This window comes from Diabrotica virgifera, chromosome 5 (genome assembly GCF_917563875.1).
Source record: "Diabrotica virgifera virgifera chromosome 5, PGI_DIABVI_V3a".
Taxonomy (NCBI): domain Eukaryota; kingdom Metazoa; phylum Arthropoda; class Insecta; order Coleoptera; family Chrysomelidae; genus Diabrotica; species Diabrotica virgifera.
Genome location: NC_065447.1, coordinates 48,684,437 through 48,828,615, shown reverse-complemented (window position 1 = coordinate 48,828,615; position 144,179 = coordinate 48,684,437).

Sequence of the window (144,179 nt, the reverse complement as noted above, 5' to 3'; positions counted from 1 at the left end):
AAAACTGTCCTGTGTCGATCTTGTTAATGCTGAGAGAGTCAAAATCGGAAACGGTAGTAACGACTCAGGTGCACTAGGTACGATTGTATCATAAAAGGCTAATACCTTTGGGCGCTGCCTACGTACAAATAAAAAAGATTTTCCATTTTTTAGGGTAATGACACTATTGAAGTCGGGGTGCGAAGTGTAAAGGCTGTATGACACTATACATTTTCTTGTATCATTTCTAATATCGTTTCTGATATGTCAAAAAAATGCATAGTGTCATACACAGATACAAGAAACGATATCAGAAGCGATACAAGAATTTGAGTCAGACACAGATTCTTGTCCAAGAACTGCGCCAATTTCTGCGCAAAGAGCAAAAACGTAAAACCTGCTGGGAAAACATCTAAAATGTCATAATTACTTACTCATAATGGCGGCTGAAATGAAAATGAGATCATGTATTGATGAATTTATTTGTGTTTTTGTAGGTATTATTTATAAATCTTATATTGATACTTAATATACCGTTTGGTATGGACTACTGTTCTACTAATAACCATATATTTAGCTCCTAGTAAAGTTCAAACTATAAATTTAGGTTTCATGATGCATAATTTTTTACAAAATACAATAGCTCCTAATTTGGATCAAACTGAAGATAATTCTAATGCAAATATTTTAGCACAAATATCAAAACAAAATAAAAACCCAAATAATCAACCTCAAACAGTCAACGTAAAATTCTAACATTAAAATGTTAATTAAAAGTTTATAAATTTTATAAAATCCTTAAAATCAGCTGTAGATGTAGATGCAGTACTACCATAACGTGACGCGGGGTGACAAACAAAATATCGACCAATCACGTGCCGAATTTCATACAATTTTCGATACAAGAACTTGCATAGTGTCATACAGGGCACAAATGTACGTACAAGAAATGATACAAGAAACGATATCAGAAACAATATTAGAAATGATACAAGAAAATGCATAGTGTCATACAGCCTTAAAATAAATGCTTTTTTTTACTTTAGAATATTTTAAATATTGTGCTTTTTTATGTAAGTACCAATGTTATCGAGATGCAAATATATCATTAGTAGGGTATAGTTAGACCCAAACCCAGACATCCAAAGTGAAAGTTATCCTCCAACACCAAATTGTTCTATATGGTCCACATAATGTTCAGAAAAAAGTCACACCATTTTGAACGTCGGGTTTGGGGGGAGAGGGGGGAGAAATCTGCAAATTCGTAGTTTTTTTATGTTTTTCGTCAATATTTCTAAAACTAAGCGGTTTAGCATGAACAACCTTCTACACAAAATTGTTCTACATTAAATTTGAAATAAAAAAGGCCCTATGCATAACCCTTCTAAAATGAACGGTTCCAAAGTTACGGAGGTAGTATAGTATAATTGGTCCAAAAAAGGCCTAACCCAGACATTCAAAGTAAAATTTTTCCTTCAACACCAAATTGTTCTTTATGGTCCACATATTGTTCAGTAAAAAGTTACACCATTTTGAGCGTCCGGTTTGGGGGGGGAGATTGGGGAGAAGTCGGTAAATTAGTAGTTTTTTTAAGTTTTTCGTCTATATTCCTAAAACTATGCTTTAGCGTAAGGAATGTTCTATAGAAAAATGTTCTACATAAAATTAAAAACAAAAAAGGTTCTATACGTAATTGTTATAGAATCAACGGTTCCAGAGTTACGGAGGGTGAAAAGTGGAGGTTTTCGATACTTTTTATATTTACCGATTTCTCCCCCCTCTCCCCCCCAAACGCGACGCTCAAAATGGTGTGACTTTTTCTGAACATTATGTGGACCATATAGAACAATTTGTTGTTGGAGGATAACTTTCACTTTAGATGTCTGGGTTTTTGGTATAGTTATATCATAAATATTGTCCAAAAAATATAAGAAGTATCGAAAACCTCGACTTTTCACCCTTCGTAACTCTGGAACCGTTGATTTTATAACAATTATGTATACAAAATTTTTTGTTTTAAATTTCATGTAGAATATTTTTGTATATAAAATATATAAAATATATAAAATATATATATATGTTTACGCTAAAGCATAGTTTTAGAAATATTGACGAAAAACTTCAAAAAACTACTAATTTACCGGCTTCTCTCCCATCTCCCTCCCAAACCGGACGCTCAAAATGGTGTAACTTTTTACTGAACAATATATGGACCATATAGAACATTTTGGTGTTGGAGGAAAACTTTTACTATAACTTTTACAGTTATACTATACTACCTCCGTAACTTTGGAACCATTCATTTTAGAAAGATTATACATAGGGCCTTTTTTATTTCAAATTTAATGTAGAACAATTTTGTATAAAGGGTTGTTCATGCTAAACCGCATAGTTTTAGAAATATTGGCGAAAAACTTTAAAAACCACGAATTTACCGATTTCTCCCCCTCTCCCCCCAAACCCGACGCTCAAAATGGTGTGACTCTTTTCTGGACATTGTGTGGACCATATAGAACAACTTGGTGTTGAAGTATAACTTTCACTTTGGATGTCTGAGTTATGCCATCTTTTGGATCAACTATACTATACTACATGTAATTATGGAAATAAACAAAATTAATGCAGTATGTATAAAGAAAGTTAGAAGTCAAGTTATACCAAAAGAAAAAACAAAAACCACGTCATTCCAGAAAAACTTGAACATAACGGTCGGCAATATGAAAACAAAAAAGATGCTAGTAATGGCTTTGCAGACTTTTTCACTAGTTCGGTGTTATCAATTGTACCAAATCACAGCAATACATGTACAATTAGCAAAAACACACCTGGTGGGTCATTCTTTTATAGGCCAGTAATTGAAATTGATATATTGGAAATTATAAATACTTTCAGAAATAAGAGATCTACAGGGTTTGATGATGTACCACTGTTCTTGTTGAAAGAATGTTCTGATAAGATCGTCCCCGTTCTAACTGAATTAATAAACTACTCTGTATCCACAGGAACATTTCCAAATATACTAAAGATGGCCAAGGTAGTTCCAGTTTACAAAAGAGGAGAAAAAAATCTCCTGTCTAACTACAGAGGAATATCACTGCAAACACTGCTGGAATAACATTTGCAAAAACATTTGAAAAGGCTGTTTATAACCAAAATATGCCTTATTTAAATAATGAAAATATTATTACGAGTAAACAACATGGTTTTCGGCTGGGGCATTCCTGTGAGACCGCCACTATCGAGTTTGTACAATCTATCCATGATAAAATTGATAAAAATTTATTTACATATGGTTTGTTCTTTGATTTATCGCGTGCATTTGACTGTTTAAAACCGGAGTTTTTGCGTGAAAAACTTGAGGCAGTCGGTATCAGAAATCCAGTGAATTCTTGGATACTCTCATATGTTTGTAATCGTCCGTTTTACGTTGCGATAAACAATGTATATTCTGATATCTTTCACAATAGCCTACGAACTCCTCAAGGAGGAATATTACGTCCACTACTTTTTCTTTTATATGTAAATGACTTACCAGAGTATTTTAGAGAACAAAAAAACCTATTTATGTGTGCCGATGACACCAGCATGATAGTTTCCGCAGAAACTTTGGAGCAAGTAGTTATAAAAGTAAAATATTTAACAAGGCGATTCAAGGAGTGGTGTGATAGGAATGGATTGGTTGTAAATTTGGAAAAAACCAAGATTGTAAACTTTTCATACGGTGAGAGAAGAACGACCCAACCCGTTTTTGAACTTAAAATCAGTAACAGAGATGTGGTAGTAAACACAGCAACATATACAACATTTTTAGGCACAGTTATAGACGCTAATTTAAGTTTCGATAAACACATAGATCATTTATGTAAGCAGCTTAATAAGACGTATTTTGCGATAGCGGCATTAAAAAATGATATGCCATCAAGTACATTGATCTCTGTTTACTATGCGCAGGTATATTCCCGTATCGCGCAGAACATCATTATTTGGGGCATATATAAACTGTTAACTTTTATTTTCCAGAAGGTTGAACTGTTTAAGAAAAATAGCGATCTTCATTCACACTTCACGAGGAACTGTGACAAAATTCGTTTGATGAAATGTAACCATGCCGGTTTTAAAAAATCCCCTTACTATACTGGTCCTTCTCAATATAATAGACTACCGCTAAGTTTAAAAAATCAAAATAACTTAAGAAAATTCCAAAAAGAGCTGAAAGAGTTTTTGTTGAATAATGCATTTTACTCCTTGGAGGAATTCATCCAAGAGACAGCTGGGTAGTCGCGGATATGAGAGTATTGTATTATTTCTGTTTTTATTTTGTATTTTAATTGTGCAAGTGATTTGTGTAATTTGTATACTTTTTTATGTAATATTTATTATGTAATTCGATGTTGACTTACCTTCATACATGTATGACACAAAAGGTGAATAAATTATTTATTATTATTATTTATTACAATAAAGCACAAAAAAGAGGTGCATAGAAATAATATGTGTCTAGGTACCTACATAACAAAAAACGAATACAGAAAACAGAAAAAATTATTTTTGAGATTAAATAATTAAATAATGTGAACTAACGACAATAGATTTGTTTGAAATTAATAATTTATGTTCTGCTTTTAGTACTTTATATAAAACAAAATAAGGAATCATAGAATAAGTTCATCCTATATAAACTGACGACACTTTTTCTGAGAACGGAGAACCTGACAACACGGGCTTTAAGAACTTATGTCAATACCGTGGGTGAAAATACAACATGCAAATAATATTTTTTATTTATGCACGAGGGGTGTTATTAAGATGATTAAGCCCGCAGAGCAACATAATCCAGCCAGACGGCCTCTGAACAGAGGGATTGATGTTGCTCAATGGTCTCGATGAAATTTAAAAAAATCATTGTATTATAACAGCTGTTGTCATTGTAACCTGGTAACATGTGGTAGCCATATTGATCTGTACTGTAATCACATAAGATGTGAATTTTTAATATTCGAAAGGGTTTTACCATAAGATCAGAGGCTTAGCCTATAATAATTTTAATATGTTGTATGTCGACAATATGTCGTTGTAGTCAATCATTTCAAGTACCTTGGCAGCTGGTTAAATGTAAATTGTGACTCTGATGAAGAGATAATAACTAGGATCGAAATATCACCGAAGGCTTTTATGACTTGGAAACCAGTTTTATGTAATAGAAACCTGTCGATGAATATTCGAAAGAAGGTGCTGAAATGTTATGTGTGGTCTATCCTATTGTATGGTTGTGAGACATGGACGTTAAAAACCACAATGCTAAACAAAATAGAAGCATTCGAATTGTGGTACTATCGACGAATCCTAAAGATATCGTGGGTTTCGCACACTTCCAATGAAGATGTTCTTCAAATGATGAATTCGGAACGTCTGCTCATAAGCATCATAAAGAGGAGAAAAACAGTATACTTCGGCCATATAATTAGAGGACTTAAATACCATCTGATTCGCCTTATAATACAAGGAAAAGTGGAAGGAAAGAGATGGATTGGTCAAAAGAAACTTTCATGGCTGCGTAATATTAGACAATGATGTGGCTGCACAGTAGAAGAATTATTTCGCGCAGCAGTCGATAGAGAGAGATTTCAGGAAATTGTAAACATGATGACGGCCAACGTCTGAATACAGACACGGCACCTAAAGAAGAAGAAGTATGTCGACAATTACTCTTTTATGAGGCATTTACGACCAATAAGACAAAGCTCTGCAGATGGCATGTACCATGCCGAAAGTACTTAGCTGATTTTAATAAAAAAATTACACACTATCAGGTTTTTCAGAAAATATACCTGTTGCCAGTTTGACCAATATATTATGGTCCGAGAGCTGTTAGACATTTTTGAGTAGGTATTTTAGGCAATCTGAAAATTTTTCGGGTGACTCTTCCATGATAGCCTAATACAAAAATGCCAGTCCGGCTGGAGCGTAGCGGTTATTTCCCCCAAAAATCCGCCTCAAATTTAAAAAGGGGGTAAAAATTGTTATTGCAAAAAATATCATTGACGTGAATTTAAAGTAAATTTAAATACTCAAATATCAAGAAAATAAACAGGCCAGGCGATTTGCGAGAGATTTTAACTCTGCAAGATGCTGGCATGAGCGCTCCAGGATTCTTTTTAGGGGGTGAATCTGAACTTCAGAAGATTGCATCTGAATCTGTACATACCTACTATTAACCAGTATAAAATATACAACTATACATGTATAGCCAGTGCTGTTTTTGTAACAATATAAGGTTCCGGTACGCAATGGTTCCGGTACGCAATGTTCCTGGGGGTCTGGGGATTGTTCATAAGGGGGTTCCACCCCCGGCAAAACTTTTTAAATGTATCCTCAATAATGGCGTTTTAAAGTTATTTGGGAACAAGGGAAAAATTCAGGCATTTGTCTATAATTTTGTTGATTTTTTTATTTTTTGTCCCAAGAGGTGCCGGTACGGCGTACCGGCGCGTACCGTCACAAAAACAGCACTGTGTATAGCTATGTACAGTGGAACCCCGATAAGTCGGTCCCCGATAACCCGGAAGTCCGGCTAACCCGGACCGATTTTCATCAGACAAAAATTTAACAAATAAACAATTTAACAATTTTATCAAATCAAAATGTATGTAGGCAAAATAATATTCGAGAGATAATGTGTATTTGTGTAATTTGAACTACATATACAATAGTAAAAATGATTCATGCACACGGCAGCAGAGCGACCGTCTCGGCTTATCGGAAAGAACAGGCACCTGTCTGTATTCCTTTTCCTTTATTTATGTCAAACTGTCTTAGCATTGTTTAAAATAGACGTGACTATTTAAAAATTCTTTTTTAAAACAATGATCTTAGTCTGTTCTTAAATAACAATATTGTTCCTTGTGACCTTAGGCCGATGTCAGATTATGCGTTTTGACCGGATGCGTTTCCGCCGCATCCGGTGAAAACGCATAGTGTGACAGATCGGTCCGGTTGCGTTGGAAACGGATGCGTTTTGAGTCATCGGTACGCGCTTACAAGCTGCTCCAGACTAAACGCATAGTGTGACAGGTCGGTCCGGTTGCGTTGGAAACGGATGCGTTTTCACCGCATCCGGTCAAAACGCATAATGTGGCATCGGCCTTATTGTGTGTAGTACAGTCGTATTAATCACTTCCGTTCTGTAATCGTGCTTCAGATTGTGTTTGCGTGATTTTTGTCTACGTAATGGTAACAAATCGTAAAAATGTTGTAGTGACAATGGAAAAGAAACTAGAAACATTAGGTAGGATTGATAAAGGCGAATATTTAAAATCAATTTATTGCAGCATCATATGGTGTCGGTACATCTCTACAGTATGACTGAGTTTTTTACCAAGAAATGAACAAAACTCTACACTCTATACAACTATACGTAATTTAGATGTGTACTGTGCATATGTGTTTCATGTTTTTGTAATTATAATGGAGGTTATCTGTAAGTATACCATATTTTATTAATTTTTACCATATTCTCCGGCTAACCCGGATTTTCGATAACCCGGATCGGCCGCGGTCCCGATTAATCCGAGTTATCGAGGTTCCACTGTACTTTCTTTCCGGACAGGGGGTGCAATTGTTATTTTGACAGGGTGTTTTTTAATATTAAAAATAAATATTCTAAAAAAGACAGGTTTTTTTGGTGAAATTTTCTAACTGCCAGGTAATCAAACAAATTACGCGTGCATGTGAATGAAAGCGCTATAGGTAAGCAGCAGTGAGAAAGAGCGTATACCGATAGCTGTTTGCGTCATCTATCGCAGCGAGTCGGTTCGCTCGAGCAAAATCACGTGACCTGGCGATACCCATGCGTGACCTGGCGATACCCATGCGTGACCTGGCGATACCCATGCGTGACCTGGCGATACCCATGTTGTTGTGCCTCAAAATGTTGGAGTAATTATCATATATTTTAGATCTCTCAGATATCTTTTTAATAATATTAATTTAATAATTTAATTTATAATAATCAAATTGTGCAAATATGAATAAAAAAGTTAAATTTATTATTATAAATATAATAGAAAAGCATAAAAATATAAAGAAAATGAATATTTTAGCTCAGATGAAGGGTTTGAAGAAGAAGTATAAGATTCGGACACATTAATTTCGTTTATATTTTTATACTTTTCTACCTATATATTTATAATAACAAATTTATCTTTTTCTGCGATAGAGGACGCAAACAGCTATCGGTATACGCTCTTTCTCACACCGCTGCTTACCTATAGCAGTTTTCATTCACATGCACGCGTAATTTGTTTGATCACCTGGCAGTTAGACAATTTCACCAAAAAGAAAACCTGTCTTTTTTAGAATATTTGTTTTTAATATTAAAAAATCTTCTTCTTCTTCTTCAGCCTGTGTTCGTCCACTGCTGGACATAGGCCACTTCCATTTGCTTCAATCGATTTCTACTCTTGGCAATTCTCATCCACTGCTTGCCCGCAACTTGTTTGATATCATCTGCCCACCTCTTCTGCGGTCTGCCTACTCCTCGCCTGTTCTCTCTCTGGAGACCAAGAGAGAACAGGCGAGGATATTAAAAAATACTCTGTCAAAATAACAATTGCACCCCACTGTCCGGAAAGAAAGTACATAGCTGGGCATGTATAGTTATATATTTAATACTGGTTAATAGTATGTACATATTTATTCAGATGCAATCTTCTGAAGTTCAGATGCACCCCCTGAAAATAATCCTGGGGCACCCATTCAAGCATTTTCCAGAGTTAAAATCTCTCGCAAATCGCCTGGCCTGTTTATTTTCTTTATATTTGAATATTTAAATTTACTTTAAAGTCACGTCAATGATACCTATTTATTGTAATAACAATTTTACCCTTTTTTTAACTATGAGGGGGGTGTTTAGGGAAAATAACTGCCACCCTCCAGCCAGACCGGCATTTTTGTATTAGGCTATCATGGAAGAGTTACCTGAAAAATTTTCAGATTGCCTAAAATACCTACTCAAAAATGTCTAACAGCTCTCATGCTATTAGAAGTGTGTACAAGTCATGAAGTCTTTTTCAATTCATTGCAATTAATGTCGAGCCGAAAAGACCGGAACCATCGTTAATATAAACTGGAATTCACCATCCGAATACCTAGGGTGAGAGCTACGAACCGAAACGGAAGATTATTAAACAGCTACATAGAAAATAACGAAGATACAATGGCAATGGGCCCAGAAGATCCAACACACTTCCCAGGAAATGGACTACCCACACATATAGACATCGTTGTTGCAAAGAACCTAGGACTTCAAGCAGAACTAACCACACTAGACGAAGGGAACACAGACCAAAACCCCATTCTACTGGAACTAGGAACATGGGAAGAAACAAATCAACCGAAGAGAACTAAAAAGAAAATAAAGTGGACAAATTATAAAAGATTAGTTAGTGAAGGAATAAACATAGTGCCAACTATAAACGATCCAGAACAAATAGAAGAAAAAGTCTTAGAGCTAGAATACATCATACAAGAAGCGATTAGAAACAGCACAACGGTAGAAGAAGTCAAGATCCATACGGGAAGGTTCAAAGACATACCACAAGAAGTAAAAGATCTTATAAGGGAAAAGAACAGAGCGAAGCAAATAGCTAGAAGAACGAGAAACATAGTAGATAAAACCTGGGCAAATACACTAAACAGAGAGGTGAAGACGGCTCTTCGACTACACCGCAGCGAAAAATGGGACAACTTCGTACAAGAGATGGAAGAATCAGATCCAAACATGAAAAACATCTGGAAGCTCCAGAAAATGCTAAGAAGCGACAGAAAACCCATCCCCTCATTACATGGAGCAAACGGCATGGTATACTCCATAGAAGAAAAAGCTGAGGCGATGAGGTCCACACTCGAAAGTGAATGCAGGCTAAACTTCCATGAAGACGAGGACGGCGACTTCTTGCAAGAAGTCGAAGAGCAAGAAGAAAGACCAGAGGATCCAGAAGACATCATCCCCCCAACATCACCGGAAGAAATAAACGAACATATAAAAAATAGTTCACCGAGAAAAGCGCCTGGTCTAGACGAAATATCAAATAGAGACCTAAAATACCTTCCCAGAAGAGCCATAGTGTATTTTACAAACATAGTGAATAATAATAATAATAATAATAATAATAATAATTTTATTGACTATAAAAAGGCCTTTGATTCAGTACCGCATGAATGGCTAATAGATATATTGAAAATATACAAAGTAGATGATAACATAGTGACCTTTTTAAGGCATATAATGAGAGATTGGAAGACTAAAATTCACCTCCAAATACCTGGTGAAAACAATATCGAAACCGAAAATATCGCAATCAACCGGGGATTATTTCAAGGAGACTCGTTGAGTCCATTGTGGTTCTGTTTAGCTTTGAACCCCCTTTCCCAGCTATTAAACTCCACTGACTCAGGTTTTAGCATTAAAAGCAATAATACTGTGGTAGCGAAGCTCAATCATCTGTTGTATATGGATGATTTGAAATTAATGGCTTCCACTCGAGAACACCTAGAAGAGATGCTAAAAACTGTAGAAACATTTTCTAATGATATTAGTATGCAGTTCGGTCTAGACAAGTGCCGTGTTTTGAATATAGTCAGAGGAAAGGTACAGCCCGGTGGATTCGATATGCAAAATGGCCAGAACATCGAGGCCATGGGCGACAACGATATGTACAAATATCTTGGAGTAAAGCAGGCGCGGAAAATTGACCATAAGCAAATGAAAACTGAGATAACTACTGAGTTTATAAGAAGGGTAAAACAGCTGCTTCGTTCACACCTTAACAGTAAAAATTTGTTTAAGGCACTAAACACCTACGCTTGTTCCGCGCTTAGCTATTCATTTGGTATTGTTAAGTGGACAAAAACGGATATAGAGAATCTTCAGCGAAAAGTACGAACACACCTCACAAAGGCACAAAAACACCACCCTAAAAGTGCAGTAGAACGAACGACATTACCCCGGTATTTAGGAGGAAGAGGACTTATGGATATAGGTGAGCAATTAGATAAACAAATTGCTAATTTAAGAACTTATTTTCAGATGCAGGCTGAGACATCTACTCTACATCGCGCTATCTGCGCAGTAGATGACACAACACCGATCAAACTGAGGGAAGCAGAACTGCGCATAAACCACCTTACTAAGGACGAAAAACTGCGCGCCTGGATGGGTAAACCTTTGCACGGGCGACATCCCAATGAGGTCAGTCAAGATTATGTCGACAATATAGCGTCGAACTACTGGTTGACATCAGGAAAGATGTTCCCTGAAACGGAGGGTTCATTACTGGCCATTCAGGATCAGGTTATACCAACCAGAAATTACCTGAAATATATCATCAAAGACCCTCAGGTTCAAAACGACAGATGCCGATATGGATGTCAAGCCCAAGAAACCATCCAACATCTTACAGGGGGCTGCCAGGCATTTGCTGCAACTGAATACAAGGAACGGCATGACGCAGTGGGAAAAATCCTTCATCAAGAGATAGCTATCAAGCTGGGACTTCTCCAAACGGACCATCTCCCGTATTATCAATACGTCCCTGAGAGTATGCTTGAGGATGGCAACTACAAGCTATACTGGGACCGCACTGTGCTCACAGACCAAACAGTGGCACATAATAGACCAGATCTCGTACTAGTTAATAAATTAACAAGACAAACAACACTAATTGATGTGGCGATACCTAACAACAATAATCTACGTAGTAAATTCACTGAAAAGATCGCCAAGTACAGAGATCTAGAAATTCAAATACGAAGGCAATGGAGAATGCAAAGTACCCAAACGATACCTATTGTTATGTCTACTACTGGAGTCATTCCGAAGAACCTCCTCGAAAGCATAAAAAGGCTGGGTCTAAATGAACATCTTTACAAGACCATGCAGAAAGCTGTACTACTCGCAACGGCCAGATGTGTACGAAAGTTTTTGGGAGATACACCTGCATACCAAGTCACCTAGGGCTCGATAACACGGAAAGAGTCCCACCAGAGCTCAATCCTTTTGATACCGTAGGTATCTGGGAAGAGTCAATTTTCCCCTTAGAGGGAGTGTGAGCCGTATGGCTAAATCTGGATAATAATAATAATAATAATAAGCCCACACATTAGAATATTTGCACATGCTAATCTACTGTGCAGCAACAGCAATTGCTAATGTAATGGGCGTTAAGATCAGAACACGACGGGGTACTAATAACGAAAGAACTGGTAACAGAATTGCACCTTGGGAAAAAAGACTGCTCGGAAAGATTGAATTACTACGTAAGGATATTGGTATAATCACAGAACACATACGAGGTGTAACAAGTAGAAAAGTTATCAGGAGAGCTGAAGAAATAATGCTGAGTACCGCAAGACACTCAAGATATGATCCAGAAAACAACACAGCCCATCAGTGTCTGGATACATTAAAACAAAAACTATCCGTTTATTCAGGGCGACTAAGGAGGTACAAAGTTAGTAACAAACGCAAAAGCGACAATGCTCTTTTTGAGAGTTCTGAGAAGGCGTTCTATCGAAAACTCAATTCCACTGTAGAACGTGTCGATAAGACTTACCCAAGCCAAGAAGAAATTCATGAGTTTTGGGGAAATCAACTTTCCACACCAGCTGCTCTTAACAACAATGCTGGATGGATAGAAGATACGACACAGAACTGCCAACACTACATTACTACCCTTTACGAACCCTTCACTACTGAAGAGGTCTCAAATATCATCAAAGAGCTTCATAACTGGAAATCTCCTGGACCAGATGGAGTTCAAAACTTTTGGCTCAAGAAGTTTTGGAGTGTTCATGAATTCTTATCAACATTAATTAATCATGTTATTTCTAATCCGCAAGATATACCAGCATTCCTAACTCAGGGTACCACTTATTTAGTACCGAAGGATCAAAATAACACCCAAGATCCAGCCAAATATCGCCCAATTACTTGTCTTCCAACTTTGTATAAATTGGTCACATCCTGTGTAGCCCGGCGTATCTACCAACACTGTGCTCTGAACAATATCATAGAACCTCAACAGAAAGGATGCGCTAAGGGTTCCATGGGATGCAAAGAACAACTCATCATCGACTCAGTCATTTCTAACCAGGCATATTCCAAAAAGAGGAATCTTTTTACTGCCTTCATTGATTACAAGAAGGCCTTTGATTCAGTGCCGCATGAATGGCTTATAGATATATTGAGAATATATAAAGTCGATGATAATATAGTGACCTTTTTAGAGCATATAATGACAGAGTGGAAAACTAGAATTCACCTTCAAATACCTGGTGAAATTAACATCGAAACTAAAAATATCGCAATCAGCCGGGGCCTGTTTCAAGGAGATTCGTTGAGTCCTCTGTGGTTCTGTCTAGCTATGAACCCACTATCTCAGCTATTGAACTCCACAGACGCAGGTTTTAGCATCAAAAATACCAACAATGTGGTGGCGAAGCTTAATCATTTATTGTACATGGATGATTTGAAATTAATGGCTTCCACTCGAAACCAACTCGATGAGATGCTAAAAACTGTAGAAACTTTTTCTAATGATATTAGTATGCACTTCGGACTAGACAAGTGCCGTATTTTAAATATAGTCAGAGGAAAAGTACAGCCCGGAGGATTCGATATGCAAAATGGCCAGAACATCGAGGCCATGGGTGAAAACGATATGTATAAATATCTTGGAGTAAAGCAAGCGCGGAAAATTGACCATAAACAAATGAAAACAGAGATAACTACAGAGTTTATACGAAGGGTAAAACAGCTGCTTCGCTCACAACTTAACAGTAGAAATTTGTTTAAGGCACTAAACACCTACGCATGTTCCGCGCTTAGCTATTCGTTTGGCATTGTTAAGTGGACAAAAACGGACATAGAGAATCTTCAGCGAAAAGTAAGAACACACCTCACAAAGGCACAAAAACACCATCCTAAAAGTGCAGTAGAAAGAACAACATTACCACGGAATCTAGGAGGAAGAGGACTTATGGATATAGGTGAGCAATTAGATAAACAAATTGCTAATTTAAGATATTATTTTCAGTTGCAAGCTGAGACATCTACTTTACATCGCGCTATTTGCGCAGTAGATGACACAACACCGATCAAACTGAGGGAACCAGAAATGCGCATAAACCACCTCACTAAAGACGAAAAAATGCGCACCTGGATGGGTAAACCTCTGCACGGGCGACATCCCAATGAGGTCAGCCAAGACTATGTCGACAATACAGCGTCGAACTACTGGTTGACATCAGGAAAGATGTTCCCTGAAACGGAGGGTTCATTACTGGCCATCCAGGATCAGGTTATACCAACCAGAAATTACCTGAAATATATCGTCAAAGACCCTCAGGTTCAAAACGACAGATGCCGATATGGATGTCAAGCCCAAGAAACCATCCAACATATTACAGGGGGCTGCCAGGCATTTGCTGCAACTGAATACAAGGAACGGCATGACGCAGTGGGAAAAATCCTTCATCAGGAGATAGCTTTCAAGCTGGGACTTCTCCAAACGGACCATCTCCCGTATTATCAATACGTCCCTGAGAGTATGCTTGAGGATGGCAACTACAAGCTATACTGGGACCGCACTGTGCTCACAGACCAAACAGTGGCACATAATAGACCAGATCTTGTACTAGTTAATAAATTAACAAAACAAACAACACTAATTGATGTGGCGATACCTAACAACAATAATCTACGTAGTAAATTTACTGAAAAGATCGCCAAGTACAGAGATCTGGAAATTCAAATACGAAGGCAATGGAGAATGCAAAGTACCCAGACGATACCGATTATCATGTCTACTACTGGAGTCATTCCGAAAACCCTCCTCGAAAGCATCAAAAAGCTGGGTCTGAATGAACATCTTTATAAGACCATGCAGAAAGCTGTACTACTCGCGACGGCCAGAAGTGTACGAAAATTTTTGGGAGATACACCTGCATTCCAAGTCACCTAGGGCTCGATAACACGGAAAGAGTCCCACCAGAGCTCAATCCTTTTGATACCGTAGGTATCTGGGATGAGTCAATTTTCCCCTTAGAGGGAGTGTGAGCCGTATGGCTAAATCTGGATAATAATAACCAACTTTGTATAAATTGGTCACATCCTGTGTAGCCCAGCGTATCTACCAACACTGTGCTCTGAACAATATCATAGAGCCTCAACAGAAAGGATGCGCTAAGGGTTCCATGGGATGCAAAGAACAACTCATCATCGACTCAGTCATTTCTAACCAGGCATATTCCAAAAAGAGGAATCTTTTTACTGCCTTCATTGATTACAAGAAGGCCTTTGATTCAGTGCCGCATGAATGGCTTATAGATATATTGAGAATATATAAAGTCGATGATAATATAGTGACCTTTTTAGAGCATATAATGACGGAGTGGAAAACTAGAATTCACCTTCAAATACCTGGTGAAATTAACATCGAAACTAAAAATATCGCAATCAGCCGGGGCCTGTTTCAAGGAGATTCGTTGAGTTCTCTGTGGTTCTGTCTAGCCATGAACCCACTATCTCAGCTATTGAACTCCACAGACGCAGGTTTTAGCATCAAAAATAACAACAATGTTGTGGCGAAGCTTAATCATTTATTGTACATGGATGATTTGAAATTAATGGCTTCCACTCGAAACCAACTAGATGAGATGCTAAAAACTGCAGAAACTTTTTCTAATGATATTAGTAGGTATGCACTTCGGACTAGACAAGTGCCGTATTTTAAATATAGTCAGAGGAAAAGTACAGCCCGGAGGATTCGATATGCAGAATGGCCAGAACATCGAGGCCATGGGTGAAAACGATATGTATAAATATCTTGGAGTAAAGCAAGCGCGGAGAATTGACCATAAACAAATGAAAACAGAGATAACTACAGAGTTTATACGAAGGGTAAAACAGCTGCTTCGCTCACACCTTAACAGTAGAAATTTGTTTAAGGCACTAAACACCTACGCATGTTCCGCGCTTAGCTATTCGTTTGGCATTGTTAAGTGGACAAAAACGGACATAGAGAATCTTCAGCGAAAAGTAAGAACACACCTCACAAAGGCACAAAAACACCATCCTAAAAGTGCAGTAGAAAGAACAACATTACCACGGAATTTAGGAGGAAGAGGACTTATGGATATAGGTGAGCAATTAGATAAACAAATGGCTAATTTAAGAAATTATTTTCAGTTGCAAGCTGAGACATCTACTCTACATCGCGCTATTTGCGCAGTAGATGACACAACACCGATCAAACTGAGGGAACCAGAAATGCGCATAAACCACCTCACTAAAGACGAAAAAATGCGAACCTGGATGGGTAAACCTCTGCACGGGCGACATCCCAATGAGGTCAGCCAAGACTATGTCGACAATACAGCGTCGAACTATTGGTTGACATCAGGAAAGATGTTCCCTGAAACGGAGGGTTCATTACTGGCCATTCAGGATCAGGTTATACCAACCAGAAATTACCTGAAATATATCGTCAAAGACCCTCAGGTTCAAAACGACAGATGCCGATATGGATGTCAAGCCCAAGAAACCATCCAACATATTACAGGGGGCTGCCAGGCATTTGCTGCAACTGAATACAAGGAACGGCATGACGCAGTGGGAAAAATCCTTCATCAGGAGATAGCTATCAAGCTGGGACTTCTCCAAACGGACCATCTCCCGTATTATCAATACGTCCCTGAGAGTATGCTTGAGGATGGCAACTACAAGCTATACTGGGACCGCACTGTGCTCACAGACCAAACAGTGGCACACAATAGACCAGATCTCGTACTAGTTAATAAATTAACAAAACAAACAACACTAATTGATGTGGCGATACCTAACAACCATAATCTACGTAGTAAATTTACTGAAAAGATCGCCAAGTACAGAGATCTGGAAATTCAAATACGAAGGCAATGGAGAATGCAAAGTACCCAGACGATACCGATTATCATGTCTACTACTGGAGTCATTCCGAAGACCCTCCTCGAAAGCATCAAAAAGCTGGGTCTGAATGAACATCTTTATAAGACCATGCAGAAAACTGTACTACTCGCGACGGCCAGAAGTGTACGAAAATTTTTGGGAGATACACCTGCATTCCAAGTCACCTAGGGCTCGATAACACGGAAAGAGTCCCACCAGAGCTCAATCCTTTTGATACCGTAGGTATCTGGGATGAGTCAATTTTCCCCTTAGAGGGAGTGTGAGCCGTATGGCTAAATCTGGATAATAATAATAAGCCGTGTAATAATAAGTGTGAGCCGTATGGCTAAATCTGGATAATAATAATGACTTTATTGCTTTTTTTTCAAAAAAAAAAATACAAACTAGACAAACAGTAATAATTATAATAAAGCAAAAGGCGACGTTCGCTCTTAGATGATGTTCCTAGAAACACCAGCTAAGAAGCGCTCTTCCACGTAATCGCATGCGATATTAAGATACAAAAGATTCCCAAACAGATGGAAAGAGGCCCATGTCATCATGATCCCAAAACCTGGCAAAAACCACACGTTCCCGCAGAACTACAGGCCAATCAGCTTACTCCCAGCGATCAGCAAAATAGTGGAAAGAATCATCCTCAGAAGACTGCAAGCGGAAACAAACAGACTAGAGATAATCCCAGAAGCTCAATTTGGATTCAGAGCAGAGCACTCCAGTGAGCTACAAGTACTCAGACTAACTCAGTACATAGCAGCTGGTTTCAACGATAAGCAGTACACTGGAGCAGCATTCCTGGACGTAAGCAAGGCTTTCGACAGAGTGTGGCATAAGGGACTCATATATAAAATGCGAGGCTATGGGTACAGCGGGGCGATGACGAGGCTGATCTCTTCGTACTTGGGCGACCGGAGCTTCAGGGTTCGGATAGGACAAGTCCTGTCCGAGCTCGGGAGCCCGGAAGCTGGGGTACCACAGGGAGCAGTCCTGTCACCCCTACTGTACACAATATATATCGCAGACGTACCCAGAACTCCGGGTACCATTATGAGCCTCTACGCAGACGACACAGCGATAGCGGCCAAACATAGAAACGTAGGCATAGCAGTGACCAAGCTGCAAACAGCGTTAGAAGATATAGAGGAATGCTGTATAAAGTGGAAGATAGCCATCAACTCCGAAAAAACGCAAGCGGTACTATACAAGAAAAGTAGACAACAGCCAGAAGAACAACTGACGGTGCAGAACACCCCCATCGAGTGGAAAGACAAAGCCAAATATCTAGGAGTCATCATGGACAAAGGATTAACCTTCAAGAAACATGTAGAAGCCAAAGTCCAAAAAACCAACATGGCAAGAGCAACACTAAGAGGATTAACAGGAAAAAGAAATAAACTGAGACTAAAGACTAAAATAAGGCTCATAAACATCATAATATTACCGATACTAACGTACGCATCTCTCGCACGGGGACACGTGTGTAACACAACAAAAAAAGAAGATACAGGCGGTCCACAACAACAGCCTAAGAGAAGCAGCCAAAGTCCCAAAATACGTAGCCGAACGATTCCTCTTCAGAGAACTACAGCAAGTAAGAGTCACGGAAATGATGACAGACAAGGCCAGGGTAAAATTTGCAGAACAGGAGCACCATCCAAGCCCAATACTGCGAGAGATGCTAAGGTACGACGTTTTCCACCGGTGGAAGCACAGACGTCCAAAACAACAAATATTATAAAGAGGGATAAATAAATAAAATAGTGTAAACAGTGAACGGTTCGTAGCTTGAAAACAACAAGTGCCAAAGAAAACGTAACACACGTAGGTCCAATACCACGATCACCTTTAAGGTAAGTCAGAAATAGAAAAATACAGAAGGGCGTAAGCCCCCAAAAAAATATATAAAATACAAAAAAAGGCGTAAGCCCCCAAAAAAATATAAAAAACCAAAAAAAAACACCCAAAACAACTCGAGCAACAAGTCATTGGACAGAGCTCAATGGGGCTCGGTACAGTGACTTGGGGCCCAAGCAAGCAATTTTAGTTCCGCGGATAAGTAGGTAATTAAGAAGATAACGGCATAGAGCGCTTCACGCTGGCCTAGTTTTTTGCATTCGATTAGGGTACCACATGGAATCTTATTACCCAGGATTCCATTGTGAAGAGCATTTGGCTACGATAGTTGTGCCCCCATCAAGCATCAGCGTGCTATGGGGGGGGGGGGGGAAGGGATGCCTGGGGCATTGGAGCGAGGTGGAGTGATTCCTGTTTGTACTCGGGTCAAAACACCTCGCCTCAATGAATTGTTACACCCGAATGTACTTTTTCGATAGGGTGGACATCTCCCACAGGTCGGGATGAATCAAATTGCTTGCTTGCTTGCTTGCATACCTAGGGTGAAGTTAGAAACTTCAAACGATAATTGTTCCTATGGAAATAGGAAAAGTTTTCAGACCATTCAGCCTATAAATAATACAGATTTGATTAGATGGCTTAAGAGGAAAAGGCTATTTAAGTTAGTTAGTTAAACGAAGAATGTGGATAAATGAATGTTTCTAAATTTTATAAGGGGCAAAACCAGAAAATATTATATCTAGTTTAACAAAGAAAAGGAACAAAATTTTGAGTAATGTCACTTTACTTTTAAAATATTGGTTACATTTTTTTAATTAATGAAAAATACACCTAGGACATCTTTTGAAATACAACGGTTTTGTGATAAATATCGATACGTTTATGTTGAATGTCAGAGCATAACTGAAAAGTGTCATTTTTCCGGAATAAAAGTATTCATTTTGCCGCCAAAATTAGGGATTAATAACACTACCGCCATCTTTCAAAGTTGGAAGTAAATATCTATGTGACATTTTCCTGGTAAAAATATAGAATATTCAGAGCCAATTGAACAAGATCAATAGAATTATGCATTTTTGAGTTGTGTCACCTTTTGTTTTTGACGTAGCTTGTATGTTATTTTAAAATGAGTATAAAAACTTTTTTCTACGAGCGTGAAAAAATGTCTACTTTCGCGCACGCGTTTTAGTTTAGAAAGTTTTACTTTTCCGCACGCGTTTTACTTTTCCGCACGCGTTTTACTTTTCCGCACTGCATTTAGATATTTTAATAGGCCGTAAATATTATATTATTCAACGAGCATATAATGATGGCTATTACTCACGATCATGAAGTTTGCGACACGAGCCGTAGGCGAGTGTCGTAATTCATCAGAGTGAGTAATAGCCATTACAGGCGAGTAGAATACTCTACTTTCTCTACGACCTTTTTTTATTTTAATTAGTAAAAAATTAATTATCAACTACTCAAGATTTAAATTATAATAATTTACAAGAATACCTAAATGCTATTTACCCCTAGTACGTGGCTGAATAATTGGTTGCCTACTATTACCAAATTTTTATTTATTGTAAAAATACAACTAGAAATAGTCAATATAAGTTCTATTCTTTTCCGAAAAATTATAAGCTTAAATTTGTACCTACTGTCAATTAATCTAATAAATAGGAAATGGCTGTTGTTGTTGGACGTATTTCAATAGGTATAATGTATATTTACATTTAACTATATATAATATAATAATATAACTATACATAATATATTATAACATATTTAACAAAATATAACTTAAAAAATAAACACAATATTAGTTATAAATTCCAATTAACATAAATAAAAAAATGAGCTAATGTCACTGTCACTAAAATAAATGATAAACGTCAAAATTTTTAGTAAACAAGATATAAACTTAAAAAATATACTGACATTGTTACAGTTACAATTCCTTTAAAATTTTTTAAAGTTAATTATTGATATAAATTACAATCATTATTGTATTAAATAAACAACTTTAAGTAATTTTATTTGCAGTTTATGTACGATTAATATTAAAAGTGGCATGCGTCACTTGAATCTAACTTCAGCCCGTGAGTAATGACCCGTGAGTAACTTCAGCCTGTGAGTAATGAATTATTACTCACGGGTACAGTAATGGGTGCTATTATCTATGAAAATATAGCGAATAATGAGCATGTTATTAAACGGTCGTAGAAAAATAATTATAATACATGCAATAAACTAATATTTAGATAATTGATGGATTCGACCGTTACTTGATGGAAGTTCATTTTATCTAACAATAAAACACTGAAAACGTTTGTTTTCTATACTTCCACAAAATTTATTATAACTAAGTGACTACAGCTGTTTCGGCGAAGTGCCTTTCTCAAGTGATATAGTTTACGATGTGTTTGCCTTTTTAAGTCTTCAACTGAAGAGGTTGAGGAGTGGGGAGCTGTTTGTCTCGAGTTGGTCATTCAGAATTATATCTGTATTTTTCAGTTTATTAATTTCCATAGATTCTAAAAAAGATAGCTTAAGGCCTTTATTTTGAATATGTAGAATTTGAAACTCTTTATTGAAAGAATGATTATGATCTAGAAGGTGAAGTGCGTATGTAGAACTGTCTGTTTTTCTATTGTTGAATGCCCTTTTGTGTTCTGCTATCCGTTTGTCAAAAGTTCTGCCAGTTTGACCGATGTACGTTTTCGGACAGTCACCACAAGTTAGTTTGTACACACCACTCTGTAGTTGCTTTCTATTTCGGCTTTTATTGTTCTTAATATATTTGCTTAAGTTGTTGTTAGTTCTGAAAGCTGGTGTTATTCCTTTCTTTTTTATGTATCTGGCTATCCTTGTTGTTATCTTGCCAGTATATGTGAGAGAGCAGAAGGTACTGGGTTCTTTCTGTGGTGGTGGATACACTAATTTCAGGGCTTTCTTATGGAGTTTTTGGTTTAAAATTTTGTTAACTGTTTGTTCGTTATAGCCGTTGTTTACTGCTATTTGTTTAATGATGTTTAGTTCTATCTCGAAGTTATTTTTTGTCATGGGAATTTCTGTCAGTCTATGTATCATGCTATGGTAGGCTGCTAATTTGTGTTGTGTAGGATGGGATGATGAATTGTGTATAGTTGTGTCAGTATGGGTAGGTTTATGATATACGGAGAACTCATGTTTGTTGTGTAGTCTGGAAATCGTTACATCTAGAAAGTTTATGGAGTTATTCTGTTCTGTTTCTATTGTAAACTCAATATTATTATGAAGTGAATTAATATATGATAGAAATTGGTCAAGTTGTCTGTTAGTTCCTGTAAAGCATACTAGTATATCATCCACGTATCTCCACCAATATAAGAACTGTTTAAATACGGGATGTTTAGAAATTGTTGTTTCAAGTTGGTTCATAAATATATCTGATAGCAATGGGCTTAGAGGATTACCCATAATAAGTCCTGCACTGTTGTTAATGAATAATTCTGAATGACCAACTCGAGACAAACAGCTCCCCACTCCTCAACCTCTTCAGTTGAAGACTTAAAAAGGCAAACACATCGTAAACTATATCACTTGAGAAAGGCACTTCGCCGAAACAGCTGTAGTCACTTAGTTATAATAAATTTTGTGGAAGTATAGAAAACAAACGTTTTCAGTGTTTTATTGTTAGATAATATTTAGATATTATTTACTATTTTATTTCAAATGTATCTTATTGTGTTCCTGTTTTAATGAAATTAACGCGACAATTCGATGAAATAAGAATATTTTGACATAATATTCGAAAGTCAAATCAGTAGACAATAACAGTGGTTTTGAATCGTCGTCATGGAAACCAAGATCGTCGTCATGCTAACCAATTATGCTGAAAGTTTGGTTTTGACAACCTTGTCAAAGAATTAATTTGTGTATGTAGTTTCATAATCATTAATTTAATTGATTAAGGGCCGGTTGTTCGAACGCTAATCAACAATGATCATTATCAAATATTTAATTACTGTCACCAAAACTGTCAATGTCAACTTTGTTGGGGTTGCTGAAAACATAATTAATTACAATTATGAGATTTATTATTAATTATGTTAATAATGATTGTTATATTAATTGATTATAGACTCCACAGACTTTTTAACAACCCAAACAAAGTTGAAATTGACAGTAATTAATTATTTGATAATAATCATTGTTGATTAGCGTTCGAACAACCGGCCCTTAGAGTTGGTCATTTTTTAAAGACTCGTAGAAAAATATTGTTCCTAACTCTTGCAGAAAGTCTCTTTTCCGCACTTTACTGCTTGCCGAACTCCCGCTTCGCTTCGTTCGGCAAAATGCAGTCGCGTGCGGAATAGTATGACTTTCTGCACTTGTTAGGAAATAGTTATTTTCTTAGCTAGTGTGGAAAGTGATACTTTCGCGCACGAGACTGCCGTTGACCCGAACGACGCAATAGCGGAGACGAGTGCGGGGAAGACACTTTCCGCAAGAGTTAGGAACAATATTTTTTCTAGAACCGTACGTTTGGAAAAAAGCCACAAAAAATAGAGTTATATCAATTTGTATTTAGAAGTGAAAATACACAAATTAATTCTTTGGCAAGGTTGTCAAAACCAAACTTTCAATATAATGGGTTACCACGACGACGATATTGGTTTCCATGACAACGATTCAAAACCATTGTAATTGTGTACTGATCTGACTTTTAAATATTATGTCAAAATAATTTTATTTCATCAAATTATCGCGCTGATTTCATTAAAACATGAACACAATAAGATAAATTTGAAATAAATTAGTAAATAATATCTAAATATTAGTTTATTGAATGTATTATAATATATTATAATGCCATATTAAAAGGTATTTTACTTTCCCGCACGCCGTGCGGGAAAATTTACTTTCACGCACGCCGTGCGGGAAAGTGTAACTTTCGGAAACGAAATGCGTGCGTGAAAGTGGCTCTTTTAGCACGGCCGTAGAAAAATAACTATTTTATATTTTTAATATTCCAGTCTAGTAAAGTTCATGATATGTTTTATCAATGCCCCTGGATATATTGGAACCAAAGAAATAAAAAGACGCTCTTGATAATACTTCCTTGCACTAGGCCGATTACTTTGAACTTTTTAAATTTGGTAATTTTAGATCATACAATTTTGACAAAGGTAAGTTTTTTAAACAAATTCTTCTATTTCACCACAACCTTTACCAAAGTTTCATCACCAAAGCGAACAAATAGAAAAAAAATATTTGCAATTTTAACTATTTAGAATGGGAAATAAGCCACAATATTATTAAAAAATGATTTTTATTAACGTTTGGACGCCCAAATCGTCGAATTTGGGCGTCGAAACGTTAATAAAAATCATTTTTTAATAATATTGTGGCTTATTTCCCATTCTAAATAGTTAAAATTGTAAAAATGCCACAAGAAAATAGCTTCAGAACAACAAATATTTGCAAGTTAGTTAGCATTCATCATCATCATCATCATCAATCAGCCCTTTGCATCCACTGCTGGATATAGGCCTCCCCTATTTCCGTCCACTGTCTTCTGTCCTGGCGACTTAAAATCCAATTAGTGGTCACTCTTTTTTATATCGTCCGTCCCTCGAGTGTGTGGTCTTCCGCTACTTTTTTATTTTTATCGGCTCTTTGTCTTCATTCGAGCAACCTCTTTTCTGTCATACGGAACACATGAACGGCCCAGTTCCATTTAAGTTTAGCCACCTGATATACAATATAATATGTGATAGACCAAGAGGCAGCGCTGAAAAATCTCTTTGAATTTACTAAAGCTAGATTTTTCACAGTTGATTACTGTGAGTGTGTAGAGCAGTGATTCTTAACCGGTGTTCCGCGGAACACAGGTGTTCCGCGAATGTGTTGCAAGTGTTTCGCGAAAATATACGTTAATCTCGCACACCGACGTGAAATTGTGTCGCTTCCAAGAGATCGGGAAGAATGAAAAATTCTCTTGACAATCTCGTCGGCGTATGCTATGCGTGTATTTATTGTCGCGGTTACCCGGTTACCTGTTTTCTGGTGTAGCTGGCAACACTGCTGGTCTCAGTCTTCGGTAGTGGTGCGAACTCCAAGCTTAAGATTGCTCAATAATATTAATAATATTAGCTTAAATACCTCAATAATATTAACACGAGTGTCCAAGGAAAATCTGAAAATATTTTGTCTTGTACTGACAAATTATCAGGATTTCAAAAGAAAATATATCTTTGGAAAAATCGCATATTAGAAAAAGGTACATTGGATATGTTTCCCAGTATTAGCGCAAATATTGAAGAGATGAAATCCGTTATCATTGAACATTTGACGCTATTAGAAGAAAAAATTGATCACTACTTTTCTTCCCTAAATACAGATAATTACGATTGGATTCGAAATCCTTTTATCTCGATTAATATGTCGAAATACCAGCTATCATTACAAGAGGAAGAAGAGTTAGTAGGCTTGTCAACGGATCGCACTCTGAAACTAAAGTTTTCTGAAATGTCACTTGAAGAATTTTGGATTTCTGTACAAGCTGAACACCCACTTCTTTCTAAAAGAGCATTAAAGGTATTACTACAGTTTGCAACTTCATACTTGTGTGAATTAGGTTTTTCAACCTTCACAAACATAAAAACAAAGAAACGTGAAAGACTTGGGAATATTGATGAAGAAATGAGGGTAGCGCTATCGCATATTAGACCGGACATTGTTAAAATTTGCAAAAGTCATCAGGCTCAAGTGTCGCACTAAATTTGTGTAATTTTTATGTTATTATGTTAGCTATGCCCATACATCTAATTGTAAAATAAAATGTAATAAAATGTATTTACTAATCCATATATTTTCTGTTAATACCTATTTTATAATATGTTTTTATTCTTATATTTTGTTTTTGCATATATTTGCAGTTAAAGAACGTGTTTTATTTACATTTGCGCCCATTATTTAGTGTTTCCTATAAAATAACACAATGGTGTTTCGCGACTTTTTCAAAATTTGTCAAGTGTTCCCCAGCTTTGAAAAGGTTAAGAACCACTGGTGTAGAGAAACATACTGCGGTCGGTCAAGCGAACCGTAGAACAGGGGTTACTGAGAGGATATCAAAGTTGCTTTCCTACGAAGGTAATTATTTCCATTTACTAACGCTGAAAATCAGTACTCACATTCTAAATTAAATATAAATAAAAGTTATTATAGTCGGTCAGCTGTATGACGGGACAGAGCCGGTCGGTCGGCCCCAATAATCGATTGAGGAAATGAAGCATTTTGGCTCGCAATTTTTTCGTCCAGCATGGATTTACTTTAAATTTTCAAAGAAGGTAGGGAATAGTCCAAGGATTATTTTATATATCATGCCGCTATCATACGCTAAAACTTTGGGGGTGGTTGCAACCCCATCTCGGGGGTGGGAATTTTTTATTACATTTTAAACATGTAATTCGATGGAAAAGGTGATTCTAAGAAAAAATGTTTTTTACATTTTCTTCATAAAACTAATATTTTTCGTGTTATTCGCGCTTGAAATAACAGTTTTTCCACGAAAAAATCGACTTTTTTAGACGGTTTTTTGAGAATACCTCGAAAAATATGCATTTAATAAAAAAAACTGTAAAAATCAAAACAGTATCTTTTAGTACCACATACCAAATTCTTTTTCAATAATATCTTTAAGACAAATACAAACCGAGATACGGCATGTTAAAAGTTAGCTTTTTCGTCAAATGCATAATTTGAAATATTCAAAGTCAAATAATGGGAAAAATTTGCATTTTTCGAGAAAAAATTAAATAATCCTTTTTCAAGTATACAATTAGACTTCTCAAAAAAATAATAAACAATTTCTAGCATGAAAATTAAGCGACTTATAATCAAAAAAATATCGGTATCTGCTTTTCTCTACGAAAAAATCAGTGAAAACAACCCCCTAACTACCTTCATAATTCAAAATTGGTCTTTACCTTTCTGTAGTTTGACCCATTTAAAATGCCTAATTTTGAAAAAATTTAAGTTTAAAAAAAAATTGATTTTTTGCAATTTGGTATTTTTCACCTTTTACTTCAAAATATCTCCGAAAATACTAAGAATATGAAAAAATTATAAACTCCTAAATTGTAGCTTTTTTAATGACTAAAATTACCCTGTACATAGATTTTCATTACAGTGAACAGTTAGCCAGATATAGTTGTTTAAAACCTCTATTTACTAGCAAACACCCCCTTTTTCGAGCCCTTTAAACCCGCCCCAATTAAAAACTAAGGCATCTTACGGAATTTAATTTACACAGTCTTATAGCTCTTTAAAAATCATATAAAATCATTTTTGAGGGGTCTCATTACTGAGAGGGTATCAAAGTTGCTTTCCTACGAATGTAATTAAATCCATTTACTAAGGCTGAAAATCAGTACACAGTGAGATATATAATAATATTTTTCCAAAATTAGGCATTTTAAATAAAGTCCGTCTAATTTACTTACCGTTGCACGTCATTATCTACGTTAGAGATCTAAGTTGACATTGTTGTCCAATTACAAAAAATTCTTGAATTCATTTTAAATCAAATACATCACACAATTTTTGCGGAAGTGGATTATACAGCAAAACAAATTAATATTCAATGTAAATAAATAAAAACTTTAGAAATAGAAAACAAGAATTAAGTTAAAATCTTACGTTAAAGTACACAATAAAAACAGTAAATATAATGAAACAAATACTTATAGTGAAGAATATAAACAAATATGAAGTGTCATCACCGCAACTGTCAAATAAATGTTACCAATTTATGCCAAAATATCACCTTCGTTCGATTATAGTTACAGTGTATTTCGAACAAATGTGCTTCATAAAAAGGCTTTATAATACATTTATACAAATTAAATGAAACATATTATTGTGTATTTTTTTAAGTTAACATTAGTAGAAATTTTTAAATATTAATTCTACGCGTATATAATAAAATTTGTCTAGTGGCTGTAATGCCAGTGTACTCGGCAAAGTGATTCTAAAACAGAACACACCTACCGCCTAAATATTTCGTGTTGGTATCATGTCACGTCACGGGCTATGACGCGGATAACGTGCACCGGTAAGTAAATTAGATGGAGTATATGTAGGTCAAACTCATTGAGTGTATTGATAATATAAATATAAAAGAAACTACAGAAGGGTGAAGACCAATTTTGAATTAGGAAGGTAGTTAGGGGGTTGTTTTCACTGATTTTTTCGTAGAGAAGGTACCGACAATTTTTTTGATTACAAGTCGCTTAATTTTCATGCTAGAAACTTTTTATTACTTTTTTTTGAAAGGTCTAATTGTATACTTGAAATAAGATTATTTAAGTGTTCCTCGAAAAATGCAAATTTTTCCCATTATTTGGCTTTGAATATTTCAAATTACACATTTGACGAAAAAAGCTAACTTTTAACATGCCGTATCTCGGTTTATATTGGTCTTAAAGATATTATTGGAAAACAATTTGGTTTGTGTTACTAAAAGATACAATTTTGATATCTACAGTTTTTTTTATTAAATGCATATTTTTCGAGGTATTCTCAAAAAACCCTCTAAAAAAGTCGATTTCTTCGCCGAAAAACTGTTATTTTCAAGCGCGAATAACTCAAAAAAATATTAGTTTTACGAAGAAAATGTAAAAAATATCTTTTTTTTAGAATTACCTTTTTCATCGAATTACATGTTTAAAATGTAATAAAAAAATTCCCACCCCCGAGATGGGGTGGCAATCACCCCAAGGTTTTAGCGTAGGATAGCGGCATGATATAGAAAATGATCCTTGGACTATTTCCTACCTTCTGTGAAAATTTAAAGTAAATCCATGCTGGACGAAAAAATTTCGAGCCAAAATGCTTCATTTCCTCAATCGACTATTGGGGCCGACCGACCGGCTCTGCCCCGTCATACAGCTGACCGACTATAATAACTTTTATTTATATTTAATTTAGAATGTGTGTACTGATTTTAAGCCTTAGTAAATGGATTTAATTACTTTCGTAGGAAATCAACTTTGAAACCCTCTCAGTAACCCCTGTTCTACGTTTCGCTTGACCGACCGCAGTATGTTTCTCCACACACTCACAATAATCAAATGTGAAAAATCTAGCTTTAGTAAATTCAAAGAGATTTTTCATCGCTGCCTCTCCGTCTATTACTCCTGTTCTCGATCGTAGTTCTTAGCTAGGATTATCTGCATCTAATATTAGAATATTTAATCTAATCGTTTACATATCAGCTAAACTATCATTTCCTCGTCTTCTTCTTCTTTGTGTGTAGGCATAACTGTGTTTTTATCAATATGCCTCCAGTAAGTTGTTATTCCATTGTTTTCGTGGTCTTCCAACTGATCGTCTTCCTATTGGGAAACCGTTTCTCGTAGTCCTTACTACTCTATTTTGTTGTCATTAGCTTATGTGGCCGTTCCATTCTACTCCTCTGTTTCTTACCTAGTTATTAATGTTCTCCACCTTACATCTCCGTCCTACATTTGGGACAATTATTATTGCCCATGCTGTTGTTCTCTGTTCGGCCTCGTTTGCGGCATATTAGACGTGTTCGCCAAATATATATCTGCTTACTCCCCGACATCAGTGCAAAATACACTAAGCGCCAAAATTAACGCACCACCTTAAAAATTGGACATTTTTGAGTTCTTATATTTCCTAAACCTGTTGTCCGATTTTAGTGATTTTTTCAGTATGTTATAGCCTCATTCTTTAGAAATATAGATGTGGTAATATTGTTGCTGGACAAGTAAACATCATTGTATAGCGGGTGTAACAATCATACTGTGTTTTTTCCTCAAAGTTTGGAACACCCTGTGGAATATTCTAGCAACTGTAACATACTAAAATTAAAACTCAACTATAGCCTCAGATTTTCTTAACATTCTGTTTTTTGATTAGTTCACTTATGTTAAAAAATAAAAAAGTTATGTATTTTAACATCGAGTCATGTTTTTCATCAATAAATACTCATTTTCTGCTTAGTTTAATAAACAAGCCCAAGGAAGGCTATGAAAAATTAACAATTTGGTAGATGTCAAATTGTTAAAAGTTAAAATGTGTATAGTTTGTTGTGAAATTAATGTCACACTGTTAATAATCACAAAGTGTCTGATTAGTTGTGAAAATTAGAAGATTAATTAGTTAACTAGGTTATTTATTATTATTATTTATTAAGTCCGTAATTTTGGTTGTTGTTTGATGAAAATGGAACGCGTTAAAAGGAATTTGACACGTGATGAGTGTGTTCAAGCAGTGACCTTAAATAACGAAGGAGTTAGCTACCATGAAATCGGTCGGAGATTTGGAGTTTCACATACATCAATTTCCCGGATTGTTCGACGCTTTAGAGAAATGAACAACTACAGCAGACGTCGCGGACAAGGTAGACCTCGAGTTACTACGGTCGTTCAAGACCGTTTTATTAGGTTAAGTGCTTTAAGAGAACGATTTACCACCTCAAGGTATCTTTTAACTGAACTTAGTGTGGTTCAAAATATCCAGCCCAGTCTTACTACTATGAGGAGACGTCTTATAGAACATGATTTGCATATTCGAAGACCAGCAACAGGTCCAGCATTAACTGCAAACCACCGCAGAGCTACATTACAATTTGCCAGAGCGCACGTAAACTGGACTAATGACGACTGGGAAAACGTTCTGTTTACAGATGAATCCAGATTTTGCCTGTATAGTTCCGATCGACGTTTAAGAGTAGTCCGACGACCAAATGAGCGTTATGCCCAGTGTAACATACGTAGAACGACTTTATTTAATGGAGGGTCTATAATGGTTTGGGGAGGAATTTCTTTAACGGCGCGGACAGATCTAGTTTCTTTACGAGGAGGATCTGTAAACAGTACAAAGGTACATAACTGATATTTAATCTGAACACGTTGTACCTTTCGCTCCGTATATTGGTAACAATTTTTTGCTGATGCATGATAATGCAAGACCTCACGTTTCACGAGCTGTAAGCGAATATTTGCAGCAGGTAAATCTTCGGACATTAAATTGGCCACCGCACAGTCCAGATCTTAACCCGATCGAATATTTGTGGGACATAATTGGCAGAAGACTACACCAGCGTTTGCCACCTCCTAGAACATTACAAGAGGTAGAAACAGCAGTTCTCGAAATTTGGATTGATATTGATCAGGACCATATAGCAAACCTTATTTCTAGTATGCCTCGTCGATGTGAAGCCGTCATTAGAAGTAGAGGCGGAAATACGCGCTTCTGATCCGAATTGTATTGGTTTGCTTTTTTTAATTGAATTATGTTATGTGTTATTTCTTAGGTTATGCTAATAAAAACGTTTTTTATTATAAAACTACATATCTTCTTTATTATAGAGCAGAAGCTAATTAATCAAAAACTAAAATGTTAAGAAAACCGAAGTCTACAATTGAGTTTTAATTTCAATATTTTATTTCAATTTGACATCTATAAAATTGTTAATTTCTCATAGCCAACTTTAGGCATGTTTATTAAACTGATCAGAAAATGAGAATTTATTGATGAAAAACATGGCTAGTTGTTAAACTACATAACTTTTTTATTTTCCAATATAATCGAATGAATCAAAAAACAAAATGTTAAGAAAACCTGAGGCTATACTAGGTTTTTAATTTCAGTGTTTTATAGATGCTAGAATAATCCACAGAGTGTTCCGAACTTTGTGAGAAAAACACAGTTTGATTGGTAAACCCGGTATTCAATGAAAGTTTACTTGTTTAGCAACCTTATTATTACACCGATATTGTTAATGAATAAGGCTATAACATATTGAAAAAATCACTCAAATCGGACAATAGGTTTAGGAAATATGAGACATTAAAAATGTCCCATTTTTAAGGTGGTGCGTTAATTTTGGCGCTTAGTGTATTTAACCTTTTTGGCCGGCCTTATTTTTTTTTCCTTCATGATTTAAGAGGTGATATCTTTCTCTAGGTACTTTTATTATTAGAGATTCAGTTTTTTTATTACAATAAATGTATTGAATCTAAGACAGTATGCAGCAAATCTTGATTTATCGTACTATTTTTGACGTACTAGTTTTAGGCCCTATACTAGAAACTACCTTTTATTTTTAAAATGGATAAATACAAATTTACTATTAGTCCAGGAACCAAAGCTTTTCACCTCGCAATTTTTACAGAATGGATCAATTTGCTTGAAAATTTGAAAATGACTAGTGGATAGTCTATAGATCAAAATCTATATGATGCCGACAGGCGCTTTTACCATGAGGGTGGTTGCCACCCCATCTCGGGGGTGGAAATTTTTTATTATATTTTGACCGCAAAAGTAAATAAAACATACATTCTAAGCCAAAAATATTCTATACATTTTTTTGATAAAATTAATAATTTTTGATTTATTCGCTATCGAAAGTGTTAATTTTATATCTAGAAAATCAATGTTTTTCGATGGTATACTCATTTACGATTCACTCAATTTTTACCGTAGAACAAATTGTATGAAACCAAGTTCTTGGGAATTAAATTGCCTGCAATTTCATATTTAAATATTTTTTCGTATCTCTGATGCTAATCTTTCTATTCTGAAGAAAATGGCCGTTTTTACCAAATTGCAAACATTCGTTATTCGCTTTAAACTTCAGTTTTTTAAAAACTAATAATTCTAAGCCCGTCAAACTTTTAGAATCTATTAACAATATATAAATAAAGAGGAATAAATAAGGCCAATGACTAAAAACACCGCTAACTTACATTATTATGCTTCCAATTGAATTTCTCCTTTTATTTTTTCAAAAAAATATATTGATTTTATAACCGTAACTTTTTTTATTTTTTATCTTAGAAAGTTCGTTAAAAAATAATTTTGTAGGTTTTTACAAGATCTATAAGCCTATTAATATTAAATCCTTTTAAAATTCTCAGTTACAAAAAGAGGTGGCATTGAAAGGGTTGGTAAAGGTGGTTTTTGCATGATATTACAAGATTTAATTATCAATAGCCTCACTCAATTTTTGCCGTAAAAAAATATTTTTGCAAGCCATGTTTTTGGGAATTAAATAAGCTACAATTTCATAGTTAAATATTTTTTCGTATCTCTGATGCTAATCTATCTATTCTGAAGGACATTTTTTGCCAAACTACAAAAACTCGTTATTAGCTTTTAACTCCATTTTTTTAAAAACTAATCACCCTAAACCGATCAGACTTCTAGAACCTATTACCAATACATAAATCAAGAAAACCAAATCAGGTCAGGACAAATTTTAATTAGGGTGGTGATAAGGGGATTGTTTACAATCACTTTTTTGCTGAAAAAAAAAATAGGGACTGACATTCTTTTCATTCTCTCACTTCACTCTCAAGTCACTTAATTTTTTTAGCTAGAGATTTTTTTTATTTCTGGAGATACATATTATTAAATACTTTAAATTAGTTTCAACAAGTTGTCCTCGAAAAATGCATAGTTTTCCCGTCCTTTGACTTTGAAACTACAATATGTATTTAGCTTTTGACGAAGAAGAGTCAACATATAATAAAGTATAGCTCGATTACTATTGATCTTAAAGAAAATAAACACAACGATTTTGTTTATTTTTTCAAAAGGTACATTTTTGTTAAGTAAAGTTGTTTTAATAAAACAAAAATTTTTTGAGTTATTAGCAGAAAACTGATAAAAACATTGATTTTATTGATATAAAACTAACACTTTCGATAGCGAATAAATCGAAAACTATTAATTTTATCAAAAAAATGTATAGGACGTTTTTTAATTATAATGAATGGTTTTACCAACTCTTGCGGTCAAAATATAATAAAAATTTCCACCCCCGAGATGGGGTGGCAACCACCCACATGGTAAAAGTGCCTTTTGGCATGATATACATTTTGATCCTTGGGCTATCCATTACTTATTCTCAAATTTTCAAGCAAATCGATCCATTCTGTAAAAATTGCGAGGTTTTGTCCTATTTTAAGCTTCATTACTTGGACTATGTATTATAACAATTTATTTTGATTTAATATGCACCTACTTGACACAACGAAATTCAAGCAGTACACTGTAAACTTTTTAATTCAATAGTGATCTATTAGAGTAGAGAGAGGTTTGAATGGTCCCAAGTTTTTACCTTTTTCATAAAACTCACTTTTATTAACACTAATATATATTTTATTAATTTTAGGGAATCAAACTGGTATACACGTTATATGCTATAGTGGCTAAGCTTAAGCAATCTGTCATTTTTTAAACATGTACGCGAAGGTAAACGTAGACACGCGTTTATAAAAATGTACATGTATACCATTAGCTAGAATAGTTAATAAATATTAACATAATTAAGGTTTTTTTTTATTTCTAAGAGTTCGCAAAAAAATGTTCTATAATATTTATAGTTCAGAGAAATAAGGAAAAAAAATATCCTGTTGGTGACACAACCCCCTCCAGGCCGAAACCAATTTTTTTGAATATTATGGACATCTATAATAATAACATATATTTATGTTTCCTGCACCCGATTTTGATGATATACATAGTTATATGAAGACAGATGAGCAAAACAGACTAATTTAATACCTTTTTGTAAACTTTAAGAAAAATTATTGTTGTTTTATAATCGAAATTTAACCCTCACGCACAAGATGTAGTCCATGTGACTAACAACTTCAGTGAGAACTTGGGTTTATTATCATTATTATGTACTAACTGCTACAAATAAACTCTATTATTGTTATATTATATTATTATATACAAATGAAGATCAAAAAACGGTAAATTTTTGATTTTTCGTCTTTTACCAAAAAGTTAAGCATTTTAAACAAATTTGAGAGTAAGAAACTCATAAATCGTATAAGAAACTTTAATATGGTGTTCGCTCAATATGTCTATACTTATTGGTTACTTACTTAGAAAATTGCAAAATAAATCAAAAATTTTGAGTTTTTATAAATATTCATAACTTATGTACAAATTAACTTAGAACCTTCTTATTACACGGAATGCTGAGACTTCTGGTGCTTAAATCATACCCTAAATTTCAAAGCAATCATTCAAATAGTTTAAAAGTTATTTAATTTCTTTATCCCAAATTAATTTTTTTGTAACACTGTAAGTCAGAAAATGATGAAGTTACAGTAATACTTTGGATAGTTTATGAAAGAAGAAGATTTATACTATTACTTAATGTAATTAAAAAAAGAATGATAAAAATTATTCTAAATATTGCAAAATTAATTTGCAAGAATATGTGAATTAAAAAAGGGGGGTTAATTTCGTCCCTAATTGTCGTAGGACAATTGTTATTCTTTCTAAATGTGTATAAAAACTCAGTCTTTCTAAATATGAAAAAATAATTTTTCTACGGGTAACGGTTAAAAAGTTATTCTAATTGTTTTTAGTAGGTAAGCAAAAATCGACATGTTTTTGCAAAATAATTTTACGCTGTTTAAAATTACTGTTGTCATTTTTGCTTACTAAGTTAATAGTATAAATATTCTTCTTTCATAAACTGTCCGAAGTATTACTATAACCTCATAATTTTCTGACTTATAGTGGTGCAAAAAATGAATTTGGGATAAACAAATTAAATAAATTTTACACTATTTGACCAATGGCTTTGAAATTTTAAAAAATAATTTAAGCACAAGAAGTCTCAGCATTCCGTGTAATAAGAAGGTTCTAACTTAATTTTTACATAAATTATGAAGAATAAGTTATGAGAAGTTACTTTATAAAATCTCAAAATTTATGACTTATAATTTTCTAAGCAACAAATAAGGATAGACATATGCAGCGAACGCCATATTGAAGTTTTTGAAGTTATACTTCTTTAGGCGCGATTGAGGGTGATTATTTATTATTAATATGCACGCATGCGCATACTGACAGTATGGTAATAGTCGTTATACGGTCTCTGATTGGGTGTTGAAATGATCTGTCAATAATAATTGTTGAATATGGAGGTAAACAAATGTATAATATATTAGTTTTATTGTTGTGAGGACAGAAACAAATAAGTTTATAATTGTAGTGACTTTTTAAATAGTTTTTAAAAGCAACAGGTACGTAATAATAATTGTAAATGTGTATCGCACTAAAAAATTACATAACCTATTTGGAAAATGTAAAATAAACCTACCTAGTATGTACGAGTATGTAAAATAAACCTACCTACCTAACCAACAAAATTTCTAAAAATATTCATCTAATATTGTTTTCTTGCTCTGTTTTGTTGTGTTGTAATATTTGAATTCCGTAGACATCAAACTAATGTGGTTAAATTCGGAAGTGTCAAGTTGTTCAGTTGCTCTATCTTCCAGTATAATGCATATTATGTCCCCGCAGCCGATATCCAAAGGTGCTGGAACTTGAACACAATTCACGTGGGTTCAATCCCCAATACAAACTTTTATTTTTTTTATTTTTTTTTTATACATTTTATGATTGTATGTATATTATTATATAATTTTTTTTAAGAAAATACGTATTTAATTAAAATTTTTCCAACAATTATTGTTCAGAAAAAATCATTTGTGGCATTTTTCAATGTGCTTGTGTGTGTTTTATTCTGTTACATATAAGTATTAACTTCTTACGTGCGTACAAAGTACACACACATTCTTTTTTATATGATTTATGAGTTTGTTTTTCTCAAATTTGTTTAGAATACTTCACTTTTTATTAATAGACGAAAAAAGTGAAAATTTACCGTTTTTTGATCTTCATTTGTTTATAACTATGTATATCATCAAAATCGGCTGCAGGAAACATATAGGTTATTATTATATACCCTATTCCACGAACATACGCCTGTTTTGGATTACTTCGACAACGAATATTTTACTGTGCAAAATAAGAAGAACGAAAGTAAATTGCAAATTACATTGTTGTTTATTGGAATAATTATTAGCGCCATTTACTTTCGTACTTCTTATGTTGCACAGTAAAATATTCGTTGTTGAAATAATCCAAAACAGGCGTATGTTCGTGGAGTGGCCCATAGATACAGTCGGAAAAATGAAAGAATACCCATGAACGAACCTATAAAACACGCTGTATTTTCCTGTCACCGTGTCACAAAGAAAATTGTCCAGTGCAAGTACATGTAACAATAATAACTATTACAGGCTGGCCAATTTTTTGTGTGACACGGTGACAGGAAAATACAGCGTGTTTTATATGTTCGTTCATGGGTATTCTTTAATTTTTCCTACTGTATACATACTACTCAAAAAATTTGGTTTCGGCCTGGAGGGGGATGTGACACGAGAATAATCTTATTTCTCTGGACTAATATACAAATTGAGTTCAGTAGCGCCCTTTAATAATTTTAATCAACATTGCTGCTGTCCCATTCACTTAATGCAACACTCCCATGTACTCTTTGGACCATACAGGGTGCTGAATCGTCAAACGGGCCATAGGAAACTCAATGGGAATTTCGAAATTGTTAAATTCATGCTTCCCTAATTATTTTACATCAAAAGTCATGAGAAACTATTTGTAGGACTGATATTCCACAATTTTAAAAAATGTATGGATAAGCTGAATTTTGCTGAGAATGTTAATTTTAGGACTCCAGAAAAGATGCAAAGAGTTTGCCAATTCTACCACCAACCTTCCCCCTAAAATCTCCCTAAAAGGGGGGAGGGCGAAAAACATCGAATTAGCAATAATCTGCATACCATAGAAAAAAAAGTCTCAAACAAGAATTAAAGCTGAGATAATTTTGACGAAAACTGTTTCTTGGCTTTTTTTTGGATTTCGCCGCAAATTAAGTCAGTCTTTACACATAATGTGTTAAATAGATAAAAATTGCACGATTTTTGCCGTTTTTTACGATTTATATCGGTGGTTTTAGAGGAAGCTTGGGGGTAGGATTGGAAATCTTTTTTGAACCTATTTGGGGCACCAATATTGATATTATCAGAAAAATTCAGTTTGCTCGCATTGTTTTTAAAGGTCAAATCTCTCCCGATTGGACTAATAATACTCTGGCTAATGTATTATATTTTTACAAACTTTTGAAATGTGTTTAATTTGTATCACAACTATAACATTGGTTTGTAATAGATATTTGTTCTCTACAAATAGTTTCTCTTGACCTTTGATGTAAAATCGTTAGGGAAGCCAGTAATAAACAATATTGAATCCTCACCTATTAGACCAGGGAGCATCTGTAAAAATATTAGTACATTTGGACGTTGAGATGTGACTCAAATTTTTTTGCAGAAATTGCTTGAAAATAACTCAAATAATAATATTTGAGTTATCCTCCCTCTTAAAAAGGTCCGGAACATTGATTAAATAATCAAAATGTCAAAAAATGAAGGAAAAATTCGATTTTTTTCTTCGTTTTTTGATTATAACTTTAAAAGTATTCATTTCCGAGAAAAGTTGTTTTGACATAAAAGTTGCATAATTAAATTTCCTATAATATAGAATTGGTTAAAAATTTAAAAAATAGTCACCCTGGTTGCAAAATAGCAATAATTGCAAAAAAAAACATACAAAAACAAGTATTCCCATTTTACGTTTTTTAACCTTTTATGCCACACTTAGGACCTTCATATTTCACCCAGAAAAACGTTATGATACAGTAAAACAATACTGTAAATTTCCCTAAGATGGGTTTAATAGATTTTGCAAAATAAATTTTGCAATCCAGGTTTTGCAAAAAAAATTCACTTTTTCAAAATGTTACAGGACTAAAAATAAAGCAGATAGCAAGTTGAAATTTTTTTTACTTGTAGAAGTGTACTGCACCTTTCATTTGCAATTTGCAAAACTAAAATAGATTAACTACCACGGCGTCAGAAATTTTTTTAAATAAACATAAATTATTGGTGCTACGCGCAGGCCAGCGGATAGTTTGCTCTGATTGGGCATTCCAATGACCTTTGATAGCGATTGATACATTTTAATTTTTATTACATTTCGATATAAATAAATACATTTGTTTATTGCAAAATAAAAACACATACTCTATCCTTTGAAATAACACTTTTTTAGCAAAAACTTTCTGTTCATATATTTTAACTTAGAGAATATAAGTTTATTATTTTTAAACATATGCAATTGTTAAAACAATATTTCACAAACAATAATAAAATTCGTTTGATTTTTGTGGAATTAAAATATTAAAATACAACAAAATATAGAGTAAGAAAATAATATATTAGATAAAGATTGGAAGAAATTTTGATGGAATCACTTTGTGTGAATCGAACCCCACTGTCCTGCGCGTAGCACCAAAAATGTTAATTTAAAAAATTTCCTGACGCCGTGGTAATTAATCGATTTTAATTTTGCAAATTGTAAATGAAGGGTATAGTACACTTCTATAATAAAAAAAAATCAACTTGCTTTATTTTCAGTCCTGCAACATTTAAAAAAAAGTGATTTTTTTTGCGAAAGCTGGATTGGAAAATTTATTTTGCAAAGTTTATTAAACTGATCTTAATGAAATTTGCGGTGTTGCTTTATTATATCATAAAGTTTTCCTCGGTAAAATATGAAAGTCCTTAGTGTAGCATAAATGGTTGAAAGACGTAAAATGCGAATACTTGTTTTTGTATGGTTTTTTTCGCAATTATTGCTATTTTGCAACAGGGGTGACTATTTTTTAAATTTTTAACGAATTCTACATTGTAGGAAATTTAATTACGCAACTTTTATGTTTGTACAACTTTTCTCAGAAATGAATAATTTTAAAGTTATAATCAAAAAACCAATAAAAAAATCGAATTTTTCCTTCATATTTTGACATTTTGATTATTTAAACAATGTTCCGGACCATTTTGAGTGGGAGGATAACTCGAATATTATAATTTTAGTTATTTTCAAGAAAGTTCTGCAAAAAAAATGAGTCACCTCTCAACGTCCATCTCAAAACAGATGCGCCCTGGACTATATCATTTACTTATGTTTCCTAAAAAACGAAACAACAGACAGCAATGCAAATACCACCATAATGTCGACCGGATCACAAGAACTTATAAAATTCCCTACATAAAACTCATCCTGTATACATAATAATTTGGAGTTAATAAGTCTTTAATGATTGGTTGCACAATAGATTTTAAGCTACAGCTTAGCTAAGCTCAGCTTACATTTTAATGCTGGGGCTTCACTAGCGTCTAATACCGTTAATAATTACCGATTATCGCATTATTTGTATCAGAGATATATCAAATAATGCGATAATAAACGGCTTTAGACGCCGGTGTGGTCCTAGCATAAGGATTTTCATTTATATTTAAGCTTATGGTACCTACGTCTTAGGCTTAATATCTGTAGCTTAATCTTTTTATATGAAAACAAATATGGTGTGAAAACAAATATATCGTGAAAACAAATATATCGTGACTTACCTTATCTACTCTATACTCAGCCAATTCTTTATTGTTCTTACGATACAAGAGAGAAGGAAAAGAGAAATAATAAATTTGTATTTTGAAAATCAAGCCTTATTTATTAGAACAAAAAAATGAATTTATGAATCTGTGATCTCATGGTGTTTGGATCTGTCACAAATTGAGATCGAGATTACCAAACAAAAAAAAATGAAAGAAAAGTTCTACATAACAAAAAATTATACCTTGTCTTACAATCATTGTCCTGGCTCTTCTTGGTGCGAATTCACTTCACTTTAAAGTCACTTTATAAATGATTGATACAGCAACAGTACATAATTGAAGAAACCATATTTCATTGAAAAATCTTTATAGAAAAATTCAGCATTGTATGCATTCTGCATTCTCAAAAGCAAATTAGTTCTACTCGAATAAAAATATTAAAAGTGATTTGTTCATTAAACGGAATCAAAAAAATATTAGAATGGAAGCAAACTTCATGCTTTAATTAGGGTGTTGAATCTAGTAACACAAAACGAAAACTTCTTCTGCATAATTCCTGGATATGACTGCATGTAAAAAAACTGATACCAAAAGTGGTAAACAAATATCGACAATATCCTAACAACAGCTAAAATAATTGCCGGAGTTCACGTCTCTGTCCGCCATGTGTCGCTGGGCTGAGTTCTATCAGCCGGCCGAAGAACTTGTAACTACATTTTACTTCACTGAAAACTAACTGGAACTTCACTTCATGACGACTACAACAGAACTTAACTTGAAGACGGCCCTAACGGAACTTAATATTCTCTCTCAGACTGTAACCAAAACGCCCTATCCAAAATCATCACACGATCTTCCCCATTGACAATCCAACGACCAATTACAGATTCCAAACACTCAATCAATTAAATCTTTGCCAATAAGAAGTTGCAATTTACGCTTTAAGTTGAACCCTCTGGCGTATACCAAAAAACGCTCATCCAATCAATGAAAAGAATACACAAAGAGACCTCAATATTTCACTCCACCCATTCTTCCCATGGTAAGTGTCAAATCAGCTGCATTTACAACTCAGGCCTGTTCCCATCAAAAATGCTTAGGTCAGCTATAAGAACACTTGTTGGATTACATAAACACACTCAGAGCCTCTTATCGACATTACAACCCTAAAATAAATAAAACCCCGACTTTCTGTCGGTAAAAACAATTTACTGAAAGATCTATGACTTTGATGCCTTTGGCGGTGAGCCTCTCGGCAAACACCGCTGATACATTTAAAAACAATTACGTCACATTCTGCGTAAAACAGATTATGCATTCGACTATTCTTGAGAATCAAGAATAAATCACGTAAGACGAAATTTTTGTGAGAACTTACGATTCTTCGATAAACAAATATGATTTCAATGATTCTAACATATAGAGTGTAACGAAAGTGTTACAAATGTAAACTGGATCGAAATTTCAAATCACTTTGGTACCGTTACACGGTACCCCCACGATTTCAACTTGGTGCCAACCACAGATTGAAATCGGAACCAAAACAAAAAAAAACTGTACACTGCTTTTTTTTGTAAACAATATATACTTTGCTAATATTGACTGTAGACTAAACCTACTTTGAGATTTGAAAATCTGATATTTTTACACGAATTTTCAAAAAAACTTTTCGCCTAGGTTAATTTGGTTTGTCAGTTACAGAGAAAAATCAAAATTGACATTTTTGACACAATATATTGTTGTTCTATGTATTTGTGCAGAAGATTTCGATGTTGCCAACCTATTATTTCTGAATAAAGTGGGAATATTAAGGATAACTATTCTAGATATAAATACGGAATAACCTTAGAATACGAGTGTTTTATTAATAACAGTGTAGAATTTAAATATCCATGCAACAAAGGAGAATTGACAGTGTTCAGATTTTTCAGTGTTTTTGTCAATTTTTTAGTTTAAAAATTAAAGATACTTATGTAATATGCTATAATTTGTCATATTTTCCTTTCATGCACGTACATGTGTATTGAGAGATATGAAGAAAATATAAATTATTTATATTTAACAGCAACAGCTAATAAACTGTAGACCCATTTAATTCCCTAAAATAAAAAATAATTAAGAACATTCATCATTTTATTTGTATCATCAAATCATCATTATCATTTGTCTACAGTTCTTGATAGTGAAGGGTAGAATCTGTATTGAATACTTTCAAGAAACTACTCAGTACTTATAAACTTCGAAAAATCGAGAACTTTTTCGAGTACTGAGAACAGGGAACAATATTCACTTTAACGACGTTCTACACCTTCGTTGCGGGGTATGCCTCTCAGAGGAAAGGGGGGAAACTTATATGCAAGCAAAAGTTAGTAACAATGCATTTATAGCAGAGTATACTCTGAGAATTTGGTGGGCAACCTCCACGTTTGACGTGTATACTTTTGAATTTTGCAGTGGAATTTTCCTAAGTCTTTTGGCGGACGGATACTTGCACTGTCAGAAAACGAAAAAACGAGTGTAGATTCAGTGGAAGCGGTGAAAACCGTTTCAGATATTTCTTCTTTAGTCTTTTTCAAGACTAACGTAGAAACTACATTATCTAAACCCAAATTAAGGAATGTTTCAGATCCAATTTTGAAGGAAAAAATAATCACGAAGTTGACGAAGTTTGTCACAAACAAGGTCCACAAAAAGAAGCCATTTAGTAAGACCAGCAAATCAACTCAGGACAAGAAAAGAATTACCTTGCAGACATACAGGATGAGGGCACAGAGCGTAGAAAGGAAAACCAGGGACGCGAGCGAAGACAGGAACGAAATGGACACTACCAGCAACGAACCACCGATGATCGAGGTACCAGTAAAGAAGGTCAGGACCCAGAAACCCGATGAACAACAACCAGGAACATCGACGGTGCCTACAAGCAACAGGTTCGAGAGGTTGGCCAAACCAGACCAAAGGAACAGTGGAAACGAGGACCCAACCACGAAGGTGGTGAAGAAAGAAAGGATACCTCCCGTAATCCTTGAAGGTAACATTGGCGAGTTTAAGAATGTGGTATCAAATATATCTTCTATTCTAGGGCACAAGCAATTCCAGATAGCACCTGCTGGAAGAACGACAAGGGTCTACACCTACAGCCTGGACGACTTCAGGAAGCTCCAGGAAGGACTCAAACAGAAGCAGGAACCATTCCACACCTTCGCCAGGAGAGAAGAAATCAAGAAGAAGATCGTCATGAGAGCAGCCCCCAACATGGATACAGCAGAGATGGAGGCTGAACTAAAAGCAGAAGGGATCGAAGCCACGGTCACAGCCATGAAGCCCAAAAACGGAGGTACAGGAGTCTCATACCTTCTACAGATGCCCAAGGACCAGGACATCAAAGAGGTGAAAAGGATCACAGGAGTCCAGAACGTGAGAGTCAGATGGGACTCTTACAGCAGACCATCCAGAGCCACGCAGTGCTTCAACTGCCAAAATTTCGGACATAGCGCCAGGAACTGTTTTAGGGCACCAAGATGTATGAAGTGCGCCAGAGGACACGCAACAAGGGATTGTCCACTTCCCAAAAACGTGGTCAATACGGTGGTATGCTGCAACTGTGGAGGTGACCATACTAGTAATTATTCGATGTGCCCCAAGCACATCGACTTTCTTGATTCACAGGTAAAGAGGAACCAAAGGAGCATTCCAGTGCCACAAGCCCCAAGACCAGTCCACCCCGCAGTCCACAGAACATCCGCAGGAGGGATGTCCTATGCCCAGGCGTCAAGGAGTGTACCACAGCAGACCAGGATGCCCTTCAATCCACCGAGGACGAACCAACCGAAGACATCAGGAAGCCAACCATCCAAGATGGACCAGATCAACGACCTATGGGCTGAAATCAACGACATGGTTGATTACGACAGGATGATACAGCTGCTGACCGCCATGAGGGACGAGCTAAGATGCAACAAGGACCTAAGGACGCGAGGAGCCATCTTCGCCAAATACGAAGCTCTCTACAATGCCCCATAAGAAGTTGAAGATCCTGCAGTTCAACATAGCGTCCCTGAAGCTAAGAATCAACGAATTGAGGGAAGTGGTTATCCGACTCCAACCAGATGTCATCTGCCTGTCAGAAACAAACTACATGACGACAACTCAGCTCCCTAGGATTACCAACTACGAGGGATTTGGAAAGAGGGATGCTCACACCGATAGAGGAGTAGCTATTTACATCAGAAATAGCCTGGTATGGTATCAGGTAGAGGTTGTATCTCACAATTTTGAAAATGTTGGTGTTAGAATAGGTGATACTAATATTTTCTCTTGCTATAGGAAGCGTCAGATTGAGTTACCAGATCTTGGAGAATTAGTTGCTTTAATGAATACCTCAGAGAGTGTAGTGCTAGCCGGAGACTTCAACTGCCACCACACAGCATGGGGATGCCCAGAATCCAACCGCCAAGGAGAAGCACTACTAAGACATTGCGAAGACAGAGAATGGATGATCTTCGCACCAGATGAACCAACCAGAATAAATCCAATCAGAGGACAACGAGACAACACCCTGGACCTCTTCATCACCAAGGAAGCCATTATAGAGGACACCAGGACCCACTACGAGTGCAGCTCGGACCACAAACCAGTCACCGGAACCCTGACGACAACGGTGGACCTCCCAACAGTAGAACCAGAAGAAAGATGGAAATGGAAAGAAACAAACTGGACCAACTACAGACAACAACTCAACCAATTCCAGATGAAGAGAGACTTCGAAACCACGGAAGACATAGAAGGAACGGAGAAGACATCACCAGAAGGATCAAACAAGCCATGGAAGACCACATCCCAAAGGAAAGGACCAACCACAAAGGGATAGTCGTACCAGCTGAAGTCCAGGACATCATCAAAGACAGAAACAGAGCCAGACGAACCTACCAAAGAACCAGGAGGGAAGAATACAAGACATATGCTGACGAACTATCAACGGAGATAAGACTACGACTCAGCACCCTCAACGAAGCAAAGTGGCACAGCCTCATCCGAAAAGCAGAAGAAAACCACGGCAACGTATGGAAGATGATCAAATCCAAGAAGAGAGGAAAACAGAGAATGCCACAGATCATAGACGAAGAGGGAATCCACTTCGAAGCACAAGGAAAGGTAGACGCCATAGCTAGAAGGCTAGCCGCCATCCATGGACAGAACAGGGAAATGTCGGACCCGAGGACCATCCGTCAAGTCAACAGAGAGTACGAGAGAATCACAGCAAGAGACGAGTTCCAACTTGAAGATGAAGACCAACTACACCCACAGGAAGTCATCAAAATCATTAAAAAGCTCAAAGGTTCCAGAGCCCCAGGCCAAGAAGGAATTCACAACATAGTCCTCAAGGAACTACCAAGGAAGATGATGGTCCACCTATTCTACATCTTCCGGTTCTGTCTGCAAAAAGCCCACTTCCCGAACAACTGGAAGCATGCCAAGACGATACCTCTCCTAAAGCCAAAGAAGGATGGAAGAAGACCAGAAAACTACAGGCCAATATCCCTCCTGGAACCATTGGGGAAAATACTGGAGAAGATCATTTTCAAGCGACTGATGAAACACGCAGAAAGAAGAAGAGTTATCCAAGACGACCAATTTGGATTCCGAAAAGGAAGGAACTGCGAACTACAACTAGCCAGAGTAGTCAGCGACGCCAAAATCCAGTTCAACAGGAACAACAAAACAGCAATGGCCATCTTGGACATCGAGAAAGCCTACGACACAGTCTGGAAAAAATCACTAATCTTCAAGATGAACAGGGCTGGTTTACCTCATTACATTACTAATATTTGTAACAATTACCTTAGTAATAGAACATTTCAGGTCTCTGCCGACAGAAAGATGTCTAGGATGCAAGAAGTCCAGGAGGGGATGCCACAAGGCAGCATTTTATCCCCAGCTTTATATAATATTTTCGTTTCAGATATGCCAACGGACGCCAGAACTAATACTGCTTTGTATGCGGATGATACAGCCATTTATACATCAGGAAAGGACGAGGGGAGGATAATCGAAAGATTAGAAGACCACCTAGAAAGGATCCACCAATTCACGGACAAATGGAAAATAAGGATCAACAGGGAAAAGACGCAGTACACCATCTTCACGAAGAACAACCTGCCAGCTCCACCACTAACAATGAGAGACAACATCATCCAGGCCAGCCCATCCATCAAATACCTAGGCGTCCACCTGGATAAAGGGCTGACATTTCATACGCATACAAAGCAAATTAAATCCAGGGCAGCTCAGGTAAAAAGACTGATACAACCTTTTATTTACAGGACATCTCCACTTTCCAGGAAAAAGAAGATACAACTGTACCAGGCATACGTACGACCAGTGATGTTGTATGCCGCACCAATCTGGAGTTCCACGGCCGAAACCAACTGGAGAAGACTGGAAAGGACCGAAACATCATGCTACCGACTCATCGAGGGATCATCATGGCAGGACCGGATCAGCAACGAGACAATCAAGGACAGACTGCAATACACCCCACTAAGAGAAGTCGCCGTGAACAGGACCAGGCACTTCTTCAACACAGCCACCAGAAGACTCAGGAAAACCAGAAACATCCTCGCAGACAACCAGGCCCAGAGGATGTTTCGAGAAAAACACCGACTGATCGACTGGGCGATCAACAACTAGGATAAGAACCGGACCAGGGAAGTAGGCACTTAGCCGGAAAAAAGTGCCTACAGAAGAAGACGAGGACGCCACCCACAGCCAGGACCAAGAACCGACCAAGGAGACAGCCAAGAGGGGATGGTGCTACGCGGAACATCCATGAAGAAAGAAGGCTAAAATATCTTAAGTTTATAATCTGTAATTATTAATGGCAATAAATGTTTTTATTTTTATTTTTATTTTTATTTTTATTTATTTATAGCAGAATACTCAAATCATATGTTTCAGTATTGATTATAATAATAAATTATAATAAATTACGGAAATTACGGAATAAATTACGGAATTAATTATAATAAATAAATTAAACATAAATGGTACGGTAAACAATCCTCATTTTTTAATATGTTATTCCTTACAAAAAAACCTTTAATTTAAGCACAAATAATTAAAAATGGTAAATTTGGGTCAAAAGTGATTAACTTTTTAAGAATTCCCATAAGGGCCCATGTTAAAACTTAACTTTGACCCTTAATAGTAATTAAACGGCACGGTAAAACAATTTTTAAAAAATCAAGTCTTAGTTTTTTGAAGTAAACTATAACATACTAAAATTTCATGCAAATCCTTAATTCTTTGCCGAAGGTGTAGAACGTCGTTAAAGTTGATTTAAAAATAAATACTGTTTCAATACGGTCGGTTTATCAAGAAGTCAAAAAAACTGAAAGGGGATGCCAGAACTACAATTCATACATGAAAAAAGAGCATGAAACACTTACGAGTGAAAACGAATCAGTGATAAGTATAATGGAATAGATATTTAGCGAACTACAGAACGGGCAAAATACAGATGATAATGAAAATGTCCTTATAGAGGATGATAGAATAATAGTAGAACTGTCTAGTAAAGGCGAGATTAAAAGTATAATAAATGGGCTCAGACATAACAAAATATCGCTAAAGAATGTAGGAAAAGAACTACAAAAAATGATGTATAGCCTCATCAAGAGGGTATTGGAAGAAAAAAATGTGTTCAAAGATTGGGCAAAGCTTTATTATGCCACATATTCAAAAAGGGGGATGGAATAAAATGTAAAAATTTCAGAGGTGTAGCTATATTGGATACTTGCGGAGGCGGTACTAAACCAAAAAAACTGGGGGGGGGGGGAGTCACATTACATTTTGAGTGACCGGTGGTTTCGTTTGGTTCTGAGTTCCATTGAGTAAACATTCAAAAAATCAATTCTACTAAAAATAGTTATTAATTGCATTTTAAAAATTCCATCTATTTCAGCACACTTATGAAATTAAATTGATCAATTAATCAATAAAAACTATCCTTCAATCCTTCTCCAAAAACATCAATTCAACATATAGGGGAGTGCAATTAGAACGAAAACATGCATTGTTTCTGAAAAATCCAAACAAGCTTATAATTTTCTAAAACTTGTTTTGTTAGTTTATATATATATATATATATACATACATTTTAAAGTAAAAAGTTCTATTCGCAGATTTGGCCGCTGATTGTTTATTAATTGTTTAAACAATAACAATTGTTTTAAATTAATAATTTTAAAAATATCGTTAAATTCATCATTTTACTTCGATCAAATATGTTTCTATTTTGTTTTAGATTATACTGAATCCGAATATGGCATTGCAATTTGAAAATTCTTATACAGAAGCTCTTATACAGTATGTCTGCGTAGCTAGGAACCACATGGAAAACTTTTTTATTATCAATTTTACGAAAAAAAGTTATTCTTCATAAAATGCTCTGGATAGTCAAAAATCTAAAACTCAACCATCAGATATCAAATTTTATCAATTTTATACGAGTTATGTCAAAAATATGAATTTCGTTAAAGAGTAAAATATGGTATGTTTAGCAGTAAATGGTTGACTTCAATGGTCAATACTTGTACTGGTACTTCAATAGTATAAAAGGCCCGGTTTCAGGTAAAATTTAAATATGTTTGAATGTTTGTTTTTCTATAATGTTAGCAATTAAAATAAATTTAATTTATTTTAAAACTCATTTGAAAACATTAATTTCGGGTATATGAGGCAAAGCAATATATTTTACGTCCGTTTTTCTGTTTTTGTCGTCGTAATTATTGTAAATTTTGTGGATTCTTTTCTTTATTATATGAGTACCGTCTAGTCAGTGTTAATTGTCAAAAGACCAACTCTGTCTACCTCGGTTACTTATCGCTCCGGGTGGGTCTTAACAATGGACCAGGTCAGATAAATTTAATAATATTTACGACCGCACTAATTGAACCATTTACTGCTGAACAAACCATACCTTTATATTTCAGAATATCAAAAAATGCTATTATGAAAAGTTGTTTGAAATTAAAAACTATGTTTAAATATACAATTACATTATTCTAATCGAAATTTTTTTTCAATTTTTTTTTTCAAATTACGGATACTCATCATCATTTTATTACAATTATGATAACTATTTTATTATTACTTTAACAAAAAAAAGTTATTCTTCATTAAATGCTCTCCCTGGTCTAAAATCTAAGATACAACCATCAGATATTAAACTTTTTTAATTTTATACAAGGTATGTAAAAAATTTGAATTTTTCTTAAGGGTTAAGTGCCTTTATTATTCACAATATTTTAATTAGAAGAATGTAATTGAACACTAAAACAAATTGTTTAATTCCAACCAACTTTTCTTAATAACTATTTTCGATATTGTGAAATTTAACGATATTTCACTCTTGAGTGAAATTTATATTTTTTGACATACCTCGTATAAAATTCATTAAATTTGATACTTGATGACTGAATCTTAGATTATATACGATGAAGAGTATTTTATAAAGAATAACTTTTTTTCGTAAAACTAATAATAAAAAAATTATCAATACGTTCCAAGTTACACAGACATACTTTATAAGAACTAAAAAAAAGTTTTTGCTGAACGTTTATTATTCTTGAAGTTTATTATTAAATGTATCTTAGGTAAGTTTTCCAGAAAAAGTTTTGACCACTTTATATAAACATTTTTTAGCTGGTAATTTTCGGTTTTTGTATGACATTTTTGTTATTTTTCTCAATTTTCTCAAAAAGAAATAGTCTACTTCATCTCTAAAGTAAAATAATCTAGTGCATTTTAAAGATTACATCCTAATCTTTAAAAGTGCACTTATAAAAATGTAATAAATATGTTCAAACTTGAGTAATACCGTCTTAAAGCGGTGGTAATTCTATGAAACTACGAAGATTTCAAAAATTACATTTTTTAAGACGTCATATCAGTTGAATTAAATTTTTGAGATTTTTTTGAATGAAACATCATTTATTACGATGCTTGAAAGGTAAGTTGTGCAAAATTGAAGGTTTTATAAGAAAAATTGTATTAGTTACACATTTTTAAACCATTTTTAAACAAAATTCATATAAGTCTAATCCCCCCCCCCCCGTACTTATGCCCATAAATTTCATTTCTTTTTATTATAACCATAAGATAGCTTAATTATTTTTTCTAGGTTCAATTTGTAAAATTTCATTTCATCCATTAGTTAAAGGATAACATTAAAATAACTCAACCGTGCACTTCGCCGTACGCTAGTTTACAGTGCGCCAATGTTTGTGAGAAGGGTGATTTTAGCGTTATAAATAAAAAATTATAGAAAATACAGATTTAATTTTAGAAAATTCTTTATATAAGTTTTTTTTTTCGTAAAATTTTCTGAATTTTTCAATAGTCAAGTCAGTTTTGTTCTAAAATTTATATGTTGGGAGTTATTTAAAAAAACATCAAATTTCGTAGTTCATTTGTTTGATAAAAAATGAAGCACGCACTTCTCGAGTAGAGCTTTTTGACATGTTGTTTATTAAACATTTCTTAATGAAATTACAAACAGTTCTATCTTGTTTGATTTTTTCCGAAGTGAAAATCTATATGCACTCCCCTAATATATTTAAATAAAAATATATTAAGTAATAAATAATATAATTTGTTATTATACCTACCTTTGTAATAATTTGATGATTAAGATTAACCAAATTATAAAACGAAACGTGGAATTCCTTAGTACAAAGTAGGATTATTATTAACATCCTCCTATTTTTATTATTCCAGTATATCCAGGGACACTTATAGAACACATTGTTTAATTTGGCTGACTAAAATAAACAAAAATTATATAAAATTCTATATGTATATTAGTTATGCAGTTATGATGATACACAATGCATATAATGCCATATTATTTGTTACTACTGTTACAGTTTTTTTAAACTTTCACAATTCATTTATATTTCATAAATTGAGACATATTTAAATATTTTAAAACCCCTGTCGTTACGCCTATGCTAGATCCCATAAAAAAAGTTGGCATGTCATATCGATCCGATGTGGCAAAAATCCTACACTGTTAGGAAGAAAGGTTCTGTTGATTTGTTTAGGAATTAAAAATGTATAAACATTCTCAATTTCTTTGCAACACGAAAATGCAGCAGCTGCACTATACTATGGTCAAATCTGAGAGTGCAGGTAGAGTCTATACCGGTTTCGGGGGTTGTTTCCTCCTCATCAGTAGTCCCATATCCTCTTCTCTCAGATTCTTCCACGTACCACACTTTGGGACTTTCCGAATTGCAAAGAAAGAAATGTCACGGATGAACTAGGGCCATCTACCGAAAAACAAAGTAAGTTTTCAATCGAAGTAGCACAGAAAACGACAATAAATATCCTCTCCATACCACCAGATTGACAACAGGTGGAATACTTTCTTCGGTTACACCTCCTGAGATTTTCAAAATTTATAAATCATACAGGATGCCGAGGAAATTAAGATGAGAGAATTTTAAATAATTCACAACTCATCTGCTCAGCGTGGTAAAAGCTCCAACAAGAAAGATTCCTTAATACTCAAACAAAAGAGTAAATCAATTAAAAATGTATAAATATTCTCAATTTCTTTGCAACACGAAAATGAAGCAGCTGTATAATACTATGGTCAAATCTGAGAGTGCAGGAAGAGTCTATACCGGTTTCGGGAGTTGTTTACCCCTCATCAGTAGTCCCATATCCTCTTCAGATTCTTCCACGTACCACACGTTGGGCCTTTCCCAGGACATCTCAGGTGGTGTAACCAAAGAAAGTACTCAACCTGTTGTCAATCTGGTGGTAGGGAGACGATATGAATTGTCGTTTTCTGTGCTACTTCGATTGATAAATTACTTTGTTTTTCGGTAGATGGCCCTAGTTCATCCGTTACATTTCTTTCTTTGCAATTCGGAAAGGCCCAAAGTGTGGTACGTGGAAGAATCTGAGAGAAGAGGATATGGAACTACTGCTAAAGAGGAAACAATCCCCGAAACCGGTATAGACTCTTCCTGCGCTCTCAGATTTGACCATAGTATTATGCAGCTGCTGCATTTTCGTGTTGCAAAGAAATTGAGAATGTTTATACATTTTTAATTCATTTACTCTTTTGTTTGAGTATTAAGGAATCTTTCTTGTTGGAGCTTTTACCACGCTGAGCAGATGCGTTGTGAATTATTTAAAATTCTCTCATCTTAATTTCCTCGGCATCCTGTATGATTTATAAATTTTGAAAATCTCAGGAGGTGTAACCAAAGAAAGTATTCCACCTGTTGTCAATCTGGTGGTATGGAGACGATAGTTATTGTCGTTTTCTGTGCTACTTCGATTGATAACTTACTTTGTTTAGGAATGGTTTGAGATTGTAGAAATGTGCTGTCTTTCTCTGGTTGACCGTCTGTGCATAGGTCCTTGTCACGTAACTGAATCAATCAGTGATTCCGTGCTTGAATGGTTCGTCTGAGTTGGAACTCAGATCGAATGACATTAAGCAAAGACGGATGATATCCGGTCTGTCTTCGATTGTTTTGGAACGAGGTCCGATTGCAAAGGGTGAAATTTTCCTAATCTTTTTCCATTGGTGAGAAAATACAGCCCAAGTTTATGAAAACTTATCGTCTGGAAAAGCTTTTGCCAGTGACGGATTTGGGGCTGTATATTTTGTTGTGCCGATGAAAATTTTATATAGTTATGAGACATAACCTCTACAATTCTCTGGTGGCCACCTAACACCTCAGGTAAATATCTTTAAAGCTATTATTAGGCTTATAGCCTCTCGTATTTCTACTGTCTCGTATGGTCCCTACTGACAGTTTTATTTTCTATCCTTGGTAGTCCAACTCCTTGAGGACACACCTTCGAGACTAGTGGCTGTCCTAACACTCAAGACATGGTACCCTAGTAACCAGCACTTAGTTGTAAGCAGAGTCACCACCACTGGAACACCCACCAACAAGACCGTAAGCAAGAATAGAGGCCCATAAGTCGGTACCAATAACAACATAACCTCTATTTGTATTATGTACCATATTAATATCCTATAGTGTGTCTATACCTACCATTTTTGTTCAGATCTAAGTCCTTCCTTTCTCCCAGGGTATATATTTATTGTACGTAGTTAATTTTACAGGTAGACTTACAGAAGTAGTTATTTGACACTTCATGGTATAAATTATTTACATTTATTTGGTAATAATATTATTAATATAGGTTGGTACGCTACATACTGATTCTTGCTTAACGTAGGTACATTTTACTTATCCGGGTGTATCTTATCCGGGTATATTTTATCATTTACTTATCCGGGTGTATTTTACTTATCCGGGACCGTGCAAGTTCGGCAAAGCGACCCCTATTTCTACGCTCTATACTAAAATTCGCACTTTTAATTATATTGGCCAATTATATTAGTCCTGGTTACTGGATAATTGTCAAGGCCATAGTCCAAAAAAATAATAAGAAGAAAAAATAAGATTCAGGTTATGTTATGAAAACGTCAACAATTGTATGTAGGAAATAAAATTAGTTATTAAAATGCAGTACTGCAAGCAAAATAAAATTAATTAAATTTACCTTTATATAATAATTGTATATCATATCAATATTGTGGAGCAATATATAATTTTTCTGCTTCACTGACAGAAGGTATGAAATATACGTCAATTTGACAATTTCAATTGACAATATAAATTATTTAAAATAGTTGCAATATTTCTCCGCGACTCGCGCAGCGTCGTTTCTCGTTTCCCCTTCCAAGTACTTGCACACCGCGAATAGTCATATTTTCTGTACTGTAAGCTAACAACGTTGTAGTGTGTGTCACAAGTTAGGGCTTTTAAGTTATAACAATATTTTATATTTAATATGTAGTTCAATAGTCAATACATTTTTCATATATTTATGATTCAATTCCCCATTTCTGTTTTATTTTATAGTTTATGTTAAGTCAATCTTTGTAGCTATTAGGTTGTTTTAATGCTCAGAAATAACCAGGTCACCTTCTGCTGAACTCACTAATAAATCCCTGAGATAAGAGATAAGATAAAGAGAGATTAACAATTTTAGCAATTTATTCCGGTAACCAGCACATAGCGTCCAGGACCATATCTTCATTCTACAGCAGATCATCGAAAAAGCCATACTAAAAGATAAAACGGTATATTTGGGATTCCTAGATACGAAAAAAGCTTTTGACATGGTGAGCAGAGAGGGAATATGGCAAAGCTTGACAAATAAGAAAGTGGATATGGAACTTATAACCACAATCCAGAGTTTGTATTGCAATACCATAAATCAGGTAAGAACAGGCAATCTTATTTCCAGCAAATTTACAAATAACGACGGAGTCAGACAAGGAGGGGTATTGAGCCCCCTACTGTTTATCTGTGTATTTAGACGAAGTTTTTAAAAAGTGCTGGCCAAAAACAAAAGAATATACCATAGGATACAGAATCCTACAACAAATAAAAATCGAAGCCTGTATATTTGCAGATGATATTGTTATTGTGGCAAGAACTGAAAGAGCTCTGGAAGAGAACATAAGAATTTGGGAGGCAGAATTAAAAAATTAAATATTGAAATCCAAGGCAAACAAATAGAACAGGTACGTACATTTAAATACCTTGGAATAATTTTAAATAGGAAGGGGACACAAGAAGATGCAATTGGAAATAGGATAAAAGCAGCCACAAGAACATATCATTCGCTGTATAAAAACTTCTTAAATAAAAAAGAAATAACAAGAAAAAACATAAATGATAATATTTAAAACAATTTACGTACCTATCACTAAATATGGAGCAGAGAATTGGGTATTGAACGGCAAACAAGAAAAGAGACTGCAAGCCGTGGAAATGAGGTATTTAAGAAAAGTCGTGGGAGCTAGGAGAACCGATAAAAGACGTAGCGAAGATATTAGAAGAGAATTAAAAGTAAAATCATTAAAGAAAAAAATTCATGAGAAGAAATTAAAATGGACTGGGCTCTTATTTGGAATGAACGACGGCAGACAGGCTAAAATGACATGGGAAGCGAGGCCCATAGGGAAAAACAGGAGAGGCCGACCAAGGAAAACGTGGAATAACTACCAGTGTGATGGAAATATTGCAGAATAGAGGAAAATCGGGGCAGGAAGCCAAAGAATTAGCTAGGGACCGAAAAAAGTGGCGTAAGTTCGCAAAGAATAACGACTAAAGAAGACACCTCGACACCTTATACCACCTTACACCACGGTATAAGAGGATCATCGATTATGTTATGTTATGTTTATACCTCTATTATCAAATCTTTCTGTAACACTACCCTTCTTCCGGTTTTACGGGAAATGCTCGTAACTTATTTATGAAGAAAGTGAAAAAAAAGAGAAGTATATTAAAGTGTGTAAAAATATTTAATTTCCTTAGCTAAGCGCTTTCGACATATGTGTCATCATCAGAGCTAATGGTCAAAGTATATAAAAAAGTACCGGCTACTTCGGGTTGTAGGTGTTTGCATTACGAACATTGGTCTGTTGTGCAACTCCGGAAGATGGAATATTATTTTTCCTTGATTACTTGATTCTTGACTTTTATTATTTTAATTAAAATTTGGTAGGTGTTTGCATAAGGTGTTTGCATTATTAATTATTTTAATTAAAATCATGTAGGTGTATGCATTACTAACATTGGTCTGCTGTGCAACTCCGGATGATGAAATATTATTTTTCTTTGATTACTTGATTTTAATTAAAATAATAAAAGTCAAGAATCAAGTAATCAAAAAAAAAAAATAATATTTCATCATCCGGAGTTGCACAGCAGACCAATGTTCGTAATGCACACACATAAAACTTTAACCACTTGCATGCAGTATGGCATACCGCACCGAAAATATATTTTGTTGTAAAACGTGTTCTAGTATGGTTTAGTCTCTAAGGTTCATTGACGTAAATTTTTCTTATGGTATCACGTACCGCATTCCAGTGTTTACTTTTCTATAGATAAAAACAGTCGAGTGAATTTTTTCGCTGTTATTATGGCATCAAGTTCATCCACTTATTGTATCCAGCTGCTATCAACATTGCTTTACTATTTTTTAGATACCACTACTCACGTTTGCCACCAAAGTGGTTAAAAAACATTGAATAAAACAGGCTAATTTTGCCCCCTTATTTTGTAATTATTGCTAAATTGCAGAAAGGGTAATACTTTAAGACATTTTTAAACAGTCGTAAATTATACAAAATTAAATTATCTTTATTTTACTTCTTTACGACTTTGCTCCAAAACGAATCGTTTTAAAGTTATAAGCAAAGAAAATAGAAAAAAATCGATGTTTTTCGAAATTTTTAAATATTTTAAATTTTTTATTAATGTTTTTGGGCATATTTAAGAAGGAGCATAAGTCAATTATTATTATTGAAGGTGTCACCAAACTTTATCTGCAAAAATCCGAATGCTACCTCTCACATCCAAAAATAGAAGTTTTTTCACAGATCAGCCCTGGTCTGTAAAATATGTTTCAAAATTATATATCGAATGATATACAACAAACTGGATCAAGACATTAGCTAAAAACAATTTCGCCTTAGAAATGCAAACAGAAAATGCAATAAAAAAAACCAAAATGGTTTTAAGTAGATACTATTAAAATAGAAAAATTTCAACATCTGGAACATACCATGAGGGGTGAGCATTTCAGCTACTGCATTATTTAACAATACTCGGATGTATACAAAGTAGAAGGAGCCGTGGAAGAATCTCCTAGTTAAACAATTGACCTATTGACACAACCTCTTTTTTTTTTAGCAAAAATAAAAAAATATCAAACACAGCACAAAACAAAATTACAACACATTTTATAGCTGATGTTACTGATGCGTCATATAGCCCCTCTGATGAGGTCAGGGGAGAGTGAAACATGCATAAGGGGATAACTAATCATCTCTTAACCGAAATGAAACATAAGGCGGGTTCTCACTAACTGATTCAGTTATACTAAACAAATAATGAACATGAGAACACATTTTCATTTTAAATGATCAGTAATAATAATAATACATTCGTACTTTCAGTTAAAGTAAAACCCAATTCTAATTTTTATCATTTTGACTGATCATTCTCTCATGATGTCTCATGAATCTCTTGAAATTTGTCTTCGTTTATTCTTGTAGTGTGGTTTGTATATGAATCACAATCTTCCAAAGCTAATTCTTTCAATATAGTTTCACTGGCACCCCATTTATTTCTGCGCAATATCCAGGACCTGACCCACCATCTACGACGATTTCTTTTCTTTTGATTCACTAGAATATTCTGTATACCATTTACTAATTGTAAACATAAATACTTCGCGAACAACTGGTCTCAATTTTTTTTAACCATTTTCATAACCATGATAAAAAATGTTTGGACTAACTGCATACTGAATGTAGCCAAACATGAAACGTGTGAATACAAACGGTGCTTTTTATTTTTCATTATCAATGAATCAGTCAGACTGCGTCAGCGAAACTGACAAGTGAGAACCCACCTATAGCGACAGTTAAACTGCAAAACCTCGTAATTCAGTTTTATGTAACTTTAGAGGAGAGACGAAAAACATTTTGGCTTCTTTATATAAGATTCAATTTATTCGGTTTGTGTGTGTAGGGTTTTTTTAGGTAACGATTCCATTACCATTAAGTAAAATGAAGTAATATTAATTTTTTTTGTCAAAGAGCGACTTACGAGGTTTTGTTATTTAAAATCTTAAATTATCATTAAAATTACAAGGTTTTGTCTCATAAAAATACAACTTACGAGGTTTCATAACTTAAAATCTTACTTTTGTAGATGTCGCTAGTACCATTGAATTTAAATATTGACTTACAAGCTTTCGTAGTTTAAAAGATAATAATATGTAAAAGTATATACCAACAAAGTATAAAAGTAATAATGGACCAAAAGTCGACTTACGAGGTATTGCAATTTAACCGTCGATAGGCTCTCTTTTTCATTTTCTTAGTTTATTCATATTGTGAGTATACGCAAGCAAATTTCGTTATTAGAAGAATGGACGGAATGTGACTACATATTGTAGAGTCGCGTCTGCTTTATTCGTCATTCGTCATCTCCTTGCCTTTTAAATTGCAAAAGGCAAAGATTAATGATATACCCAGAAACTTTTTCCACGAGAGGTTTCAGATTTACTGATCCGGGACTTTTCATTTCATTAATAGATGTCGCTAATACGCGAACTAATTTTATAATTCTTCTTAAATAGACAGTTTGGTTTCACTTCGATTCACGGCTCCTCTGTAGCTCCTCTGATGAGGTCTACGGAGACTAAAACGTACGTAAGGCAATGGTTGATCACATATTTACCGAAATTAAATTTAAGCTGTATTTCCTCATAAACACAATACAATTTTTTTAGAATTTTTAAGGAGGAACTGTTAGCCGTCAACCTGTGTGCTCAAAAGTACCTAAAAATTTCTTAATTTTTTTAAAATATTTATTGCCTTAGACAGTAAAGTTTCACTGAAGGCTCTGAAGTCTACAATTAATGAATGGGTAATAGATTAGTATAAACAATAACTTTAGCAACTGTAACTGTAATACAAAATAAGTTTACTGAAGATGCTATGATATAAATCAATTATGTTGGTATGTCGTAATATTGTTAAAATAGTCTTGCTAAAAAAGAGGTAGGTAATACCTATTTTATTGGACAAGGCCTAGTATGCAGTGTACCAAAAACTAAACAATGCTAGAAAATGGGAGCAATAATGTAAATAAAAGGCCAACAATGATGTAAAAGGTCAGCAATAAGATTTACGAATCGACGTAACCAGAAACTTAGTCCCATTGGAGGTTTTGTTTCTCCGGAAATAAAACTTCGAATAATTTTTTTACGCAGATGTTGCTACGGCATCCAAATCGATTTATTTGTCGATATTGGGAGGCTGAATATGTTTTAGTTTGTTCTGAGGTAACCATATTATATATACCTTCTGAAGATCTCTAATGAGTAGAGTTCGGGTTTAAAAGCATAAAAACGCAAAAAAGCGCTTAAAAAGCATAACAATTTTACGAAAAAAAGCATTTAATTATACAAAAAAAGCATGAAAATAGGCATATAATTTTGACAAACAAAAACAGATAACTGAAACAAAAATGCTTTTACCTAATTTTTATCGACACGCTTTAGATGAAGGAAAATATAACATTTTTGTTTAAAGCATGAAATAACTAATTACTCATTTAAATGTTCCATCGTAAAGTTTCGGCACCTATCACTCAAAACATTTTTGTATATCTAAAAGCTTCTTTTAACGTCCACACTGGTTATCGTTGCATACTTACATATACTTTGCCACTACTGCCGGATCCATATTTATATCTTCAACGTGTTCTCAATTTAAAACTGAAAATATTTTCTTCATCTTTTGAAATCCTTCGTTTTTTGTTAATACATCTTTGAATTTTGTTAATATTATCTGACCAATTTTTCCAGGGATACCTTCCATCTTTTTTTCAAAACTGTTTATTTTTTGGATCGACTCAACTAATGACATTTGCTGTTCCTCCAAATATTTTATTGTTTCACTCACAGAACAAAAGTTGCTTTTGATAAAAGCAAGATTGTTTTGTAATTATGTTTCACCTAAAACATCCTGACAATATTTTATCGATTTGCTAGCTTTCACTTTAAGTTCCAATACGAAGCTTTTAAAATTTTCGAAATATTCGGCGTAGTATAAAGCTACATCTAACCATCTACCCCACCGAGTTAACACTGGTTCCGATGGTAATGGAGTGTTAGGGAATCTGTCTCTAAAAAGTTGCACCCTTAAAGGAGCTTTAATGAATTTTTTTCCATTTTTTATCTACTCATTAACAAGTGGAAATTGCAGCCGTATGTATAGTCTCAGCAACGCGATTCAGGCCGTGTGCTAGACACGTACAATGAATTAGATTTGGATAAAACACTTTAAGATTTGATGCTGTTTTGATCATATATGGTGCAGCGTCGAAAAGCATTACTACTGTTTTGTTGGTGGGCACAGCCTCGGGAAGATAAAAATTTGTTAAAGCGTCATTTACGAATCTTGGAACTGTATTGTTATTTGTTGTTTCTAGTTCTTTTGACAACACTAAATAACCCTTCGTCAAGATTTCTTCGTGAAGTACGCCTATGATTAAATTAGCGACGTATCTTCCACAAATATACGTAGTCTCGTCCACAGCAAACCAGGTGTAATTGTTTCTCACTAGTGTTTTTATTTTTTTTGTGGTTTTATTGTAAATGCAATTAACATATTTTTTCGCAGAGTACTTTCATCCGGCACATGTCTTCGATAGTAGGTACTTTTGCAAAAATGATTTAAAACTTTCATTTTGAAATTGATTTAATGGGAGATCAGAGTTCACAATTGCACTACATAGATCAAACTTAAATTTCTGCTGTTCGCAAATGCAAAAAATGATAATAGTATATAAAAACCACCAAATAAGCACAAAAATTCAAAAAAGGCATAATAATAAAAAAAAAGCAAAAAAGCATAAAAGAGGGCTGTCAAAATGACTTACTTTTGCATATTTCGTTCATATTTAAAAATAAAATAGTCCTGCTTGTATTATTTACCATAAGCATTATGCTTAGAAATCCGGACTCTACTAATGAGAGTGAAACGTACGTAAGGGCGTTTATGGTCCTCCCTGAAGAAGCTAAAATATAAGATGTCTCCTAATATCGTTTTGCAGCGAATTTTTTATATTAGTTTTAATCCTAACTCAGAATCGGGACCAAGTTGTCGTTGGAATTTGGCCATGATGAATAGGCAGGAAGTGAGGTGCAAATTATAGACCTCCCCGTGTCTTCTTTTATTCAGCATTCGTTTGGTTTGCCAATAATAGAAACCACGAATCGGCGTAACCATAAATAAGATTATTAGCAGCTTGTAGGCTCAGAACTTGTTGATAAAATAATTAGTATAACACACTTACTGTTACTAATTATACATGCGGTGGAATAAGTGCCCCCTTAAATTAACTCATTTATTTTTTCACGTAAGCAAAACGCACGAACAGCTCGATTTTTAAAATAATCATAGTATATTATAGCATCAATTTTTCGAACTTACGCGATCCCTCTTCCGGTGACAGTCATAACCTCAATTTTTTTAAAAGGGAAAGTACATTAAGTGACACCTCATTTAAAAGCATTTGAAATATTGATTACAAAAATGTATAATACTTGGGCAAAATTTCGGTTAAATGCTTTTTAAATCCATTCATTTTTTTCGAATCCTAAGAAAACAAGTGAGTATTTTTGAAAAATTTAAACGCAGAATGAAAGATTACATTATTACCGAGGGCTGAAAGTCCCTTAGAATAAACAAAAAGTTTCTTTTGAATGATATACAACAGCAAAATCTGTCAGTAACGGCCACTAAAAATGAAAGAACTATTGGCCGATATAGAAAGATGGCCGGTATGGCCAGTTTTTGTAGTCTACATATAATTGGTTTGGGGAATTTTTAAACTAGCCGTTAGTAAGGTGGCCGATTTTTGCAGGTAGCCCGTAACACAGGTTTTACTGTATTTAAAATTAAAAATCATACTAAATTTTCTCTTTATTTTCACCCCTGTAACTTATTAAAATAAATATTATAGAAGTTTTTGGGGACGTTCCTGCCCTCGGTAATAATGTAATCTTCCATACTGGGTTTAAATTTTTCCAAAATTCATTATAGTTTTCTCAGGACTCAAAAAAAAAATAAATGCATTTAAAAAGCGTTAGACGGAAATTTTGCGCAAGTGTTATACATTTTTGTCAAAATCAGTATGTCAAAAGCTTTTAAATGAGGGGTCACATGATGTACCTTCCCATTAAAAAAGTCAAAGTTATGACTGTCACCTGAAGAGGGATCGCGTAAAGTTCGAAACACTGACGCTATAATATACTTTGATTATTTAAAAAAAATGGCCTAATCGAGCGTTTTGCTTATGTGCTAAAAATAAATAAGTTAACATGGGGGGTATCACTTATTCCAGCGCACTGTATAAAAATGAAGCTTTTAAATAAAATAGGTAATTTTTATGAAAAGTTGGATTTATAGTTTGACGTAGCGTAGACGTAGACGCAACGGAGACGGAAGAAACGGACTGGAAACGTAAGAAAATAATATGCCAATTTATAATTCGACGTAGCGGAATTTTTGCGCATGAGTAGAAAGAATGACTTAATTCAACAACATAGCCTATGCTGTAAATTATACATTATACGATTCGAACCGTAAACAAACTTTGTGTTTATTCATTTATACTATTATTTATTATAATATATAGGTATCCGATCCGTTTTGGCGTTACATGGATTAGGAAATACACGAAGGTATGCTCCTTAGTGCCGTGGTATTTCCAACTATTTTGTTTCAGTTCCTAGTCTTTAAAATGTTTAATGTTTATTGGATTTACCTATCGTATATGTGTGGATAACCCAGAATTAAATTGAAACTACACCATGATATATTTTTATTAAATTAATAACTTAATTGTAACAAATAGTTAACAACATTTGAATATGTTAATAAACACCTTAACCTTACAAAATGGATGAGAGCGTGTCCACTTTGGGCTTTGGGTGACAGAACAAAATTCTTGATTTTGATTGGCCAGACATAAGAAACGCACTGTAAAAGATGAAAGTTGGTGAACTCTTCCGTTACGTTACGTTTCTCTTGCGTTCCGTCAGGCGCTTGCGTTCATTTATAAACAAGAGTACACAAAACTCGGTGTTGAACTTTTCCAGTGCGTCTACGTTACGTCTATGTCTACGCTACGTCAAACTATAAATCCAACTTTAATCTTATATTATGTGCAAGTTCAATTTTAAATTGATATACAATACAAACCTCATCAGATATAGTTTGACCATAAATGCTTAAGCCAGATACAATTACTATGACTTCGATAAGAACAAAAAACATTCGGTAATTAGCATCTGGACGAACATCCTAGAAAAAGCAAAGTATTTATGTCGGTTTAGTGAGTAAATTGTTAAGTTAGTTTACTTGTTAAAATAAGTTCAGTAGATTGATACATTCATATGTATTATTCGTAAGGAATGTAGCAATGTAGAGAACCTTCTAGAATATACCAAAAATAAAACGTCCAGAATTTATTAATGGAGTCGACCCCAACGCTTACCATATCATTTGCGGTAGCAAAGATATAAACAGCAGGGGTAAGTTACTTTTTGATTATTTTTGTACAACTGAGGTTAATTTAATCACTGTACAATAAACATTGCCATGGTGAATAGTCATATTCTAAGGTTTCGGCAATGCTTTGACGTCAAAAATCTTGAATGACATAAGCGTGTTTTTGTAGTAAAAATGTATATACTGTTATGCTCTGTATTTCTCTCTTTTATGAGATTGATGAGCAAATTCTTAATTTAATTAATGACTCAATTATTTTAATTACTGTTTATGTAAAACAAAACCAAATTTAAATTAAATTTTCTAATAAATTTTATTCTCAGTGCTCTTTTATTTTTGATGCTTTACCTTTGGTTTGTGGCTTCTGGTATCTCTAGTTGCTTACTCCATCCAGGACAAAACAGGGAAATTAAACACACTCAATGTCAAATTTTCGTGGTCTCTGATATAAATTTATTTTTTAAATTTTTCCAAAGAAAAATTATACAACAATACGTATACAACTAAAAGGGTGTATATCTGTGGTATATAATAACCTGATTCATCGGCTTAGCAGCCAAGTAATCTGGGTCCAGAATGTAGCAGATGATATTGTATCTAATGATAACTAGGAAAGAATTTAGTCTCATAGAGATATCATATAGAAGATACCTAAATAATTTAAAAGTCAGTAAACCCTGAATACCATATGGATGGTGAGGACGGGCGTTGAGAGGCCGACAAAAATAAGGGCAGACTAACCTTACGGTATGTTCAATATGCGTAAAAGATAAGTATGCAGAGCCAAAGATCAAAACAGTTGTAGTCGAAAAAACTGTATAGAGAAAAAAATACTTCTTTTATATCATTTTAAATGAATTATAAGGAATACTTCAAACTTACCACCATTTGTAGGCTCTTTCACGAATGAAACTCTTTAACTGCATTTGTAGTGTAAAGTCTGGTGCCATATTGGCTAAGAACTCAGAAAATGAAATAAAATGGGAGTGTAAGATTACTATACCTTTAGCTAAACTAATTAATAAACGAATATCAAATAAAACATTCTTAACCCTCAACTACGAGTAGCAGGTAGAAACTCTTTAAATACTTGAAGATAGTCGTATCAGGGAAAATTAATCAATCCCTAGCGTCCGCAGATTCCGGGGGTTTCCTGACCCGGGAAACTAGTACCTGTTTAGGGGCTCTTGTCCATGGCTACGGATAAAGTCCACAACGGCAGCTACGGAGGAGAAGCAGAGGTTCGGTACGGTAAGGATGGCGGAAGTGGCAACCCTCGATTTTAGGGTTCATATAGACTCAAACCAAACCTTCAGCGTCTGCTCCAGAATAGACGGCGGCAAACAGGAGTAGGCGGCTGATTTAGAAAATCATCAACTCGCAAGGCAAGCGTGGTGTTTTAATTGCCAAATTGACCCCCGTCAGTCAGAATAGCGATAAAATTACATCTATTGAGGGAATATCGAACTGAGTTACCTACTTAAAATTACGACCCAATTAAAGGTACAGCATTAAGATAATTAAGTCTATGCACCAACAACCACCACCCATTCAGATGAATAAGTCGAAGAATTCTACGAAGACATCTCCATAGACATAAACGACTTACCCACACAATACGTGATAATATTTGGTGACCTCAATGCGAAAATAGGAATCAAAACATGTCCAGAAGGAACATCACTTGGACAATTTGGGCTAAATGGAAGGAACGAAAGAGCATAGACCTTAATTGGTTTTCTAGTTCAGAATAATCTACTCCAAATGAATAGCTTTTTCTTTAAGAAACCGTATTGGAGATGGACCTGGACAAGCCCAGATAATAATACGAAAACGAAATCATTCAAGACGTAACGGTCCTAAATGCATTCAGCATTGGTAGTGACCACAGAATCGTAAGAGCAGAAGTTAAAATAAACACAAAACAAGAGAGACGAAAATTAGTAAATGCGAAACCAATACGAATATGAACGCAACTTAGTGTTATTAAAAAATATCAAAACGACATCGAAACCAAACTGAGAAACAACACAGACATAATTCTCAACGAAAACAGAGATGCCCTGACCACTGCCCAATAAATACGAACAAAGAAAAACTTAGTACTAATACCAGGAATTTAATGAAACAAAGATATCTTATTACAGAAATAAATGATCCCAATGGAAAAGAAAAAAGAAAAATAAACAGAGAAGTCAAGAAAGCAATAAGGAAAGGCTTGAGAAAGTATAATAGGTACACCAAAAATCGAATAAACCATAGAAAATAATAAAGGCCCAAGAAGTCTGCGAAGAAAACTAAATAATCGAAAAAGTCAGATCATTATGGTTGTACGTATCCTACAATGGTTGTAGGTCAACTGAGAGTACTGTAGAAAATAGGATAATTCATATTTAAAAAATAAACAGAGAAGTCAAGAAAGCAATAAGGAAAGGCTTGAGAAAGTATAATACACTAAAAATCGAATAAACCGTAGAAAATAATAAAGGCCCGAGAAGTCTGCGAAGAAAACTAAATAATAGATAAAGCCAGATCATTATGCTTGTACCGGGTGTCCCAATAAGAATTGCTCTCGGCCATATCTCAGGAACCGTTTATACTACAGCTTTGGGAAAAAAAATTTTTAACAAAAGTTGCTCCGATAAAAGCCTGGAAATTATTTTCATAATTGTAAGTCCACCGATAGAGGGCGTAATTGAATATCAAAAATTAAAAAATCGAAATTTTACAAAATTTGCCTAATGAAAGGGCACTGGAAACTCAATCATCGTATTCTTCATACAATTCTGTGCATATTTTATTTCGCAAGTTTAAGTCTACCTGTGCAAATAGGAGGTGGGGGTGAGTGGGAACCTTGTTATAAAAAAATCGCTTTAAGGCTGTTTCTGCTTAATCGATTTTTACAAACTTGGTCTTGTTGAAAACAGCTCTTTTTCGTCAATGTAATAACTTGGAAACGGTCTATTACGTAATATGCCGGCTAGAAGGCGCTATTTATTATTTTTTAGAAATCTAGTTTTATTTGGAAAATATTAAATACAAGTATGTATTTTTTTTCCTGTATTACAAAATTAGACCAAATTAGCAACAGAATAAATACCGAAAACCGCATGTCGATACCTTTTTTCTATCTCGAGATATCTTAAGAAACGTGTAAATTTTAAACATAACTCTTGCTGTCATATAAGTGGAAATATATAGAAGCACGTAGTGTGCTATGGAAAAAACAAAGGAACATTGTTCAGATGTCACCGTATATAATGAATCAAATCAACAATAAGACAAATAAACACTATAAAATATAACTAAAAAAAGAGTGTGCGTACTTTGTACGCAAGTAATAAGTTATACTTCTATTATTATGATTTTAACGAAATAAATATATTTTAAAAAGTTTAATTTTATTTTTATTTAAATATTACACTAGTTTTAATACTTAAAATAATACCAAAAAAAATAGCGTTAATATGTAAATTTTTATGAATTTTTGCCTCCGCGAATTTGCTTTTCTCTCTATGAATCGTAGAAAATGTAAAAACGTCAGATTTTCTACACAAATTTTTAATTTTTATTTCGTTATATTTTAATATCAATTATCCTATTCCCAACTAAGATAAATACATAACTGTTATTGTCACCGGTAAACTAAGTTAAGGAAGTCAAAGTGGAAACAAGTAGTGTGCTATGGAAAAAATAGATTAGAAGTAATAACTTCAAAAAGTCATCATGTGTCAAATTATGTGTCAAATAAGTAAAACATAAAAATTTGTTCATTGATGGTTTGTTGCGGTTTGTTTCTATTAAATTTTATATAAAATTTATACAGAGTGAAATTCAAGATGATTCTTACAAACTAAGAAGCATTTGACATAATAGCCACATTCTTTGAATGCATAAGATATGTAACTGTGGCGGCTAGAATATATGCAATGCAATATCCCCAAAGACGTCACCCCAGTAGTAGAGTTTTTCATATCGACGCTGTCAAGCCAAAACGGCATAACCGACATTAACTTGATTTTTCAGGAAACACAAAAAACTGATTATTTTTATTTTTACCAATTCTGCTTATCTGCACAGTGACTCAAAAAAATTGGTGATTTTTTTTTCAAATTTTAATATATCGTGAATATTAATGTGGCTGAAAATACTGTCTGAAATAAATTAAAAACTATAAAATGGCGCTTATGTCCAATCAAGATAAAACATTGGTGAATATGCCAAACTTACCTCTGGCGTTTGTGTCGATCGCATCGTTGTAAGGTTAGTCAATATGGCGCTTAAAAGGGATATATGCCATTAATGAAAAAAGAAACGAAAATTAAAAATTGTCGTTTATGACAACAAGAAAAATGATGAAATTACGAAGATTTTTAATAGGGTTTATTTTTTATTAATCAAAAATACATTCTAAGTTAAAAACAAAACTTTAAATTCTTTAAACATGTTTTGGTGCTAGGATGAAATACTTAAAAGTAAATATGAAATACTTAAAAGTGGATATCTAATAATAAGTAGTGGATTCTAATTCATAATCACTGTCAATATTTGGTTCAACATCCGTATTGATTTTATTGTATGTATTTTCCTTATTTTGATCGCTACTTATACCGGCATTCAAACCATTATCTGCTGCTAAGTTGAAACATGATGTGAGATCGTGACTAAATATTTCTTCTTCTACTGCAACGTCTGGTGGTTCTTCAAAGATGATAATGTCATTGCTAAAAGCTTCTGAAATGTTGGCATTATAAATGTCATAAACCTTTAAGGGAAATATAGGGGGATTATTGTCAGTCAGTATATCATTTTGTACTGATTCTGTATATGTTTTATTTTAATTTAGTAAGGCCATGATTTTTTTAATTCTGCTATTCATGTGCAACAAAAAAATGGCATAAACGCCAAAAATCGATCGCCATTTTTAGCTATATAAAATTGATTTGAACTCTATGCTGTAATACAAAATTAATTGTTCATCACACTAGTACAAAGTTACAATAGAATATTTTAAAATAAACTTTTTATTTGCGCAATTTTTAAATAAGAAACCTGCATAAGAATACCATTGAGGAATGGCACTTGTGTCAACCACGATGTAAATATGTGGTTTTGGCATAAACGCCTCATAGTTTTTAAAGAAATTCAGTGTGTTTACGCTTCAAAAATCAATACAAATTGAAAATATTGCAAAGGTAGATAATACCATGTTAGTTATCCATAAAAATTGTAAAAATACATACCTTTACTATTATTACTGGACCGAAATGTACATAATGATAATCTTACGGGCACTGGCGATTATGTCAATCGGTGTTCACGTCGGTGTTCACGTGCGTGACTAGACTGGCGTTTATAAAAATTTTAAACCTATATTACACCTATTTCACTTTTTCTGCGGTTATTCCGCGTTGACTGTCTGGTGCGGAAATTAAAATCCTATTTTTTAGTGCAGCTAACTAAAAAGTGGTTATTTTGGCGTTTATGCCGTTTTGGCTTGGCAGCGTCGATATTTTGTTTTGATTTATTATATACGGTGACATCTGGAAAATGTTTCTTTGTTTTTTCCATAGCACACTACTTGCTTCTATGTATTTCCACTATGACAGCAACAGTTACGTTTAAAATTTACACGTTTCTTAAGATATCTCGAGATAGAAAAAAGGTATAGACATGCGGTTTTCGGTATTCTGTTGCTAATTTGGTCTAATTTTGTAATACAGGAAAAAAAATACATACTTGTATTTAATATTTTCCAAAGAAAACTAGATTTCTAAAAAGAAAATAAATAGCGCCTCCTAGCCGGCATATTACGTAATAGAATGTTTCAAAATTATAGCTATTACATTGACGAAAAAGAGCTGTTTTCAATAAGACCAAGTTTGCAAAAATCGATTAAGCAGAACCGGACTTACAGCGATTTTTTCATAACAAGGTTCCCACTCACCCCTACCTCTTATTTGCACAGGTAGACTTGAACTTGTTAAATAAAATATGCGCAGAATTTTATGAAGAATACGATAATCGGATTTCCAGTGCCCTTTCATTAGGCAAATTTTGTAAAATTTAGATTTTTTTATTTTTGATATTCAATTACGCCCTCTAGCGGTGGACTTACAATTATGAAAATAATTTCCAGGCTTTTCTCGAGGCAACTTTTGTTATAATTTTTTTTTTCCAAAGCTGTACTATAAACGGTTCCTGAGATATGGCCGAGCGCCATTCTTATTGGGACACCCGGTACGTATCCTACAATGGTTGTAGGTCAACTGAGAGTACTGTAGAAAGTAGGAGAATTCATAGATAGCCAATGCCGTGCGTCGATTGCAATATGGGTTAAATTGTCAACCTTAATTTTGTTGGGTCAATATTGATCCATCATACCAATTGAGGGTTCAGAGAGTAAACTGAATTTATATTATAGTAATATAAACAGTAATACTTACTGTACTAATAAAGTATAATACTGCTACACTAACAAAAAGACCACTGGTTCCTAATAACAAAATAGAAAGGTTCTGAACCGCCGCTACTGCACTAAAAGACCTGTAAGTAGAATTTTTTGTTCATTTAAAAGCACATTAAATAAAATTATAGGAAATGTTAATATAATAGTATATCTGGCATAGTACTGGATCAATTGGTTAGCATTCCATAGAGTTCTCCGTCTTGGATAATATTGTTGTCCTTGAATGACCTTGGCTCGGTGAAGAAGTACAAGCATTGATGTTCAATGATCAGCGAGTTGTGAAAAGTCGGCGTTTATTGCTAGATGTCTTCTTTTTTCCCGAAGAAGTGATTACCGTTGACGGAAGGATAGCTGAAGAAGAGTTGGTTCATGACTAGAGCTAAATCTCTTCTTATGTTGCTCCTAAGTAGCCACCCTCTATGTTGATTGCAGAACTCACAGCTTTTTGCTAGATATCTTCATCTTTTCGGTTAATTATGCAGGGCTCCAAAGGATCATGGATAATGTTTAAAAGTATGTAATGGATACGGCCTAAAACTAAATTGTAAGAAGACAAAAATTATGATCATTAGTTAAAACACCAACATAAACGCCCAAATTACCGTAAACAATACACCCCTAGAGAGAGTACGGAAAATATGCTATCTGGGCTGCAACATTAAGGATACTTGGGATTATAACTACGAAATAAAAACTCGTATTGAAAAAGCCAGAAGCTCTTTTAACAGTCTTATAAAAATTATGTGCAACTTGTCTTTAAGTATCAATATACGCATGAGAATTCTTAGATGTTACGTCTTAAGTGTCCTCCTCTACGGAGTTGAAAGCTGGAGTCTGACAGAAGATGCCATAAAACGGTTAGAGGCGTTTGAAATGTGGTGCTGCTAGCGACGTATGTTGAGGGATATATACACCACACATCTAATATAACTATTCTCTAGAGGCTAAGAAAAGACAAAGAAATAATTAACACCGTAAAGAACAGAAAATTGGCTTACTCCGGCCACATTATGTGTAATGAAAAATACCGACTGCTACAGTTGATTCTACAAGGCAAGATTGAGGGCAGGAGAGGCCCTGGATGTAGACGTATATCCTGGCTGGCCAATCTTAGGAAGTGGACTGGTCTAACGTCAACTGATCTATTTCGAGCTGCCGTATAGAATAGAATAGAATAAGATGGGTCAATGTGGTCGCCAACATCCCCAGAAGATAGGCACTTTTAGAAGAAGAATGAACAAAGAAACCAAATTATGTGATCTGAAACATAGAGTGTCAAACTACGAAAGATCTATTATGTATATTGAAAAATTGATACTTTCCTTGTGATGTTTAAATAATATTCAACTGCTGCCTTCAACTTGGTATATATAATTTCCTGGTCTTCGGAATTTTGAGCATAGGTGTCGTGATTTGATCTGATATCAAAATTGTGTTCGATATAATTTGCTAAGCAACGAAATCTATGGCAAATGTGGAAGTTAAAATATCCCATAAATATCAGTGGATAAACAATTACAAAGGACTCTAAAAAGTATAACTTATTTTTATTTTTTATTTATAAAAGTGTCACTAAAAAAATATATTTATTAGTAATCAGAACATATTATTCTATAGACTATTTAGGCCTGGATACCGCGTACCAAAAAAAAGTTTGTTAATAGCAAGCTGAAAATTTGTTAATAGCTTAATGGTATCTAGTCAGACAAATTTGACGTATACGCTGTGAGCTCGTACGTAGAGGGGATATTTATAAATTCGTGAGCGCCAGTAGTGAAAAGTCTGTAAACGTTTACCGGAAATTTGACATACATTTCAAAGTGATTAATTTTAAATTAAAATTAAAAACATTAATTATAAAAAATATTAGTTGATCAAAGCTGTGGTTTATATTTTTATCTTAAATATACTTACGTTTTAAATACTGAAATTGCGTTTTTTAATGTTCTGTAATATGTAATTATAAATTGGACCGCGTTATGTAATAGCGGATTAAGCGCCAAAATGTAGTTTTGAGATAAATCGGTTTAAAGATTTTAAATTTGTTTTTGGTACTATTTCTAAAATATAGTACTGACATGTTTCATATTTAATATATTAATGCAAATGTAAATAGACTTTTACATGTGTTTAAAATTTTTTAAAAATAATTTATATTTTAAAAGTTATTCGATCAAATGTCGCTTAATTCGTTAATGATTTTTTAAGATATGCATGAGTTAAGATCCGAATACCGGATTAAGAGGCATATTTGGCGCTTAATCTGATGTTACCTTACAAAGGATGTCTTTTAATTCGATATCTTTAACGTTAGTAAATATGTTATGTTTTGTAATAAAGAATTAACCGACTATTCGTGGCGCTTGATTCGCTAATACACTTACAAAGATGCGGATTTTTGTTTATGACAATGGATTATGTACCATTATTGGCGTTTAGTTCGATATTACAAATCCTAGTGTGGGATTTTTTTAAGAAAATAAAAAATGTCGCTTAATACAGGCATTTAAAACAGCTTTTTTTTTTAAATTTTTTTACAAAAAACATATTTTTATACATAGATTTGCACCCTAGCTGCAAGATGGCACTATTATCTCGATTTTGGACTTTTGGCGGTTAATCCGTTATTACATAACACGGTCCAATTATTCTTAGCGCCATCTACATGATAATTGTGAAAGTATCCGAAGTAAGAAATTAATATTTCATCAATAGAACGTCAAAATGATTAGCAAAATCTTAAAAAAATCTATTACAATTTAATTACTTTATAGCGTTGTAAATATTAAGCGATAACAATTAAATAATAAATTTAAAAATTACCGGTGAAAGTTGAATTAGTAACCGCTAGGAGCGACACCAGCGAAGCTCAGAGCGTATAGGTACACGGGAATAATAGTCCAAGTAATGAAGCTTAAAATAGGACAAAACCTCGCAATTTTTACAGAATGGATAGATTTTCTTGAACATTTGAGAATAAGTAGTGGATAGTCCAAGGATCAAAATCTATATACCGCCGAAAGGCGCTTTTACCACTGGGGTGGTTGCACCCATCTCGGGGGGTGGAAATTTTTTATTATATTTTGACCGCAAAAGTCGGTAAAAACATTAATTCTAAGCAAAAAACGTTCAATACATTTTTTTAATAAAATCAATAGTTTTCGATTTATTCGCTATCGAAAATATTAGTTTTATATCGAAAAAATCAATGTTTTTAATCAGTTGTCTGCTAACAACTCAAAAAGTTTTCGTTTTATCAAAACAACTTTGCTTAACAAAAATGTACCTTTTGAAAAAATAAACAAAGCCGTTTTTGCTAATTTCTTTTAAGAGCAATAGTAATCGAGCTATACTTTATTATATGGTAGCTCTTCTTCGTTAAAGGCTAAATATTGTAGTTTCAAAGTCAAAAGACGGTGAAACTATGCATTTTTCGAGGATAACTTGTTCAAACTTATTTAAAGTATTTAAAAATATCTATCTTCAGAAATAAAAAAAGTCTCTAGCTCAAAAATTAAGTGATTTATAATGAACACCATCTTAGTCCCTATTTTTTTCAGAGATAAAGTGATCCGACACAACCCTGTAATCACTACCCTAATTAAAATTAGTCATTGGCCTTACTTGCTCTTCTTTATTTATGTATTATTAATAGGCTTTAGAAGTTTGACCGACTTAGAATGATTAGTTTAAAAAAATGGAGTTAAAAGCGAATAACGAATTTTTGTAGTTTGTTAAAAAATGCCCTTTTATTCAGAATAAAAAGATTAACATCAGAGATACGAAAATATGTTTAAATAAAAAATTGTAGCTTATTTAATTCCCAAGAAGCTGGTTTGCCAAAAAATTTTTACAGCAAAAATTAAGTGAGGTATTGACAATTAAAGCTTGTAATAATATGCAAAAACCACCTTTACCAACCCTTTCAAGGGCACCTGATTTTGCGACTGAGAACTTTAAAAGGATTTGATATTAAGAGCCTTATAGACCTTGCAAAAACCTACAAAATTCTCTTTTACCAAATTTTCTATTTTATTGAAAAACAAAAGAGAAATCCAATTGGAAGGAAATATAAGTTAACGGTGTTTTTAGTCATTAGCCTTCATAGGCGTAACCAGGATGATCCTAAGGGGGGTTACAACTACCTGAAAGGGGGGTTACAACTACTGTGAGGTTTCTGAGGGCTATGGTGTTAAGCGTATACAGCTCAAAGTATATCCCAATGGGGGGGGGTTACAACCCCCAAAACCCCTCCCTGGTTACGCCTATGTTAGCCTTACTCATTCTTCTTTATTTATGTATTATTAATAGAATCAAGAGGCTTGACTGGCGTAGAAAAATCACTTTAAAGCAAACTGGAGTTAAAAGCGAATAACGAATTTTTGTAGTTTGGTAAAAAATGCCATTTTCTTCAGAATAGAAAGATTAGCATCAGAGATACGAAAAAATGTTTCAATATGAAATTGTAGGTTATTTAATTACCAAGAACTTGGTTTAAAAAAATTTTTTCCACGGCAAGAATTGAGTGAATCATAGATGAGTATAATATCGAAAAACATTGATTGTTTCGATATAAAACTAACACTTTCGATAGCGAATAAATCGAAAACTGTTAATTTTATTAAAAAACTGTATAAATTTTCTTTTGCTTGGAATGAAGGTTTTTATCAACTTTTGCGGTCAAAATATAATAAAAAATTTCTACGCCCGAGATGGGGTGGCAACCACCCCCATGGTAAAACTAACCACTACTTATTTTCAAAAAAATCGATCCATTCTGTAAAAATTGTGAGGTGAAAAGCTTCGGTTCCTCTACTATAAGGTAAGTTTTAATTGTAGAAGAGGTTACAGGTTTTGAACGTCAGATTACGAAAACGTTCCATGTATTTTGTCGGACAGAACTTCCAACTGATTCAAAATGAAAACAATTCTCTGCAAGAATGACCTTATACCGGATTTATACTCAGCATTTGCCACTGCTAATGCCGCTGTCGGAAATATTGCCCGAAATACGATATCAACGCGAGTGAAGTATTCACACCAGTCCTCACCAATATCGGCAATGTCCTCATGAAAATGCCGGATTTATACTCAGCTAGTGCCACCGCTGCTGCCGCTGACGGAAATATTGCCCGAAATACGATATCGACGCGAGTGAGGTGTTCACATCAGTTCCTCGCCAATGCCCTCACAACTCATTATCGAACGACTCACAAGAATGGAATGTGACGACAGCATCGTCTTGCTCCCTTACTCACTTGCCGGGGGCAAGTGAGAGAGTGAGTAGTTGAATGTGAATGCTTACTCGCGCTAGCGCTGCCAGTCCTTTGAGTTCCATCTCGAAAACCGACTTTTGAGGCATCTCGTGCAATGGCAGTAGCATGAGCATGAGCAGCGCAAGTGAGCTATTTACACATTCACGCTGCCCACTTCCCTGCCCAATTCCCTGTGCAACAGGACTGAGTATAAATGCGGTATAATACTCACTCGCATTCGCGCTGCCTCTCCTTTGTCTTCCGTCCCAAAATCGACTTTCTGGGGAGCGCCGTGCAATGGCAGTAGCATGAGCAGCTGCAGCGAGAGTGAGCTATTTACACATTCAAGCTGCCCACCTCCCTGCCTAATTCCCTGTCCAACAGGACTGAGTGTAAATCCGGTATTAGATTAGAACTGATACCGCATTTACACTCAGTCCTGTTGGACAGGGAATTGGGCAGGGAAGTGGGCAGCGTAAATGTGTAAATAGCTCACTCGCGCTGCTGCTGCTCATGCTACTGCCATTGCACGGCGCTTCCTCAAAAGTCGGTTTTCGAGATGGAAGTCAAAGGACTGGCAGAGCGAGCGCGAGTAATTATTCACATTCAACTACTCTCTCTCACTTGCCGCCGGCAAAGGGGCAAGTAAGTAAGGGAGCAAGACGATGCTGTCGTCACATTGCATTCTTGAGAGTCGTTTGGTAAATGAGTTGTGAGGACATTGGCGAGCAACTGATGTGAACAACTCACTCGCATCGATATCGTATTTCGGGCAATATTTCCGGCAGCGGCAGCAGCAGTGGCAATGGCTGAGTATAAATCCGGCATAATCCGGCTTGAGATGCTACGTGTTTTCGATACTGCAATATGTACTTGAAAGCTGAACATTGAAGCAAGAGTACATAAATAAGCTACAGTCCTTTAAAATGTGGTATTACAGCAGGACGGTTAGAATAGCATGGCACAGAAAAAAAAAAACTAACAAGGAAGTAATACGAAAAATGGGCAAAACATACGAAATTGTAAACACAAAAAATATAAGAAAGTTACAATTGCTGGGACACGTAATGAGGGGACAGCGATATGAACTGCTATGTGAAAGGCCACACGGGCGATAATTTAAGGCGCATTAACCCTTACACGCTCAAGGGTGGGTAAAAAATGTCCACCTAATGCGTATTCCCTTGTAACATATTTAATACGTGTTTAAAAAATTTAAAAAAATTATTTATTGTTAAAAAGACATCCCTTTATCGAATGTTAATTTGGTTCTACCGATATTTTTGAAAATAAAAGTAGCATCGTGAGTTAAATATGGGTGGGCATAAAAAGTACACCTTTGGTAAAACTTGTTCCTAAAGGTTTCTATATAATTTCTCGTTGGTAGGAAGATAATCCATATAATTATCGACGTATAATTACATAATCTACATAATTATTCGCCACTGAGGAGGCTGAAAGGAAGAATGTGGAGAAAATCGACAAATCTGAATTACTGGCTTTTACTGGTTTGTTAATTGTGATGTACATTGTAATTTTGTTGTAAGGTTTGTAAATTGTTTATATTAATATTTTAGAAGATGCTGTGTTTATTAAGCATAAGATTCTTAAGTTTAATCCATATCCAACAACTCTCAATAAATATATTAGCTATTTTCGAGGTGGACATTCTTTACCCACCCTTGGGCGTGCATGTAACCTAAAAAAGGTTGGGCGTTTAAGGGTTAAGGGCAGTAAACCTGAAGATTTGACGAGGCATTGGTTGGCAAAATCCTACTTCATCTACAATTGGTTCAGGTCAGGTTTACTGCTCTTACGGTGCCATACGGGAAGCTAAGACAAATAATCCCCGGACAAATAATCCCGGACAAAAAATCCCCACAAATTATTCCTGGACAAAAAATCCCCAGAAAAAAATCCCCACAAAAAAACCCCACAAATAATCCCAACAAAAAATCCCAGACAAAAAATCCCCAAGAAATATTTGCTGCCGAATAGTTCTCTAAAAGTTTTCCCGTGAATGCAATCGACGCCAATGTTTTTTATCCTCAGTGCATGAGAGTTATAGCTAGGGAGCGGATTTATATGCGATCAATTTTGATGAAATATGCGTATATATATGCAGTAAAAAATTACGAAATATGCGCAAGATATGCACAAAAATTAAAAAAATGCACATTTCGAGAAACCACAAATTTTCTGTTCTATTCTATTCTAGGGGGTTCTCTTATAGGGGGCGGCAATCTTATTTATTACCTTTCCAATAAAATCATTATTTTTTATATATGCAAATTATTTTCCTTTTTTACAAAAACTGATACCAACAGTTACCTATTTAAAATAAAACAACAATATCACTATAATATATGTCTTCGATTATAATTCACTACAATGTGTTTTTCCAAATTTTTTACGAGGAAACATTTTCTTTGATCAGATAAAATATTTTTATAACTTGAAAAACTCCTTTCAACGTCAACAGAAGTAATTGGGGCGTATTTAAAATAACTTGTTAAAGCCGAAAATTCTGCACCAAAATCAATTTCAAAATTTCCATTAAAAATTTCGCATATTATGTCCTCGACGGGACCTGATTTAAATACGGGATCTGATCTAAAGCATGAGTATTTCAATTTCCGTTAGAAAATCGTAAAACTATGGTTAAAGGTGTAAATTCTCTTAACAATAGGGGATTTAAAAGAATCACCAGAATTATAGGTACCTACTAAATTGGGATACAAAATGTACTAAATATAATAAAAGTAAATAAAATTCGAATTTCCGGGTAAACCATCCTTCAACATTTTAACATCCTACAATAATTTATAACGGTATACTATAGGTACTTTGTGTAAAGATCGGGTATTATCTAAGAAAAAAATGAAAAGGCAGTGAATGAACCGTCTCTCTTCAGGTAGTTCTCGAAGTAATAGATATGACAGCCTGTGCGGGGAAATATTTTGTGTCGAATTAAAAATTAAAATTTTTTTCTCGACTTAAATGTTTTTGAATATGCACAAAATATGCATGTTTCTTTAAAAATATGCAAAATTTAGTAAAGTTCTCAAATATGCGAAATATGCATGCAATATGCATTTAGCATAAAATCCGCTCCCTAGTTATAGCAATCGCCATGAAACCAGTTTTCGGCACGAAAATAATGATTAGCTATTAAAATTAAGCATAAATGGTAATTTCGAATACCAAATTTCGAATTCCAATTGTGAGTTTTTTCAAAAGTCGTGGAAGATATAAGAATAAGCTAAGACTGTGGGAATCATGTAATTACTCGCTTAAATATTTTGCTCACTCTGCTTTGAATAACTCGACACCCCCATCGAACAAGGTTGTAACTCATTTTTAGCGATTTTACAGGAGAGACAAAAAACGAAAACAAGAATTTTTAAATATTTGTAGCGAAATGATTAGACCCTTTTACACTAATTTGATATGATATTTATAACATAATAAGGGATTACTGTGAGATTTATGCTTTGTAATTTTATTAGCTATTGAGAATCTTGAGTTTGATTGAGATACAACCTTAAGATTAAACATGAATATTCGTAGAAAAAGGTTGTAACTCGCCTAACAACAATTTTACACTCTCCGTGTTAATTATTTTTTCCGTTTAACTAGTAAAAGGTTGTATGTTTTGAGTTATTTGCAATATAGCTAGGAGACAATTAGTTTTTATGGTATATTTAAACAAAATATCAACTCACAGTTTACACAATTTTAATTGGAAATTATAAATTTTACAATAACAATAATATTCAACACAACTTCTATCACTATGAAAAAATCATGGTATAAAATATCTCAAAATTTTCGAATTTTTATTGCGTATCTGTAAATATTTAATTTTAAACCATTTTAGTTTATTACTTTACTCTTTTACTATTAATATCTACTTCAAAATTAACATGTGTGCCCTTAAATGGGTCAAAATTTAGAATTTGCTTCTGATTTATTTCATTTACGGATTTAGGCTTGCCTGATGCTTTGGCATATCGTATCATGGTTAACCATTGGTGTGGAGCATATACGACTCAATGTTTTTTCTGTTTTTCTATAAGGGCATGCATTGAATCACCCTCGTTTTGTGAATGTGCTATTTCTAAAAATACATGTGCAATGTTAATATTAAACTTTTTCACTACATATAAGTACGTAGCAAACACTATTCGATACTTATTTTGTCTACCGCAACTACCAAAAAGAAAAAAAACTCCGTAAATCCGTTTTTACTTTTATTTCGATAATTTGACTTATGAGATGCACCTTATGTTTGAATACGTTATAAATTAAACATACGTGCAACAAAGTTGTAGCTCATTAAAAACCTTTTTGATCGTCAAGTATAAAGAAAGTAAATATTTTACATAGGGAGTATCCAGTGTTACTGCCTTCTTCAAGCTAAAATGAAGTAAAATGGCATACGTAACTTAAAACACAACTTCTTATTAGCCAACCTATTGAGAATTAAACTATGTCATTTATTTTGACGTGTGCGCAAATTTTTGCTGAATTCTTGAATTTTTGTGTCGAACTCAAAACATGTTCAAAACTTTGTCTATTCGTGATGATAACTACTGGTCCTGAAAACTACATATATTCTTGATTGTAATGCAAAAGATACTGTTCCTTTTTGTTAATATTTAGTCATCATCATCATCAATGGCGTTACAACTCTTCGAGACTCTTTGCCGCGTTTACTATTTCCTTCTTTGTTTGTCGGTCCTGTGCCACTATTTCCAGTTGTCTTACTCTCATTGTCTCCCAATCTTCTCCGACTGCATATTTCCACCTTTTTCTAGGCCGTCCTACAGACCTTCTCCCATCTGGGCTCTCCGCGAGCAGCTGTGTCTGGTTTGATTTATGGATAAATGTTTTAAAGTTTTTTTATGGATGTACACAGATCCTCAATTACGCTTTTTAAAAACCGGATATCGAATAGTAATGCTCATAAATTTGTTCCCAAAAAACACCAAAAACTCAAAATAATCGAAAAGCTTTGTATAACTTTTTTTTCGAAGCGTGGAATGGATTTTTGGCATTACAATCACGATTATCGTTTTCAGAGCCAGCAGTTATCATCACGAATAGACAATGTTTTGAACAGAGTCATTCAAAGCAGAGTGAGCAAAATATTTAAGCGAATAATTACAACATGATTCCCACAGTCTTATCTTATTCCCCACATCCACCATTTTTGAAAAAACTCACAATTGGACTTCGAAATTTGGTAATCGAAATTACAATAATTCATGCTTAATTTTATTTTTTAATCATTATTTTCGTGACGAAAAGTGGTTTCATGCCGATTGCTATTACAACTCTCCTGCACTGAGGCTGAAAAACATTTGCGTAGATTGCATTCACGGGAAAATTTTTAGAGAACTATGCAGCAGCAAATATTTCTTGGGGATTTTTTGTGGGGATATTTTGTCCAAAAAAATTTGTGGGGATTTTTTGTCCGGGATTTTTTGTGAGGATTTTTTGTCCGGGGATTATTTGTCCGGAGAATATTTGTGGGGATTATTTGTGGGGATATTTTGTCCGGGGATTTTTGTCCAGGGATAATTTGTGGGGATTTTTTGTCCGGGATTATTTGTCCGGGGATTATTTGTCCGGACCCCCGTAAATTATCGCCCGTGTGACCTTTCGCTAAGACTGATCATACAGGGAAAGATAAAAGGAGGAAGAAGTATAAGAAGAAGAAGAGTGTCGTGGTTGAAATTTAAGTAAATATTTTAAATGCAGTTCTATACAACTCTTCAGAGCAGCGGTAGATAGAATAAAGATAGTGATGATGATATCCAACCTCCGATTGGGAGACGCACTTAAAGAAAAATAACTTAAGTTTTCCTTTCTCGTTTAAATTTATTAAACAGCATTTACCTTAACTAAAAAATATAATGATTTTCGCAAAGCGTAGCAATAATTGTTAAATGTGTTACCTATGAGTACTGCTATACAAGATATCCATAATGTCATTTCCTGATACGGTGGTACATAGTATTCTTTGAACAACCAATATAAAATATTTATATTATAATCCTTGAACACTGAGGGTAAAGCAATTAGCAGGTGGACGAAAAAACTGAACATCACAAGTAGGAACATAATAATTTTTGTATCTCTGACTTGTTTTATACAATACTTCTCAAATAGTGTATCTTGCAGTGGCAGTGTCTTGCTATCTCTTGATATAGTATCAATAACTTCGTGCATTACATTCAGGAATCTTATCAATAAAATGAAACTAACGCAACCCTAAAAATAATTATAGAGTTTAAATCAATATTTTAAATAATAATAATCATCGAGTTTATTTATAGCAAAAACTTGGGTTACAATATAAATTTACATCCCAGAGAACAGTAGTTCTCGCCAGTGGCGCCTCTCCCTACATGTGACACTATAATGTAACTTGTCAACTTGACTGGATTGAAAAATGGGCCAAATTCCATCTTAAGCTTTGGGAAAAGACTCGCCAATCCATATGTGAACAATCTATTTTGGTCTAGAAGATAATTTTAATCTAGAGTAGTGATGATCATTATATCTTTTACTAATTAAAATAAAAAAAGTTGGTTGTAGAAAAAGTAAATTATTCTACTTGCATGCAATGGAAGATGAACTAACTGACCCAATTGAAGCCAGCAATGCGATAAGACAGGGGGATTCCTTGAGTCCTTTATTGTTCAACCTGATCATGGACGAAATAATAAAAAAAGTAAGAACTAAAAAAGGATACCAAATGGGAGAAAAACAACTTAAAATAATCTGCCATGCAGACGATGCAATACTAATCTCTCACAGTGAAGATGATTTACAACGTACGCTGCACCAATTCAACATAATCGCCAGAAAATTTAACGTGTAATTTACCCAAAAAAGACAAAATGCATGGTTATAACAGCAGATCCAATAAGATGTAAATTGGAGCTGGAAGGTCAGATAATAGAACAATTGATGGAGTTTAAATTGCTAGGCATCACACTATCTAGCTACGGAAGGCTCGAAACAGAAGTGGAAGATCAAGTGAATGACACAATATGGAGAAATAAAAATATCTGAAAAGAACTGAAAGGCAGAATTTACAAAACAGTCATCAGACCAATAATGACATACGCGGCAGAAACACGACCCGACACAGAGCGAACAAAAAGATTGCTCGAAACAGCGGAGATGAAAACCTTTCGAAAAATCGATGGTAAGACTCTATGGGACAGAGCGAGAAGTACAGATATACAACGGAGATGCAAGGTGGATAACATCAATAACTGGGTAAGAAATAGAAGAATAGAATGGAATGACCAAATAAGACGAATGACAACAAATAGGGTAGTCAGGACAGCGAGAAACGGTTCCCCAATACGAAGACGATCAGTGGGAAGACCACGAAAACAATGAAACGACAACTTACTAGAGACACATTGAAAAAATAGACAGAGTCATGTCTATACAAAAAGAAGAAGAGGAAGAAAAAGAAGAAGAAGAAGAAGAAGCATGCAATGGCTATTACTCACTCTGATGAATTACGACACGGGCATTCTGCTCATGTCAGAAACTTCATCATCGTGAGTAATATCCATCGATCCATATGCTCGTTGAATATTATACTCTTTTTTAACTGTGCAAACAACTTACATTGTTTGTTAATAAATAAGATTATTCAAACCTTACATATTTGTCATATACGCAAAAAGTACCTACGTACGAAAACAAAGATAAAAATCTATCAACTAGAACTCGAGAGAAAAAACTTGCAGTATTTTGAAGTTCATTAACACTTTTGAAAGCTTGAATTTTTAGTTCCCACTAACATAGGCCAACAATAATTATTTCAGCTTCATTTTTAGCTGCCACAGATAATGCTGCTTAAGTTTAATCCTACCCCTACTTTGTACCTAATCGTTCTTGAATATTAAATATATTCGTGTAAAATTGTCAGATTTTTAAATATTTAAAAATATTTCGTCTACGAATAATTATAAATAGCTTATTCTCCAGAAAGCCACTGCGCATCCGCTGGGAAAAATATTCCGATGCGGATTTTTTGCACAATCTTACTCAAAAAGGACCCCTTTTAACAAATTTGCATGTTGCCAGGACCAAAAGTGGGTCAAAAATTTTTTAAACGTTTTTTTTTTTTGTTTTTATCCTAAAATTATTTTTTTTGCATGAAACAAAGTAGTTTTTTTAGGTTTTTTGGATCATTCCAAACAGAAAAGGTCTTTAGTGACTTTTCTCTAAATTTGATAGTTTTTGAAATATTTTATAAGCGATTAAAAATTGAAAAATTGCGAAATCAGCCATTTTTAACCTTCAAAAACTATGTGAAAAACTTAAAATTTGAATGTTGCCAAGGTAGGTAGATATTCTTTAAACATCGATTGATGAAATCCCGAAGAGTTTTTTGCAATATAATATTCAAAACTACTTTGTTTTTTAATTTCTAATCACGCGTGCGCGATACTATTTTCCACCGTTGCATGTGTATACAGTATGGTGCAAATGAAAGGAATAAATTCGTTATTTCATAAACCGGCGACTTCAAGGGAAAAACCCGAAACAGGTCGATTTTTATTTTTAAGTTATGATATTGTGGCATATATGGCATACTAGTGACGTCATCCGTCTGGGCGTGATGACGTAACCGATGATTTTTTTAAATGAGAATAGGGGTCGTGTGGTAGCTCATTTAAAAGGTTCTTTAATTCTCTATTCAGTAATGTAAACATTTACATAATTATTTATACAGGGTGTCCAAAAAGTTTTTATTAAATTAAATTATTTGACAAAAAAAGAAGTAGAAGGACACCCTGTATAAATAATTATATAAATGTTTTTATTACTGAATAGAGAATTGAAAAACTTTTCAAATGAGCGAGCACACGACCCCTCTTGTCATTTAAAAATATCATCGACTACGTCATCACGCCCAGATGGATGAGATCACTAGTATACCATATATGCCACAATATCATAACTTAAATAGTTATTTTCCTAACAAGTGCAGAAAGGCATTCTTTTCCACACGCGACTGCAGTTTGCCGAAGGACGCGAAGCGGGAGTTCGGCAAGCAGTCGAGTGCGGAAAAGAGACTTTCTGCAAGAGTTAGGAACAATATTTTTTCTAAGAGTCTTTAAAAAATTACCAAGTCTTAATCAATTAATTTAATTAATATGAAAATACATGCACAAATTAATTATTTGACAAGGTTGTAAAAACCAAACTTTCAATATAATTAGTTAGCATGACGACGATCTTGGTTTACATGACGATGATTCAAAACGACTGTTATTGTCTACCGATTTGACTTTCGAATATTATGTCAAAATAATTTTATTTCATCGAATTGTCGCGTTAATTTCATTAAAACAGGAACACAATAAGATATATTTGAAATAAATTAGTAAATAATATCTAAATATTAGTTTATTGCATGTATTATGATTACTTTAAGGCCATATTAACCTATCTAAATTAACACGCGTGCGGAAAAGTAACACGCGTGCGAAAAAGTAAAACTTTCTAAACTAAAATGCGTGCGCGAAAGTAGACATTTTTGCACGCTCGTAGAAAAAATAAAAATCGACCTATTTCGGGATTTTTCCTTAAAGTGGCCGGTTTACGAAATAACGAATTTATTCCTTTCATTTGCACCATAATGTCGGTGGAAAAAGTGTCGCGCACGCTTGATTAGCAATTAAAAAACAAAGGAGTTTTGAATATTGTATTGCAAAAAATTCTTCGGAATTTCATCAATTGATGTTTAAAGAATATCTACCTACCTTCGCAACATTCAAATTTTCAGTTTTTCACATAGTTTTTGAGGGTTAAAAATGGTCGATTTCGCAATTTTTCAATTTTCAATCGCTTATATGTCAAAAACTATCAACTTTAGAGAAAAGTCACTAGAGACCTTTTCTGTTTGGAATGATCCAAAAAACCCAAAAAATATTGTTCCATGCAAAAAAATAATTTTAAGAAAAAAACAAAAAAAAACGTTTAAAAAATGTTTGACCCACTTTTGGTCCTGGCAACATGCAAATTTGTTAAAAGTGGTCCTTTTTGAGTAAGATTGTGCAAAAAATCCGAATCGGAATATTTTTCCTAGCGGATGCGCAGTGGCTTTCTGGACTATTATAAGTTATTGTAATGGTTTATACGTTAAAAATAACAGTAATGTTATAGTTGGGAGCGGATTTATATGCGATCAATTTTGATGAAATATGCGCATATATATGCGGTAAAAAATTACGAAATATGCACAAAAATTCAAAAAATACACATTTCGGGAAACCACAAATTTTCTGTTCTATTCTATTCTAAGGGGTTTTTTATAGGGCGGCGGCAATCTTATTTATTATTTTTCAAATAAAATCATTTTTTTATAATATATGCAATGTATTCACAGTTTTTACAAAAACTGCTACCAATAGTTACCTATTTAAAATAAAACAAAAATATCACTATAAATATATTATTATATTCGATTATAATTCACTACAATGTGTTTTTCCAAATTCATTACGAGAAAACATACTCTTTGATTAGATAAAATATTTTTATAACTTGAAAAACTCCTTTCAACACCAATAGAAGTATTTGGGGCGTATTTAAAATAACTTGTTAATTTCCGTTAGAAAATCGTAAAACTATGGTTAAAGGTGTAAATTCTCTTAACAATAGAGGATTTAAAAGACTCACCAGAATTATAGGTACCTACTTAATATAATAAAGTAAATAAAATTAGGATTTCAGGGTAAACCATCCTTCATCACTTTAACATCCTACAATCATTTTATAACGGGTTACTATAAGCACTATAAGTACTTTGTGTAAAGCTCGGGTATTTTCTAAGAAAACATGAAAGGCATTGAATGAGCTGTCCTCTTCAGGTAGTTCTCCTATTAATAGATAAGACAGCCTGTGCGGGGAAATATTTTGTGTAAAATTTAAAAAATTAAAACTTTTTTTGGACGTAAATGTTTTTTAATAGGCACAAAATATGCATGTTTCTTTAAAAATATGCAAAATTTAGTATAAAGTTCTCAAATATGCGAAATATGCATGCAATATGCATTTAGCATAAAATCCGCTCCCTAGTTATAGTACAAGGTTCGATCCTTCACCCATCTGCTTTCCAGGCGAAACATTTTTTTTATTAAATTTCATAAAGAGACAAATATGACTTGCATGGGTTACCTATCAAATTAAGTATTTTCTATGGGAAATAAGCCACAATTTTACTAAAAAATGAATTTATTAACGTTTCGAAGCCCAAATCGGGTTTCGTTGTCAAAATACAAAATATTATTAAAATAAACAAAAATGTTGTTGCTAAGTAAAAAAATTCTTTTAATAATTTATTTAATCTGACTCATTTATATTGGCAATTCAGACGTATATTATACATTTTAAAGTAAAAGACTTTAAAATGATATCGCCAATATTTATTAAGGTCGAGTTGCGTTTCTGGGACGACTTTACTAAAAGATAGCTCATTCGATTACATGAAATCAATCCCAACTCAAGAATATCAGTCGCAAAAAAATTGAGTTATTTGAAATTCATAATAATTTGCAATAAAATATAAAAAAACTTGAGTTGGGATTGATTTCATGTAATCGAATAAACTATCTTTTAGTAAAGTCGTCCCAGGAACGCAGCTCATAAATATTGGCGATATCATTTTAAAGTCTTCTACTTTAAAATGTATAATATACGTCTGAATTGCCAATAAAAATGGGTCAGATTAAATAAATTATTGGAAGAATTTTTTTTACTTAGCAACAACATTTTTGTTTATTTTAGTAGTATTTTGTATTTTGACAACCAAACACGATTTGGGCTTCGAAACGTTAATAAATTCATTTTTTAGCAAAATTGTGGCGTATTTCCCATAGAAAATACTTAATTATAAAAATGCCACAAGGAAATAGCTTCAGAACAACATTACCTATCAAAATCTTGTCATCATCGTTGGCTTATTTTTCAATATTTTTGCTTGAATTTTTTTTAAGGTTCTATGAATTGTACTGAATATGCTCACTTAATTTAAAAATAAAATAATTCAACCATAATTTCAGATAAAATCACCAAAATGTGCTTGAAATGTTAATTTCAATGCCTACGCCCCCCATTATGGATAACTATGATAAGATTCTTATCGGCAACCCATGCAAGTCTTATTTTTTTATGTATGAAATTTAATAAAAAAATGTTTTATCCGGAAAGCAGATGGCCGAAGGTCGATCTTGATTCGGATCTTAGACTATGAGTGAACGATGAATATTTTTTGTTAAGATAATAATATATAATTACCGGTTGTGTAACGGCCATTGTTGTTATATAAGGAAGTAGAGCTTTCCAAGTACCAGTTTTATTATATAAAATAATTAGCCCTGCAATCGTATGCATTTCGATAAATGCTAGTAGAAATATAAGACAAATGTATAGCAGCCAATCATGTTGCCTGTTGGGGCCCAATATTAAAATTATTTTGACAATTCCAAATTTATCACCTTAAAAGTAAAAAAAAATTACCTTTCAATTGCCAGATGACGCTAGTCACCTAATCCATACACGTCAGTTGCAATCTTGGGATACGCTTTCGTGGTTGGTCACTTTAAGTATGGAGCAGCAGGCCTACCACTCTCCGAAGATGACTCCAATAAGGCCCAGTTTTTCGTGACTGGTTAAAATTTTGGTTAGCTAACCTAGTTTAAATTTTAACCAATATTTTAACCCTCCTAGCGTTTTTCAGTGCTTTAAACTAGATTAAAAAAATCTCGGTTAGCTAACCACTTTTTTCTTTGCCGTTGGCTGCAGTAATTGTACTTGCGCATGTGCAATGTGTGCAATTCGAGAAATTATGATTTTGACAGAAAAATAAAAACATTTTCATAACCAAATTAAAAAAATTATTTAAATCTTCATTTGGTTCATAATATATATTATCTACCTCGGTTTTACAACAGAAGAGACTATTTACAATTACTGGGACGATTTAGACTTTGTCGATTTCGCTTGTCAAAGACCACGGTGGTATCGCTATTAGGAACAGATTGACCAGGAAATAAGAAGTTTAACTGTTTGGTAAATAATTATTTTGCTGCAGGGACAATTGTATAATTATCTTTTTAAAATATTTCTACGAATCATGCATTTGAATCCTGTTACAGTAGGTATGTGTAAACATACCTGTTACAGTTATGATATCTTTAAATAATATATTTCCTTATAATGCCTTTCTATATAATAACGATATAACAACAATTTGTAATAATTTCCTTATAATAGCAGGATAAAAAAATAAAATATCTCCCGCGATAAAAACAAAATAACATAACCTAACTAATCTCTTCTGTCAGGCAATTCTCAAAATAAACAAATTCGACTCTGATGCATTCACTACACCTATGCGCAAGCATAACCAAAAAATTCGGAGATAAACCATCTAATGGGTATCGGTTAAAATCTTGGTCAACTTAAACGGGTTTAAACGCTAAAGTAGTACTGAAAAACTGATTAACCATAAATATTTCGGTGACCGAAAAATAAATAGGTTAACCCATCAATGAAAAATCGGCTCTAAGAGTCGAAAATCGTCGGTTCAGAGTGCTGGACTGCGCTCCGTATTCTAAGTAAAAAATAACATTGTTTTGCCTTCGCATTGCAACTGAATAAAAATGGTATACATTTTTATTTTTTTATTAAAAATTAAAAATTTAAACAATTACCAATACACTAATTATCCAAAACCCAAGGGCGCGATCCAGATTCTGCGAGATGTTAGACAAGGATGTATACTTTCACCTATATTATTTAACCTATATTCAGTGGAAATATTTAGTGAGTCCTTGAGAAATTGCGAACATAGAATACTCCTGAATGGAGAACGCCTAAACGACATCCTCTATGGAGACGACACTGTTATTTTTGCAGAAAAAATTTACAAAATTTACATAAATAAAATTAGAGACGTCCAACTCTTTATCAAGATTACACCAGTAGACCGAATAAAACAATATAACAGGTATATTACATCGGTTGCCTAGTTCGTCGAAGAACACTTTAAAGTCTTCTTTTGTTATTTTGTGCTTTGGAGGGCAATAAACCGCAGAGAAAGTAATGGGGCCTGTCCAGTCTTCTACAACTATGTTTGTGGCTTGTATGTATTCTTTTGCAAGACAAGTTGCGAGGTGATGTTTGATTGTGTTTTTAATAATGATTGCCGTGCCACCGTGGGCGGTTCCATCAGGATGCATGGTATGGTGAACTGTATAATATGGGATTTTTAAGACATTCTTTTTCGTGAAGTGCGTTTCTGATATTAATATTAGATCAATTTTATGATTTGTCAAGTATAAACTAATAATGACTATAATGCCAAGCATCAGAGTTGGGGTTCTAGACTAGATACGACCCGAGGAAGAGAGCTATACAAAGCAATAAACAACGATAATCTAGAAGTAGTAACAACACGAGAACCAACGTACTGGCCAACCGACTTAAATAAAACACCCGATCTTCTGGACTTCAGCATAACTAAACAAATTAACAGGAACTATATGCATGCGGAGTCATGTTATGAACTTTCTTCCGATCATTCGCCAGTTGTTATAACACTAAATAAAAAAATTCTCCACAGGGAAAAACCATGTGTATTGCATAATCGAAAAACAAACTGGAACATCTTTAAACAACTGGTCGAGGAGCGACTTCAACTAAATATTTCCCTAAAGACCAATGAGGAGATCGAATATGCAGTAGAACACCTAAATTTAGTTATACAACAAGCTGCCTGGGACTCAACAACACCCAGCAACAATGAAATGAAGAATGAATACACTTCATTATCAATAAGAGAGAAAATAGCCCAGAAAAGAAAACTCAGAAAACAGTGGCAAGCAACTAGAGCGCCACAAACAAAAACGCAGTTGAACAATGCTGTTAAGGAGCTAAAAGAAATGATAGCAACAGAAAAGAATCTTCAATTCAGTGAACACATAAAACAACTAGATACAACTGAACAAACAAACTACTCCCTATGGAAGGCTACTAGAAAATTAAAAAGACCCCAATACAATATACCACCATTAAAAAAAGAGCAGGGCGGATGGTTAAAAACACCAAAGGAAAAAGCAGAGACATTTGCAAACCACCTAAGAACTGTGTTCATTCCCAATGAAACAACTGACCCCAACCAAGAGGAAACAGTAAACCAAGCACTTGAAGAATCATACCAGCTAGAATTACCAGAAAAAAGATTCAAAAAAAGTGAAATAAAGGCCACAATAAGATTCAATACCAATTCTAAAAAAGCTCCAGGGTACGACCTAATCACAGGACAAATATTACAAGAACTGCCGGAAATAGGATATACATACTTAACACAATTATTCAATTCAATCATGAAAATCAGCTATTTCCCGCCATAATGGAAAGTTGCCGAAATAACACCCATTTTAAAACGAGGCAAACCACCTGAAAGGGTAGAATCATACCGGCCCATCAGTCTACTACCCGTGCTATCCAAAGTGTTCGAAAAACTTTTATTAACAAGACTAACACCTCTCCTAGAAGACGAGGGAATAATTCCAACTCACCAATTTGGATTCAGGCAGAAACATTCTACCATTCAACAAGTACATCGACTAGTAAACAGAATCCATAAAGACCTCGAAGCATCCAGATATTGCTCCGCCCTATTCATAGACATAGGACAAGCGTTTGACAAGGTATGGCACCAGGGGTTGCTCTATAAGCTGAGGAGTTGTTTGCCTCTAAATTATTACACACTACTAAAGTCATACCTTACAAATAGACGCTTTAGAGTCAAATACGACAATGAAATATCAGAACTTCAACCCATAACAGCGGGTGTCCCCCAGGGAAGTGTTCTGGGTCCTGTCCTGTACCTACTCTATACTGCCGACCTTCCAACATCACCTGCCACAACAACAGCTACATTTGCAGATGATACTGCGATCTTATGCTCCAACAAGAATCCAAACATCGCATCAGAACTACTACAAAATAACATAACTGAAGTCGGAAAATGGTTACAAAAATGGAGAATTAAACCAAATGAGCAAAAGTCAATACATGTAACATTTACAACCCGTAGAGGAACCTGTCCACCTGTATGTATTAACCGCAAACAAATACCACAGAAAGACGATGTAAAGTACCTTGGGATTCACCTGGATAGAAAACTGACCTGGAAAAAACACATATTTTCCAAACGAAAACAATTGGGCCATAAAGTGAGAGACATATACTGGCTAATAGGAAAACAATCCCAGTTATCAACACAAAATAAATTACTCCTATACAAAGCGGTGTTGAAGCCAATTTGGACCTATGGGGTAGAACTGTGGGGAACAGCCGCAAATTCTAATATTGAAATAATACAAAGGTTCCAATCCAAAATACTAAGGATGATTTTAAATATACCTTGGTACATCACCAACAACGCCGTACATCGAGATGCAGAGGTAACTTATGTAAAGGAAGAAATTACATATCGAATAAAAAAATACAAGGACCGATTGCGGGAACACCCAAACCACCTAGCAAGGAACTTGATGCAGATGTGTGCAGTGCGCAGGTTAAAACGTAAAGTGACCAGTGATTTAGTGTGAGCTAAAAAAAAGTGTAGTACTTATTTATGTTTTCCCAGAACCAATAATAGTTTAGTAGACTAACATTAAGAGCGGCATATTAATGGGTATGTTCGCCCCATGTCAATAGTTTAGCCGACATAAATATTATTTAATGCTTATTACTTTGTAAAAAACGGCAGATTGTAATACATTGGGATGTCAATAAAAAAAAAAAAAAAAAAAAAAAAATATTACATAGGTTTAATAGTATCAACCTTAATCTGGAGATAAAAGTAAAGCTCCTACGACGTTATATCTTTTCAATATTATACTACGGATTTGAATCCTGGACACTCACTGAAGTGATGGAGAAAAAACTTGAAGCCTTCAAGATATGGCTATACAGCCTAAAGATATCATGGACGGACAAGATAACCAACGAGACAAGAATGGGGAAAGAAAGATATGTGATGTTTACGGTTAAAAGGAGAAAGTTAGTATACCTCGGACACGGATCTACCCCAAAACCCCGACAGCCAAAACCCCGACAGCCACAATCCCGACGGCCAGAATCCAGACACGTTTGATAAATTTCTTTTTAACATATAATTACATTTATTTCTTGTTTTTTGTTTATGGCCATCTGTTTTTTATTTTTTGTTACTAAACAAAAGTATTTACCATTTAATATGAACTAATTTTCTATATAAAATTTCTAACATGGGTATATGAATTAAATTTTTTTTGCCAATATAATAGTCCAATAATATATAATATGTATAATCAAATCCTGAATTCAAGTTTACTTTCATATAATAGATATTATCATGTCACTTACAAACTTCCATTTCAGTAAGTATAGTTTTATATTATATAAAATGAAGTGTTTAAATAATTTTTTCTTTTAAAATACATAATAATTAGTACCCATACTTATTAGTAAGTAATAATTTTTTAATTTCAATACTCTATACTCTTTAATATATGATTTGGTATTGCATTTGAAAAGAAAACAATAAATATTCAAAATGTAGTGTTCGGAATTTTTACTTATGCGAGGATTGTTGCATGTCGGTATTTTGGCCGTCGGGATTTTGGCTGTCGGTATTTTGGCTGTCGAGATTTTGGGCGCCACCGCTCGGACACATAATGAGAAACGACGCCAAATACAAATTACTGAAAATACTCCTTCAAATCAAAGTATTCTGAAAGCGAGGAATAGGGAGAAGAAGAACATCACGGTTAAAGTAATCGAGTCAGTGGTTCTCTACAATAACTAATCTATTTAAAGCATCAGTTAATGAAATAATTATAGCCAGAATGATTGCCAATATTCGAAACGAATGAGCACCAAAAGAAGAAAAATTGTCCAAAGAATAAAACTAGAAATTTGACTTTCAAATAATATTCTAGGAGTCAGGGAGGAGCCACTGTGGCTTTTTTAATTCTGATGGGTCTACCCAAGTTTTTTATGTATCTTTGGCTGCTGATTAGGAATAGGGAATATGGCTTAGTAAAAGGTAGGCACTACAAGCAGAAAAATTATAAAAACTATGTTGTTTATGTTATCGAATATAGAATTGAATAACACTGAAAATGAGCTAGCACACGACCCCTAATCTGATATAAAAAAATCATCCATTACGTTAACACGCCCAGATGAATGACGTCACTAATATCACTTCACAAAATTGTATCTTATTTTCAGATCTCATTTTCTCATTTTCAAAATGTTTGTCCGAGTTATTTCAATTTGGGCTCGGATTTCTAAGTCAGAATTCAGGCCTTTGCAGATCTAGCTGCTCACGAGAGCTAACTTATTGAATAAATTTGTACCGATTTAAACGAAATAAATGCAGTATTGTCGAATTATTATGAGTATTTTAATTGATGCTTTAGAAATAAACAAACCAAGACACGTTGAATGTTAGGAGGAGCACTCACAAATCATAATTTACAATACATATATTTATTATACATTGTAAATCAAAAATCATGATTTACAAAGTTTATACATTGTAAATCATGATTGGGAAATGCTTCTCATAACATTCAGCGTGTCTTGGTTTATGTATTTCTAGTGCCTCTTTTTAGTAGAGTAACTACAAAAATAAATATTAAAACGAATATACAGAGAGAGTCTGTAATTTGGAATAAATTCAATATCTCAAATACCCATTTTTTTTTGAAAAATGCTTAGACCCGCTTGTTATTTCAAATTGTCCTTTTTGACATACAATAATAATGTATACAGGGTGTCCCAATTTAGAAATACGACGTCATCGTTGATTTTCTTAAATGGCAACACTGTCATTTTGATAGCTATTTTGATAGGGTGGGTAATAGACAAGGCGAAAACGGCGGGTTCGAAGGGAAAAATATTCCCATGAGATTTTTTTGCATAATCACATTCGTGAGACATCCCAGAATAAGGTTCAAGAAGTCGCCCACGTGAAAAGTGGGCCAATTTTTTTTTAACAATTTTTTTTTAATCAAATTGCAAGAATCAATATTTTTGGCCCGAACAATTTTTTCTTTAATTTTTTGGACCATTCTGAACAAAAAAGATCTCTTATAATTTTTCTCTAAAGTTGATCGTTTTCGACTTATAAGCAATTTAAAATTGAAAAAAACGAAAAATGACGATTTTCAAGGCTTAATAACTCGGTTAAAAATTATTATTATGAAAGTCAATATATGACTAAATCAAAGTTTAAAGAGCCCCCTACAAGATCCTGAAGAAATTTTTGTCATTATTTTATTACTAAGCTGTTATTTTTAAATAAAAATAATAAGCGCCATGCATGTGTGCGGCCACTGTAAATGCTGAGTGCGAGAGAGAAGCCATTCCAGCAGTCCAATTGTGCATCTTGCTCGCACTCACATTTACAACCGCGTCAATACGATCTAACCGCTCATTGTTTTTAATTAAAAATAACAGCTTAGTAGTAAATTAATGACACAGATTTCTTCAGGATCATGTAGCGGAGACTTTAAACTTTGATTTAGTCGCTTTCTGACTTTCATAATAATAATTTTTAATCGAGTTATTAAGTCTTAATAATGGCCATTTTCGCGTTTTTCAAATTTTAAATTGCTTATAACTTGAAAAAGATCAACTTTCGAGAAAAATTATAAGAGACCTTCTTTGTCCAGAATGGCCCAAAAAACCTAAAAAAAATAGTGCGGGCCAAAAATATCGATTTTTGCAATTTGATTAAAAAAAAATTGTTAAAAAAAATTGGCCCACTTTTCACGTGGGCGACTTCTTGAACCTTATTCTGGGACGTCTCACGAATGTGATTATGGAAAAATATCTCATGGGAATATTTTTCCCAACGAACCCGCCGTTTCCGCCTTGTCTATAAAGTTATACACAACTGCAAAGTATCAAATTTTTATTCTCTACCATTTACAAGATAATAGAAAATAACAAAGTTGTCTGTAATTTGGAATAAATTCAATAATTAAAATACTAATTGTTTTTTTGAAAAATGCTCAGACCCGTCGATTAGTATTTCAACTTATCATTTTTGACATACAATAATAATGTATACAGGGTGTCCCAATTTAAAAATATGACGTCATCGTTGATTTTCTTAAATGGCAACACTGTCATTTTGATAGCTATTTTGATAGGGTGTGTAAAATTTAACACAACTCCAAAATTTCAAATTTTTATTCCCTACCATTTACAAGATAATAAAAAATAACAAAGTTATGAAAAACAAGTAATTAAAAATAATTGAATTTAATTATTTCAATTAAGCAAATACTCATAATGTTGCCCTAAATTATTATCAAATTTTCAATGGGCAACGTTATGAGCATTTGCTTAATTGAAATAATTAAATTCAATTATTATTTGATTACTTGTTTTTCATAACCTTGATATTTTTTATTCTCTTGTAAATGGTAGAGAATAAAAATTTGAAATTTTGCAGTTGTGTATAATTTTACACACCCTATCAAAATAGTTATCAAAATGACAGTGTTGCCATTTAAGAAAATCAACGATGACGTCATATCTCTAAATTGGGACACCCTGTATACATTATTATTGTATGTCAAAAAGGACAATTTCAAATACTAATCGACGGGTCTTAGCATTTTTCAAAAAAACAGTTAGTATCTGAGATATTGAATTTATTCCAAATTACAGACTCTCTCTGTATAGATAAGTTTATCTATGCTATAATAAGGTACGGTATGATTTTGGACCGGGTAGATAATAAAATTGTCTAAAAAACCATACTTATGTGCTCTTACCTTGATGACTTCGTTCAAGCAGATTTTTTATGATCATAATTTTAGAAGCAGCCTCCAATACAACTGAAATAAATGTGATAAATATTTACTTATACTGGAACACTGAAAATATATAGCACACCTAGTTCAATTGTGCCACAACTGCAAAAAATTCGAATTTTGTGTCAAGGCTGTAAAATATTGCCTATATAATGCCCCATCTTATGCAATACAGCCTGAACAAAAATATTGTTTTGGATAAATATAAAGTAAGTTACTTCGGTATTTCACTGTAGAATTTTTGGAGGTTTTTAAAATGCAATATGGCCATAACTGGGAGATGTGGCGATAATATGCACTGCCACAATACAACCGATGTAATTATTCAATACGTTCAATACGGCCACAACTGCAAAAATTAATTGATTTTTTCATTATCTTGCCGCCGTATCTCCTAGGTATCGTTTTATAAATGACTTTCTTCACAATTTTAATAAATTGTAATAAGATCCAGCGAATAACTGTATAATTTTCTACCTAAATTGTAATTTTGAAGCCAGTCATTCTCAAAATAAATTATTTACAGATTTACAGGTCATAACGCGTTTGCTACAGAACGGTTTGCTCATTTCTCGAGAATATTGTGTTTTGCACTTGTGGCACTATTGAACTAGGTGTGCGATATAAATAAATCATCATCATCAACAGCAACTTGTACATGTCCACTGTTGAACATAGGTCACCCTCAGATCTTTCCCAATATGTCCCTGTCTCGTACATATGCAGCTTGCGTCCAGTTACTGATAAGGATAACATGCTTCAGATCGTCAGTTAATCAGATTGATGGCTGTTCTATGCTCCGTAACGCTTCTTATCGTGGCCTCCACTCGACAATACGTTGTGTCCATGGGTTGTCTGATAATTCAATTCCACTTTAGGCGACGCGATTCTTTCGATAGCGTCTCTTGTTGTGGTGCTATGATGTATTTTTTCGTTTGGAGTCGGTTTTTCAGAGAGACACACAACATCTGGCGCGCCATAGCCCTCTAAGTTACGAGAATCCTGTTCAGTAGGGTGCATCGAAAAAGACGAAAAAAGTTTTTTTTTTTTGCGATGGAAAAGTAATACCTCACAAAAGTTGCAATCAACTGTTAAGTATTTTGGTAAAATCTGGTCGAAATTGGGAAATATCTTCTGCCTCCCCAAGACAATTAAAAATTTTGAAAAATTATTAACAGACAAAAAAATTTATTTTAAAACGATAATGTAATAACTCACAAAAGTTGCCTAACACACTATTTAGTATTTTAGTAAAATTGCGTTGACATAAAAAAAATATTTTCTGCCCCCCACGGCAACTAAAAATTAGAAAAAATACATTAATATACGAATTTCTTTTGTAAGAGAAATGTAATACCTCATAAAATTTGAATAAATAAATTCGGTTTAAATTGGAAAATATTTTCTGGTTTCACAATTAAAAATTTTACTTAAGAAAAGTATGCTCCAAGATTCTTTTTATAACAAAGTATGTACTTATCCGTCTCCCTGACGTCACCAAAGTATTTTATTACTAAAATAAATATAAAGCAAAATAAAAACTTACTATAATGTTAAAATAGTGCATTAGGTATATAATTATTACAAAAATATGGTAAAAGCATTCTGTGCGAAGATGTCTTCCGATTTAGCATTAAAGTGAGGCATAGTTTTTCTGGAATCAATTCGCGTTTTTATAAATTCATCCCTCGAATACGCTCCACAAACTGCTAGAGTATTAGTCTGGGCTGATTATCGGAGAATAGGCCATTTTTGGGAAAAGTTATTTACCAGCAATAAAATTGCTGGAATCGAAACTTATGATTGTATATATTAATAATATAGGTATGCAAAGTCCGCAGATGGTGTGCTACTTTTTTTATAAACAAAATGGCGCCCGAAAATCGTGTTTTTTTCAATTTTTGCTCTATAACTACAAAGATTTTACCTTTACACCAAAAACACTCTAATAAAAATTCAGCGCAATTCAATTCTGCATAGAGACGTGTTTTTTCCGATTTTCTTAGACGAAAACTTTCCCCGGAAAAAGCGGGTTTTTCCAACAAAATCTTTAATTTTCAACTAAACTTTTAGATAAGTAATTGTTAATCAATAATTAAATAACTTGGTAACGTAAAAGCCTTTTTCATATAGATTATATTCCAGAAGCCGATGGAAATTGAATAAACAGTTTAGCAACAATTGAATTGTTAATTAAAAATTTACGGTCGCTATAATAACCACAATAATTATGATGCATAAGAATAACTGATTCTTTCTTAAAAAGAGACTATACCTATCTAACGTACTTCACAGAATTGAAATTGGACTATTTAGGCGGCCTCAGGAATATTTTAAAATTATAAAGAATTTTTTTGCTTATAAACAAATAGAATATCTCGGGAAATATTAAATTAAATTACATTGTAAAAACGATATTCGAAAAGCAGCGGCAGGACGCTTCATTTAAAAGAAAAAACGTTTAATTATGGTGAGTAGTTCCTGAGATACAACCGGTCAAAGTTGACCGGAATTTACGGCAAAGATATAAACAATAGGATCATAATTTTCAAACCATCACCTTTTTATTTTTGTCCTCTTTCTCCACACCAATTTTCATATCCTTAAAATACTCATAACATATATTATTATAATAAAAACTATCGATAATACGTGTGAAAATTGCCAAAAATAGCAAAATTCCAATCAAAAATTAGGTTGGAGAAAATGTAACCCTCAAAGTTCAAAATCAGTATACGTTAAAAAAATGCATTTTCTCGGCTTCCCATGGAGCAATTTCCTTCATTCTTTTTTTGTTCCCAAGTAACTCGAGTAGAGCCATCGAACTAACGCATTATTAAATGTCAAACTTGCTTTTGTTTTGTTATAATAAATTTATTTATTTATTCTAACACAAAATTTTAATTTGTTTAAATAAAAATTGTTTAAATAATTATACAGCTTTAAAACGAGAATATTTATTTTTCTAACTTTAAAATGTACACTTGCAGTAAGTTTATCTAAAAAAAAGCCTACAACTGGAAAAAATATGTAGTTTTCTCTTCTTATAAATAAATTAATCTATTATAACAAAACAAAAGCAAGTTTGACATTTAATAATACGTTAGTTCGATGGCTCTACTCGAGTTATTAGGGAACAAAGAAAGAATGAAGGAAATTGATCCATGAGAAGCCGAGAAAATGCATTTTTTTAACGTATACCGATTTTGAACTTTGAGGGTTACATTTTCTCCAACCTAATTTTTGATTGGAATTTTGCTATTTTTGGCGATTTTCACACGTATTATCGATAGTTTTTATTATAATAATATATGTCATGAGTATTTTAAAGATATTAAAATTGGTGTGAAGAAAGAGGACAAAAATAAAAAGGTGATGGTTTGAAAATTATGATTCTATTGTTTATATCTTTGCCGTAATTTGCGGTCAATTTTGACCGGTTGTATCTCAGGAACCACTCGTCATAATTAAACGTTTTTTCTTTTGAAAGAAGCATCCTGCCGCTGTTTTTCGAATACCGTTTCTCAGTTTAATTTAGCTTAATAATTTTTCGAGATATTATATTTGTTTATAAGCCAAAAAATTGTTTATAATTTTAAAATATTCCTGAGGCCGCTTAAATAGTCCAATTTCAATTCTGTAAAATACATTAGATAGGTATAGTGTCTTTTTATGAAAAAATCATAGTTATTCTTATCCATGATAATTATTGTCGTTATTATTGCGACCGTAAATTTTTAATTAACAATTCAATTGTTGATAAACTATTCATTCGATCTCCATCGGCTTCTGGAATTATAATCTATACGGAAAGGGCTTTTACATTACCAAGATATTTAATTATTGATTAACAATTACTTATCTAAAATTTTAGTTGAAAATTAAAGATTTTGTTGCAAAAACCCGCTTTTTCCGGGGAAAGTTTTCGGGGAAAAACACGTCTCTATGCATAATTTAATTGCGGTGAATTTTTATTTAGGTATTTTTGGTGTAGAGTTAAAATATTTGGAGTTAGAGAGCAAAAATTGAAAAAAAAAACACGATTTTCAGGCGCCATTTTGTTTATAAAAAAAGTAGCACACTATCTGCGGACTTTGCATACCTATATTATTAATACATACAATAATAAGATTCGATTCCAGCAATAAAATTGCGGGTAAATAACTTTCCTTGTATTTTGCTAATTAGCCCAGAGTAGCAATCTATCACCGAATCTTCCCAGAATGGTCAGTTTTATGTAAATCCAATTAAATAAGGTTATGTGTAATTAACCCTTAACCACAACAACGCGGTATGTCACACCTGACCGAAATAGTTATTTATGAAACAGTTCGTGAAGTATGCTATTTGCGAACGCACGCGATGTTTAGAGCACGAGCGACAGCGGCGCGAGTGCTATATATCGCGTAAGTTTGCAAAAAGTACTACACGCACAGTTTCATACAATATTTTATGTACGATAAACAAATAAAAAACTGTAACTCGTCGTCACTGGAATTCATATCTATTCTACAATTTTTAGAACTTTGACATTTAAAAATTATAACTTCTTTGCACCGCACTGTTTTTTGACAACTTACGCGATGTATAGCACTCGCTCCGCTGTCGCTCGTGCTTTAAACGTCGCGTGCGTTCGAAAAAAGCATACTTCACGAACTGTTTCATAAATAACTATTGTTGTAAAACGTGTTTTATAAAAGATTTTTAGAACACTATCTGTGTACCTTCAAGTGGTGTGTAATTGTACCTGCATCCAATTGCTGCAGTTTTAGTATGGTTTAGTCTTTGAGATAGACCAAGAAGCCAGTAAAGTTGGACTAAATATGGATTACAGCAAAAAAAAATGATAACAAGTCAAGAAGATGAGTTAAGAATCGTAGTTAAACAAAACCAAATAGAAGAAGTGAATGAATACATATACTTGGGACAAATAATAAAATTAAATAGAGACAACCAAACAGCAGAAATAAAGAGACGAACGAAGTTAGCGTGGGCCTCGTTTGGTCAGCTCAGCTTCATACTGAAGAATAAAAAATACCCTCAATATCTAAAAACGAAACTCTACGACCAATGTATTCTTCCGGTCCTTATATTATATGGATGACAAACATGGACGATCACAAAAGCGAATATAGACAGAATTGCGAAAACACAAAGAGCAATGAAAAGACAAACGATAGACATAAGACTGTCAGATAGAAAAAGGAATTCCTTGGTAAGAAATATCACAAAAGTTAAGGATGCTTCTCGTCAAACAGCTAAACTAAAATGGAAATTCTCCGGTCATACTATTAGACAAAGAAACGAAATATGGAATAAAATTATTACTGAGTGGAGACCATGGACATACAAACGAAAGAGATGGAGACCACAGATGAGATGGGTAGATGACCTAAAACACCAAGCCGGCTCAAAATGAATGCATATGGCTCAGGATAGATAAAGATGGAGGAGCGAAGGGGAGGCCTATGTCCAATATTGGATGTCGCAATAGAATAGAAAAAGTCTTTGAGCTACGTTGATGCAAAGTTTTCTTGCGGTATCACGTACCGCAAGTCAGTGTCTACGTTTTTATAGTCAAAGTAGTCATGTGTATTATTTCGCTAGTATGGGAGCAAGTTAATCAAGCTACCTTCAAGTGGAAAGCACTATTTTACTATTTTTGAGTTACAAATACTCAAGTTTTTTTAAAGGATTTTGTTAGAACCTCCACCATTTTTTCAATATTATGCATTAGGGTGGGCCGAAAATTTTTTTTTTGTAAAATAACAACACCTGAGGTGAAAAAAGTTGCGTTGTACTAAAACACAAATTTTAAGCCCAAAATGAGTAGCTAAAAATATTTTTCTCCACTGCCACAAAGGCTCTATATTATTTTAATATAAAATGTCATTGTGGCAGAGGAAAAAATAAAAAAATAAACTTTTTCAACCACAGATCTTCATGTCTTTTTATTATCTAATTTTTGAAACATCAGGGTTATTGATTTTGTACCCCAAAAAAAGTTTAAATAAAATCTGTATTGTTGTGGCTGGTTCATTTGTGTATACGTTATATACTAACGTATATTTTATTTGGCTATGTCGCTCAATATACTCAAATTAAATATACGATAGTGTAAAAAATTTAACATTACCAATCGTTATTTCACTTCTAAAATAACGTAACCTTGGACGTCAACGCTTCTGTACTGAACGGTACTGTCATAAATACAGGCGTAAAGGAGGCATTATATTGTTACCTACTGGAGAATAAAATCGAAAGGTCCCTGTAGTGGTTTGTCTGCCAACAAGTTGCCTATAATACATCTATTTGAACAACTGGATAGCAGTACCAGTGGACCACGTGCATTTTCGGGCCTCTTGGAGAACGACTGTATGTTTGCGGAACTCTATCTTAGCTTCATTTTCAAAAGTATAATCATCAGCTGACGATTTTCGCAGTGACGATCTTATTACAGATCAAGAATTTCTGAACGATATTTGACAAAACAGAAAGTGGTGTTTGTTCAGAACAACTTTCTAAGAGACAGCCTGGGAAAATGGTTCATTCTTGCTGGCTTACAACTGCTTCCCGCATCTTTTGGTTATATGTAGCAATCGGAAACCCCTCGGAAAATTTACAAATACTAAGCCATTTTAGAATAAAAGTGTATGCGCCCATGTGGTTTTGCATTAAGACCCAACCATCATGACTTTATGGTGCAAGACATCTATTGAAGACAATATGACTCTGCGAGCAGACCTCTTCTTAATACCAGAATTAAAAGATATAGTCTAAAAAAATATTTAAGGAAAGGGATACTTTGGCAGTCCAGAGAATATTATTTTGATTATGCTATTATTTGGTGAACGTAAAAACACAAGACAACTGGGATTTTAAACAATTTTTAAGAGGAAATAATTAAATTACAAAGTTAAGCGATATTTCATAGTAGCAGAATTATTGTTTTATGCGCTAAGGAATACTTTGAGATTATCGACTGTCAGAAAGTTTTATGAACAGAGCCTCGTGTAGCTATAAAGCTATCAAAAGACCAACTAAGGGAAGTTGTTGAAAACCCGACACCGGTCTTTTGGCATATGTAACAGCATACGATTGTCATACACAAGTGGTTGAGAGGGCGTATTTTCGTTTACTTTTTGTGTTCAAACCAAAGTCAGCTTTAGCTCAATTTATTTTTTTGTATGCAAAAAAATCTACCGTACAAAAAATATATTTTTTTTTGAAAAATCCTTAGTTTTATATAGCTCTGTGGTAGTGAAAAAAATTATTTATCGGATAAAAAACATACTATCATGGGAGTTATCTTATTAAAAACGTTTTTGGGCTCAGGCGACCATAATAAATTAAAAAAAAAAACTAATTTGACATTTATTAGATGCTTAGATTTTTTCGAAAAAATCTCATTCTTATACAGCTCTGTGGCAGTGGAAAAAAATAAAATTAATTATAAAACAAAACACTGTGAAGTAAGTTACCTTATCATACATTTTTTTTGGGGTCAGGAAACTTAATTAAAAAAAAAACAAAATAAAAACACATTACTCAACGGACCACCCTAACGTTCATAAGTTTGTTTTATTTGGACCTGTATTTTATTCTAGAGCAGTGTAAAGAATCATTTTGTAGTTGATGTATATGTCGTATAAGACAACTTAATAGTGAAAAACAAAGGAGAATAGGCAACGGTATGACATACCGCATGTCAGTGTCTACGTCCTGAAACATCCACGTTAGTAAGTAGTTAAGGATTAATAATATTAATAATAATAATAATTTAATACCTAATCAAATACCTGGTGAAAATAACATCGAAACTGAAAATATCGCAATCAGCCGGGGCCTGTTCTAAGGAGAATTCTTAAGTCCACTGTGGTTCTGTCTAGCTATGAACCCACTATCTCAGCTATTAAACTCCACTGACGCAGGTTTTAGCATCAAAAATAACAACAATGTGGTGGCGAAGCTTAATCATGTGTTGTATATGGATAATTTAAAATTAATGGCTTCCACTCGAAACCAACTAGATGAGATGCTAAGAACTGTAGAATCCTTTTCAAATGACATTAATATGCACATCGGACTAGACAAGTGCCGTGTTTTAAATACAGTCAGAGGAAAATTACAGCCCGGAGGATTCGATATGCAAAATGGCCAGAATATCGAAGCCATGGGTGAAAACGATAATGTATAAATATCTTGGAGTAAAGCAAGCGCAGAAAATTGACCATAAGCAAATGAAAACTGAGATAACTGCGGAGTTTATATGAAAGGTAAAACAGCTGCTTCGTTCACACCTTAACAGTAGAAATTTGTTTAAGGCACTAAACACCTACGCATGTTCCGCGCTTAGCTATTCGTTTGGAATTGTTAAGTGGGCAAAAACGGACATAGACAATCTTCAGCGAAAAGTAAGAACACACCTCACAAAGGCACAAAAACGCTATCCTAAAAGTGCAGTAGAAAGAACGACATTACCGCGGAATCTAGGAGGAAAAGGACTTATGGATATAGGTGAGCAATTAGATAAACAAATTGCTAATTTAAGAACTTATTTTCAGATGCAAGCTGAGACATCTACTCTACATCGCGCTATCTGCGCAGTAGATGACACAACACCGATCAAACTGAAGGAACCAGAAATGCGCATAAACCACCTCACTAAAGATGAAAAATGCGCACCTGGATGGGTAAACCTCTGCAGGGCGGCATCCCAATGAGGTCAGCCAAGACTATGTCGACAATACAGCGTCGAACTATTGGTTGACATCAGGAAAGATGTTCCCTGAAACGGAGGGTTCATTACTGGCCATTCAGGATCAGGTTATACCAACCAGAAACTACCTGAAATATATCATCAAAGACCCTCAGGTTCAAAACGACAGATGCCGATATGGATGCCAAGCCCAAGAAACCATCCAACATATTACAGGGGGCTGCCAGGAATTTGCTGCAACTGAATACAAGGAACTGCATGACGCAGTGGGAAAAATCCTTCATCAGAAGATAGCTATCAAGCTGGGACTTCTCCAAACCGACCATCTCCAATATTATCAATACGTACCTGAAAGTATGCTTTAGGATGGCAACTACAAGCTATACTGGGACCGCACTGTGCTCACAGACCAAACAAAGGCACATAATAGACCAGATCTCGTACTAGTTAATAAATTAACCAGACAAGCAACACTAATTGATGTGACGATACCTAACAATAATAATCTACGTAGTAAATTTACTGAAAAGATCGCCAAGTACAGAGATCTGGAAATTCAAATACGAAGACAATGGAGAATGCAAAGTACCCAGACGATACCTATTGTTATGTATACTACTGGGGTCATTCCGAAGAACCTACTCGAAAGCATAAAAAGGCTGGGTCTAAATGACCATATTTACAAGACCATGTAGAAAACTGAACTACTCGCAACGGCCAGATGTGTACGAAAATTTTTGGGAGATACACCTGCATACCAAATCACCTAGCGCTCGATAAACTGGAAAGAGTCCCACCAGAGCTCAATCCTTTTGATACCGTATGTATCTGGGATGAGTTAATTTCCCCCTTAGAGGGAGTGTGAGCCGTATGGCTAAATCTGGATAATAATAATTTTAAAAACAAACACAAAGTCAGTAACAACCGAAAATCCGACAATGCCTTTTTTGAGACTGCTGAGAAAACCTTCTATCGAAAACTCAATTCCACCGTAGAAAATCTCGATAAGTCTTACCCAAGCCAAGAAGAAATTCATGAGTTTTGGGGAAATCAACTTTCCACACCAGCTGCTCTTAACAACAATGCTGGATGGATATAAGATACGATACAGAACTGCCAACACTACACTACTACTCTCTACGAACCCTTCACCACTGAAGAAATCTCAAATATCATCAAAGAGCTTCATAACTGGAAATCTCCTGGACCAGACGGAGTTCAAAACTTCTGGCTTAAGAAGTTTTGGAGTGTTCATTATTCCTTATCAACACTAATTAATAATGTTATTTCTAATCCGCAGGAAACACCATTATTTCTAACTCAGGGAACCACTTATTTAATACCGAAGTATCAAAGTAACACCCAAGATCCAGCCAAATACCGCCCAATTACTTGTCTTCCAACTTTGTATAAATTGGTCACATCCTGTGTAGCCCGGCGTATCTACCGACAATGTGCACTGAACAATATCATAGAGCCTCAACAGAAAGGATGCGCTAAGGGTTCCATGGGTTGCAAAGAACAACTTATCATCGACTCAGTCATTATTTCTAATCAAACATATTCCAAAAGAGGAACATATTTACTGCCTTCATTGATTAACCGAAGGCCTTTGACTCAGTGCGGCATGAATGGCTTATAGATATATTGAGAATATATACATAAAGTTGATGATAATATAGTGACCTTTTACAGCATATAATGACGGAGTGGAAGACTAGAATTCACTTTCAAATACCTGGTGAATATAATATCAAAACTGAAAATATCGCAATCAGCCGGGGCCTGTTCCAAGGAGATTCCTTAAGTCCACTGTGGTTCTGTCTAGCTATGAACCCACTATCACAGCTGTTGAACTCCACTGAAGCAGGTTTTAGCATCAAAAATAACAACAATGTGGTGGCGAAGCTTAATCATGTGTTGTATATGGATAATTTGAAATTAATGGCTTCCACTCGAAACCAACTAGATGAGATGCTAAGAACTGTAGAATCCTTTTCAAATGACATTAGTATGCACATCGGACTAGACAAGTGCCGTGTTTTAAATACAGTCAGAGGAAAATTACAGCCCGGAGGATTCGATATGCAAAATGGCCAGAATATCGAGGCCATGGGTGAAAACGATAATGTATAAATATCTTGAAGTAAAGCAAGCGCGGAAAATTGACCATCAGCAAATGAAAACTGAGATAACTGTGGAGTTTATATGAAAGGTAAAACAGCTGCTTAGTTCACACTTTAACAGTAGAAATTTGTTTAAGGCACTAAACACCTACGCATGTTCCGCGCTTAGCTATTCGTTTGGCATTATTAAGTGGACAAAAACGGACATAGACAATCTTCAGCGAAAAGTAATAACACACCTCACAAAGGCACAAAAACACCATCCTAAAAGTGCAGTAGAAAGAACGACATTACCACGGAATCTAGAAGAAAGAGGACTTATGGATATAGGTGAGCAATTAGATAAACAAATTGCTAATTTAAGAACTTATTTTCAGATGCAAGATGAGACATCTACTCTACATCGCGCTATCTGCGTAGTAGATGACACAACACCGATCAAACTGAGGGAACCAGAAATGCGCATAAACCACCTCACTAAAGACAAAAAAATGCGCACCTTGCGCACCTGGATGGGTAAACCTCTGCACGGGCGACATACCAATGAGGTCAGCCAAGACTATGTCGACAATACAGCGTCGAACCATTGGTTGACATCAGGAAAGATGTTCCCTGAACCGGAGGGTTCATTACTGGCCATTCAGGATCAGGTTATACCAACCAGAAATTACCTGAAATATATCGTCAAAGACCCTCAGGTTCAAAACTACAGATGCCCATATGGATGTCAAGCCCAAGAAACCATCTAACATATTACAGGGAACTGCCAGGCATTTGTTGCAACTGAAAACAAGGAACGGCATAACACAGTGGGAAAAATCCTTCATCAGGAGATTGCTATCAAGCTGGGACTTCTCCCATATTATCAATACATCCCTGAGAGTATGCTTGACGATGGCAACTACAAGTTATACTGGGACTCACTGTGCTTACAGACCAAACAATTGCACATAATAGACCAGATCTCGAACTAGTTAATAAATTAACCTGACAAACAACACTAGTTGATGTGGCGATACCTAACAATAATAATCTACGTAGTAAATTTACTGAAAAGATCGCCAAGTACAGAGATCTGGAAATTCAAATACGAAGACAATGGAGAATGCAAAGTACCCAGACGATACCTATTGTTATGTCTACTACTGGAGTCATTCCGAAGAACCTCCTCGAAAGCATAAAAAGGCTGGGTCTAAATGAACATCTTTACAAGACTATGCAGAAAGCTGTACTACTCGCAACGGCCAGATGTGTACGAAAATTTTTGGGAGATACACCTGCATACCAAGTCACCTAGGGCTCGATAACACGGAAAGAGTCCCACCAGAGCTCAATCCTTTTGATACCGTATGTATCTGGGATGAGTCAATTTTCCTCTTAGAGGGAGTGTGAGCCCTATGGCTAAATCTGGAGACTTAATACCATAGTATGCAGCTTTAATAATAAAATGGTATCATCAAAAATTTTTTGGCTTTATGCCTGTGAGGCCATATAGTGCATTTATACCCGTGTGGGTATAAAGTATACTATTAAAAAGTATTAAAAAAATAAATAAACAAATTGCTCTTACCTTGATGTTTCCTTTTACGTACGTTTCCCATGATCAAAATTACAGAAACAACCTAACTGGACATAAACTGACTACAAACATAAAATTAACAACAACTAACAACTAACAAACTAACATTAAACAGCTGAAAAAATATAATTTATATTCACTTAAGGTGGCACACTGAAACTACATTAATTCATTATCATAATATGTTCTAAGATAAATAATTACTATATCTAATCAATTATGATGGATCATCATTAACCAAATAATGACCAGAATTTTTAAATATTCATAAAAATTGATTTTGTCCAAATGTAGACAAATTGGGAAGTTAATCTCATAATTAAGATTTAGTCCAGGGCGCATCTGTTTTGAGATGGACGTTGAGAGGTGACTCAATTTTTTTTGTAGAAATTGCTTGAAAATAAATCAGATAATAATATTTGAGTTATCCTCCCTCTCAAAAAGGTCCGGAACATTGTTTAAATAATCAAAATGTCAAAAAATTAAGGAAAAATTCGATTTTTTTTTCGTTTTTTGATTATAACTGTAAAAGTATTCATTTTCGAGAAAAGTTGTACTGATATAAAAGTTGGGTAATTAAATGTCCTACAATATAAAATTGGTAAAATTTTTTAAAAATAGTCACCCTTTATGATACAGTAAAACATTACTGTAAATTTTATTAAGATCACTTTAATAGATTTTGCAAAATAAATTTTGCAATCCAGCTTTCGCAAAAAAAAATCATTTTTTCAAAATGTTACAGGACTGAAAATAAAGCAGATAGCAAGTTGACATTTTTTTGGCTTATAGAAGTGTACTGTATCTTTCATTTGCAATTTGCAAGATTAAAATCGATTAATTACCACGGCGTCACCAAATTTTTTAAATAAACATTAGCTTTTGGTGCTACGCGCAGGACAGCGGTGTTCGATCCACACAAGTTGATTTCCACCAAAATTTCTTCTAATATTTATCTAATACATTATTTTCTTCCTCTATTTATTTTGTTGTATTTTAATATTTTAATTCCACAAAAATCAAACTAATTTTATTATTGCTTGTGAAATATTGTTTAAACAATTGCATATGTTTAAAAATAATAAACTTTTATTCTCTAAGTTAAAATATATAAACAATAAAGTTTTTGCTAATAAAAGTGTTATTTCAAAGAATAGAGTATGGGTTTTTATTTTGCAATAAAAAAATTTATTTATTTATACCGAAATGTATTAAAAATTAAAATGTATCAATCATTATCAAAAGTCATTGGAATGCCCAATAAAAGCAAACTATCCGCTGTCCTGCGCGTAGCACCAATAATGAATGTTTATTTAAAAAAAAATCCTGACGCCGCGCCGTGGTAGTTAATCGATTTTAATTTTGCAAATTGCAAATGAAAGGTACAGTACACTTCTATACGCAAAAAAATGTAACTTGTTATCTGCTTTATTTTCAGTTCTGTAACATTTTGAAAAAATGAATTTTTTTGCGAAAGCTGGATTGCAAAATTTATTTTGCAAAATATATTGAACCGATCTTAATAAAATTTACAGTATTATTTTACTGTATCATAAAGTTTTTATGGGTGAAATATGAAGGTCCTAAACGCAGCATAAATGTTCGAAAAACGTAAAATGCGAATACTTGTTTTTGTATGTTTGTTTCGCAATTATTGCTATTTTGCAACAAGGATGACTATTTTTTAAATTCTTGACCATTTCTATATTGTAGAAAATTTAATTATGCAACTTTTGTGTTAGTACAACTTTTCTCGGAAATGAATACTTTATAAGTTGTAATCAAAAAACGAAGAAAAAAATCGAATTTTTCCTTCATTTTTTGACATTTTGATTATTTAAACAATGTTCCGGACCTTTTTGAGAGGGAGGATAACTCAAATATTATTATTTGATTTATTTTCAAGCAATTTCTGCAAAAAAATTTGAGTCATCTCTCAACGTCCAAATGTGCTAATATTTTTACAGATGAGCCCTGGTCTAATTCTGAGTAGTCCAAGAATTGAAGGTTTTCACCTCATAATTTTAGACAATAGATCGATTTGCTTAAAAATTTGAGAATAAATAGTGGATAGTCCAAGGATCAAAATCTATATGACGCCGAAAGACGCTTTTACAATGGTTATAGTTGCCACCCCATCTCGGGGTGGAAATTTTTTATTATATTTTGACCGCAAAAATTGGTAAATAAATTAATTCTAAGCAAAAAATGACCTATATACTATTTTGCTAAAATTAATAGTTTTCGATCTATTCGCTATCTGTGTTAGTTTTATATCGGAAGAATCGAGGTTTTAAATCAGTTTGCTACTAATAACTCAAACACTATTCGTTTTACCATAACATCAACTCTCATCATTAACAAAAATAAACCTTTTGAAAAAATAAACGGTTCTTTTTAATACTTTATAAGACAAATAGTAACCGAACTAAACATTTTTATATGTTAGCCCGTCTTCGTCAAATTAGTCCAGGGCGGATATGTTTTGAGATGGACGTTGAGAGGTGACTCTAATTTTTGCAGAAATTGCTTGGAGTTAACCCATATAATAATAATTGAGTTATCCTCCCACTCAAAAAGTCCGGAACATTGTTTAAATAATCAAAATGTCAAAAAATGAAGGAAAATTCGATTTTTCCTTCGTTTTTTCATTATAACTTTAAAATATTCACTTCCGAGAAAAGTTGCACAAAAATGAAAGTGGCGTAATTAAATTTTCCACAATATAAGATTACTTAAAAATTTTTAAAATTGTTACCCTTGTTGCAAAATAGCAATAATTACGAAAAAAACATAAAAAAAGTATTCGCATTTTACGTTTTTTAACCATTTCTTCTACACTTAGGACCTTCATATTTCACTCAGAAAAACTTTATGATATGGTAAAACAAAGCGGTAAATTGGGCCTAGCCGGGTAAGATTGTGAAAAGTGCCCCCAGCTCGATTTAAATTCCATATAGGCCAATTTTTAGCACATATAGAGGAACTCACTTTCTGAAATTTTTAGCCCCCTAGGTGGTCACGTGACCCCCCTAGAGCCTAATTAGGCTTTTTATGTTTTTATTTTTTATCTCAGGCGCATCAAGAGGTAGCCAAAAACTGTATTAAAAAAAGTTGTAAGTTCCAAAAAGATCTATAAGAAAAAAAATTTTTTAAATTTTTTAGCGGGAAATTCGAATTTTTAGAATAATTTTAAACTTTTAAATGACTCTGAAAAAAAAAACTAAGACACTCGTTTTTACGAAAATTAATTATAATATGTATTTTTGCACAATCTTTCACCCTGAATTTTTTCAGACTTTTAAAATTGGTGAAACGTACCTTTAAAAATAAAAAACCGCATTTTTTCAGTTTTTTTTTTCGTATTCTGAAACAATTTTATACATATTTTAAAATAATTGGGGTTTGCTTAATAAAAATTTTTTGTAAAGCCATCCATTTTCAAAATACAGGGCGTTGAAGAAAACAAAATTTTACACATTTTTTACGATTTTGCTGAAACTACTGGCAACATAGTAATAAAACTTGGCGGGATTTAAGAGCTGGTTATTGTGCATATTTTGACATACAATTAATGATTTGATATTCATCATTGGCTCGCATAGGGGTAATGGTCTGAACTTTTTAAAGAATAAAGATAGTACGCCACTGACATATTTCAAATTAACAACCGTTTTTTAATTTCTCGTTCAATTTGTGACAAAAAATGAATCTTCTTATTTTTTCATACGACGCGCCATTTTTATTCAAAAAATAAAAGATCTTAACCCTTACAAAGTATTCGAACTTCTAGTAGTTTCTACATCTACATACATAATAAACTCATACATCCATTATCAAAATTAATTCGAATACTTTGGAAGCGTTAAGATATTTTATTTTTTGCAGCAAAACAGCGCGTCGTATGAAAACATGAGAAGATAGATTTTTTATTGCAAATTGAACGAGGAATTCAAAAATGATTGTTAATTTGAAATATGTCAGTGGCGTACTATCTTTTTTTCTTTGAAAAGTTCAGACCATTACCCCTATGCGCGCCAATGATGAATATTAAATCCTTAGTTGTATTATTACAATTACTATTGCAAGTTTGCAATGTACTATTACAAGTTTTATTACAATGTTGCCAGTAGTTTCGGCAAAATCGTAAAAAATATGTAAAATTTTGTTTTCTTCAACGCCCTGTATCTTGAAAATGGATGGCGTTACAAAAAATTTTTATGAAGCAAATCCCAATTATTTTTCAGTTTTTTACCTATTCTAGTGACGGTGTTAAATTTTTTGAAAAATATGTATAAAATTGTATCAAAAAAACGAAAAAAAAAACCGAAAAAATGCGGTTTTTTATTTTTAAAGGAACGTTTCACCAATTTTAAAAATCTGAAAAAATTCAGGGTGAAAGATTGTGCAAAAATACACATTATGATTAATTTTCGTAAAAACGAGTGTCTTAGTTTTTTTTCAGATTTATTTAAAAGTTTAAAATTGTTCTAAAAATTCGAATTTCCCGCCAAAAAAATAAAAAAAAAAAATTTCATATAGATCTTTTTGAAACTTACAACTTTTTTAAATAAAGTTTTTGGCTAGCTCTTAATGCGGCTGAGATAAAAAATAAAAACATAAAGAGCCTAATTAGGCTCTAGGGGGGTCACGTGACCACCTAGGGGGCTAAAAATTTCAGAAAGTGAGTTCCTCTATATGTGCTAAAAAGTGGCCTATATGGAATTTAGATTGGGTTGGGGGCACTTTTCACCATCTTACCCGGCTAGGCCCTTTAGTTAAGATTGGTTCAATAGATTTTGCAAAAAAAATTTTGCAATCCAGCTTTCGCAAAAAAATCGTTTTTTCAAAATGTTTTAGGACTGAAAATAAAGCAGATAGCAAGTTAAAATTTTTTTACGAATAGAAGAATAATGTACCTTTCATTTGCAATTTGCAAAATTAAAATCGGTTAACTACCACGGCGTCATATTTTTTTTTTTTAATAAACATTAATTTTTGGTGCTAAGCGCAGGACAGCGGTGTTAGATTCACACAAGTTGATTTCCACCAAAATTTCTTCCAAACTTTATCTAATATATTATTTTCTTACTCTATATTTTGTTGTATGTTCATATTTTAATTCCACAAAAATCAACCTAATTTAATCAAATTTGTTTGTGAAAAATTGTTTAAACAATTGCATATGTTTAAAAATAATACACTTTTATTTTCTAAGTTAAAATATATGAACAAAGAAAGTTTTTGCTAAAAAAGTGTTATTTCAAAGGACAGAGTATGTGTTTTTATTTTGCAATAAACTAATTTATTTAGTTATTTCGAAATGTATTAAAAATAAACATTTATCAATCATTATCAAAGGTCATTGGAATGCCCAATCAGAGCGAACGTATCCGCTGTCCTGCGCGTAGCACCAAAAATTAATGTTTATTTAAAAAAATTCCTGACTCCGTGGTATTTAACCATTTTTAATTTTGCAAATTGCAAATGAAAAGTACAGTATTCTTTTATATGGAAAAAATTCAAATTGCCTCTGCTTTATTTTCAGTACTGTAATATTTTGAAAAAATGATTTTTTTTGCGAAAGCTGGATTGCAAAATTTATTTTGCAGAATCAATAAAACCGATCTTAATTAAATTTACAGCATTGTTTTACCATATCATGACATTTTTCTAGGTGAAATATGAAGCTCCTAAATGTATCATAAATGGTTGAAAAACGTAAAATGCCAGTACTTGTTTTTTTTTTTATGGTTTGTCATGGTATATCAGCAACTGTGACAGTATGGACGAACTTTTCTGCTCCAATTCCTAATTGTATCTGGATTTCTCCGTGGGTGTTGACATTTTTACCTGAGGCACTCCGCAGTCGCAGCCTCGTTGGTAAGAGTTTCTTACGTCTGTTTATAACTGACGGTCTTATAATGATCCTGGTCGCTCCGGTATCCACCAACAATGTATACTTTTTACCACTTATTTTTCCATACACATGTAGAATTGTAAATATTTTATCTTATATTTTAAGTTTTTTGTATTTAATTTTTTAAATATTATTACGAGCAGCAAATAAGGGTCCCACGCATATGAACACATGTAGGTATATATGAAATAGGCCCAGATGTGTGTGTAGCTAATTGGGGATTAGTAGGGCTAGAAAACTACTGTGGATTTTGAAAGAAACAGTCACCATTGTTTGAACCAATTTTAATTACCTAATAGTTTAGGGAGCATTAAATACCCTTAAGATTTTACGGCTTTTCTTCTTCTTGGGAACGAGTCGGAACACATAGAGTAAAGAACTAATTTAAGCGTGAGGAATAGGCGAATTAGATGTAAGTTTTTAGTTGGTGTGTGCCAATATTTTCAGTCGATTTTGAGATTTGAACGAAGGAGGTTGTATTTGGAATAATTGCAAATAGACGTAACTATGCTTTAAGACGTACTTATATAGTGACAAGCCGGTCATATTAAGTAGATAAACGCGATTATTTCAAAGACTTTTCTTTTGTAAGGACCAGTAAATTTTAGTCGCAATTACACAATCATTTTACATTTCGCCAACTTATCAGTAATCTATAACTTAGCTGTATATTTTATTATTTAAAACTGTTAAGCATCATACGGACTTTTATTACGAGTGTCTTTAACGAATTCTACATACATATACACCAACTTCACGATATTTCAAAGAATCTATTTGTATAAGTGGGTCATTGTACAAGATGCGGGTCGAAGCTGCCCACTAAAGCCGACCCGTTCTAGTTTTCCTGCTGATAAGGCTCTTGATTTGTATTGTACCTTACGTGAGTACTTACGTGAACTTACGTGTACTAGAAGCATATATCTTACTGACCTAGCAATATTTACCTCATATTCTTAAAGAGCTTCATCTTTGTTTTATCTTCGATTTTTAAACTGCGACTGAAAGACATGTTCCAAATGGTCGAGACCATATCGAATATTTACATTTAGACTCTTCTTAATTTGTTCGTAGTCATCTGTCTTCTCTACGCCTGTGGTAAAGAGCACATCCAAAGCATCTCCTCGAAGAGCAATAGTGAGGTTTACAGCCGTTTCTTTTTCGGACCTTCCGTTTGCTCTTGCAGCTAACTCGAACTGTTTCGTATAAATTGTTCCATGCAGATTTTTCGTCGAAAGTTGTAATTTTAACGTGAGCAGAACTTACACTCCTTTCAACTATCGGCCGTGGCTCCAATTTGTATTTGGGCTCGTCGTCTTTTATCTCTGCTAAGATGGATTCCATTCCTCGGCCTACATTGTGGGTTTCCTCTATTTTCTTCTTTATCTCTTTTATTTTTTCTTTAAAAGCAGAGAATTGGTTTTCTAACGACGATATTTTGTCGTAGAAGTCAGTAGTGACCTTAGAGGTGTTAGCAGATACTTTGCTTTCTAGAGAAGAAATCTTGTTAGCGACTTTGGTTTCCAGTGATGAAAAATGATCTGAAACTTTGGTCACGTTGAAAGAAACCTTCGAAATCTCAGCAGAAACTCTATTTTCTAATGATGTGATATCCATCGTAGCTTGGGAGATTTCACCAGAAACTTTGCTTTCTATTTTCGAAATTGACGAAGTTAAAGCAGCATTCTTGTCCTAAAACATAATTTTTGGCAAAATCTGATAATTCTAGCAGCGGATTAACATAATTTCATATCGTGACATCGGCAGCTGACCCTCTTCCTTTAGGACGGCCTTCAGACGTTGGACTTAATCAGCCCTTTTTCCAGCAGTCTTTTTACCGATCCTCTAACTTCTTTCTTAACTCTGTAACACTTAAATCACTTGTTAAGGACATACTTACACAATTTATATTCGAATCCGACTCACTGAATTTATTTTTCGAGATTTACTTTCTTTTTTATTTTTAAATATCCAAATTTTCTGATTTCAATATTTGACTGATTTGATTATTTTGAATTTACTGATTTATTATTATTATTATTATATTTTTAACCACACTTACATTTAAATAAAAAGAATTAATTAATATTATTTTACATACAAACACTAAATTTACAAAAACTTAAATACTTAACATTCAATTTCTTAGAAATGTATACTAAAATATTTATTATAGACGTTACGACATAACCGACAGCTTTCGAGACGGGTAACGTCAATAGACGTTTTAACATAATTTGGCGACAGCCCTGCTAGTATGTTTATATTAGAAATTTGATATCTATGGTAAGATAATATTTTACATTTGATTATTTTTAGTCGAGGAAATAAAGCTGAAAAAATGGCAAAAACTCGCAATTTTTTCGTCCAGCATCGATTTGTACAAAAATTTGGGATTAGGCTCATTACACCGTCTAGTTCATTTTCTATGTTGAGCCGTTGTACGCTTTTGGTTTTTTAAGGGTGAAAACTACCCCTAATTGTAAAAAATTATAAAATAACATTTTAAACTTTAATATTGTTAACATTTGGTTCTTATTAGTTATATAATGATTGTTTTATGCTTTAAGATATACTATCATAATATTTCAACCCTTAAAATCACCCTTGTTGGAGCTATATATAAAAAATTTACTTATCCTAAAAGAATAATTTCGGCTTGCATCGATTTATATAAAAATTTGGGATTAGGATCATCTCACCCTGTACTTCATATTCTACATAATGCTTAAAGGCGTTGATTATTTTTAGGGGTGTAAACGACCCCTTATTGTCAAAAATTATATAAAAACATTGTAAACTTTAATATGGATAAAATTTGGTTTTGATTGGTTAAATAATGATTGTTTTATACTTTAGGATATAATATCATAATATTTTAACCCTTAAAAACCACCCTTAATAACATTACAGTTTTTATAAGTAGATATTTTAATAGATCTATACAAAAAAAAAAACTAGAATTAAAGAATCACAAAAACATTTATTTACACAAAAATACGAATTTACAAATATGTACCAATACAAATACAAATACAAATAGTTTTTTAGTCATCTTCCAGTATACAAGCCGGTTCTGTGGTATTATACATGTATACCTATAACTCAATATTAACAAACATTATGAAGTTGGGTTAGTCTGGCTCTTAGATTAATATATACTTAACACATAAGTCTCCTTTTAGAATAGCAAAATCAAATAAGCTATTTAAATTTATTAGCAATAGCTAGTAAGGAATATACCAATTTAGCCCCCTAAAAATAAATATTTATTAAACAAATTTTATAAGTGTGTGTAAGTGAAACCAAAGATCGAGAGAAAGAGAGTACTAGGAAGGAAAAGACTATCGTGGCTCAGAAGAAATTAATATCCGACAATCGACAGGGCTAAATTCTGAAGAGCTAATAAGAACCGCCGAAGTCAGAGAAGAATTTGCAATAGGGAACTTGCATATTTTTTTATTACATGTCATAATAATGTTCAGTTTTGTATAAAAATGAGATTTCCAAAATTTCACGCTTCAAAAACTCATAATAACTTAGAAGTACAAATTTAAAGTCTTCTGTATTTTAAAATAGTTCAAACGACCCGTGACGCCACATAGTTTAACTATATGGTTACGTTTATGGTTATATTTAGGTATATTTTTCTTCTTCTTCTTTAGTTTATTGGCCTCCACATACTTGGTATTTGGCCAGCTCGTCGGCAGGGAATAAAGGAAAAATATTTATATCCTAATAACAATAAATTTTATCGCATGTCATTGTAATAATATATACCACTTGGTTTGGAAAGGAAAGATGGTTTACTATAGAAAATAAAACCATTTTGTTAAAGTACAAGTTTTCTATGAATAGTTCAAACGATCAAAAACAATTAAAGTCACATAACTGTATTTTCTACTGACGTTTTAGCATAAGAGCTGTGAGACATTTTCTGTATTTTCTACTGACGTTTTAGCAAAAAAGCTGTGAGACATTTTTGAGTAGGTATTTTAGGCCACCTGAAAATTTTTCAGGTGACTCTTCCATGATAGCGTAATACAAAAATGCCGGTCTAGCTGGAGGGTAGCGGTTATTTTCCCCAAAAATCCCCCCCCCCCAAAGTTAAAAAAGGGTAAAAATTATTATTACAAAAAATATTATTGACGTGACTTTAAAGTTAATTTAAATATTCAAATATAAAGAAAATAAACAGGCCAGGCGATTTGAGAGCGATTTTAACTCTGCAAGATACTTGTATGGGCGCCCCAGGATTCTTTTCAGGGGGTGCATCTGAACTTCAAAAGATTTCATCTGAATCCGTAAATACTATTAACAAGTATAAAATATACAACTATACATGCATAGCTATGTACATTCCTTCCGGGCAGGGAGGTGCAATTGTTATTTTGACAGGGTATTTTTTAATATTAAAAATAAATAGACAGGTTTAATAAAATAATAATAATTGCCCAATTAAAAATTGCAAAATAAGTATTTTTTCCACGGCCGTGCTAAAACAGCCACTTTCCCATACAATACATTTTAATACATGCAATAAACTAATATTTAGATAATATTTACTAATTTATTTCAACTTTATCTTATTGTGTTCATGTTTTAATGAAATTAACGCGATAATTCGTTAAAATAGAATTATTTTGACATAATATTCAAAAGTTAAATCAGTAGACAATAACATGGTTTTGAATCGTCGACATGGAAACCAATATTGTCGTCATGGTAACCAATTTTATTGAAAGTTTGGTTTTGACAACCTTGTCAAAGAACATATATTGTGTATTTTCACTTCTAAATAAAAATTGATATAGATAACTCTATTTGTTGTCTCTTTTTTCAAACGAACGGCCCTAGAAAAAATATTGTTCCTAACTCATGCGGAAAGTGCCTTTCTCGTGCAGTCTCGTGCGGAAAAGTATCATTTTCCGCACTAGTTAGGAAAATAACTATTTCGAGGCTCTTTCATAGACTTCATCACAAATTTCATTAAATTACATTATCTTTATTTGTATTAAAGTTATACCAATTTGAAGTAATAATTTTCTTAAAAAATTTGTACCGGGTGTCCCAATCAGAATGGCTCTCGGCCATATCTCAGGAACAGTTTATACTACAGCTTTGGGAAAAAAAAATTATAACAAAAGTTGCCCCGAGAAAAGCCTGGAAATTATTTTCATAATTGTAAGTCCACCGCTAGAGGGCGTAATTGAATATCAAAAATTAAAAATCGAAATTTTACAAAATTTGCCTAATGAAAGGGCACTGTAAATCCAATCATCGTATTCTTCATACAATTCTGTGCATATTTTATTTCACAAGTTTAAGTCTACCTGTGCAAATAAGAAGTGGGTGTGAGTGGGAACCTTGTTATGAAAAAATCGCTGTAAGTTCGGTTCAGCTTAATCGATTTTTGCAAACTTGGTCTTGTTGAAAACAGCTCTTTTTCGTCAATGTAATAGTTATAATTTGGAAACAGCCTATTGCGTAATATGCCGGCTAGAAGGCTATTTTTTTAGAAACCTAGTTTTCTTTGGAAAATATTAAATACAAGTGTGTATTTTTTTTCCTGTATTACAAAATTAGACCAACTTGGCAACATTATACCGAAAACCGCATGTCGATACCTTTTTTCTATCTCGAGATATCTTAAGAAACGTGTAAATTTTAAACATAACTGTTGCTGTCATATAAGTGGAAATATATAGAAGCACGTAGTGTGCTATGGAAAAAACAAAGGAACATTGTCCAGATGTCACCGTATATAATGAATGAATGGTCCTGTCTGAGGTAGACTTATGTCCAACAGTGGACGCGTACGGGTTGATGATGATGATGATGAATTGTATTAGGATCTTCAAAAATAAAAAATAAAGAAAATTATACATATAAATTATAATTTGGTTCGAGAGGTCAGCGCGCGAACCTTTTCGTTTTCAGCCGATCTGGCGCCTCAGAGCGCCTTATTAAAATATCGATATCTTGGACAAAAATTAACCGAAAAACATTTTCCTAAGCTCAGGATGTTCCTTGTGAATTCTTCTATCATTAGTGTTTATTAAAGTATAAATGTTTATTGCTCAAACTTTTTAAGAAAATTATAAACTCAAACGGGTACATCTTTAACACAAATAAAGATATAGTAATTTAACAAACACTGTTTGGAAGTCTGTGGAAATAAGCTTTAAAATGAGTGTTTGCAAAACTCATTTTCGTGCGTAGAAGCCGAGTTGCGATCGAAAAAGTTTCGAAAATTACTCATTTGCAATTTTCAATTTGCATTTTGCACTAATTTTACAATATCTTGAGTTCGAATTGTTGAATTTAAGTTAAATAAACGCCATTTTCTTTGCTTTTTATTAGAGAACACATTTTGTTTGAAAAAGTTTTTATTTTCTCCGGAAATTCGTAATCAGCAGCCAAAAATACATAACAAATCGTTGAGTTTGCTCATCAGAATGGAAAAAAACCATGGTGACATAGTCGGCCCCTAGAGGTAGGGGTAAAAATCTGCAAGTTTTATTATTGTTAATGGAGTGAGAAATCGGATACATATTTTTTTTAATTATTGTGCAAATATCTAGCAAATGTATTATCCAACATTGCTGTTGAGTATAATATGCTGTACCTATCTGAGTATTTATCCACAAAATTAGAACTACACATTTATTCAAAAAAAAAACATTTGCCTGTACTTGCCCAGTCAAAATGGGGTAAGTATACGCAGAGCAGGGCTTATCTTTTTATTGTGGTAAAAGTTCATAAATGCAAAAATAATTAATTGAGAACCCTTTTCTCAAACTATGATAAAAGAAATTTCTTAAAAAATAGATAATATGTACATAAATGATGATGAATGTGGTGATTTTTAAATCGCGCCGTGATCAGTGACCGTGATTTTTTAATAACGGTGATTTTAGACGTTAACCGTGATCACCGTTCTTCTATCTAAAAAGTAGTCACAATAATAATTATTGTAGACTAAACAACACGATACGCCAGTCAATCAGAGCAAATACAGGATATTATCTCCGAACTCTATCCAAGAAGTGCAATTTTAATTTAAACTTACCTTTTTAAGTATTTTATAATCTATTATTACTAAGTTATAGAACGAAATTTCGAGTGGCTTTGTACAAAGTAGTATTGTTAGTAGCATTTTCCTATTTTTAGTATTCCAGTATATCCAGGGGCATTCAAATATTACATCATTTAGTTTGTTGGACTATAATAAAAAGAAATATAAAGACCTATCGGTTAAATTTTATGTTTATATGGGTACCCCGTCAAAATAGACCCGTCGAAAAAGTTCCGACAAAATAGCCCTAACATAATATCCCGCATAAAAATAGCTCCGACAAAATAGCCTGCAGAAAAAATAGTCCCGTCAAAAAAGCTCCCTTCAGAATTCATCATGAAATAATTCCTTAAAAATACATTTTTTCGGAAATTATAATTATCATCCTCTATTCGGATGTTTATCTTAACCACATTAAATAAAAATTGTCTTTTCAGAGAACTCGAACCCTGTCTTCTGTTTTGATTCATTCTGTCTTCATTCTGTTTCGATTAAATTCAATGTTCAAGCCAGCTCCCGCCAGCCATCTGCCTCTTGGAAGTTTGAACATTTAATTGAAGCGAAAATTAATGTTTATTTGTTATATAAACATTTTTGTCTGATTTCTGACAGCAGTAAAATGTATTTCGAATTAAATATATTACATATATTCTTTTTTTTGTCAAATAATGAATTAAAAAAAGTTTTGGAACACCTTGTATAAATAATTATGTAGGTAAATGTTTATGTTACTGAATAGAGAATTAAATATCCTTTCAATTAAGCTAGCATACGACAACTATTCTCATTTAAAAAATCATCAATTATGTCATCACGCCCAGATGAATGATGTCACGAGTATGACATGACGTATATGTTATAGTCAAAGCCCGAATTTCAGGCAGTCTTAGGTTTGACTAGGCAATCCTCAGGTCTGACTGATGGTCTTAGTCAAAGCCCGAAATAAATTGCAGTTTCGGCCTTTGACTAGTCAAACCTAGGAGAGACTAAGTTGGTCAGGCAAAGGTCGAAATTTAATTTTATGAAATCGGGGTTTGACTAGTCACACCCCGATCAGCTATTAAAATGTCGTAATTTGTTAGATTAGAGGGTACTAATTTCTTTTAGAGACAGCTTAACGTCTGGAACATCTTCAATATTAGGAAAATTCTCTTTGCATTCCCTTATTTGATTTCTTGAAAAAGTGTGGTTATTGTTCCGTATTTCGTACCAACTCTATATAAACGAAAAATTATTGTTTTATTTTGTATGATACCCAGAATATTTCGAGCATCTCTTTGGCACGCGTTCGAGCGTGCGTTGTGCACAGACAGAAAACATTAAAATAAATAAAGGATTGAGTCTTCATGCCCAGGCTCAGGCTATGAAACAATTAAGTGAAAAAAAATTTCCTCCAATTTCGATCAGAAAAACTGTAACAATACCTATCCCCAGCTTTGATAGAGCCAAAGAGGATGCTCGAAATATTTTGAGCAGCATACAAGATAAAACAATTGACGGTTGATATAGAGTTGGTACGAAATACGGAACAATAAACACACTTTTTCAAGAAATCAAATAAGTGAATGCAAAGAGAAATTTCCTAATTTCGAAGATGTTCCAGACGTTAAGCTGTCTCTGTCTCTAAGAGAAATTAGTTCAAAAGATTCTAAATTTGGAGGACAAGGATTTATAAAATGCTACTGCAATAATAAATGCTCTTTCAAATTACATAAGTGTAAAAGGTCTAACGTATTGTCCAACTGGAAATGCCATAATGCCTCAACATGTGAGAATAAACACTAATTTTTTAATTTTAATTACGACAATATAAGAATAATAAACATTAAAAGTAAAAAAACCTAATCTAACAAATTACGACATTTTAATAGCTGATCGGGGTTTGACTAGTATTATTGACTAGTTGACACATAAAATTAAATTTCGATCTTTGCCTGACCAACTTAGTCTCTCCTAGGTTTGACTAGTCAAAGGCCAAGGCAAACTGCAAACTTATTTCGGGCTTTGGCTAAGACCGTCAGTCAGACCTGATGATTGCCTAGTCAAACCTAGGAGTGCCTGAAACTCGGGCTTTGACTATAACATATATACCAAAATATCGTAATTTTAAAATAAAGATCGACCTATTTCAGCATTTTTCCTTAACGTCGCGGGTTTACTAAATAACGAATTTATTTCTTTTATTTGCACCATTATGTATGTCTGAATTGCCGATATGACCGAGTCAGAATTAGTCATTAAATTATTAGAAGAATTTTTTACTAAGCAACGACATTTTTGTTTAATTTATTAATATTTTTTATTTTGACAACGATGCCCGAAGTGGGAGTCAAAACGTTAATATATTAATTTTTTTAAGTTAAACTGTGGCTCATTTCCCAATTAGAATAGTAATTTAGATTAAATGGTACTCCGTTAAAAGGTAAAACTTTTTATTGGGGGTGTTTTGGCGGGGGCTGTTTTAGCCGGGGCTGTCTTGACCGGGGCTATTTTGTGTTCAATCTATTTTGTCGGGGCTATTTTGTTTAAGGGCTATTTTGTCGAGGCTATTTTGTATCCGGGCTATTTTGACGGGGCTGTTTTGACCGGGTCATTTTGACGGGTCGCTGTTTATACGGGATTAGCCACAGTTACGAGTTGGTTATAATGACAATTACATAATTTACGTAAAAATACTTACTGTTTAGATTTCCACTCTAGAAATCGTTGTCAAAACAAGAAATTAAGAACAATAAACTGTTAAACTAAAAGTCGAACAATTATTGGGCATGCCTTTCATAGATTTAATGACATCATAATCCACCGGTACAAACTTGACGGCAAACAAATTCAACAAATTTTTCCTCATATATTAGTTTCTTTGCTACCGTTAAGTTTAGCAGGAAAGCGCTGTTGCCAAATAAAAAACGTATTATGTATTTACCAAAGCAACAACCGGCTACACTGTTTCTCTTTGTCTTTAAGGGTGTGAAACAAAGGTAACTATCTGCAATATAACTGTCATAGCCATGTTGTCCTATACAGGGTTATTGATTATTGGGGTAAAGCTCAATAGATGTGATATAGTAATAGATAGCCATAAAAGTTAATAACAAAAATTGTAGCCAACTTTGAGCTCCACATTTTAAAATTAAATACAATGTTACTGGGTGTTCGATAACATGGTGGCAGACCAAACTTATGCTTTCTTAAATAGAACACCCTATATTTTATCTTATATTCGAAATCTTCTTAACTTCCCCCTTACAAAAATGTAAAAGAATGTTACGTTATACAGGGTATTTACAAAGTTATAACCAATTTTCTATGAAAATCGTAACAAGTTCACCTCCCTGTATAAATAAAAATAAGCATAACAGCAATGGTTTATTGGTGCCATATTTTTTTGTTGATTGTAAAAATTTTTAAGAATGGTTTATATTGCTAATTTTTTTATATCGAATACAGGGTGAGTCAAAACGCAAGAACATTATTTTCTCAGTAATTTTAAATGGAACACCCTATATTTTATGTTGCTGTCGAAAAGTACCGTTACCGTACTTTAATTTTTGTATAATATTTCCTATGTCTAAATTTATTAGTTTTCGAGATATTTTCATTTTTCCGAGCAAATTATTAATTAGGGGTCTAAATCTTTCCAAATTTTAAGTAAGCCATGATTGAATTTTTTAAAACTGATAATTTAAGGTAACTGATTATCAATCCGGCAATCAATGTAACAATGTAGCAAATAAAGAGAGAAAAATAATTTATTAGTAATAAATTTTACAAAAAAAAACACAACCACAACATACACCGTTTTTTAAACAATTAGAAACTACTTTTGAATGTAACTGTAACAAATAAAGAAAGAAAAACAATTTATTAGTTATAAATTTTCCAAAAAAAAAACACAAACACAAAATACAACAATTTGTGAAAACAATTAAAAAATTTTTTGTATGTAAATGTAACAATTTAACAAATAAAGAACGAAAAATAATTTATCAGTAAACAATTTTACAAAAAAAAACATGAACACAAACAAAAATATAAAATATTTTTGAAAAAATAAAAGCTACTTTTAGTAAAATATTTTATGTATTTTTCATCTCATCCCTTGTTATTGGAGGCATTTTATAACCTTAATTCTTAACGTAACCCCAAAAAAATTAATCCAGTTTATTAAATTTTGGTGATTGGCCAAGCAACTGGTCCATTGATATATGAAAATATCTCGAAAACTAATAAATCTAGACATAGGAAATGTTGTATATAAATTAAAGTACGATAATGGTACTTTTCAATAGTGATATAAAATATAGGGTGTTCCATTTAAAATCACTGAGAAAATAATGTACTTGCGTTTGGACTCACCCTGTATTAGATATAAATAAATTAGCAATGTCAATCATTTTTAAAAATTTTGACAACAAATAAAAAAATATGACATCAGTAAACCATTGCTGTTGTGCTTATTTTTATTTATACCGGGAGCTGAACTTGTTACGATTTTTATTGAAAATTGGCTTTAACTTTGTAAATACCCTGTATAATATAACAGACCTTTATATTTTTGTAATAGGGAAGTTAGGAAGATTTCGAAGATAAGATAAAATATAGGGTGTTCTATTTAAAAAAAAAAACAAAAGTTTGGTCTGCCACGATGTTATCGAACACCCTGTAACATTCTGATTAATTTTAAAAGGTGAAGCTCAGAGTTGGCTGCATTTTTGTTTATAACTTTTATTGCTATATATTGCTATAGCGGATCTATTGAGCTTTACTTTACCCCACTAATGAATCACCCTGTATCATAATTTTTATAATTGAGGTATAATAATTACTGCTTTTATAAAAAAACACGTATTATTTTTTATAATATGAATGTTTGTATTATCAATTGTCCATTAGTTTTAACGACGATTCGTTATCGTTTTAATAAAAATAATTATTTTCCAATTACAGAGTATTTTATTCAGTTATCTATTTATTTTAACTTTGTAGGTATACAATAATGTTTATACTAGGCCATACTATTAGTGGGTCCTGCAGTATCCGTTTTAATATCAGAATAAGCTAGTCTGGCCTAGACCAAACTAGTTTATCCTATCACGTTTAGGACAAATTAGTTTGGAATAGGCCAAACTAGTTTATCCTAATGCGTTCAGGACAAACTAGTTTTGCCTAGAACAAACTAGTTTGTCCTGAAATCGGGTTTGGCCGGTAACATATACACTACAAACCTCATCATATATTTCTTGACTATAAGTGGTCAGTACTGCTACAGTTATAACAAGTAGAAGAATACAAAGAGAATATCTGCAGTTAGCGTCCGGACGAATTTCCTAAAACAAATAATTAATAAACTTACTAAGGAAGTAACACCTCACTTGTAGGTAAATAGTATATAAATTTAATAAAATTTTTATCTAAAATGATCCAAATTGGATTTAAGTGGGTACATCTATGGTATAAAAATCACACAAACGTTTTCGGACCAATCAGTCCATCATCAGGTAGAAAACTTTAGAACCAAAGTAGTTGGAACTAGCTACATAGTTAGGTCAAAAGACCTTAAAATTACAATAATCAGGCCATTTCGGCTACAACAAAGTCGACAATAAGTCTATGTTTAAAGAATTTATAAATGTAGTGTTACTTATTGTTGATAGTAACACTACATTTATAAATTCTTTAAACATCGACTTATTGTCGACATTGTTGTAGCCGAAATGGTCTGATTATTGTAATTTTAAGGTCTTTTGACCTAACTATGTAGCTAGTTCCAACTACTTTGGATCTAAAGTTTTCTACCTGATGATGGACTGATTGGTCCGAAAACGTTTGTGTGATTTTTGTACCATAGATGTACCCACTTAAATCCAATTTTGATCATTTTAGATAAAAATTTTAATAAATTTGTATACCATTTACCTACAACTGAGGTTTTACTTAGTAAGTTTTTTATTATGGTATACAGCCAATGAGAGGCATCTTTTCCTTTATATTTTAAATAATTAATAGTTATTTATGTACCAAGTCAGTAAAGTTACTCTTTATCGAACTAGTCTGATATTATGAGCCGAGCGAGCGTATCGAGCGAGGCGAATAAGAGACGAGTTCGATAAAGAGTCTTTACTGACGTGGTGCATACAAAATTTTATCGCCAACATACAACAGTTTGATATTGGTTAATAACACTTACCTACAATTTAAAATTTAAGATTTTTTTTTTAATTTTAGACGTAATAACAATTTTATGACAGTGATGACAGATGACTTTTGCATGATGGCCGCTTTCGATTTTTAATCGATATTTATCAATATTGAATAATTACTAAATCGGTCAAGTTTTGATTTATGTTATATGAATATAATTACAAAATACTACAGAATTTCACTTTTTGGCATAAATTTAATTAACAATATCGTAAATTTTGTACAATATTTTTAATAATTAAAGTACATAAATTGTAAGTTAACTCAAATGAATAATCGATTACTGCCACCGACCACTTACATTCAATCTCGATTAATCGCGGCAGGTAAAGTAAAATTCTTCTTTCAGTACAATAAAGTGTTACTTTACTGCCGCAAATGAGTACACTAATGAATGACTTTAGTGACGGTTGGCGACAAAATATATTATATATATATATACAGATACGGAGAAAGTTTATCGTTAGTATTACACAATTAGCCAGAGATACTAAGAGAAATACTAGAATTAAGTTCCCACTTAATAGAAAGAGATCACAATTGAATCGTTTATTTCAGAAAGGGGTTAAGTGACTAATTTTGACAAAATGAGTTTTTGGTGAAATTTTTTAATTTAAACGTAAATACAGCTTTTGTTGCAGAAAGGAATCAATTGCTGCCATAGTGTTGCTTTGGCAGCGCAGAGAAATTAGCGTTTAGTGCAGAAAGGGGCCATGCAACGCATGACTCCTTGCTTAAAAATTGTGTAACCACCAACTTTATTTCAGAAAGGGGCCAAGTGCAAAAAAATATTTATTTTTTTCTTAAACAAATTAACAACATAAATTTTTGAAAAATACAATACTTTTTGACAAACACTACAGGTGATTAGTGAGAATTTTTATTTTATATAAATAAAATTTTTGTTGGATGTAAACACCAACTTTATTTCAGAAAGGGGCCAAGTGCAAAAAATTATTAATTTTTTTCTTAAACAAATTAACAAGATAAATTTTTGAATAAAAAAATGTGAAAAAAAAATTTTAGGAAACGCTTTTCTTTAGTTATAGTGACTAAAATTAAAAGTATAAAAAAATCAACTAAAAAGCAAAGAATAAAAAAAAATTAAATAATCTAACACATTCGCCAAAGAAAAGCGTGGCGCGTCTTCATCGAATAAACGGTTTTCGCTCCACGCTTTTCTTTAACTAATGTGTTAGATTTTTTAATTTTTTTTTATTTTTTGCTTTTTAGTTGGTTTTTTATACTTTTAATTTTAGTCACTCGTAACTAAAGAAAAGCGTTTCCTAAAAATTTTTTTCACATTTTTTTATTTTTTACTTTTTAGTCTTACACTTTTCAAACATTAAAATACATCGTCACGTTTATTAAAATATGTATAAAACATATGATGTACTAACATGAAAAGTAGTCGGAATCGGCAAAAAATTTTAAACTTTATTGTTTATTTATGAAGCATAACGTAAACAATTAACGTAAAAAGTGAAATTATGTATAGTTTATATCATTAGCTACAATCTGTAAAAGTTTCACGTTTTTACATTGTAAAAAAACAAGAGAATTTACAACATAAAAAAAAATTTATTGACTATTCGTGTATTGTTCCCGCGAATGCATATGTCTTCAAATTTTCATTCATTTGCATTGGAGAGAAGGCAGTCAAATTAACGTCAGAAGATTTGACGCAAACTATTGAACTAAATAAAAGCGTTTAAAAATACAATACATTTTGACAAACACTACAGGTTATTAGTGAGAATTTTTATTTTATACTAGCTGACCCGGCAGACTTCGTACTGCCTCAATAGATAAGAACAAACCTTTGTAAACAATAAACTTAAAATAAACAAAAGGAATTCGTAATTAATAAACAAAAATGCTCGATGTGAATGAGTTTTTATTATTATTTTTAATGAATTACACATAATGTTTGAAGTAATAAAGTTTAGTTAGAAAAAGTTTGCAGTGCAATAGTTGCAATCTTAAATTTGTTTTTCTTATAATGAATAAAACAGCTTTATTTTATTTACATTCAAAACAACCCTGTATTTATAATTGGGTTCGGGGTTGTCCAACTATATAGGTGTTGAAAAATAAAATAAAATTAAAATTAAATATCATTAAATAAAATGAAACAAAATTTCATAAAATTGAATAAAAGTTAATAAAAATAAATAAAACTGAATAAACTTAAATAAAAATAATAAATAATTTTAAAAAAATAATAAAATTAAAAAAAATTAATAGAATCTAATAAAAATAATTAAAATTTAATAAAATGAAACAAAATTAATTAAAATTAAATAAAATTTTATAATTTGCTGCTTGTTCTTTTCGTGTGCTCAGAACTTTCCTTCTGCTTGCCGTTCGTCAGAAAAGTTCAGTAGAGATATTTTTTTAAAGTTTCGAAAAATTAAGAAATTCATATTTTGCCCAAATTAAGTCCAAAAGTTAAACAGTTGCACTTTTCTTCGATGAAATTTGTTGCTCGTTCTTCTTCTGTTCTCAGAATATTTCTAAGGCTTAAGATATTGTATTTTGGACACCGATTGAGCTAGAAAAAAAATTTAGTAAGGTTCTGTTCGGAATTTAGTAAGCAAGGAGTACACCGAATTAATTTCGTATTTTTCACGTCCTTATTGCGAGAGTTATGACGTCACACGCAACCCTCTTATGACGTAGAGGTATAAAATATAGACATAAACCTACTCCCGGTCCGGTCGAGTAAACTTTCATAAAAATCGGTCAAGTCGTTTCGGAGGAGTATGGCAACAAACAATGTAAAAAGAGCATTTTATACATATAGCTGTAAAAATTTTGGTGGCTACTAAAATGACAATATAAAACCGTATAAACCTTCCCTGAACTTCCACAAATAATTCAATATCAAAATTAGCCAAATCGGTCCACACATTCTCGAGATTTAGCGAGACTAACGCACAGCAATAGATTTTTATATATAAGATGCAAAACTTTAGATGGCTATTAAAAAATAACGGTCGAAGATAGAAAAGTGAAAATTTAGGGTTGTATTTACCTTTGCCTTCCACATCACATAAAATTAAGAAAAAACAGTTTGATCAAAAAAATAAAAAAATATTTTAGGGGGGCAGCCCCCGTTACGACGTACGGATATGAAAAATACATATCAACCTATTCTCGGTCCGGTCAAATACACGTGGAAAATTTCATAAAAATCTATTCAGTCGTTCTCGAGTTATGTGTTGGTAACTGTCACGACTTTCTTTTGTTTATATAGATGTAAAATATTTAAATGGCCATTAAAAAATAACGGTTAGTGATAGAAAAGTGAAAATTTAGGGTTGTATGTATCTTTACGTTCCACATCATATGCAATTAAAAAAAAGGAGTTTGTCTGAAAAAATAGAAATCAATATAAGGGTGGCAAGCCCCCTTAAGACGCACGGGTATGAAATATAGATAACGACCTACTCCCGGTCCGGTCGAGTACACTTGCAAAATTTCATAAAAATCGGTCAAGTCATTTCGGAGGAGTATGGCAACATACACTGTAAAAAGAGCATTTTATACATAGAGCTGTAAAAATTTTGGTGGGTACTAAAATGACAATATAAAACCGTATAAACCTTCCCTGAACTTCCACAAATAATTCAATATCAAAATTAGCCAAATCGGTCCACACATTCTCGAGTTTTAGCGAGACTAACGCACAGCAATAGATTTTTATATATAAGATGCAAAATTTTAGATGGCTATTAAAAAATAACGGTCGAAGATAGAAAAGTGAAAATTTAGGGTTGTATTTACCTTTGCCTTCCACATCACATAAAATTAAGAAAAAACAGTTTGATCAAAAAATAAAAAAATATTTTAGGGGGGCAGCCCCCGTTACGACGTACGGATATGAAAAATACATAACAACCTATTCTCGGTCCGGTCAAATACACGTGGAAAATTTCATAAAAATCTATTCAGTCGTTCTCGAGTTATGTGTTGGTAACTGTCACGACTTTCTTTTGTTTATATAGATGTAAAATATTTAAATGGCCATTAAAAAATAACGGTTAGTGATAGAAAAGTGAAAATTTAGGGTTGTATGTATCTTTACGTTCCACATCATATGCAATTAAAAAAAAGGAGTTTGTCTGAAAAAATAGAAATCAATATAAGGGTGGCAAGCCCCCTTAAGACGCACGGGTATGAAATATAGATAACGACCTACTCCCGGTCCGGTCGAGTACACTTGCAAAATTTCATAAAAATCGGTCAAGTCATTTCGGAGGAGTATGGCAACATACACTGTAAAAAGAGCATTTTATACATATAGCTGTAAAAATTTTGGTGGCTACTAAAATGACAATATAAAACCGTATAAACCTTCCCTGAACTTCCACAAATAATTCAATATCAAAATTAGCCAAATCGGTCCACACATTCTCGAGTTTTAGCGGGACTAACGCACAGCAATAGATTTTTATATATAAGATGCAAAACTTTAGATGGCTATTAAAAAATAACGGTCGAAGATAGAAAAGTGAAAATTTAGGGTTGTATTTACCTTTGCCTTCCACATCACATAAAATTAAGAGAAAACAGTTTGATCAAAAAAACAATAAAATATTTTAGGGGGGCAGCCCCCGTTACGACGTACGGATATGAAAAATACATAACAACCTATTCTCGGTCCGGTCAAATACACGTGGAAAATTTCATAAAAATCTATTCACTCGTTCTCGAGTTATGTGTTGGTAACTGTCACGACTTTCTTTTGTTTATATAGATGTAAAATATTTAAATGGCCATTAAAAAATAAGAGTTAGTGATAGAAAAGTGAAAATTTAGGGTTGTATGTATCTTTACGTTCCACATCATATGCAATTAAAAAAAAGAGTTTGTCTGAAAAAATAGAAATCAATATAAGGGTGGCAAGCCCCCTTAAGACGCACGGGTATGAAATATAGATAACGACCTACTCCCGGTCCGGTCGAGTACACTTGCAAAATTTCATAAAAATCGGTCAAGTCGTTTCGGAGGAGTATGGCAACAAACACTGTCAAAAGAGCATTTTATACATATAGCTGTAAAAATTTTGGTGGCTAATAAAATGACAATATAAAACCGTATAAACCTTCCCTGAACTTCCACAAATAATTCAACATCAAAATTAGCCAAATCGGTCCACACATTCTCGAGTTTTAGCGAGACTAACGCACAGCAATAGATTTTTATATATAAGATGCAAAACTTTAGATGGCTATTAAAAAATAACGGTCGAAGATAGAAAAGTGAAAATTTAGGGTTGTATTTACCTTTGCTTTCAACATCACATAAAATTAAGAAAAAACAGTTTGATCAAAAAAATAATAAAATATTTTAGGGGGGCAGCCCCCGTTACGACGTACGGATATGAAAAATACATAACAACCTATTCTCGGTCCGGTCAAATACACGCGGAAAATTTCATAAAAATCTATTCAGTCGTTCTCGAGTTATGTGTTGGTAACTGTCACGACCTTCTTTTGTTTATATAGATGTAAAATATTTAAATGGCCATTAAAAAATAAAGGTTAGTGATAGAAAAGTGAAAATTTAGGGTTGTATGTATCTTTACGTTCCACATCATATGCAATTAAAAAAAAGGAGATTGTCTGAAAAAATAGAAATCAATATAAGGGTGGCAAGCCCCCTTAAGACGCACGGGTATGAAATATAGATAACGACCTACTCCCGGTCCGGTCGAGTACACTTGCAAAATTTCATAAAAATCGGTCAAGTCGTTTCGGAGGAGTATGGCAACATACACTGTAAAAAGAGCATTTTATACATATAGCTGTAAAAATTTTGGTGGCTACTAAAATGACAATATAAAACCGTATAAACCTTCCCTGAACTTCCACAAATAATTCAATATCAAAATTAGCCAAATCGGTCCACACATTCTCGAGTTTTAGCGAGACTAACGCACAGCAATAGATTTTTATATATAAGATGCAAAATTTTAGATGGCTATTAAAAAATAACGGTCAAAGATAGAAAAGTGAAAATTTAGGGTTGTATTTACCTTTGCCTTCCACATCACATAAAATTAAGAAAAAACAGTTTGATCAAAAAAATAATAAAATATTTTAGGGGGGCAGCCCCCGTTACGACGTACGGATATGAAAAATACATAACAACCTATTCTCGGTCCGGTCAAATACACGCGGAAAATTTCATAAAAATCTATTCAGTCGTTCTCGAGTTATGTGTTGGTAACTGTCACGACCTTCTTTTGTTTATATAGATGTAAAATATTTAAATGGCCATTAAAAAATAACGGTTAGTGATAGAAAAGTGAAAATTTAGGGTTGTATGTATCTTTACGTTCCACATCATATGCAATTAAAAAAAAAGGAGATTGTCTGAAAAAATAGAAATCAATATAAGGGTGGCAAGCCCCCTTAAGACGCACGGGTATGAAATATAGATAACGACCTACTCCCGGTCCGGTCGAGTACACTTGCAAAATTTCATAAAAATCGGTCAAGTCATTTTGGAGGAGTATGGCAACATACACTGTAAAAAGAGCATTTTATACATATAGCTGTAAAAATTTTGGTGGCTACTAAAATGACAATATAAAACCGTATAAACCTTCCCTGAACTTCCACAAATAATTCAATATCAAAATTAGCCAAATCGGTCCACACATTCTCGAGTTTTAGCGAGACTAACGCACAGCAATAGATTTTTATATATAAGATGCAAAATTTTAGATGGCTATTAAAAAATAACGGTCGAAGATAGAAAAGTGAAAATTTAGGGTTGTATTTACTTTTGCCTTCCACATCACATAAAATTAAGAAAAAACAGTTTGATCAAAAAAATAAAAAAATATTTTAGGGGGGCAGCCCCCGTTACGACGTACGGATATGAAAAATACATAACAACCTATTCTCGGTCCGGTCAAATACACGTGGAAAATTTCATAAAAATCTATTCAGTCGTTCTCGAGTTATGTGTTGGTAACTGTCACGACTTTCTTTTGTTTATATAGATGTAAAATATTTAAATGGCCATTAAAAAATAAGAGTTAGTGATAGAAAAGTGAAAATTTAGGGTTGTATGTATCTTTACGTTCCACATCATATGCAATTAAAAAAAAGAGTTTGTCTGAAAAAATAGAAATCAATATAAGGGTGGCAAGCCCCCTTAAGACGCACGGGTATGAAATATAGATAACGACCTACTCCCGGTCCGGTCGAGTACACTTGCAAAATTTCATAAAAATCGGTCAAGTCGTTTCGGAGGAGTATGGCAGCAAACACTGTCAAAAGAGCATTTTATACATATAGCTGTAAAAATTTTGGTGGCTAATAAAATGACAATATAAAACCGTATAAACCTTCCCTGAACTTCCACAAATAATTCAACATCAAAATTAGCCAAATCGGTCCACACATTCTCGAGTTTTAGCGAGACTAACGCACAGCAATAGATTTTTATATATAAGATGCAAAACTTTAGATGGCTATTAAAAAATAACGGTCGAAGATAGAAAAGTGAAAATTTAGGGTTGTATTTACCTTTGCCTTCCACATCACATAAAATTAAGAAAAAACAGTTTGATCAAAAAAACAATAAAATATTTTAGGGGGGCAGCCCCCGTTACGACGTACGGATATGAAAAATACATAACAACCTATTCTCGGTCCGGTCAAATACACGCGGAAAATTTCATAAAAATCTATTCAGTCGTTCTCGAGTTATGTGTTGGTAACTGTCACGACCTTCTTTTGTTTATATAGATGTAAAATATTTAAATGGCCATTAAAAAATAACGGTTAGTGATAGAAAAGTGAAAATTTAGGGTTGTATGTATCTTTACGTTCCACATCATATGCAATTAAAAAAAAAGAGTTTGTCTGAAAAAATAGAAATAAATATAAGGGTGGCAAGCCCCCTTAAGACGCACGGGTATGAAATATAGATAACGACCCACTCCCGGTCCGGTCGAGTACACTTGTAAACTTTCATAAAAATCAGTCAAGTCGTTTCGGAGGAGTATGGCAACAAACACTGTAAAAAGAGCATTTTATACATATAGCTGTTAAAATTTTGGTGGCTAATAAAATGACAATATAAAACCGTATAAACCTTCCCTGAACTTCCACAAATAATTCAACGTCAAAATTAGCCAAATCGGTCCACACATTCTCGAGTTTTAGCGAGACTAACGCACAGCAATAGATTTTTATATATAAGATAAATAAAATTTTTGTTGAATGTAAACACGTTTTTTTTTGTTTTTCTCAAAAGCAGGTTTTTGTGACTTGACCCCTTTCTGAAATAAACGATTCAATTATATTTCCCCTTAGTCTGCCGATTGAAGCCCGAATGTTTCCGATCGAATTTAACTCTGTTTAAAGTAACGTCACAGCATAGAAAACGCAACAGCAGTGACTCACTAGTAGGCGGGAAAAGTTCGCGCACTATTACTGCGCAGATCGTCGGCCATTTTGTGCGTAGTACCAGACAATGTAGCAAATCGACAGTGTTGCCGATTTGTACATAATTATCAGATTTACTTAACTTTTATGACATTCATATTTTTTAACATAATTTTATACTTATGCCTGTGGGAATTATGTCAATAATTGGGACATAACACAAAATATTGACGATGAATGGCGATTGTATTGTTAATTTTTTGCATAAATTCCAGAAATTATTCAAAAAGAATCTCTTACGGGTAATAAAGTTGGTGACATCGGCAACACTGATGAACCAACACATCACATCACCACTGAGATGTACTACGCGAAAAATGGCGACCCTATACTTTTCAACTTCAAAAGCGGCATCAGGGAGTGTCCTTGCTGGTTTCGTTTATTATGCTGTGGTAACGTCCTGTGTTTCCAGGTGTACAGTGTTTTATATGTAGTCGAGGAAATGAAGCATTTTGGCTCGCAATTTTTTCGGCCAACATGGATTTACTTGAAATTTTTACAGAAGGTACGGAATAGTCCAAGGATCATTTTCTATATCATGCCGCTGTACGCTTAAACCTTCGGGGTGGTTTCCACCCCATCTCGGGGGCGGGAATTTTTTATTACATTTTAACCATGTAACTCGATGTAAAACGTAATTCTAAGAAAAAAATGTTTTTTACATTTTCTTCGTAAAACTAATATTTTTCGAGTTATTCGCGCTTGAAGAGTGACAGTTTTTGGATGAAAAAATCGACTTTTTTAGAGTTTTTTGAGGCTACCTCGAAAAATATGCATTTAATCGAAAAACCTGCAAATATCAAAATTGTATCTTTTAGTAACACAAACCAAATTCTTTTTCTATAATATCTTTAAGACCAATACAAATCGAGATACGGCATGTTAAAAGTTAGCTTTTTTGTCAAATGCATAATTTGAAATATTCAAAGTAAAATAACGGAAAAATTCTGCATTTTTCGAGGAAAACTTAAATATTCTTTTTTCAAGTATACAGTTAGATCTTTCAAAAAATAACAATCAAAAGTTTCTAGCCTGAAAATTAAGGGACTTATGATCAAAAAAATTCGGTACCTGCTTTTCTCTATGAAAAAATTAGTGAAAACAACCCCCTAACTACCCTCCTACTTAAAAATTGGTCTTCACCTTTCTGTAATTCCTTTTATATTTATATTATCAATACACCCAAGAAGTTTGACATATTTAAAAGGCCTAATTTTAGAAAAATTGGAGTTTAAAAGAAAATTAACTTTTTGGAATTTCCCATTTTTCACCTTTTACTTCAAAATATTTCCGAAAATACTGGAGATACGAAAAATTTTTTAATAAAAATTTTCTTGTGCATAGATTTTCATTACAATGAACAGTTAGCGAGATATAGCTGTTTCAATCCTCTATTTACGAGCAAACACCCCCTTATTGGAGCCTTTTAAACCCACCCTAATAAAAAACTAAAGGATCCTACGAAATTTAGTTTACACAGTCTTACATCTCTTCAAAAATCCTACAAAGTCATTTTTGAAAAAACATTTTATCGCCAAAAATGATGGAGCTATGTTTATAAAACGATTTTTTTTCGAAAAATTCGGATAGTTCGCTTATGGATAATTATTTTCAATGTATGTATAATACCACAGAACCGGTTCGAATACTGGAAGAAAACTAAAGAACTATTTGTATCTGTATTTGCACATATGTATTTGTAAATTCGTATTTTTGTATAAAAAATGTTTTTGTAATTCTTTAATTCTACCTTTTTTCTGTATAGATCTATTAAAATATCTACTTATAAAAACTGTAATATTATTAAGGGTGGCTTTTAAGGGTTGAAATATGTATTATAATAATTATATCCTAAAGTATAAAACAATCATTATTTAACCAATCAAAACCAAATTTTACCCATATTAAAGCTTACAAGGTTTTTATATAATTTTTGACAATGAGAGGTAGTTTACACCCCTGAAAATAACCAACGCCCTTAAGCATGATATAGAATATGAAGTACAGGGTGAGATGACCCTCATCTAAAATATTTATATAAATCGATGCAAGCCGAAATTATTCTTTTAGGATAAGTAAATTTTTTATTAAAGCCGTAAAAAATCTGTACCAACATAATATAGCAAAAGTTAAGCTAGGCAAGGAAATCTCGTCAGGATTTGAAGTGAATAAGAGTCTTAAACAGGGCTGCTGTCTATCGCCGACACTATTTAAAATATATTTAGAGCAAGTTTTGAAATCCTGGAAAAGGAAATGTAAGAATATGGGTATACCGCTAAATGATGATAACATGCTAGACACTTTATGTTTTGCGGATGATCAGATTCTTATGGCCCAGGATTATCACGATATTGAATATATGACCCGAAAAATCATAAAAGAGTACCGGAACTGGGGTTTAGAAGTGAATACCAAGAAAACGGAATATATGTGCGTTGGAGGTATACAGCAGGATCTAGCGTTGGAAAATGAAATAACTATTAATCACTGTCAGGAATATAAATACTTGGGTCTTACAATTACACAAGATGGAACGTTGGACAAGAATATCCAAGAAAGGTGCACACAAGGAAGGAAAGCTATCGCATTATTGAACAAAATCCTATGGGACCAAAGTATCTCCAAAGAAAATAAACGTAACATCTATAACAGCATTGTTAAGAGCATTATAACATACAGCAGCGAAGTTTGGCCACTTAAAGAAAAATCCGAAAATATGCTCAGAACAACTGAAATGGACTTCTGGAGAAGATCTGCTGGTATATCAAGAATACAAAAAATCAGAAATACAAGAATATTGGAGATAATGGATGTAAAGCATACAATAATGGACGATATAAAAACAAAGCAACTAAGATGGTTTGGCCACGTACAACGTATGGAAGAAGACAGATTACCCAAGCAAGTGCTACGATGGGCACCAAAAGGACGGCGGAAGAGAGGAAGACCTAGGAAAAGCTGGATAGAAGGAATCCATAGGGAAATCGGAGAAAGAGGCTTGAACGAAGACATGTGCTACGATCGAGAGCAATGGCGACTGGGAATCGGAAGACGTCGTAGAACGTTATGAACCGATTATATATATACATATATATATATATATATATATATATATATATATATATATATATATATATATATATATATATATATATATAAATTTTTTATATGTAGCTCCAACAAGGGTGGTTTTAAGGTTTGAAATATTATGATAGTATATCTTAAAGCATAAAACAATCATTATGTAACTAATAAGAACCGAATGTAGACAATATTAAAGTTTAAAATGTTATTTTATAATTTTTTACAATTAGGGGTAGTTTTCACCCTTAAAAAACCAAAAGCGTACAACGGCTCCTATAGAAAATGAACTAGAGGGTGTAATCAGCCTAATCCCATATTTTTGTACAAATCATTGCTGGACGAAAAAATTGCGAGGTTTTGCCGTTTTTTTACCTTCATTTCCTCGACTAATGATAATATTAGCATTGTACGTAACGCTCAATAGCACGCATACATATACCATACTATACTAAATTTACAATCAAGATGCAGTAGAAATAAACAAACCAAGACAGGTTAAATACTACTAGGAGCACTTCCGAATCATAATTTACAATGTATACAGGGTGTCCCAGACTAATTTTGCCACGCTATATCTCTTAAACGAATAGAGATTTTCGAATGGAACAAAAAGTGATCTATTCTACTTGCCATACACTTTAATATGGCGTAGAAAAAAACATCCCCTAAATATTTATCCCTTAGTTACAACCCCTAACTTTAATTTTTTAAATAGCACCTTGTATATTTTTTTATAGTTTTGGATGTGGTCTTTTAAAGTCTATTCAACAGATTTATTAAAAATAAAATCGGTTCGTAAATAATCAAGACATCAATTTATTTTTTATTTTGTTAAGTGTCCCAGACTAATTTATCCAGGCTATATTTCTTAACAAAATAGATTTTTTAAAAGGACAAAAACTGATCTATTCCGTTTTAATATTAAACTATTTCCACTTTAATATGGCGAAGAAAACATCATCCCCTTAATATTCATCCCTTAGTTACAACCCCTAACTTAATTTTTTTTAATAGCACCCTGTACATTTTTTTATAATTTTGGTTGGGGTCTTCTATCGTCTATTCAACAGATTTTTTACAAAATAAAATCGGTTTGTAAGTAATCAAGAATATATCAGTTTATTTTTTATTTTTGTCAATTATGTATGTGTCCCACACTAATTTTTCCAGGCTATATCTCTTAAACGAATAGAGATGTTCGAATGAGGCAAACACTGATCTATTCCATTTGTAATACACCTTAATATGGCGCAGAAAAAAAGCATTCCCTAGATATTCATCCCTTAGTTACAACCCCTGACTTTAATTTTTTTAATAGCACCCGTACATTTTTTTATAGTTGTGAATGTTGTCTTCTGTCATATATTCAACAGATTGTTTAAAATAAAATGGGTTTGTAAGGTATCAAGAAAATATCAATTTATTTTTTATTTTTGTTAAATTAATCAAAATAGCCTTAAAAATAGAACAGAAAAGCAATAGTATGCTTTATTGTCACTGAAATTAGATAAATCGTCAATAGTACAAAATAAAAAAATGAAAGTAAAACAAAAACAATTTTCATTCGAAAATCTCTATTCGTTTAAGAGATAATATCCCGGAAAAATTAGTCTGGGACACGTAATTATTGACAAAAATAAGAAACATACTGATATTTTCTGATTACTTACAAACCGATTTTATTTCTAAAAGATCTGTTGAATAGACGATAGAAGACCCCAACCTAAACTATAAAAAAATGTACAGGGTGCCACTAAAAAAATTTAAGTTAGGATGTTAATTAATTTAGTAACTGAGGGATGAATATTAAGGGGATGATGTTTTCTTGGCCATATTAAAGTGGAAATAGTTTAATATTAAAACGGAATAGATCAGTTTTTTTCCCTTTAAAAAATCTATTTTGTTAAGGAATATAGCCTGGATAAATTAGTCTGGAAACTTAATCAACAAAAATAACAAAGAAATTGATTTCTTGATTATTTAAAAACCGATTTTATTTTTAATAAATCTGTTGAATAGACGATAGAAAACCGTATCCAAAACTATAAAAAAACGTACAGGGTGCTATTAAAAAATTAAAGTTAGGGATTGTAACTAAGGGATAAATATTTAGGAGATAATTTTTTTCTACGCCATATTAAAGTGTATTACCTACAAGTAGAATAGATAACTTTTTGTCCCATTCAAAAATCTCTATTCGTTTAAGAGATATAGCGTGGCTAAATTAGTCTGGGACACCCTGTATACATTGTAAATCCCATATCATGATTTCCAAAGTTTATACATTGTAAATTATGATTCGGGAGTGCTCCTAGTAGCATTTAACGTGTCTTGGTTTGTTTATTTCTACTGCATCTTGATTGTAAATTGAGTAGGTATATTAAAATATAAGAAAATAATCAGAGTTGATGCTATGGTCATGCTTTTATCTCACATCTTGTGTAACATTTTATATTTCTATACCCGTTGAAATAAAAACAAATATTTCTTGGGTGCTCTAAACTTCAATAGTATTAATAAAATTCATATAAAAAGGAATGAATCCCTCTCATTGGCTGTTTACCATAATAAAAAATAACTTAAGTTACACTCTAAACGAGACAATACTTAGGCATTTTCCCACCATCTTAAACGAAACAACTATCATTTTTGACCCTTATTTGTTAATACCTAAAATTCTGGTCCGAACTGTGTTAAGCATATTTGTATTTATAATGGATTAGGTATTTAGTATCCAAAAAAACCCATTTGCAACCTGGCTGCTTAAGTGTCCCGACAAAAACCTTATTTTTTTGGACTATATGACATAATAATAAATGTTTCTACTACTGTAGTCGCTCTTTGATTAGCAAGGGGTGAAATTTCGGCCATTTTGAAAAATGGTCCATTGCACTCATCAGGTCCTTGTTTTTCCTCTCTCTCATCAGGAGTAGACCGAGAATATCCACTGCAAGTCATTCAAAAGGGTCTCCAAAAAATATTATGAATTTTTACCACGACTTCTTGTTTTACTTATACTTACTGCAATGATAAAGTATAATAATGCCACACTAGATAATACACCAGTTGTTGCCAATAGCAATACATAAAAATCCTGGAAAGATGCAATAACACCAAATGTCCTAGAAATGTGATAAACAGTTAAAATATATTAGACCTGGATCCCGCGTACCAAAAAAGTTGATTAATAGCAAGCTGAAAATTTGTTAATAGCTTAATGGTGTCTAGTCGGACAAACTTTGATGTATGGGAACACTGGAACAGGGCAAGTTTTAATTGTGGAACAGGTTAAAAATTTGGAACGTCAGACTACGAAAACCTTCCATATATTTTGGTCTGGCAGAACTTTCAATTGATTTGTTACCATTTCAATAAACTGTTATGCAAAAATAAGACTGGTGTTTATCAACAACTGGGCATTTTAATGAGTGGAACATGAAGAATATGTCAAATGACAGGAATCATGTGGGTTAGTAATAGCAGTCTGATTTTTGCATGAGAGTTTAATGAAAGGGTAACAAATTAATTGGATGTTCTGTCCGACAAAATTCATGGGACGTTTTCGTAATCTGACGTTCCAAATTTTTAAACTGTTCCACAATTGAAACATCACCTGTTCCAGTGTTCCCGTACATCAAAGTTTGTCCGACTAGACACCGTTAAGCTATTAACAAATTTTTAGCTTGCCATTAATCAACTTTTTTTGGTACGCGGTATCCAGGCCTATATGTTATACTTATGCTTATGAAACTATTTCATTAACGGGATCGGTACAAACTTTCGGCTCCAATGCTGTCTAAATGGGATTTTTTTCGAATCCTGAGAAAACTAATAAGGAGTTTTGAAAAAATTAAATGCAGAATGAAAGATTACGTTATCACCGAGGACCTAAAGTCCCTGAAAACTTCTATAATGTTTATTTTAATAAGTTACACGGGTGAAAAACTAAGAGAAAATGTAGTGTAATTTTTAATTTCAAATATCTCTTTCAAAAGAAAATTTTTCTTTATTCTAAGGAATTTTCTGCCATCGATAATAATTTAGTTTTTCATTCTGCCTTTAAATTTTTAAAAAATATTTATTAGGTTTTTCAGGATTTGAAAAAAAAAAATAGGATTTTAAACTAATTAAAATTTTTTGTTTTAATAAAAAAATTTATGTATTACAACAAAACAAAAGCACGTTTGACATTTAATATTGCGTTAGTTAGATGGCTCTACTCGAGTTACTTGGGAACAAAAAAAGAATGATACCCCAGGCTGTGGGTGAAAAAACGTGATATAATTCAGGAATTTTTGAAACCTATCAGGTGTTGTAAGGGACGATGCCAGGAATAACTTCTACTAAAATGTAACCAAAAATATTGTGCGCTTTTTTTTTAATTGCGATTTTCATTTGTTAAATTTGCAATTTTTATTGATTTTTAATTTTGTAGCTTAGGATATTGATTTTAGAGAAAAACTTTTAAATAGAAAGTTGTAGTAAATTAAAAAACCTACAATTTGAGCTATTGTAAGTTTAATTTCGTTAATTGGTTATTGCAAAACAGCATGCGAAAGGTCCAAAATGGCCGTTTGTTACAATTGCATTATTTATTGTACAAATAATTTTTTAATATTTTTTAAAGCTTTAAAATGAAGATCTTTCAATTCCAAACATAAAAAAAATTGTAAAGCCAGATTAACGAATTTGTTGCTTAGATATTATAAATTGTTTATCCCAAGAGGTAAAATGTCGAAGGCTATAACTTTTTGAAAAAAAAATCGTAGAAAGTTGGTGAAACATCCAGTCTCCTTCTAAAGAGTTATGTTTTCATATTCTGATGTAAGTAAATGCGTAAAACATTTTTAAACCTCTTATTTTTCGATTTGAAAATAAGGGGACAAATTTCGTTATAAACATTTAGAGCTGAAGCGGCCCTGTACATCCTATGAGTTT